This window comes from Panicum virgatum, chromosome 7K, assembly GCF_016808335.1.
Source record: "Panicum virgatum strain AP13 chromosome 7K, P.virgatum_v5, whole genome shotgun sequence".
Lineage (NCBI taxonomy): Eukaryota > Viridiplantae > Streptophyta > Magnoliopsida > Poales > Poaceae > Panicum > Panicum virgatum.
Window position 1 is genome coordinate 52,103,201 of NC_053142.1, and position 102,714 is coordinate 52,205,914.

General features: G+C 46.8%; 12 protein-coding genes and 1 long non-coding RNA gene across 21 annotated transcripts; 9 read left to right on the forward strand and 4 right to left on the reverse strand.

Moving 5' to 3' along the window:
• The first annotated feature begins 461 nt into the window (after positions 1 to 461).
• On the forward strand, positions 462 to 11,064 carry LOC120642164 (probable serine/threonine-protein kinase BSK3). Its single transcript, XM_039918577.1, has 12 exons — positions 462 to 707; positions 813 to 942; positions 1,428 to 1,648; positions 2,497 to 2,632; positions 2,816 to 2,949; positions 3,029 to 3,134; positions 3,755 to 3,840; positions 4,334 to 4,522; positions 4,824 to 4,988; positions 9,186 to 9,299; positions 9,573 to 9,859; positions 10,569 to 11,064. Exons 2-11 carry the CDS (start codon positions 861 to 863, stop codon positions 9,816 to 9,818), a joined length of 1,479 nt encoding a protein of 492 aa, XP_039774511.1. The 5' UTR covers positions 462 to 707; positions 813 to 860; the 3' UTR covers positions 9,819 to 9,859; positions 10,569 to 11,064.
• A 652-nt stretch (positions 11,065 to 11,716) lies between these two features.
• On the forward strand, positions 11,717 to 12,940 carry LOC120643164 (casparian strip membrane protein 1-like). The gene is made up of 3 exons (XM_039919682.1): positions 11,717 to 12,175; positions 12,280 to 12,403; positions 12,505 to 12,940. Exons 1-3 carry the CDS (start codon positions 11,817 to 11,819, stop codon positions 12,718 to 12,720), a joined length of 699 nt encoding a protein of 232 aa, XP_039775616.1. The 5' UTR covers positions 11,717 to 11,816; the 3' UTR covers positions 12,721 to 12,940.
• A 343-nt stretch (positions 12,941 to 13,283) lies between these two features.
• LOC120642165 (pentatricopeptide repeat-containing protein At5g04810, chloroplastic-like) lies at positions 13,284 to 23,260 on the forward strand. Of its 7 annotated transcripts, none has more exons than XM_039918580.1 (12): positions 13,302 to 14,101; positions 14,894 to 15,021; positions 15,240 to 15,380; positions 15,574 to 15,660; positions 15,809 to 15,962; positions 16,124 to 16,183; positions 16,502 to 16,930; positions 17,079 to 17,374; positions 17,914 to 18,043; positions 18,286 to 18,850; positions 19,114 to 19,315; positions 19,474 to 19,807. In XM_039918580.1, exons 1-10 carry the CDS (start codon positions 13,364 to 13,366, stop codon positions 18,775 to 18,777), a joined length of 2,655 nt encoding a protein of 884 aa, XP_039774514.1. In that variant the 5' UTR covers positions 13,302 to 13,363; the 3' UTR covers positions 18,778 to 18,850; positions 19,114 to 19,315; positions 19,474 to 19,807. The 7 variants fall into 7 exon arrangements, with proteins under 7 accessions (XP_039774513.1, XP_039774514.1, XP_039774515.1 ...); XM_039918581.1 differs by lacking the exon at positions 19,474 to 19,807 and adding an exon at positions 19,976 to 20,455 and having other exon boundaries at positions 13,312 to 14,101; XM_039918585.1 differs by lacking the exon at positions 19,474 to 19,807 and adding an exon at positions 22,807 to 23,260 and having other exon boundaries at positions 13,332 to 14,101.
• Positions 23,261 to 24,209: 949 nt separating this feature from the next.
• On the forward strand, positions 24,210 to 25,204 carry LOC120642166. Its single transcript, XR_005662529.1, has 2 exons — positions 24,210 to 24,370; positions 24,467 to 25,204. It is a non-coding gene; the product is annotated as an uncharacterized LOC120642166 (long non-coding RNA).
• A 2,047-nt stretch (positions 25,205 to 27,251) lies between these two features.
• LOC120640396 lies at positions 27,252 to 34,028 on the reverse strand. The gene is made up of 3 exons (XM_039916224.1): positions 33,717 to 34,028; positions 29,177 to 29,847; positions 27,252 to 29,096 (listed from the first exon to the last, which is right to left on the reverse strand). The coding sequence occupies exons 1-3, from the start codon at positions 34,026 to 34,028 to the stop codon at positions 29,087 to 29,089; spliced, it is 993 nt and encodes a 330-aa protein (XP_039772158.1). The 3' UTR covers positions 27,252 to 29,086.
• A 3,326-nt stretch (positions 34,029 to 37,354) lies between these two features.
• On the forward strand, positions 37,355 to 38,961 carry LOC120642167 (probable CCR4-associated factor 1 homolog 11). Its single transcript, XM_039918586.1, has one exon. It carries the CDS (start codon positions 37,581 to 37,583, stop codon positions 38,454 to 38,456), a length of 876 nt encoding a protein of 291 aa, XP_039774520.1. The 5' UTR covers positions 37,355 to 37,580; the 3' UTR covers positions 38,457 to 38,961.
• Positions 38,962 to 52,858: 13,897 nt separating this feature from the next.
• LOC120643165 (transcription repressor OFP13-like) lies at positions 52,859 to 54,172 on the forward strand. The gene has a single exon (XM_039919683.1). It carries the CDS (start codon positions 53,152 to 53,154, stop codon positions 53,956 to 53,958), a length of 807 nt encoding a protein of 268 aa, XP_039775617.1. The 5' UTR covers positions 52,859 to 53,151; the 3' UTR covers positions 53,959 to 54,172.
• A 4,292-nt stretch (positions 54,173 to 58,464) lies between these two features.
• LOC120642168 (mediator of RNA polymerase II transcription subunit 7a-like) lies at positions 58,465 to 61,390 on the forward strand. 2 transcript variants are annotated; one of them, XM_039918589.1, is made up of 6 exons: positions 58,465 to 58,776; positions 59,483 to 59,623; positions 59,705 to 59,765; positions 59,966 to 60,132; positions 60,213 to 60,286; positions 60,942 to 61,390. In XM_039918589.1, the coding sequence occupies exons 2-6, from the start codon at positions 59,489 to 59,491 to the stop codon at positions 61,009 to 61,011; spliced, it is 507 nt and encodes a 168-aa protein (XP_039774523.1). In that variant the 5' UTR covers positions 58,465 to 58,776; positions 59,483 to 59,488; the 3' UTR covers positions 61,012 to 61,390. The 2 variants fall into 2 exon arrangements, with proteins under 2 accessions (XP_039774523.1, XP_039774522.1); XM_039918588.1 differs by having other exon boundaries at positions 58,474 to 58,776; positions 59,486 to 59,623.
• Positions 61,391 to 66,250: 4,860 nt separating this feature from the next.
• LOC120643167 lies at positions 66,251 to 67,318 on the forward strand. The gene is made up of 3 exons (XM_039919684.1): positions 66,251 to 66,391; positions 66,466 to 66,715; positions 66,862 to 67,318. Exons 2-3 carry the CDS (start codon positions 66,562 to 66,564, stop codon positions 67,131 to 67,133), a joined length of 426 nt encoding a protein of 141 aa, XP_039775618.1. The 5' UTR covers positions 66,251 to 66,391; positions 66,466 to 66,561; the 3' UTR covers positions 67,134 to 67,318.
• A 7,355-nt stretch (positions 67,319 to 74,673) lies between these two features.
• On the reverse strand, positions 74,674 to 77,042 carry LOC120642170 (ribosome biogenesis regulatory protein homolog). 2 transcript variants are annotated; one of them, XM_039918591.1, is made up of 8 exons: positions 76,854 to 77,042; positions 76,598 to 76,748; positions 76,258 to 76,309; positions 76,042 to 76,170; positions 75,662 to 75,779; positions 75,343 to 75,529; positions 75,144 to 75,257; positions 74,674 to 75,029 (listed from the first exon to the last, which is right to left on the reverse strand). In XM_039918591.1, the coding sequence occupies exons 1-8, from the start codon at positions 76,967 to 76,969 to the stop codon at positions 74,904 to 74,906; spliced, it is 993 nt and encodes a 330-aa protein (XP_039774525.1). In that variant the 5' UTR covers positions 76,970 to 77,042; the 3' UTR covers positions 74,674 to 74,903. The 2 variants fall into 2 exon arrangements, with proteins under 2 accessions (XP_039774525.1, XP_039774524.1); XM_039918590.1 differs by having other exon boundaries at positions 76,839 to 77,012.
• Positions 77,043 to 77,937: 895 nt separating this feature from the next.
• Positions 77,938 to 79,598, forward strand: LOC120642171 (probable aspartyl protease At4g16563). The gene has a single exon (XM_039918593.1). The coding sequence runs from the start codon at positions 78,009 to 78,011 to the stop codon at positions 79,416 to 79,418; it is 1,410 nt and encodes a 469-aa protein (XP_039774527.1). The 5' UTR covers positions 77,938 to 78,008; the 3' UTR covers positions 79,419 to 79,598.
• Positions 79,599 to 84,536: 4,938 nt separating this feature from the next.
• LOC120640397 (protein MAIN-LIKE 1-like) lies at positions 84,537 to 85,456 on the reverse strand. The gene is made up of 3 exons (XM_039916225.1): positions 85,079 to 85,456; positions 84,738 to 84,992; positions 84,537 to 84,620 (listed from the first exon to the last, which is right to left on the reverse strand). The coding sequence occupies exons 1-3, from the start codon at positions 85,400 to 85,402 to the stop codon at positions 84,537 to 84,539; spliced, it is 663 nt and encodes a 220-aa protein (XP_039772159.1). The 5' UTR covers positions 85,403 to 85,456.
• A 12,732-nt stretch (positions 85,457 to 98,188) lies between these two features.
• On the reverse strand, positions 98,189 to 99,195 carry LOC120642172 (NDR1/HIN1-like protein 2). The gene has a single exon (XM_039918594.1). The coding sequence runs from the start codon at positions 99,037 to 99,039 to the stop codon at positions 98,419 to 98,421; it is 621 nt and encodes a 206-aa protein (XP_039774528.1). The 5' UTR covers positions 99,040 to 99,195; the 3' UTR covers positions 98,189 to 98,418.
• Between the last annotated feature and the right edge of the window lie 3,519 nt (positions 99,196 to 102,714).

The following is a 102,714-nucleotide window of genomic DNA, read 5'->3' on the forward strand; positions in this document are numbered from 1 at the left end:
GAAACCTGGTCTGGTCCCCGCAGCTTTTTGAGCTGGATTCTGAACAATTGTTAAAGAAAGGGGCAAGGAAAAAGAAAGGAGAGAGGTGAAAGCGTCAACACTGGTTGCCGCGCAAGCACACGAGGTCCGTGACCGTGACCCGGGAGGCCAAGGGCAGCGAGGGAGAACCGCCCCGGGGCCTCCTTGTCCTTGATTTGATGCTGCTGCTCCAAATTAAATTACCGCTTCATTTGTTTGATGCGATTACTGTAATACTAATATACTAATAAACTGCTGGTAACCCCGCACAGCTCCCGAGTACAGGCATGTCGGTAGAATAAATTATTAAACCACGAAATATTCCCGGCGAAATAAAACCATTATTACTAACAAACAGCAGCATTAAGTTATTATTAGTAGTATTTATTTACTAGTAACTAGCCAAGAAATAATAATAATACTCCTCCTCCTACGCCAACCAGCAGCAGTTGCCAGTTGCAGCGCCCTCCTCTCTCCTCTCCTCTCCTCTCCTCTCTGGGTGGACGCACCGCACCGCACCCCAACTCCCAAGCCCTCCCAAGCAGGCAGAGGCAGCAGCACACCGAAGAGGGAGGCGACGAGAGATCCCATCCCATCCCATCCCCTCCGCTCGCCGTCTCCCTCCCTCCTCCGCGCTACGCCCGCCGCCGCTTCGGTCCCGCCCGCCTCGCTTTGCTCGTCCGGCACAGGTGACAGCCGCTTGCTGCTTCCACTTCGATTCGGTGCTCAGATCCGAGCGCGCTTTCAATTCCACTCTCACCACCCATCCCGCTGCCCTCTTCGCTCACGTGCAGGTTGCATCCCGTTCCACCTCCTCCGTCTCCGGGTTCGGCTGGATCGAAATGGGCGCCTGCGTGTCCAAGGTCACCGACTGCTGCTGCCGCACGCCGCGCAACGGCATAACCAACGAGACAACTGACGCTGGTGGGGTGATGCTTCCGCCTCTCCCATGTCCGCTTCGCTCTTGCTATTTTTGGCGCCTGGTTTTCCCTCTCTCCAGATATCTATACCTTTTTTTTTGGCGTTTGCTATATCTATTTTTTTTTGTCATCTAGGAGTTTTCATTCCCCCCACGAGATTGTCGGCTCGAGTAGGATTTTTGGGTGTTTGGATTCTCTTGTGCTTGCCGCATCCGCATTTGGAAGGTTGTTAGATTGAGTAGAGTGCTTGTGGATTTGTTCCGCCCATTCCAGTTCGATTGCTGATATCTGCAGTTACGTCTTCACACTACTCCTGACAGACTCCTGAGTTTTTCTCCCCTAGAGGAACTGTTTCGGATTTCGATGCTTCTTGATACCTAGTGATTAGGGCTGCGGCTTTGGCAGGTTTTGTTAGGTCTGCGGATTACCTTTTTCCATGGAATTCGGACTAATTTGAGCGGAACGCCTTTCCCCTTCTTTCCATAATAGTGACGGAGGAGCAGGGGGAGGCATACGAGCTGCCGGTGTTCCAGGAGTTCACCTTTGAGCAGTTGCGCCTCGCTACGTCAGGGTTCGCGGTGGAGAACATCGTGTCTGAGCACGGCGAGAAGGCGCCCAATGTGGTATACAAGGGCAAGCTCGATGCCCAGCGCCGCATCGCCGTCAAGCGCTTCAACCGCTCCGCCTGGCCTGACCCGCGCCAGTTCCTGGTACCCCCCGCTGCCTTCACTTTTACCCTTTCTAGTTATGTGCATTTGGTGGGTGAGATGGATCGTTCGTTACCTGCTTGGTCATTGTGGGAATGGTAGATTCTTTGCAACTTTTTGATTGACATACCTAAGCCTTCGACTTCGAGTGCCTCTTATCATGGAGGTTGTTGATTTGTACCTATTCCATAGTAGACGATATGCATGCCTGTAATCTACTTAATTTCGCTTTTGGATGGATTATGATGACTTGCAAATGGAAGTGGCACCTACCAACTGTCTGCCTAACATTTTTCTTTTCTTTTGTTTGATTATTAGATTCCATTCCTAAACAAGTGTTTAGTTGTGTGAGACAGCAATCATATCAGCTGCTATCAGCCCCATCATTTTGTCCATCCCTAAACATTGCCTTTGGCCCCTTCCTTTTCAGATTGAACTGGTTAATGCAAGCTTACACATATATCTAGAAATAGAATGCATATATTGTCATCTCAGTAACGATATCGTGCCAAGTAAGGGGACTTTTCGGCATTTTTATCCATCTGAATGGTGATGCTTTAACAGTGGCCATCAACTTTTGTCAGCACTTTTTGTATTTTCGATTTGATTCTATTAGGTCTGCTTCTACTAGTGCTTTTTGTGCCTTTCAAATCGCCACACTCACCTCACAAGATATTTTCTCACTTATGGTTCTGTTAGTCCATTCTAAATTTGGTTTGCATCACATGTAATAGTGTAATACATAGAGGAAAGCATCCTCTTTATTGATGTGGAGTTACTAAATCTATTTTCTTTACCACTAATCTAAGACATGCCTAAACTGACCTTTTGGGGAAATATTTATTGTTCAGGAAGAAGCTAGATCAGTTGGCCAGATCCGGAGCAAAAGATTGGCAAATTTGCTTGGTTGTTGCTGTGAAGGTGATGAGAGATTGCTTGTTGCAGAGTACATGCCCAATGACACGCTAGCCAAACATCTTTTCCATTGTGAGTCCTTTCAAAACGCTGATGTTTTAATTATTTTTAGCATTTGAAACAATTACCATTCTCCCAAATCCAACGCTAAGTACTACAAGGTTGACACTATCGCATTTCTTAACTACTAGCTTCTGTTTGTGCAATTTATTGATAGTGTAATTATGCCCCCACATTGTTCTGTGCATTTAACAGGGGAATCACAAGCAATGAAATGGCCTATGAGATTAAGGGTTGTTCTCTATCTTGCCGAGGCTTTAGAATATTGCACCAGCAGGGGTCGTGCTCTCTACCATGATCTCAATGCCTACAGAGTTCTGTTTGATGATGTGAGTATAATGTAATTTACTTTTTCAACATGGTCAGCGGTGTTTTCTATAACCTAGTTATGTTGTTTACACGCTGCAGGACTGTAATCCTAGACTTTCCTGTTTTGGCCTCATGAAGAACAGTCGGGATGGAAAAAGTTACAGTACCAATTTAGCATTTACACCTCCAGAATACATGAGGACTGGTAAAAGGAAATCTCTTCTTACTTTCTAATGACCTATACCTAGTTCCGTTAAATAGCCATTTAATGTGAGTTCAATAGTTAACGCTGAGTTTCTGAGAAACTATTAATAATGTTATCATGTACTGTGAGATATCAAGATCAAACATTTTTATTATTTTTCCTGTGGAACAAAGCAAGCTTTTATGTTGTAGTCTTGTAGAAGTGTAGCTACCTTTGCGAAGCTAATTTGGCTCTGCCATTCAACGGTGCATCCCAATACAGTGCAATTTTATTTTATGTTATATTTTAGAACCATTTTATGGCAGTCCTACGATCTGGGCATAACTTTACGCACACTGATGGTTTGATTTGCGAAGTAAGACCTACTTGATACTGCAGATACAAATGATGATGAAACTGGCCATAATGCCTGCGAATTCATATTTTCGATTGTGTGTCCTTCCTTTGTAACAGCCTTATATTTAGCTTAAAAATTATACATAGCTTGAACTGGTTGGAAGCTACAGACCATTTATTTTTGCGTTCCTTGCACCAGAAGATCAAATTATCTTTGTTTAACTCTGTATAAACATGAAATCATTAACATCCCACTCATATTTCTCCTTTTGTTTTACTGGCAGGACGAATCACTCCTGAAAGTGTCATATACAGCTTTGGGACCATGCTATTGGATGTTCTTAGTGGGAAGCATATTCCTCCTAGCCATGTAATAACGTTAAGCTTTGATTATCTGAGAAATGTTCTCGTTTTCAATTTCTTGTAAGCGCTTTTTTACACTTACTGGAATGGCAACATGTGCTACCAATTTAATGTGAATATGACTAGCTAGCCCATAGTCCATAGAAGGCTTATTTAGCAAGAAACATACCCTTTCTTTGTCTATATGTTTCAGTCTATGTCTATATGAAGCGATGTGAGGTGATATAGTATCAGATTATAGGTCCTCATTGCACCAACCAGCATGGAAGCATTTGGTGTTATCTAGACAATAAGAAGGGAAATCTAGTGATTTGGATATCGTCTTGACTATTTTGAATTCTGAGGAAGAGTGGCCTGATGACGATTGACATACCTGTCTGAGAACTAAGTATAACAAGTCAACAGTACCTGTTAGATAAAAAGATTGTTATCACCCATGCAATTCTCATTTTTTTCCTTCATCTTTACAAGACTAATGACTCTGGGGCAAATATGTGCAGGCCCTTGACCTGATTCGAGATCGGAACTTTAATATGCTTACAGACTCGTGTTTGGAGGGCCAATTTTCGAATGAGGAAGGAACAGAACTGGTGCGATTAGCTTCAAGGTGCCTTCACTATGAACCCCGTGAGCGACCTAATGTAAGATCACTTGTGCAATCATTGGCTCCTCTTCAGAAGGATGTTGAGGTGAATACTTTCCCCTTCTATTGGTACAATGCTCAATAACAGTGTCTACTATCCATGACTATGCTGAGAAAATTATGCGATGGGTAGGCTATTTCAGTCATTGTCTTCCAACAGTTCATTTATATCAGCACACATTGTGCATAGCATTTTAGTATGTTTCTAATTTTACCTGATAAAATAATTGGATTGGGCAAGGGCCATTATCAGTCTTTTTGTTTGATTTAGACCATTTTAGCCCTTGTCACAAGATATTGTTTTCCAATCATGTTGAACTAGTATCAAATATTTAAATCTTTTGCAGACTCCGTCTTATGAACTGATGGACATTCCACGTGGCGGTGCATCATCTATCCAATCATTACATCTTTCCCCTCTTGCCGAAGCCTGTTCCAGAAAGGATCTGACAGCAATACATGAAATTCTAGAAAAGACAGGCTACAAGGATGACGAGGGGACAGCAAATGAGGTTCATTTCATTCATTCATTTTTCTTTAGAGATTAAAAAATTGCTTCTCCATTCTTTAAACAAAACATTATTAGATGCATTGGTATAATCTGTTGCACAACAAAACATACATAATATTTATACCGGTTAATCATTTTGATGCACAGCAGTCTCTTAGAGCAACACTATTGTTAATCATAATACGATGTTTGTCGTGGTGTTGCAAACCACGGCCGGGTGGCGGAAGGCACCCGCCCTAGCCCAGAGGGTGTGTACTCAGGGGGTAGCTAGTCTTAGATCGATCTCCCTCCAGAACACAAGAAACACAGCAGGATTTAGAGTGGTTCGGGCCGCCGGAGCGTAATACCCTACATCCACTGTGTGTTGTATTGCCTTCCCACAAGCGTGAGGAGGTGCGAGAGCTTGAGTCTGTATGGATGTGGAGATGATGTGTGAACCTGTGTTCTAGCGGGCGTGCTCTCCCTTTTATATGTCCAAGGGGAGCACGTACACTGAGCGGGGCCCCGACATGTGGACCCGGCGATGTATTATAAACTACACTTTGGCCTTCAATGGCTCAGATCCGGAGATCTTGTCGTCGGCTTCTGTGCGTAGTTTCTGACCAGGGATGGTCTTGAGTTGTCCTGTCAGGGTAGAGTCTAGCCTTTGCAGTCGCGCGTCGAGGTTACGATGAAGCGCCGAACTACTGACTCAGTCCACTGTAGCAGCGTGCACTGTTGCTTCAGTCAGTAGCTGGTCATCATGACTCGTCGCTCATGCGCGTAGCGCTGAGTCTTTAATGCTTGTCTCGGTATCTGGCGATCCACAGTGTGGACTGACAAAAGCTGCCCCGTGCCCAGAGGCAGCAGATCCCGCCTCAACCACTCGCACTTAATGCGGGTGGGTGAGGGAGCTTCCAGCGGAAGGCTGGCGCCCGCGCCCGCGTCTGCGTGACACGTGGCGGCTCCGGACCCCACCCGAGCAGCTTGCTGAGCCGAGAGCTCACGGGGGTCCGGATAGGCACGTGGAGGTCCCGGACCCGCCTGCGGGAGTCCGGATGGCACGTGGAAGTCCCGGACCCGCCTGCGGGGGTCCGGGTCCGCGGCCACAGGTGCTGAGCATTTCCACCTCTGGGACACGTGGTGACACCGGACCCGCCCCCAAACGGGAAGCGGGTCCGGGACCGTTGGTCCGGTGAGATGGAGTCGGAACCCAGGAGTCCGGCTGCTCAGCTCCTTAGGGCGTAGTTACGGATAACTACGCGAGTCTTGGCACAGTAGGAGTGGGTACCCCAGTTGTAGGGTACCGACAGTGGCCCCCGGGCCCGCCTCGGGAGAGGCAACGAACCCGCAGGTGGGGCCACTACTGTGAGCAACTTGGCTGCTTCTGGCACCCAGCGGTGCGCGCCGCAAGGGTCTTGCCCTGCATCGTCCATCCTTTGGGTCACCTGCTGCATCATCACGTTTGGACCTGCACATGACTCAAGGTAGATGCTTAGTAGCGTGCCCACGGGTCCCAAATCCTGTTGGCTGTAATCCTTTGAGATGGATAGCTAGGTTCAGTGAACGAAGCTCAAGGGGCCGGCCTTTAGGTTAAGAGAAAGTCCGGACCTCCAGGTTCCCAGTCCTAGGTACTACGGCACTCATTCACAGGAGGTGGTGCGTGCAGGCTTAGGGTACGGAACCAGGCTAAGCGGCTACACGGCTCCGGACCTCCCCGGAGAATGAGTGCGCTTCCCTGAACCTGCAGGTTCCCAGGGGTCCGAACCCCTCTCTTCCATGAGGGGTCTCGAGCTAAGTCACTAACTAGCCAACTCAATTCGGACCACAATCACCGCACAAGAGTAAGAAGCCACGTGGGGGTTAGCGCAAACAGAATGCGTAGATTGAAATTGGAATGTAACATCCTTAGAGGCGAACTAAGAATAAACTTTTCCTTTATAACTAGATGTACATGAGATGTGCGATGTAAGCCAGAACACGGGTTTATGAGGCCGGAGCTGTCCGGACCACCGGGCCCCCAATCTTAGGTACTACGGTACTCGTCCTAGGGAGGTAGAGCATGCAGGCTTAGGGTACGGAACCAGGCTAAGCGGCTACATGGCTCCGGACCTCCCCGGAGGGTGAGTACGCTTCCCTGAACCTGGTTCGCAGAGGTCCGGACCCCTCCACGGGGGAGGCTCACCGGACTGGACCACACGAAAGTACTACCTAGTTACAAAGGAAAATGTTTTATTCCCTGCTGGGCCTCTAAGTGCAGGACTTACAGAGATGTAGAGTCGGGGGTGCGACCGGAGTCGGCTTTCCGCCGGAGAGAGCCACCAGAGTCGGCTTTCCGCCGGAGCGGGCTTGGTGCGACCGGAGTCGGCTTTCCGCCGGAGCGGGCTTGGTGCGACCGGAGTCGGCTTTCCGCCGGAGCGGGCTTGGTGCGACCGGAGTCGGCAGTCCGCCGGAGCGGGCTTGGTGCGACCGGAGTCGGCTTTCCGCCGGAGCGGCTTCCTCTCATGAGTGAGGTATGCTGTGAGCTGGGATTTGTCGCTCCGCCGCTCGCAGCTTGTGAGGGGGCCCTTGACGGGTGCCCTGACTCTTGCCGGCGGGCGGCGCGCGCCGCCGCCAACGGTGGCTGCTCCACAGGCACAGTTGCCCCTGGAGCAGGAACGCGAGAGGCATGTGGCGTGGAGGACGCCACCCCCTCCGTCATCTCCACGTCGTCCACGCGAACCATGGGGACGAAGAAGATGATGAAATGCGACCAGCTAGCCCCCCTACCTGGCGCGCCAAATGTCGTGGTGTTGCAAACCACGGCCGGGTGGCGGAAGGCACCCGCCCTAGCCCAGAGGGTGTGTACTCAGGGGGTAGCTAGTCTTAGATCGATCTCACTCAAGAACACGAGGAACACAGCAGGATTTAGAGTGGTTCGGGCCGCCGGAGCGTAATACCCTACGTCCACTGTGTGTTGTATTGCTTGCGCTCTCCAGCTGGGTCTTGAGAGAGTCTGAGGATCTCCCTGTGTTCTAGCGGGTGTGCTCTCCCTTTTATATGTCCAAGGGGAGCACGTACAATGAGCGGGGCCCCGACATGTGGACCCGGCGATGTATTATAAACTACACTTTGGCCTTCAATGCCTCAGATCCGGAGATCTTGTCGTCGGCTTCCGTGCGTAGCTTCTGACCAGGGATGGTCTTGAGCTGTCCTGTCAGAGTAGAGTCTAGCCTCTGCAGCCGCGCGTCGAGGTCATGATGAAGCGCCGAACTACTGACTCAGTCCACTGTAGCAGTGTGCACTGTTGCTCCAGTCAGTAGCTGGTCATCATGACTCGTCGCGCATGCGCACGGCGCTGAGTCTTTAATGGTTGTCTTGGTAAATGACGAGCCGCGTCGGTAATTGGCGATCCATAGTGTGGACTGACAAAAGCTGCCCCGTGACCAGAGGCAGCAGAGCCCACCTCAACCACTCGCACTTAATGCGGGTGGGTGAGGGAGCTTCCAGCGGAAGGCTTGCGCCCGCGCCCGCGTGACACGTGGCGGCTCCGGACCCCTCCCGAGCAGCTAGCTGAGCCGAGAGCTTACGGGGGTCCGGATAGGCACGTGGAGGTCCAGGACCCATCTGCGGGAGTCCGGATGGCCCGTGGAGGTCCAGGACCCATCTGCGGGAGTCCGGATGGCACGTGGAGGTCCAGGACCCATCTGCGGGAGTCCGGATGGCACGTGGAGGTCCCGGACCCACCTGCGGGGGGTCCGGGTCCGCGGCCACAGGTACTGAGTATTTCCACCTCTAGGACACGTGGTGACACCGGACCCGTCCCCGAGCGGGAAGCGGGTCCGGGACCGTTGGTCCGGTGAGATGGAGTCGGACCCCAGGGGTCCGGCTGCTCAGCTCCTTAGGGCGTGGTTACGGATAACTACGCGAGTCTTGGCACAGTAGGAGTGGGTACCCCAGTTGCAGGGTACCGACAATGTTCATCTTCAGATACTCTGAATAGTTATACAACCAAAATTTTATCCTGCAAAATATCATGGTATTCATTTGATGTGGTTTCAGCATGTAGAAGCCCTTCATATGCTCCATAATTGTTAATTACACAGATTATATTACACTGACTCTTTCTGTGGCTTCATCATGTAGTTTGAAATTTGAGATTTGCTACCCTATTTGTTTCACCAAATTGTTCATATTACTTTGCTGTTATGTGATCCTCTTTATGCCCTATCTGCCACAGCTCTCATTTCAAATGTGGACGAATCAAATGCAAGATACTTTGAACTCAAAGAAGAAGGGAGACACTGCTTTTCGACAAAAGGATTTTACTACAGCCATTGATTGTTATTCCCAGGTTGCTTTCTCTTCCTTTGTTCTGCTCATTTATATGGATGTAACAGAGATATTGGAGTTGCATGATCGAATGTGATTATAATCATGTTTTCCAATTTGCCTCCTAATATTTTGAAGCACTATCATAAACAATAATTCTGGGTTGCGTAGCCTAAAACTTTTGCTGTTCCATGTTTTAACTATGGGTCTATGGCAATAGAATGGGAATGTTCATTGGAATTACCTCATGACCGTTGTTGACTTCATCTTTTTTTGCTGGCTCTTTAACATGCAGTTCATTGAAGTTGGCACAATGGTTTCACCAACCATTTATGCTCGGCGCTGCCTGTCATATCTGATGAATGACATGCCACAAGAAGCATTGAGTGATGCAGTGCAGGCTCTAGTAATATCTCCAACATGGCCAACAGCATTCTATCTTCAGGCAGCAGCATTACTAGCACAAGGCATGGAGAATGAAGCTCAAGAAGCACTAAAAGATGGTTGTAGCCTAGAGCAAAGTAGCAGCAGTGGGCATTGAGTGCGAACAGATTTGTAGTCACAAAGTGCACATAATTTCAGGTACATACTTTCTACAAATCTTAATGGTTTACTAGCTGCCTAAATGGTTATTTTTTTTAGATCTAACATGCTTAAATACCAGGGAAAGATCCTGTTTATCTAAAGGACATGACCAGAGTTTCATCTCTTGTAGGTTTTTTCAAAGTCAAACTTTTTTAACTTTGACCAACAATATCTCTAAAAATAAATTATTTCAAACAGAAAAGGTTACATGTTATAATAGTTGGTTTCACGATAAATCTACCAAGATAATTTTTATGTTATTAGCCTCTATGATTATTTTTCTATTTGCAGTCAAAATTGAAAATATTTGACTTTGAAAATATCTTGGTAACTCTGTCCTTCCTGAAACCTGCGAATATTTCTTGGATGCTTTGAGTTCTGAAGTTTGGAATCTAACTAACTGGTCATTATATACTCTTAGCAAGAAGACGGGATTTACTGGAATCTATTAGTTGATACGAGGCTGGTTTCAGTTTTATCTACTACTAAAAAGAACCGGATGGTTTGTGCTCGTTGTTCAAACCCCTAGTCACTAGACTGTGAATTTTGCTATGCAGCATTGTTCCTAGGATCCCTGGACCTTTTTTTTGACTTTGTTGAGATCGTGGTAGTCAATTGAAATTTCATTGAGTCCTTTTTCAGAACTTTGTAGTCGGGAGAAGTTCCATAAGCATGATTATCACTATTTATTTTGGTTGTGGTGCAGGTGCTTGTTTGAACAGAGTATTAATGGGTATGGAAGCAGGTGTTGGTGATTTGTCAATTCGGCTAGGGGTTGGTTAACCTTGTTCAGATTTTGTGCGTGTGGAACGTCGTCCCTCCCATATCTTCATGTAGGATGATGTATATATGGAAGAAAGCGACAACAGAGAGGCCCTGAAAGAGATGGCAAAGACATCCAAAGGTGAATAAGTACCGCAGACAGGAAATTAATGGAGAAAGGGAAACTTTCTCTTGGTTCGTCCAGCTGAAAAAGGAAACCCAAGGGAAACGTCAAAAAGGGGTTGCTGGTGTACATGTCCATCGTGCTGGTAGTGGGTGTGTAAACCTGTACAGCGAGGGGTTTTTTTCCCAGGCTTTGTTTCATATGTGTTAGCTCCCATTGGTATATTTGTGGTGAAGATGGTGGAATTCTTTTCAGAGGCGAAAAATAGCGGTGTTGGATGGACTGTTCCATTTATGGATCACCGACGCATTCATCCCTTGCGGCCCTGCTCCAGTTAATTTTGTAGTACTACTTGGGGGTATTCGTCCGCCGGTTGCATAATATTGTGTCTGATTGTTCATGCGTGGCAGCGTGGGTCTCGGGTATTTCGTATTGATATGGTTACGCGCAGATCGCCGCTGCCGTGCGGCTAGGCACAGTTTGTTGGTGCTGGATCAACACATTAGATTTGAGCTGCAAAGCGTAAACAACAAATCAAACGCAGGCCGCCGGGACTCCCAGGCCCGGAGGCTACGTCAGTGATTCTTGGCAAACCTAGCGACGATCCTGCATGTGTCGACCATGTCAGGTACTCGGGTGTTGTGAACCGTAGCAACGTTTGCAGCTAAAAGGACCTGGAATGAGACCTATGACATTCCATCCTAGTCCTAGGCCTCGCTAACAGAGTTGGCCAATCGATTTGCTTTCCCGGCGATTGCATAGCAGTTGGTAACCACTCTCGCTCCTACCTCCATTCCTAAACCACGTACGCCGCCACACCCTCCCGCTTCATTCCAACCTCTTCACGAACTTTTCACTTCACAAGGCACAGACAGCAGATACGACCCAAACAGCTCTCCTAGCTAGCTAGCTAGCAGTTCTCTAGCTCTATAAATCCTCTGCTGTGTGTACGTTGCCATGCCCTCAAACGCAATTAAGCAAGCTACCCCAGCAGCGAGCAGCTAGCAATCATCTCACAAAAAGCTTGTACTGCCCAGCAACAACTTCAACGCGACAGCAACGACGACCATGAGCACCAGCGAGGCCGCCCCGGCCCCCGCCGCGACTGTCATCCCCATCGACGACGTCGCCGGGCACCACGGCAAGGCCCCGGCCGTGGCCACGGCGCCTCCTCCCGCGGCATCGTCAGCCGCCCCCGCCCCGCCTGCTGCGAAGGCGGCGGCGCCTCGCAAGACGTGGCTCCCGTTCTTCCGGCGCGCCGACCGTGGCAGCCGGTGCGTGGCGCTCGTCGACTTGGTGCTGAGGATCGCGGCCTTCGGGCCCGCACTCGCCGCCGCCATCGCCACGGCCACCTCCGACGAGACGCTCTCCGTCTTCACCCAGTTCTTCCAGTTCCGCGCCCGCTTCGACGACTTCCCGGCGCTCCTGTCAGTAGCTTGCATTGCATTATTGCATTGCTTACTTGATATATAGCGTACATGCATGTTGAATCGACGAACTAATTAGGAAATATATATAATAATAATGGCAGGTTCTTCATGGTGGCCAACGCGATCGCGGCGGGGTACCTGGTGCTGTCCCTCCCCTTCTCCGCCGCCATCGTCCTGCGCCCTCAGGCCATCGGCCTGCGCCACCTCCTGCTCGTCTGCGACTTGGTGGCTAGCTAATAACTCTCTCTCGATCTCTCAAATTTCTTGCACTCGATTATATTATATTGCCTGACGCATAGTATGCTTATTATTGTTGCTGCACGCAGATCATGGTGGGGATGCTGACGGCCGCGGCTGCTGCGGCGGCGGCCATCGTGGACCTGGCGCACTCGGGGAACATTCGCGCCAACTGGGTGCCCATCTGCATGCAGTTCCACGGCTTCTGCCAGCGCACCAGCGGCAGCGTCGTCGCCTCCTTCCTCGCCGTCCTCGTCTTGATATTCCTCGTCATCTTGGCCGCCTTCGCCATCAGGAGACGCTGAACTGATCTGAATGCTAGCTCTACCCATTTCGTGTTCTTTGCTGCCTTGAATCGTGTAATCTCGGTCGTTGTGCTATGAGATGTTTCTGTTCGAGTGTGAGCAGTGGCTAGTGGAGTGGATTGTACGCACTGTTGGTGTATGTGTTTATTTAAAATCTATTGCCTGCAAAATGCAAATGCAAGCCGATCAGCGTGGTCCTGCCTGATTGCAAGTACTCATATTCAACGGTCTTTGACTCTTCAAGTAAATGAAGTGGAACATATATAGCTTAAAACCCTTATAATATATTGTACTATTTTATTGTTCAACGCGTAGAACAGCAAAGGCGTCATGGAAAATTGGAAATGGCTGGAGCCTGGAGGTACAGTACAATTTCAATCAAAAAAACTATTTCCAATTTTCAATAAAAAAGGGAACAGATGTATTTTTTTGAAGATCTGGCCCAGTTGGCCCCGATAGAAGCCCGGCCCGGCCCAGTTCAGTGTGGACTCGCACCAAAACATTAGAGCAAACCAAGGGCCAAATCAGAAAATCTGGTTCGGGTCGAGAGCAACCATGCCTGCCGGCTGTCGGCTGCCGCCGCCGCGCAGGCCTTATCCTCCGTCATCGTCTTCCCGGGCCATTCGAAAATCCGACGCCCACCATGATGGTGATGCAATTCCTCTCGCTCCCCACCGCCTCCTCGCCCACTCCCAGCCCCAGGGCGACCTTCAAGCCCGTCGCCTCCTTCCGCCGCCCCTCCCCGCCTCCGCCTGCGCCCCCTAAACCTTCTCCTCCACCACCCCCGCCGCCTCCTCCCACGAACCCCCTCGCCTCCAAGCTATGGCTGTCCAGCAAGCTCTCCCCGCCGCCTCCTCCACCCCCTCCGCCGTCGCTCGAGGCGATAGAGGAGCCTCCGTCGCCTCCGCCACCGCCGGAACCGGAGCCGCTGCGGCAGGAGGACTTCCGGCACAAGGGCAAGGTCTTCGTGGGGAACCTCCCGCTGTGGGCGCGTAAGCCGGAGATCGCCGAGTTCTTCCGCCAGTTCGGCCCCCTGGAGAAGGTGGAGCTCGTGCGCGGCCACGACGACCCCGAGCGCAACGTTGGCTTCTGCTTCCTCTACTACGGGGGCGACGACCCCGAGGCCGCGGCGGAGCGGGCGGTCGAGTTGGACGGGGTGGAATTCCGGGGAAAGTCTCTCACCGTGCGACTCGACGACGGCAGGAAAGGGAGGGCCAGAGCGGAGGAGCGGGCGCGCTGGGTCGAAGCCGGGGAGCGGCGGGAGGCACTCTCGCCGTGGCACAAGGGCAGGGAGGAGGCGTGCCGCGAGTTCCGGAGGGTGCTCGAGTCGCGGCCCGAAAACTGGCAGGCTGTCGTCTCTGCTTTCGAGCGGATACCCAAGGTAGCTTCGCCCATCACCTCACCATTATCACCCGTGCTTATTTTTTTTACTGTATGTAGGATGCCATTTACGCAATTGCAAGGTGTAGGCAGTGTCATATGCTGAAGAATGCAGAGATGGGTGAACTTCTCCTGTCTTTGTGCTATCATCTGCAAACGTTGCTGGGATACCAGCTCTGCTTAGAACCAGCTTTGCTAGCATGTCACTGAATATGTCCATCTTCTTGTCTAGTTCTAGAGAGGATTACAATGTTACATGTGTCTGTTTGATGTCATTTCCAATCATGAGCTCATAGCAAAACTTAATCTCCAACTTGATTTGTATTAGCATCATGCAGCTATACCCCTGATAATTTTTACATAAACTTTGCTACCTTGGCCTACGATTTGTTAGAGATCTGGGAATTGGTGGTCATTTAATTTGTTTTATGTGGACAATCATGTTTCGGTTGCTTTTTTTTTTTTGCATCTAGTACCCCAGCCTCTGCACATTTGTGTGGGTAAGGCTTGGGGCTTAAAAACAACCCTTCCCCAGACCCCGCACAGTGCGGGAAGCCTACGGCACTGGGTAGTCATGTATTAAATATTAACAAGTTCCTTCCTACAAAAGTTCCATAGCTCCTTTGCTCAATGTGCAGGGCTCCAAATGAAGGGGGAAATATGTAGGTTGATTTTTATTTTCTTTTGAGTTTATGATCAGAATATAGAGTTGTCTCATAGTTTTAAGGTTTTCCTTTGGTGGCAATGTGGCATTACTTATAGTCTCTTTTTATCTTGATTTTTCACTTTTCAGCCATCAAGGAGGGAATTTGGTCTGATGGTTGTGTATTATGCCAAGCGAGGTGATAAGCATCATGCTCGTGCAACATTTGAGAACATGAGAGCAAGAGGAATAGAGCCCAATTCGTTTGTCTTCACAAGGTAAGTGCATCGTTCATTCATTCATGTTGTTTGAAACTTCCTCCGATCACAAATATAAGTCCATCTAAGTTTGTGCTAAGTCAACTCTGTCAGTTTTTCTTTACTTTACTATATTCAATATCATATGCCTGTATGTATGTGAATGACTGGCAAATTAGCTCTATCAATGTCTCTATGCTGGCTTGTCTCCTGCATTAAATTTACTTCATTTCATGCAGCCTTGTTCACGCTTATGCAGTTGCTAGAGATATGCGTGGTGCACTTTCATGCATTGAGGAAATGAAATCTGAGGGCCTTGAGCTGACAGTTGTTACTTATAGTATCCTTATCGCAGGATATGCCAAAATCAATGATGCTCAGTGAGTATTTCTCCTTTCCCCCATTACCTCAGCATTGCTCTATGTGCTACTCAACATTCTTTATTCCAGGATTCTGATATAGCCAGAACTGTCCTTTCATATATGATACTCGGTCTTTTCATTTCTAGTCTTTCTCATATCAGTAGTTCAGTACCCTTGGTTTCTTGCTAATCATTTTACCTTGTTCTGGAAGATCTGCAGACAACTTGTTCAAAGAAGCTAAGACCAAGCTAGACACTCTGAACGGAATCATATATAGCAACATTATACATGCTCACTGGTTAGTAGTTACTGGATACCAGATTCATAAATATCGTAAACATAAGGAAAAAGATTATACAGCTATCAGGAAAATGATTGCTAGTTTGCTACATTGTCTTTTTACCAATAGATTATGTTAGAGCACTCAGATATATGTACTTTTGCAGCCAATCTGGGAATATGGATCGAGCAGAAGAGCTGGTCCGTGAAATGGAAGCAGATGGAATTGATGCTCCTATTGATGTTTATCACAGTATGATGCATGGGTATACTATCGTTCAGGATGAAAAGAAATGTCTAATTGTGTTCGAAAGGCTGAAGGTATGGAAGGCATGCCATGTGTTCCAAAGAAAGTATTGCTTTTACATTTATTATGATCACCTTCTTAACCTACAATATGTTTGAGGCTTTTGATATGGGATGGAAGGGGGATGAAGTGCTGTATTGCTCAATCTGATTCGAAGTTTTTTCTCACTTTGCAGGAGTGTGGCTTCAAACCATCAATAATATCTTATGGTTGTCTTATTAACCTGTATGTCAAGGTTTGTTCGTCTCTTTGTATGTTCTCATGTATTGCAGCCCGACCATCGTGCTGAATATGCTTTGTTTTTTCTTCTATCGTTTTCCTTTTGGGGTCAATGCATCAAAGTGCCTCCATTATACTAGTTCTTGGAAACTTCAATGGAAGGATGATTGACAAAATAAAATACTTCAAGTTCAGTTTTCATTTAAACCGTGAGGTCATAAAATTGTTTGACAAATCATTTGATCTTGAAGATTTATATTGTTTGTACATCCCTCTGTGCACATTTTTGAATGAAAAACAATAACTGATGCTGGTTTGGAATTTCTCTTTTCAGATTGGGAAGGTTCCCAAAGCCTTAACTGTTAGCAAAGAAATGGAATCAAGTGGTATCAAACATAATAACAAAACTTACTCTATGCTGATCAATGGATTTATCCATTTGCATGACTTTGCAAATGCTTTTGGCATATTTGAGGGCATGCTAAAATCAGGTTTGCAGCCTGATCGTGCCATATACAATTTGCTGATAGAGGCATTTTGTAAGATGGGAAATATGGATCGTGCTATTCGCATATTGGAAAAAATGCAGAAGGAACGAATGCAAGCATCAAATAGAACATTCAGGCCTATCATAGAAGGTTTTGCAGTTGCTGGAGATATGAAAAGGGCTCTGGATACCCTTGATCTGATGCGGCGAAGTGGCTGTGCTCCTACTGTAATGACTTTCAATGCCCTTATCCATGGGCTAATTAGAAAGCACCAGGTATATTTTCAACTACATGTTAGGTTCTTCACACTCAGACTTACTTCTGGCATGATCCCTTTTTTTTGTGTGTGTGTGTGTGTGCTCGCACTTCACACTCAGACTTACTTCTGGCATGAGCCCTTTTTTTGTGTGTGTGTGCTCGCAGGTTGAAAGAGCCGTTTCTGTGCTTGAAAAGATGTCTATTGCTGGCATTGCACCAAATGAGCATACATACACTATCATTATGAGAGGTTATGCTGCTGTTGGAGATATTGGAAAGGCTTTCGAGTATTTCACCAAAATCAAAGAGAATGGTCTAAAGCTTGATGTGTACATTTATGAAACATTGCTCAGAGCCTGTTGCAAATCAGGAAGGATGCAAAGCGCCTTAGCAGTCACACGAGAGATGAGCTATCAAAAGATACCAAGGAATACATTCATATATAATATTTTGATCGATGGGTAGGTACTAATATAAGCACATTAGTTAAGGCCAATTAACTTCATTTCTATCCGGTCTTATGGCATCTGAATATTTTTAGTTTTCTACTGCCTCAGTAAAAGGAAATCTTTGCAATTTGATCTCTTTTAACATTTTCTTTTACATATACAACTCTTGGGAAACAATTTTGAAAATGGACCTTTTTGCACAGCATCATGACATTTGGTGCCATTGTAGAATAGCACATTGCTGTGACATTTGGCGCTTTCTTTTATTTTGGACTGGCAGGATCCTACAAGGCAACGATTATGGTGCCAAATGTCAGGTTGCTGGGCAAAATGGTCCTTTTTCAGAGATTATTACCCTATGGGGCCCATTTGTGAAAAATATTTTCAAAAAGGATGAAATACAAAGATTTTACCTCAGCAACTCAGGCACTTTATTCATTTCATGTTGATTCATTGTTACTTGAGCCATATTATAATTTGGAGTACTAATAGTTTCTCAAATGCTTGTTAGAGATTGTATTTTATTGTATCATCACTTATATTCCATGCAGTTGGGCTCGGAGAGGAGATGTCTGGGAGGCAGCAGATTTGATGAAACAAATGAAAGAGGATGGAGTTCCTCCTAACATCCATACATATACATCCTACATAAATGCTTGCTGCAAAGCAGGAGACATGCAGGTATGCCCATTTTTCATCAAAATATTTATTACTAGTTTGTGGTGACAGAGCTGGGCATGGCCTGATAGTGATAGTACGATGCAATGGGATAAGCATTAATGGATATTGTTTAAGGCAGACGAGCACAATGCTTGTATGGCCCTTCATCTTATTCTTACTGGAAGATTATGAATGTGAAAGTATTTATCCTGGCCTTTGTTGCATGCTATTTGTTAACCTCTTGTTTGAACTATTTATTGTAGAGAGCAGAAAATGTGATTCAAGAAATGACAGATATTGGATTGAAACCCAATGTCAAGACATATACCACCTTGATTAAAGGTTGGGCTAGGGTGTCACTACCAGATAGAGCGCTGAAATGCTTCGAGGAGATGAAAATGGCTGGGCTTAAGCCTGATGAGGCTGCTTATCATTGTTTGGTGACCTCACTTCTCTCGAGGGCAACTGTGATGGAGGGAAGCACCTACACAGGAATTTTGAGTGTCTGTAGGGAGATGTATGAGAATGATTTGACTGTTGACCTGCGCACTGCTGTTCACTGGTCAAAATGGCTTCACAAGATTGAGAGGACGGGAGGGGCACTAACAGAAGCACTTCAGAGAATATTTCCGCCTGATTGGAATTCATCAGAAAATTTGGAGGCTTCAAAGTCTGTAAGTGATGGAGATTCTGAGTCTTGCAGTGATTCAGACTCTAGTGACAATGATGAGGATCATGGTATCGATGACCACTGATATAATATCGAGACAGTGCTAACCTTTTTGCAATCCTTCACAACTGCTTCAGGGCCAGAGTTAAGCCATCGAGGTATGCTGCGCACATGTGTGCTTAACATATGTCAAGCTTTTTCTGACCTTTGTAAAGATACGTAATAATTTAGTATGCCTATCATGAATGGGTTTACATTTACTGTAAGCTCTCGTAGCAATCATGATTTAAAGAGAAGTCTGCCCATAATGATCACTAATTGCCAGTTTGTGGAGTTTCTGATAATTTTGTTCCAGGGCACAGCTAAAACTATTTTCGAATCGAGTGTGTTTCTGATGAAGCCCTATGTATTCACGTTACAGGCTATTTTCTTGTGGACTGCCAAAGAGGAGGGTTTGGAATCTTGTTTTAAGCCACAGCTGTCTGGCCTCTGCGGCATTTCCTCAAGAGTCGCAGACGCTCAGTAACTGTTCTGCTGGGGCTGAAGGCACAGGCTGTCAATGCAACAGATGAAGGTCACTCAGTTATGTGTGTTGCTGTACAGATCAATGACTCGTAGTACAGGTAAATATTCTCTATACTCATGAGATATTGACAAGTTCTTTCTTGTTATTGCTCTATTTCTAGTGCAACCTAATTCATGAGTTAAGTTCAGTTTTGTGTAATTGGAGAAAATCAGGCTAAGCTATATTTTTACTTGGCTTATTTGATATCTGTTCCAGGTAGGGTTTTTGACTTTTTGTACAGTTGCTTGGAGCAACATTTTGCAAAAAGAAATTCTTGAATGTCTTTCGTGTTGTTCTATGTCAAATGTACCAGCCATAATAAGAAATTAAGAAGGGCGCTGCACCCATTTCATAGTATGACATTACTAGGACCTACGGGAGTAGGGGTTTGTGGGGCTATGGTTGATTACCACCTCTGTGGCTCTGTCATTGGCATTGAGCGAGCATTTCCCAGCACAGAACTGGTAACTGCACTTTATCAGGACAGTACTGCACATACAGTTTGTAACCTCTTCTCTTCATCTGATAAGCTATGAGCTGATTAGCTGAATTGTGTGCTACGGAAACCAACTGGTGATTTTAAACATGGTAAAATAGGAGTTTAAACATGATTTTAAAGCAACTTGCTAGATAATGTGTGTGGATCCTTGTCTTTGTTCTAATGAATTTACACATGGTAAAATAGGAGCTTAGATTCGTGGCTTCTGCTTTAATGCAGCCTGTGTGCCGATTGAATGGGAGGAATTCCCTCTTGAAACTGAAGTACAACTCCAATCAAGTGATACATGATGACTGTTTTCACATTTAAGGTTTCGCATCTTCCAGTACAGCAGCTTCAATCAAATGAGCCTTAACGTAGCACAGCCCGGTTCAGTGTGAGCTTGGAATTGCTCGCCCCTGTCCAAGCTGAGAGCTTTTACTAGCCTGGTCACTTGAATGCCTGCCTGCACAAGACGGCATTATATTTCTTGAGACTGGTGTGTGTGTTTGTGCGCTTGTGTGTGATATGAGCTGCGAATCTTAGCTGGCCGGTATCTTTCATTGAATCGAAAGTGGCCTCCCACATTCAAGTCTTCCCACAAGATAAAACAGTGCTTCATTTATGCCCGCTATTTATGCTTGCTTACTGCATTGCCCTTCTGAATTCATTTGCACCATAAATTTTTGCAATGAAATCTTAATTGTGGTTGCAGTGCAATACTATGTGACTTGAATGTCCTTTTCATAAATAATTCGCAGAATAAACCTTTACTATATATGTATTGAGTATGTGTTCCCTTTTTTTTCTTTCATTTGTGGAAATTCCATGTGTGTTTTCCTTCGGGGTGGGGGTGGGGGTGGGGTTAAGAAATTCCATATGCATTTTCTTAGAGAGATTTTGCAACCTTGTGACAAATAGAAAATCCGGCAGAGTGCAGTGTTTGATTGACGTTGGAAGGTGGAAGGTTAGGTCTATGGCCGTACGTGTTGTATCCAGCTTGGGTCGGATGATGGGAGGGGGAATGAGAGACGGGGAATATTTTTGTTGCTACAGGAGAAAATGCAAGTGATACGACAAGAGCGCAACAACCCCAAAAATCTCGTTCTTTAAGGAAAAAAATGCTGACTTCTGAGCTCTAGGGGTGGAGTTTCAGCTGTTTCAAAAGTTAGCAATAATGGCAGCCGTGTGTGGTGGTATTTTGCTTCATCATATCATTTGGGTGCAACCTGTAAATCTTTTCCAGACTACCCAAGTACTTCCTCCTTTCAAATTACTGTCTCATGTTTATTGAGGGTTATTTCAAGAATGGTTGACACTTGTGGTGTAGCTTTTGGGGGGTTTACCCCATATGTGTCCCTGCTTGGAGTATTCCCTTTAATTTGGCTATAAATGTGAAGCATGTCTCGGTCGAAGAAAATCTTGAAAGGTGGTTTTTGACCTTTAATTTTTCTTACCATCTATTGTCAGTATCCATAAAATCATTATTATTGTTCTGAAAAATACTTTGAATACGAACCTAGCTAGTATTGATGTAGTTTTTTTTTACGATGAACATGGGTCAGTTGATGTGAAAACTTGTAAAGTCCAACCCTAAGCTAGCAACGCACGCAACTATGCGCAATTCAATTTCATTGATTACCGCTGCAATTTCTGTACCGCTGGTCTGTGGTTGTTGGACGACATTTTGAAACAGATGCTTGCACGTGTTTGAAATGACCAAGTCCAAGCTAATCATGCACATAGACTGAGGAAACAAAAATGATTTCTGGAAACACAGTATGGATGGGCCAAAGTGGCATTTTTTCCCTAGAAATATAACGGTGGCAATTAATTTGTTCCATCGGGTTACTAAAGAAGAAGGCAAATACTAATGCTGTTACTTTTTTTTATTAGTAACCGTATGGAGCATTACTAGTATGAAACAAGTATATATTCTGGTGAAAAGCAATGTCGAGGCAGTAGTACAATACAAATAAAGGTTGTGAAGGGACCAGTGCTAGGTAGCTGGCCTGTCCCTTGTTTTGGTTTTTGGCATAGTAGCCATATAGCATGGCTGTAAAACTAATGAGCCCTGCTTGACCGACCTAAAATGACCTTGATTGCAAGTATTTTTATTTAATTTGGTGGCAACCATTGCAGCTACTGCTGCAGGAAGACAGTAGTCTTTGATTCAGAGGAGGAAGCTCAGCTCGAATTGAAGTGTATGTTGAGCAGTTGATGCACCGAAGTGGCTCGGCAGTGTCGCCATATATGCCTCCCGCCCCTCTTCACTCCACCCGCAACCGCAAGGCACGCACAGCACAGCACAGAACAGCGCTATATATAAATGCTCCGGAGCTGCACCATTCTTTCACAAGCCAACCAGCAGCAAGAGCGAGCTATATACATAGCCTCATCTCTCCTCTCCTCTCTTCCGGCCGGCCAACTATAGGCAGAGATCGAGCGAGGCAAGTGAGTAGTAAGGTGCATGAGCGGCGAGGAGCAGGGGAAGAGGTCGTCGATGTCCGGCGGGGCAGCAGAGGCGTCGTCGCCGGCGAGCTCGTGCGTGTCGTCGGACGCGGAGGACGAGGTGGTGGTGGTGCAGGCGGCGAAGCCGATGGTGGTGGTGGGTTGCCCGCAGTGCCTCATGTACGTGATGCTGTCCGGGGAGGAGGCGCAGCCCAAGTGCCCGCGGTGCAAGAGCCCCGTGCTGCTGCACTTCCTCCGCGCCGGCGCCGACGACGCCAGCAGCAGCAGCAACACCACCACCACCACCACCACCACCAAACTGCCGGCCGCCACCAGGCGCTAGCCACAGCCCACATACTACTACAGAGCTTATTCTGTCTGTCCTTGTAATATGTATTAACCCGTCATGTCGTGTGCCCAATTTAATTTGCTGCGCTGATCGATCTGTAGTTTCGTCTTCTTCCTTCATGTTTATTTCTTCACTCGTACTGGTGTTTATCAGCAGCAGTACGTTCTATATATTATTATTCTAGCTATCTGCACTAGCTAGTACTACCGTAGTATCTCCTCTCCTTTATTCGGTTAATACATAATGTTTTTCCATTTCTCTTGTTGAGTAGGAGCACGTACGTAGTAGAGCCGCTGAGTGGTTTGAAGAAGGGCAGATTTTGCCTTGCTTCGATATGATCTCCATATTATGAATGGAAAGGGGGAAAAAAGAATGAGCTAGCTGCATGGTTCGGTATTCTCATCTGTTGCACGGTGCAATTGAGCTTATCAAGACTAAGAACTAGATAGGTAACTGTACCGGCTGAGTTTCATTTCATGAAACTCTATCCTTCTCTCTTCTGGCCATATAGCAAAATTGATGTTGTGACATAGAATTTAATGCCATGGAAACGTGCCTTAGTAGTCAGCTTTATGCAGTGCAGGATAGAATTAAATGGCTGCGCTACTTTTAATTAAATTTTGGGTAGAGTAGCCTGTGAGCATCCCATCCAGCTCGCTTAATTAGGGCTAGAAGAAGAGCGGAAAGGAGAGCAATAATATAATGGGGGGGGATGGATGGATGCATCATGTGTAACTTGTGTGCATCTTAATTATATTGCTGGTTAATTATTGGGCAGATATATAGATGCATGCATGAAATGCAATAGCAATGGCTACCTGAATCATCATGTAATAAACGTGACTTTACTGATAATTATATAGGAAGATAATAATTAGGAAGGGGCAGTTGAGAGGAGGAATCGCATCGCGCTTGAATTAGCACGGCAGCAGCTGGCCTGGTGTGGTGATGAAGCTAGCACGGCCACATTTATACCCTGCTGCATCCAGTGACCGTGGAAGCAGGCCAGACTTGTCTTTGCCTTTGGTCGCGTGCTTTCTGTGCGTGCGTGCGTGAGCGAGCTACATCGGTGGGCGTCGCCTTCCTTATTCGACTCCATCCATTCGAAACACAGCACTTTACATGGGCCGGGCCATAGTGCGGCCCAGAAACGCAAGAAACAAAAAAAAAAGCAGGCGGCATCGCGTCCGTCGCTTCTAAAATTGAACGGCCTCTGCTCAATCTTCTCAAAATAAAAAAAAAAGTCCTTACCGTTCGTTGAGTTTGAGAAAAGAAAGGCAGGAGATTCGAGTGGGTGGGCATCGCATCTCGGGCACGCGGCCCCAAACGGAACGGAACGGCGCGGCGGCAAACCATGGTCTCCACCCAGCAGCTAGGCTTTTTATGCCGACCGGCCCCGGCCGCCGGGTTGCATTGCAATTGCTTGTCTTGCTCCGATCCTCACCGCCGTGCAAATAAATTAATAAAAATGACTTCCGGCTGCTGGAGGAGCTGGAGCGCGGCGAGAAGGGCATCGGCGACGGCACCGTCAGCTACGGCATGGACGACGGCGACGACATCTTCATGCGCTCATGGACAGGAACCATCATAACGTACGTACGTACCTTTATTTATCTGTTGATGGATCAGCCATCGTATGTAGCAGCTACTGTCTAGTAGTAAGATAATTCAGCCATCTACCATCTACTGTACATACATGGGGTCCGTGCACGAGGGCCGCATCTACCAGCTCAAGCTCTTGTGCGCCACAAGGACTACCCCGACAAGCCGCGCGCCCACCGTGCGATTCCACTCCAGGATCAACCTCACCTGCGTCAACCCCGGACACTGGCCACGTACGTCGTCGTCCCTCTATCGTAACACAACAATTACTAATTAATATAACTTGCTTCTTCATTAATCCATGCACAGATTACTAATTCAACGTACAGGTTGAAGGCAACAAGTTCCAGATGCTCTCCAACTGGCAGCGGGAGTACACCATGGAGCACATCCTCACGCAGCTCAAGAAGGAGATGGCGGCGCCGCACAACCAGCGGCGGAGCCAGGAATTTGCGGCTGGGTATGCCAAGTTTCAAAGCAAATGCACAATATAATGGACGATAAGTTATAATGATCATAACAAAGCCATAATAGTAACCAAAATTTAAGTTCTAAACATGAATAATTAAATAATATTACAGAACAGTGGTCCGAGAGGGCCACCGGTCAGAGGAGGGCCTTGGACGTCGTTGTCTTGGCCGCCGGTGCCCGGTGGGCTGGTGGTAGACACCTTCTATTCTTCGCAACTCGCGCTAGCAGAAGAGGACGCAAGCCATGGCCCATGTGGGCGAGGACATGAGGTCGCGAGGCCCGGTTGCCGATCACCAGAGTGGGGGAGCATCCGAGCGGAGAGCCACCGTCACGTCGAGCACCGAGCACCGACTGGACGCGACTCGCATAGCAGGACACGAGCGGTACTCCGCAGCGTTGAGATCACATGAGGGACGTAAGTTTCTGCATTTCTAGGCTTGGTTCGTGAGCTTTGGTGTATTGAGCCAATGAACCATATTTGACAGTATAAGAGCAACTCCAAAAGACTCTCTATATCTTTCCTCTCATTGCTAGGAATAGAGATTTTGATGGAAAAATACCCTACAACAGTTTATCTAAGTGGTTATCCAAATGTAGCCATCCCCTGTTCTGTATTTCTTGCTAACTAAAGATAGATAACGAAAATGGTTTTCTAGAGTGTACACAAGATATATAAAAGCTGTTGGAGAGTGAAAACATATAGAAAACAACTTTGATATAGAAGGTTCTTCAAATGATAATTTAGATAGTGCGTTTTAGAAAGACTCTTGGAGATGCATCTATATATCTTTACTAGTATTTCCTTTCAAATCTTGGGTATGCCAAGGAATACAGGGGCATACCCCTAGCTCCGCCCATGCGCACAACCGCAAGCTCGTGCAGCCGCCGGAAGGGACTTTCTTCGCCCAACAACAAAATCATCATTATTAATGTACTATATATATATAAATATAATTACTCCTACTAATCCTTTGGGTGCTGAGCGTGTGCTGCTTTAATTTATTGCCCCCTCTAAAAAAAAAGCTATGCTATGCTTGTCCGTACGTGCCGCCACCGGCGATCAGATTTTCTGCTCTTTTGCTGCCTCCTGCCTCACACTACCACGACGCACGATCAGATTTTCCCGGCCGTTTGCGCTGCTGCGTTCGGCACGGCCCCCCTAGCTTTGCTAGTATAATTAATGCTTTGCATTATTGCCACGGTGAAGAGACAAGAGGGTACGAGTTCTAGAGCACTGCCACTTGCCTCCGAAAGCAACAACGTTCCATTCGTCGTACTAATGAAAACATTTGCCAAACAAGTTAGTTAGAAGGCAAAATAGTCAAGTTCGTCCCTCAACTTTATTGCAAGGCTCAAATTTGTCCCTCAACTTTTATTTTAGAGTCATATCCATCCTTATGCTGATATTATACTCCATAATAACATTATATAAATGCAAAAAGTCTTTTTTACCATTAGCTTCTTCTTCCCCTCCTTTTAATTTTCACTCTTCATGCGCCCACAATACAATGCGATGCAAGGATAAATAAACATCTATGCCACAAATTTAACACTTGTGATGTTCGGCTTCTAAACGCACTGATGCTCATGCCACTACACTAATTTGCTTGCATTGGCTAAATATTTTTTAGTAATAATAAATTGTTGAGTAATTTAGAAGGGGAAGGAGACAAGGGTAGAGAGGACTTTTTGCATAAATCTCATGTTATTATGGAGTATAATATAGCATAAGGATGAATTTGGCCCAAAAATGAAAGTTGAAGTTCTGTATTAGCCTATATGAAAGTTGAGGGATGAAATTGACCCTTCAATCAAAGTTGAGGGACCAAAACATCTATTTTGCCAAGTTAGAATTCAAGGCACCTTTCCGTTGCCTTGACAACAAATAAAATAACCAAGGGTACGGTACCACACACAAACTTGAATATATACAGTATTTTTTTTAGTGCAGACCCAGTCGACCTCCCTTGAACTCTCGGGAGCGTTTTGGTAGGGAACGGCAGTGCGCACGTTGATTGGGCATGCAGATAGAAATGGGGGCTCCCTCTGGGATTGCGGTGGCTCTGCCGGCTATGAGCCAGGGGGAGCAACATGGACAGTAGAGATAAGTTCATACTTGCTCTTGTGTGCACGTGCTTGATTTGTGCTTTGCTTGGTGTGTACACGTGCTACTCTGATATATATAGTTTGATGACTGGAACTGATGGAGAAAGGAATAGACGCCTGCATGCGCGCATGTTGAGCGTGTGCTACTAAGAGCAAGAGCAGTAACCCAGCGTGTGCTACTAAGAGCAAGAGCAAGAGCGTGTGCATGTGGAAACGATCTAATAAAAGAAAGGGGATGAATGTGGTTGGGTTGAGCTAGTCTGCATTATTACTAGTGGATTGCGCGCGCGTTGCGCGCGCTCATAATTTCATTGAATTACTGGAGGTAATTATCATGGTAAGAGAAGTTTTTTTTCACAGGAGTCGTGCATTTATAGGAATGGTATTTTTTTTTTCACATTTGACAGTGAAAAGAGAAACCGAAAGATTGGAGTTAAAGATGTAGGAAAATAGCACTCTAGGCGCGCACTCATATTTGCTTTGTATCTATTTTATTATTTAGAATTTCATGAAATAGAAAATCTAGTTAAATATATGTAAGCTCTGTAAGTGATAATAAAGTTGCAATCTAAATACTGGAACTTGTAACATTATTACATTCATATTATTTATCGGGGAACATAAAAACATCAGGCCAAATTTATGGTTAATACAAGGAAATTTTATTATTTTACATTTTGCCTAGGGAGTAGTAACTATCAACTACATAGTTTAAGCTACTTTGAAATTTAGCATAACCTAATTTGTGGTGGTCCGAGAGGAGTGACCTTCCCAATATAGACGTAGATGTCCTGCAGGGTTTTGAACTTAAAAACTATTAGTACTATAGTAACCACACAAGATTTAAAAAATATAAACCTTTCTATTTAATGACGTGACAGCTGCTGAGCCAGAATTGCACCTGCAAATTAGGTCCCTGCAACAAATAATTGCTTTCTTGCTCTACTGAGATTCAGTTATTGGATGTTCTTGCTGTGAATAACACTTTGTGATTTGAGACCAAAGATTGTTCGGAACAGGTGCAATGTTGTGCCAGGTTACTTGCATAATGTTGATAAAAAAATACTGCAATTGGCAGTAGAAGCTGTAATAGAAGAGAGTTTTGGACCCTGATAGAGTTAGGAATGTACCTTGAAATCAGGATTCCTGCAAGATTTGTCATTGGGAAAACATGTGTTATCAGTAGCAAAATGGTTATTAGGAGTATATTATTTAAGTAATCAAATGCTAATGAGTAAATATAACATACCTAAAAATTAGGTGGAAAAATGATGAGTCAATGGAGCTAGTAGGATGCAGGTAGGAACTACACGCTGGTTTAGCAAAAATAAATACAGTTGCAAGTTGCAGTAAACAATCTAGCTGTATAGCCCTTAAGCATCAACATATATAATAATGATTCTTTTAACATGTATGGATACCTAAGTATTTCATCTGAATATGTGTTCAAGTTTAAAAAAGAACTTAAGAGTGCTGGTGCAGCCAATACCTTGAACTAAGCCAACTCCTCTAGCTCTTAAAAAAATTATGAACATACTTCCCACCAGTAGTAAAAATTATAAACGTGACCATATATTGTCCAATGCTGGAACATACAGGAAGTCATTGTTGGTTCAGGCCACCATATGTTTTGATCATGAGACAACTATTCAAGGCCTGCAACTCTAAAGAACAGAGCATTAGTCAACTATGTTTTATATTTCCTTTTCACCATAACAATAAACAATTAATGTAAAAAAGTATTGGTTCGGGGCATTATTCAACTTTGCTTCGCATTTAATGCATCACCTTCAAAATTGTTTCCCCTCAAAGCAAGAAACGTCCATAAATTTTGTGGCTACACTGCAGGATGCAAGCATTGAGCTACTGGCTTGCTAGACTGCCAGTGCCAGCCCCGTTCCCATCGAATTGCTCCTCTCCCAAATCAAACCACTCCACACTGGGTCAATCTTCTGTCCACCCATGGGAAAAGGAAACTAAAGCACAGAGGTCAATAGGAGGCGAAGTAGAAAAGAATTTTGTGCCTAGATGAATGGTCCTGTGGCAATACAAATTAGTTCTCATTTATTAACTTCAGTCCACTGGAAGTAGTAGAGCATAAGCAATTAAGTATTAAAGTTGTAAATCATATAGATCGAACCAACAACCAGTCAAAGTACAGGGAAAATTCTAACCAGGCAGGTAGGCCCGTTGTTTATGTGGTTAGAGCACTACGGGCAGATGAAACAACTAATATCTTCATGTTGACCTCCTCATAAGCATTCTGTCGAACACTTTGGAAGTTGCTGCCAAGGTGTATGTACTTGAATCATAAGGGGTGCAGGAGGCACAGGAGGACAGCGTATACGTATATGTAGAATCACAACCGCCATTCAGTACTCACTGAAGAAGACGGAAGTGAGATGCATCAGCAGCAAGAATGGGAGAGGGGGAATTGGGGAGGTGGTGCTCAAGGGTCGTACCGGGAAGAAGCGAGCTCACATTGCGTTGGAATTCCCAGGGTCAGCCATGGCCACGGCTGGCCACTCGCAAGCCGGTGCGTGCCCTCAATCCTCCCAGGAGCCGGGTGGAAGGTGGAGGTCAACCTCCCCTTAGCCAACGGCGCTGCTGCGGAGCTTGACGTGGTGATGTTGGAGACTGTCTCGAGGCGCAAGGATGTGATGGTGAAGGGCGTGGTGAGAGGCACGTCAGACAGGCGAGCCTCAGCCTCTTGAGCGCGCCGCAGCCGGACGACTCCACGGGGGACGGCGAGGCAACGCGTGGAGGAGGAGGCGAGCTGGCGGGCGGCCACGACGAGGGCATGCCGCGGGCGCACGGGGGACGGCGAGACGATGCGGAGACGCGCAGAGGAGGCGGGTTGACGGGCGGCCACGACGAGGGCGGCTGCGAGCTGGCGCCTGGTCTGGCGGCGGGCCGACGCCGGCGCCACCTTGCCAACGCCGTGTCCTCCCGCTACTAGCGCCGGCTGTCCACCAGGGGAGAAGAAAGGTCTGGAAGCGGGGATATTTTTTACCGTAATAGCGAAGGACGGATGGGGTGACGGGTGAGGTGAAACGGGAGTCGTAGATGCGGTGAATCGATCGATGCCATCAGAAATCGTAGGGACGGTCCAATTTTTTCTGACGTGGATAGCCTGCGAGCTCACGGAGCCCAGTCGGAATAATATATAGAAATTGGTATGAGGACGGTTGGGCCGCCTGGGCGCATGCATTGCATGTTGAGGAAGAATTTGTTATTTGTGCACACGCGCGTTCGTTGCGGCGGCCAGGAAAAAACTAAATGACGACCTGTCGCGCTACAGGCTAGCGCGCAACTATTGAGCCCAGCAGGCCGCCGGTCTTTTTCCCATGATTATCCTAGTGCTACACCGCCGGCTTTTTCCCCATAGTTATCATAGTGCTACACGGAAACGTTGTTGACTTGTTATGTGACAGATCATAGTCTGTGCACGTGGTCCACTCCTCCACGCGCCCTTGCAGGGGCGGTTATACATAGCTTTAGGCGATGACTAGAAAGGACGTGCGGCGTTGCCGCGCTGGGCCATTGCTGGTCCATTTGTTTATATAGATGACAGAGCTTGTTTCTGTCTTTTGCCTGCAAATGTCCGAATACAGTGTATTTTGAAAATGATTGTAAGAGAGTGCCGTAAGCGAAACCAATTGAATGCGCATTATAATTCTGAGGTTGTGCTGTCTGAAAAGAAGTGGCCAGGCGTCAGCTTACGTTGTCGCCTCTGCTGAACATGACATCCAACTTATGAAATATCACCAAAACAGTAGTTCATAGTGTGAACACCGATATATACTATGCTGAGTATATATCAGTGTTCATAGTAGTTCATGGTTCTATATATAATATATAAATATATTTCATAAGAGGCACATTTAGTGTTGCAAATATGACAGAACCCCACTTTGAAGGAACAGTAAGGAGAGTGGCATTATATACAGCAAAATGAGAGCCACTGCAAAAATATTGTGGGTATGAGTTGTGTTTGGCTGTCATACAGGAAGCCACAAAAGGTAGTTGTGTAATATATTTTGCAAAAGTATAATATATTTCATAAGCACCAAAATAGTTGTCACATGGCCAATATCTGGAAAAAAAAGAGAAGGCACTGTTGAAACAATATATGTAAAAAATAGAGTACAGGATTGTGGCAACTAAGTTTACAAAGTCTAAGCTGAAATGTGATATTTTTAGTATGGAATGCAGAAAATTCAGCAATTTAATATTGGCAGCAAAGTTTTATATGAATTCCTCTTCAATCTTTGAAGTAGCAATATGCAAAAGTAAAAGATCTTGTTTCGAATAATCAGCTTATCATTTTTTTAGTTCTCTAATATTAATTAGTTGTGCAATAATATGCTAGTTCTGACGATTTTATATTTTGTGCTGATGTTCCTGCTTCTTGTGCTGATGATTGAGTGTTTAACAATGGGAGTACTGCCTGCTTTCCATGACGATCTTTTATCAACAGAATTTCAAATGATGAATGTTCAGTCCTCATATTCTTTTAATTTTTATATAGAATCCTTACGACAAATGTGAACTCGTGGCCAATCCATTGTGAAATGTCACTTGGAATTATATCCGGGTCATTGTTTTTCCTTAATGTTTCAGCACTTTTACCAATAAGTTCAGTAGCTCTTCTTTCGAACATGATGAACTCAAGAGTATATGTGCCATCTGCATTATTATAAATGGTATTTTGTACCTGTACATGAAACATTGCAAGTATTTATTTGATTATTTTAATTTAGTAGAGTGGTGAAATAAGTACTGTTTTATCTAGGTTTAGTAGTTCTTACTTCCATTCAAATTGTTTTGAAGGGCAGCCTCCATCCTTTGTACACTGGAACCCATCAGATGTTGATATTATTTTTTATGAGCATATGCGACAAGCACGATAGCACCAATGTTGTTTCTCTATTATTCCTATGATTGTTATAGTGCACTCATATCGTTTATCCTCTAAGATAAAGTACTTTAAGATCATAGGCTTGGATACGATATATAAGATGGAAATAGTACATGTTAATGAAGTTCTCAATATGTACCTTTTGAGTGAAAAGATCTATGTCATTCAGCTGTAACTGATTCTTTTCTTCAAAAGCTACATGAGTCTGATCTTCATTTGGTAAAACAATTTTTTTAACAGGTGTTGCGTCCACCGGTAAGTTCAAAGATAAATAAATTAAATACGAGTATTTAGAAATACCATGTATGAATAGAGTTGCCTAGTTTGGAATCCCCTGGATTTACAGAATCTAGATTGGGTAGTTGCTTAGGCTATGTTTCCCAGAGCAGCATATGACAGTGCCTATGAAAAAGAGCAGCTCAAGATGCAAGATCCGTCTCACAGACAATTTTATCGAGCACTTGGTGTGCACCAGCTGATAGAGGGCGAGCAGAGCATAGCAGAGCCTGCAGAGGAAGGAATGAAAGACTAGCTTCCACCAGATTGCCCAATCGCCTCCCTCTTAGCTATAATCTCCAATCTTTTCCTACCGGCAATCTGAGACCTTCTCGTCCCATGGTCGACCGATGGAAGGAAATGAATGAGGAGGAGCCTCAATGGACGAGCTGTTCGTCGGGTCGCCGCAGCGCGGCGCCTACCACCGGGCAAGCGCATCGAGTCACCGGTTCTCTGTAGGCGGCGAGCCCGGCATCGCGCCTCCATCTGGCCTAGACTGGGCCTTGGTCTTGAGGCGCCGGCAGCTGCCGCATTTGGGCCGCGGCTCGTGCTTCGCTTGGTCACCGGGCAGACTCTGACCCGGTCCCGCAGCCGCGCTCGCGCTCGAGGCGGCATGTCCCTTCACTCGAGGCGGGGGCGGCGCCTAGGTATGTGAGGTGACCGGATGCTTGGAGAGGTAGCAGGCGGGGAGGAGGCCGTCGAGGATAATGCGGTGAGGTGAGGACACGGCCACAAGGAGGAGAAGGCGGACGTGGAAGGAGGATTCCAGACTCGTTGGGAAGGGCGAAGGTTGTTTATCCAGGGCTGCTGAATGGGACGTCCGATGTGCATCTGATGGCAACCGAGAAATTTGATGTCGTGGCCCAATGTGAGCTCGGGGAATAACCCAACTTTCGATTGTTAAAGATTTTGCAAACTATCACCTGAAGTGGACGCTTTGGGTAGCCCATTTAACTATTGCTTATGTTTTCCCGAGACAATCTGTCCATACATGCAAAAGTAGACAAAATGCTAACATCATCCACATGCATGCAAAACCGGAATTGAAAAAAAAACTATAACTCTTAAGCCGAGCATCCAAATTAATTTTGGATTGTACCATTATCTTTCTTATGACAAGATCTTCAAAACAAGACCACACTTACCTATATTTGTACAATAATTTTTTAAAAGCACTTTTTAATGATAAATACATAATTTCAGAAACTGGGAACAAATACTTGTAACACCTCTGGGGTTTAGCACTGTTTTAAACATGCAATTAACATTTAAAGACCAAGTTAATTACATCAGGCTTTTCACATACGTATATGTATATGTGCATATGTGCAAATGTACGCGTGCAGTGACATATACATTGCTTTAATTTTCAAATCAATCCACTCGTGCCTATGAAATTGAGTAGGGACCTTTCCCTTATCTTAATTAACAAATGACTAGTTGGAATCTAGGGGAGAAAACAAAATTTTGCACATAAAATGATAAGTCATTCGAATCACGGTTTTTGGAAATTCAAAATAATTTTTAAACCATAACTCGAATGAAATTTTGCCCAACACGAAAGTTGTAAATCTTCGAATTTCCTACAACTTTGATGTTCACCGTTTTTCGAGTTTCAATATAAAAATTTGAATCATTTTGAGTCAAACTTTGGTTGACCCTCATCTCTCTCTTCTTCTTCTCTCTCCCTCCTCTATTTTCCCTGCCTACAGCAGAGCTAGCGGCGCTAGGCCTGCCGCAGCTCGCTGCGCCGTCCCGGCGAGTACTGCCCGGCCATGAGTGCCTCTCTTGCACGCCCCGCTGACCTTCCCTCCCATCCCATCATTGCTGCAGCACGCCTCCTCCTCGCTGCGCCCCTGCTCGGCTTCGATGGCGCTCCGCGACGCTGCCGTGGCAACAAACGAGCACGCCATGGCGCACGCGCCTGCCCGAGACACTGCCCGCGGCCGGCCTTCAATGCCGCGCGCCACCGACACCCCCAGCCCCTCCAGTAGCTCCATCCCCTCCCTTGGCTCGCTATAACAGGGCACATACCCCCTGCTCACGGACAGAATGCCGCACGCCATTAGCGTCGCTTCCAGCTCGTCGTCGACCTCCTCCGTCCGCCCATCCCCCATCCTCAAGATATAAAAACTCAAGTGTTGTGTATGTCATTTTATGTGATTTTGAGTATAGGATATCGTACTATCAAGGGGGATGCAACATCAGTGGTTTGACATTACTAAAAGTGCTCATAGCTATCCCATGTGAGAAAAATCAGAGAGAAACACTTGAGAGCAGAAAACCTACTGTGACCGGTCTGACCGGTCAAGCCGACCGGTCTGACCGGTCTGAGTCCAACGACTAGTAATTTCAAACCGACCGGTCTGGGGGACCGGTCTAACTCTGACAGAGCAATGACTAGTTTATGAGAGAGGGGTATTTATACCCCACACCCTCACCCATTCGTGGGTGCTGATGCCATTACATTCCAGAGCCATCTCTGAGCCGTGAAAGCACTTGAGAAGTCCCCCCCAACCTCTCTTTGTGAGATTTGAGTGAATCAAGATTAGATCCCTGAGTCGGGTTGAGTGAAACCTTTGCTAAGAGAGCATTTGAGCAGTGAGAGTATAAGCCATAGCTTGAGCACTTGTGGTTGCGTCAGCCAACTTGTTTGAAGTATTTGTTACTCTTGGAGGTGAAGCCTCCAAGACGACTAGGCGTCGCCGGCTAGCACCCAAGCTTGTGGTGAGCAGCGGCAAGTTTATTGCAGCAGCGATTGTGTGCCACAAGGACACATAGTCATATAGTGGAAAGAAGGAGATAGCTTGACCGTGTGGTCGCCATAAGCTTCCTCAACGGAGAGTAGAATTCACACGTGGTGAACGTGGTGAATCTGAATTTCGGTGAAACAAATCACTGTGTCTCTTCTGCATCATCATCATTTGGTTTGCCTCACACTTTGTGCTCTAGCATTATTTGTGCTTCCACTTCGATCTACTCGATTGTGCTGTTTCTGTGTGTGCAGGGTTGTGGAATATATTCACTGACATCTACAGAAGCAATACAATCAGTTGTATACCTGCTAGAGCTCGTAAAGAGGGAAATAACTTAATTTGTGTGTAGTTTCTGCATTGGACCGGTCTGACCGGTCTTCCACACCGGTCTAACCGGTTGGAGTTTTTGTTGTCGTGTTAAGTGTTGGACCGGTCTGACCGGTCTGCCTGACCGGTCAGTAACTGACAACTGTGTTAAGTGTTTTAAACTGCAGGATTAGCTTTTAAACGCCTATTCACACTCCCCCTCTAGGCGACATCACGGGATTTAAGATCCTTTCACTATTATCTATCTATGATTTTTTTTGAGATTACACAGTACAACTAAGACACTCATAACGCATGCACACTCACACCCCTATGAATACACGGACGCAATCCTATCCCTATGAGCATATCACTGAATGCACAATGCCGTTAAATCTCAAAATATTCGCTTCCATAGAGAGTCGAACCCAAGACCTCAGATGTTATCGAGGCTCTTATAACCACCAGGTTACAAGCCCTTTCGCATCTATCTATGATATTGATTGCACTTGGAATTGCAGTTTTCACTCACTTGCCTGCTCTGCCCTGATCGCTTGGTCAGGTACGTACGCAGTGGCTTTCGTGTGCATCCAGGCCGAATACCTAATTTTTCCTTGCAAAAGTTCAATATATCTCAAATATATGCATAAGTATTAGGCTAAATACTCCATTTCTTGAGTTAGAATTCAACGGAAAGTATAATATCAATCTAACAGTCTCTTCAAGCCAGTCCACTGCCAGCCACTCCGAAACCTCATCCAAAGAGTGCAGCGTGTCTCTCTCAACTCCTTCACGGAGCTCATCCCCAAAATTGATTTAAGTCAACATCTATCGATGACGGTGAGAGCAGCCAAGATTTTAGAGTTGAGCCTCTTGAGGGCTGCTGCGAGCAGCGTAGGCACAAGGACGTCAGGGCGGCAAGACAGCATCCAGCAGCAGATGGAGTACGAAGTGAGCAAAATTTTATTTTTCTCATTTTTCTAGCTTAATTTATTTATTTAGTTGCATCGTTACGGCATATTGTAAACTTTGTAAATTGAAGAAGAAATTAATTGATAAACTTTTTTATCGAATACGCAGGAGAGCTGCACATCTTTGTATTAAGAAAAAGAATAAAAATTTTCATACAACGCGAGCTGACTCGCCACACAATCACTCACACAAACGCTTATGTTACACAACCAAAAGGAACAAGCGTTGAGGCGTAACTCACGTGCACAAGGGTCGATCCAGCATAAGCCTTCCTGTCTGATCATATGGATGACCAGGTTGACACTAGCTGCAGCGCCTCTGAACACGCGGGCATTCCTCTCCTTCCAAAGATGCTAGGTAATTAGCGCGAAAAGGGCGTCGAACCCCTTCCTCTTGTAGCCTGGTAGTTGCTGTCGCAGAAGCGACCACCAGGTGCTGCAGAATTTCCCACCAAACTTGCAATGAGAAGAAACACTGAAACAACATATGTTCACTCGTCTAGTGAAGTCCGTAATTGATAAGAGTTGAAAATATGTGTAGACTCTGCTTTGAATACCCAACTTGAAAAATCTGGTGCCAACCGCAACCGGGCGGCACGGCAGCTGTATGGTTGTCCCGTACGAGCCGCCACTGGCGATGAGATTTATTTTGTGCCGGAATATAAGGAAAAACATTTTCCTAGTGAAAATTTTGATGCGACTTTCTAGTGAAAACAGTTGCACTCAAGACCGGAGCTGAGGGGATGGCCTTCAGCAGTCGACGCGGACCGGGTCAATTGCGGTGGCCTCGGTTCCCGGCCGCTTGCGCCCCACTAGCTTTGCATTGCACACTTGGCCCGGCGTGTCCAGGTGCAGATGCGATGCCCCCCCAGCCGCACTGCGTACTACTACTCGTTATCCAAAGGGAAGGGCGCCCGTACGAATTACTTATTAGTAGATCGCTTGCTTGTCCAAGATTATATTTTGCATGTTTTATTTGGCGATTGGCGTCCTCCACAGTTGAAACATCCATCCTGTTGCTTCTAGAGCACCGCTACTTGCCTCCAAAAGCAAAAACATTGCCAAATTCCAGGTGGCCGCAGCGCAACTTGAATACAGGCCGTATTTTTCTAGTGCAGACCCAGTCGACCTCCATTCAACTCTTGGCAGTGCGAGTCCAGGTTTCCAGGTGTGCCGTGCCGTCCAACAAAAAGAAAAGAAAAAAAAACTGATATACTCTACGGAGTAAAAAGGAAACAAAGGGGTTGTGCTGCTCTGGTCTGGTCAGTCAACCCAATCATGCCTGCCTCTGCCTTTAAACAATCCTCCTTTCCTTGCTGGTCGACCGCACGCCAAAAACGCGTCGTGCCCCGGTCGCCGCACGGATCTCCGCGCACCCGCCGCCTTCCTTTATAATCCTTCCCCGCGAGAACCGAACCCTCCTGCCCCGTTCCCTCCCATCGCCGTCGGATCCCCATCCCATCCTATAAAACCCTACCCGGCCACGAGTCGCCGTGGAATTCCCTACCTCACCCACCCACCATCTCAAAATCTCTTGCTATTCTAGTATTCTATTATTCGGCGGCAATTGCATCCAACAGTAATCCTCCCGACGGGATCAAATCAAACAGAATTAAGAAGAAGAAGAATCAAGGAGATGCCTTCCCAGGATTTCGCCACCGCCGCCGGCTGGAGGCCGAAGCAGCAGCTGCACCACGACCATAAGCTGCAGATCCAGGAGGTCTGGGCGGACAACGTGGACCGCGAGTTCACGCTCATCCGCGCCGCCATCGAGCACTTCCCCTACGTGTCCATGGACACCGAGTTCCCGGGCGTCATCCACCGCCCCGGCAACGCCAAGCACCCCGCCGCCATGACCCCCGCCGAGCGCTACGCCCTCATCAAGGCCAACGTCGACGCGCTCCACCTCATCCAGGTCGGCCTCACCTTGGCCGCCTCCCCCACCGCCCCGCCCGCCCTCGCCTTCCAGATCAACCTCCGCGAGTTCGACCCGCGCCTCCACCGCCACGCCCCCGACTCGGTCGCCCTCCTCGCCGCCAGCGGCCTCGACCTCGCCGCGCACCGCGCCAGGGGCGTCAGCGCGCGCGCCCTCGCCGCGCTGCTCATGTCCTCGGGCCTCGTCTGCAACCCGGACGTGGCCTGGGTCACCTTCCACTCCGCCTACGACTTCGCCTACCTCGTCAAGCTCCTCATGGGCCGCAAGCTGCCGAGGTCGCTGCCCGACTTCCTCAACTTGGTGCGCGTCTACTTCGGCCCCGAGGTCTACGACGTCAAGCACATGATGCGCTTCTGCGCCGGAGCCCTCCACGGCGGCCTGGAGCGCGTCGCCGCCGCGCTCCAGGTGCAGCGCGCGGCGGGGCGGTGCCACCAGGCGGCCTCCGACAGCGTGCTCACCTGGGACACGTTCAGGCGGATCAAGAGCCTCTACTTCGCAAAGGAAGGCAGCCTGCAGCACCTCTGCGCCGGCGTGCTCTTCGGACTGGAGGAGGACGCCAGCAAGCTCATCAGATGAGATACACCACCAGCAGCTTGCTTGTCTTTCTTTTCTTGTACAGAAGACTACAGAGCAGCTCAACTCAATCAATTGCTCCTCTCCTCTTCGATCGGGAGGGACAATAATTAAATTAAATTAACACCAAGTTCGTTGATTGGTTATAAAAATCTGGTTGCCGGATGTTTCGCCGAAAACAGGGACATGAAGCTGCAGCAGGTGCATTTGAATTCTACCATTCTCCTGTACTACTAGTGCAAGGCCGTCCAATTTGTGAAGCACATGCAGTGCAGTGCAGCACTAGTGCCGTTGGCGTTTGACCGGCAGCCAGGCCTTGCCTCCGTGCCGCGTGGAATGTTTGAACTTTGAACGCGTCGGGTGGGGGGAAAAGGCTATCCCCTGGACTGGTCTGTACTGTCTGCTGGAGCGCGTGCCACCAGCAGGCAGCAGCAGCGTGACTTGGCGAGTCAATGGAGAAAAACCCCGCCTGCAACAGCTGTGTAAACGGATGGAGCACGTCGGCCTTGATACTATTCTTCGACTGCTGGTGTGGTGAACACCAAATGGTTTGTCTCAATCAAGGAAGTGGGGAGAGTGCCAAGGGGCAGACAGTATACTTTTGAGTCCGATTATTCAGCCAGCGACACTTGCTTCATCATATCATATACAAAAGAAAAGACTAATAATAAGATTAAAATTCCTCATATTATTTGGTTCGTTCAAAAAACAAAATTACTATTATTTGGTAGCCAACGCCAGCCGGTGACTGACTTGGGCAGGCGGAAAAGAAGAGGGCACAACTAAGGACTTGTTTGGCAGAGCTCCGGCTCATTAAAAAACAACTCCGGCTCCTCAAGTGGAGCGGCTTCTCTGGTGGAGCTGAAGCCGTTTTGCAAACCATTTGGCAAAACAGCTTCACCTGTTGGAATGAGATTGTAAAATATCTAAATTGTCCTTCCTTTATTTTCCTTTTCCTTTTTTCTTTTTTTCCTTTTCTCTTCTCTCCTTTTCTTTTCCTCTTCCTTTTTCTTTTTTTCTCTCCCTTTATTTTTTCCTCCTCACCTCCTTATCCATTCGGCCGACCTCCCCATCCCTGTCTCCTTCCACCTCCAGCTCCGCCGCCCCTCCTGCCTGCCCTCCGACTGCGCCTCCTCCTTCCGCCGGTCGCCGCTGCAAGGTCCTGCCCCTGCACCCGTAGCCCCACCGGCCGCCGCGCTCGAGCTTCCGCCTGCCGCCGCCGCGGGATCCCATCCGTCTCTACACCCGGAGCCCTGCTGGCCCCTGCAACCGCTGCCTCCGCCCGTGCGCCTCCTCCTGCCGGTCGCCGCCGCGCCTCCTCCTGCCGGCCGCCGCCACGAGCTGCGCGCGCAGGGGCAAAAGGGGGCATGCCACGAGCGGAGCTCCACGGAGCCGCGCGAAGCCACAAAAATGTGGCTCCGCCCCCGTCAATGGGCTCTAGAGAGCGGGTTTCAAGGGGCTCCTCCGATGGAGCCGCCTCCCCGCACCCGGTTTGGCAGGGCTCCGCATGGAGCCGGAGTGGAGCTCTTTTTGGAGCACTGCCAAACATGACCTAATTCCGCACTACTTTAATTTACTACTACTGCTGCTAATTTAGTAGTACACGCAAGTAGGAGTATTATGGACCTGGATTTCCATTTCATTCTCGCCCAGGAAAGGACTGTCACACCACACCCGCCACTAGTTTATTCTCACAAAACAACTGAAACGAGTACGTATTCTATAACAAAAATAAACACTAGCACTGTCTCTCTCCTTTGTTTCTGCTACCATTACCAGCATTTTGTGTGATGACCAATCCAAATAGTAGTTGATGTTTACACAAAATTATATTTTAGGACTCGACTCTCGGGTGTCATTTTGAGCATGGAGCGAGGTTTTGACATGGTGATTGGTGAATGCATAGCGGATCGGATATGCAACTTGTCCCTTTTCTTTTGTCCGCACCGGCACCATTCAGGTCTGCACAGGATAGGAGTCGTGTTGGAACGGCACCAGTAAAGCAAAACCAGCATGCATGTCAGTATGTGGAATCCTGGATCGAGATGATCTTTGCTCTCTCAAACGGGAGTGGATTTTTTTGCCACTGTCCTGCGTGAAAAGAAGTGAAGTCACCAACACCAGGCACTGGGTTTGCATACATTTTTATTTGAAAAAAAGTTTATTTTTGACCTTCCAACTCTTCCTCTTGCCGGCCGAGCAGGCAGAGAGCGCTCTCTCTAGCTGGGAGAGCTACACCCCGCCGGTGACCACCCACGGTCCCGGCGGCCACAGCCCCCACCGCCGATAGCCGCTCCGGCCCCGGCGTCCACCTCCCTGCTGACGCCCCTGCCCTGGGTTGGCCGCCATGGCTGCGCCGGCTCCCACCTCCCCGGCACCCGCGCCGCTAGATCCGTCGCCCACTCCACCGCCCTCGTCCTCCGCGGCGACACCAACCCGCGCCGAGCCGCGCCCGGCGCCGCCCTCTCCGCTGTCGGCGGCGGCTCGTCCCTTATTCCCCGGGTCCTCCCCCTAGGTGAGCGCTGGGCGGATGCAAGCGACGAGGAGATGGTCGACTACGAGTTCACTCCTTCCCCCTCCCCACGCACGACGACTCCCCGCCCGGCGACCTACCGAGACGCCGTCTGTCGCTAGCCGCCGAGCCCGATTCATGCCCCCTCCGTCCCTCCGCCGGGTCTCGAGACTGCGCCGCCCGTCCGGAGCCTGCTCCAGAACCCTCTCGCCGCCAGCGTAAGTGACCTTCCCGCCGCGTTCGTCAGCGCAGGGCACCACCTGTCCGTGTGGTCGACGACCGCGCCGCCCCTGCTACCACGACCGACGGTGGCCGTCGCCGGCCCCGGGTCGACGCTGAGGGGTTCCAGGAGGTGCTCCCTCGAACTGCTCGCCGCACGCGCCACCTCGCCGTCACTAACACTAGTGCTACCCATCACCGCATCCCTCCGGAGTTGGCGGACAGATGACTCAACTGCCTCTCCTACAACCACCGCGTCGCCACTTGCCGACTCCCCCGGCGTTGTCTCCGCTGCCACGGTTTCTGCCACCTCACGCGTGACTGCAGGCGTCCTGCTCGCGCAATGGCAACTTCAGCTCGCGTGGCGGGTGCCTCCTATCGCGCTGAGCCACGTCGCCAGTTCTTCACCAGGGGAGATGACGGGCCGCCAACTCCGGCGGCATCCGACGCTCCGAGTCGCACACCTTCGCCGCCACCGGCTGGCACCGCTACTGCTGCTCGAGCGGGTTCGACGGGTCTGGCTGGGGATCTTTCCCAGCCAAAACCGGAATGCTGCTACATTGAGCGCAGCGATGCTATGGCGGCGGAGGAGGTCCACCTCAGGCTGGCTCTGATCGGTCAGGTGGGCAACGCCTCGCATGGCACCTGCGTGGCTGATGTCCTGTGGTTCATCGTGGGGTACAACAGCGTGCCGGAAACTGAGCTCTCCATCAAGCCTTTCCATCAGAACAGCTTCCTCATCCAATGCACTACGCAGGCGACCAGGGATCGCGTTCTTGCGGCCAGCCCGATTCCACTCGCCACCACTTACCTCTCCCTAAAGTCGTGGACGAGGCTGGTGAATGCTGAGCCCATTTTGTTGTATCACAAGGTTGTCATTGAAGTGGACGGAGTTCCGGTGCACGCCTGGGATCTGGACACTGTGAGCAAGCTTCTCGCTCCACAATGCTGGATCGAACGCCTTGATGAGGCGACTTCAAGCAAGGCTGACATGTCAACGTACAAGGTGACCGCCTGGACGTTGAATCTGGCATTCATCCCGACAGCCAAGAGACTCTTGATTGCGGAGGCGGAGCTTCCGGTTGTGTACTCCAACCCCACCAATCAATGCATCTTCGGCAATCTTACACCGTACCTCCGGGAGAAGCGCGTCCTCGACTACCCGGTGGAACTCCATCTTCGGCGCATCTTCGACTTCACGCCGTGATCCCCATCTTCCTTCGGCGAGTCCTCCCCTTCTGATGATGGCAACAACGGTCCCGACGGCAACCCTGACTGCTCCTATGGGTTCCGTCGCGGTTCGGCGGGTAGCCCCAGGATCTCTGCCTTTCCTCGTCGCGACGGTGGTGGCCGCACCAACGGCGGCGGCAGCCACTTTGGCGGCAACTGTTCTGGTGACGGCACCATTGATTGGGCACGGAACCCGGTGGGCCATGGTGGGGATGGTCCCGACCGGTCTGGGCACGTGATCCCAAAGAAGACTCCTGCCAACATCCACACTGAGCCGGGCCACCAGAAGAACTTTCCTCCTTTGGTTGCCAACAGGAAGGAGAAGACAAATGGAGCCTGCCGGCTGGGTCAGCGGTCCCCCGCGACCTGGGTGGACACCTCCCCCAACGCTGCCCCATCCCTTGTCTCTGCTGCATCTGTGCCGGACAGGACGTCTGTTGTCGATAAGGCTGAGGAGCTCGTTCTCGGCCTTTGGAGGGAGACGGACTACGACCGGTCGCTTGACCCCATGCGATCTGAAGCCTGCGTGGTCCACTTGGCGAAGGTAACGGGCACGGTATCGACAGCTATTTTTGAGGGTGTGACGGTTGTGCCTGCATCAACAAACACGTCCCAGTCGCCCATGCCTGCTGACCGCCCCGCCGTCTGCGTCGACACGCCGGTTGACACCGTTGCGCCGTTACTTCCTGTAATGGAGACGGACTGTGTTGGGTGGGCTGCTTCGGCAACACCCGCAGAGGAGACTTTCGTCGATCCGGGGCTCGCCCCAACGGAGGTGACTGGGCCGGATGGGGGCTCCATGGAACTTGTGGCCCACAACGGTCTGGACGACAACACTCTTCCTAACCCGGGCTCTGATCCTGATTCCGGACGTGGGGGCCCGGATGGCCCAGCTACTCGCCTTTGTGCTTTCGGCCAGGAAGTTGAAATCGCCGTCCCCCCACCACTGATGCCCAAACCGCCCAAGACGACCAGGCGGCCGACACCGGCTGCGAGTGATTTGCTGACGCTGCCAAAGCGGAGCGAGCGTCTTGCTAACCACCCACTCGCAAACGTTGCTTCCTCTAAACGGGCTGAGGTAATCCTCATGTGTAGACTCAATGTTCTGCCTGATGATGCGGTTGCATGCAACGACTCCAGGCAAGCATATAACCAGCTATACAAAGAGAGAATGGAAGATGGCCATTATGAGGCTGTCCGCGACCTGTTGCTGGCGCTTCGCTGTAACGGTCCAGCTCTGGGCCTTTCGGCTCATCTCCTCTGGTTGCATTCTATTTCATGGATCCAATCGTCCTGTTGTCCTAGAACGTCCGTGGGTTGAACACGCGCGCCCAGCGAGACGTTGTCCGTGTCCTTCTGCAAGACACTAGGGCGTCCGTTGTCTATCTACAAGAAACTAAGCTGAGCATGGTAGATGTGGATGTAATCCAATGCATGTGTGGTTCTCAATTTAAAGATTTCACGTATCTGCCGGCCGCAGACACGCGTGGAGGTGCCTTGGTTGCCTATCACCAAGATGTGGCTTCTTTCTCCGATGTGAGCGTAAGATGTTTTTCGGTTATGATAAAGATCTCTCCATGTTCTGGTGAGCCATCCTGGTGGCTCACGACGGTATATGGTCCGCAAGAAGACGATGACAAAGTACTGTTTCTTGAGGAGCTTGAAGCGATCAGGGCGGCATGCGCTGGACCCTAGGCAGTGGCTGGGGATTTCAACTTGATCCTGGATCCAGCTGACAAAAATAATGCACAGATCAATAGAAGGAGCATGAACCGCTTTCGTAGGCTGGTGGACTCCCTCGAGCTCCGGGATATTCACCTACATGGTCGAACATACACTTGGAGTAATGAACGCACTAATCCAACTCTTGTCAGACTTGATCGGATACTCACCTCGGTCGACTGGGAAGAGCTCTACCCTCTTTGCTTCTTGCAAGCACTCTCCTCTGATGACTCGGATCATTGCCTGCTGCTACTCCTAACAAAAACTAACATCCGGTCCAAGCCCAGGTTTCACTTTGAAACCTTTTGGCCGAAGCCCGAGGGATTTCTAGACGTGGTGTCCAGGGGTTGGATCTGTTCAGACGCTGTGACAAACCCATTCCATCGCCTTGATTGCAAGCTGAGGAATGTGACGAAGGAGCTTTAGAGCTGGTCGGCAAAAAGATTGGCTCTGTCTGAATGCAGCTCCTGATTGCTAGAGAAGTTATCCTGAAACTTGATCAGGCGCAGGAGTTCAGAGAACTTTCTTTGGAGGAGTTTAACTTTAGAAAAGAGCTGAAGAAGCTCACCTTGGGCCTTTCCTCGCTTGAGCGCACCATTGCTCGGCAGCGCTCAAGGCTTCTTTTCCTAGCAGAAGGAGACGCCAGCACACGGTTTTTCCATCTACATGCAAATGGTAGACAGCGAAAAAATAACTTCACGCGACTTCATGATTCTGCTGATGACAATTTTGTTTACGGCGATAACATGGCGATGGTCCAGTTCAACTTCTTCGACAACCTGCTCGGAAATGAATGTGACCGGCCATGCATACTGAATCTGGAAGCAATTGGGATCTCACCACGCAATTTGATGACTCTTTAACTACCATTCACTGAAGAGGAGGTTTGGGGGGTCATTAAGGAGCTCAAACCTGAAAAGGCTCCTGGGCTGGATGGAATGACAGCCGCATTCTATCAGTCATCTTGGACTGTGATCAAGGAGGACATCATGCGGGCCGTCAACGCCTTCTACAACATTGACTCGCGCGGGTTCAGGTGCATCAATGGAGCACTACTCACTCTGATTCCAAAGATACCCGACGCTAAGGAGGCAAAGGACTTCAGGCCGATTAGCATGCTACACAGCTTCCCCAAAATCCTTGCAAAACTACTGGCGAATTGACTCTCGGCGAACATCAGTGACCTAGTACTTTGCAATCAGAGCGCATTCATAAAGGGACGTTACATATTAGATAACTTCAAGTATGTTCAGAGATCGGCGGTCTTAATCAAGAAGAAAAAGATACCAAAACTGCTGCTAAAACTGGACATCTCGAAAGCCTTTGACACTGTCTCCTGGCAATTCCTTCTCGAGGTACTGCAGGGTTGGGGTTTTGGTTGCCATTAGCGGGGATGGATTTCTCTTCTACTGTCCACCGCGTCTACACGTATTCTGCTAAATGGGAGGCCGGGAGCCCAGATTCAGCATCGCCATGGACTGCGTCAGGGTGACCCCTTATCGCCGATGCTGTTCGTCATCGTTATGGACACTCTGAACCGGTTATTTGTCAAAGCCCAAAATGACGAGGTGTTGCAGCCCATTGGTGTGCCGGCCATCAGGCATCACTGCAGCCTTTATGCGGATGATGCAATTCTTCTCCTCTCACCATCTGTTGACGAAGCGCGAGCCATCAAGTTCATCCTGCAACTCTTCGGCGATGCGTCTGGATTGGTCACCAATGTGGATAAGTGCTCGATCACGCCCATATACGGAGAACATGCTGCAATTCAGGCCTTTCCTGCGGTGCTACCCTGCCAGGTGCTCGAATTTTCGATCAAGTACCTGGGGGTACCACTATCCACGATGGCACTGCCCAAGAGCCAATACAGACCGCTGATCGATAAAATCAGCGCCAAGCTGCCGGCACGGCAAGGAAAATTGTTGAATCGAAGCGGCAGGCTGGTATTGGTGAAGTCCACCCTCTCTGCACTTCCTATTTATCTAATGATGTTGGACAAATTGCCTAGCTGGGTCATCCACGAGATCGACAGCTTGCGAAGAAACTTCCTCTGGTCTGGGGGACTTTCAATTGCAGCCATCAGGGACTACGTCCGGCTTTGGCACACACTGGCCTGGATCACACTCAACGATGAACCGGACTATTTCCGCTGGAAGTGGGACTGCAAGTCGACCGCCTCTTCAGCTTATAGGGCGATGTTCATCGGCACTGTCCGCACCCCTGCCACTCATTGGGTCTGGAAGAGTTGGGCGCCACTGCGGGTAAAATTCTTCACTTGGCTTGCACTGAAACAAAGGCTGTGGACTGCGGATCGTCGCCGGCGACACAATCTTGACGCACATGATACTTGTTGGCTATGCAATCAAGAGGCGGAAACAGCCGACCACATGCTCATCAGCTGCAGCTTTGCTAAAGTCATTTGTTGGAACATACTGTCCTGGATGGACTGTGCTTGCTCGTTTCAAGGACAGCCGCCGATACACACTTGGTGGGAATACCTGAGAGGCCTGCAGGCGCGTGAACGCAAGCGCGGTTTCGACTCGCTCTTCATGTGCATCATCTGGGCGATTTGGAAGGAGCGGAATAATTGGCTATTTGAGGGAACGAGTTGCACTGCGGCGGAGCTGCAAGACAAGATCAAACTTGATGTGAAGCTCTGGATTCATGCGGGTGCACGTCGTTTGGGTTGTCTAAAGCGCGAGTAGTACGAGAGGGAGTCGGCCCTTCGAGGCATGTAAAACTTTTCTTTCTCGGCTACCTTAATGGTGCCTTCGAGCGTGAGAATTGTCCTCGCGCGGTTGTAGACACTCTTTTCGTCTTAATACAACTAGTCGTATAGCCCGCGCATTTGCGCGGCTAGTATTGAAAATTTGAAAATTTGTATGTCATTGTATCCTTACTTAAAGGTTATACTATTTTTTACCATATATTATTATGTTTATTATCGTAAATTATGTCTTATTGTTGATTAAAACAATTCAACTATGATCTACCTATAATAACAACTTAATTTGTTGAGCTTTAATAATATTATGCAGATAATTATTCTTATTTTTATTTTATTTTAATTGATTGTTGTTAGCTTTAGTTTTTATTAATAGTATATATTTATAACTGATACATAGCTAAATGATATTTTATATTTAATTTTTCATAATGGCATTGGTGGGTGATTTTTAATTAGACACAGGGGTATTTTAGGCTAATTTTTATTGTAATGACAGTTGTGGGGAATTTTTATTTTTTTATTTTTCTTCGATTAACGTGGGAATTTCTAGGGCTTGAGAGCGAACATGGAGGTTCCGTTTGTTGGACAAATAATAAGTTTTTCATAATGACATTGGTGGGTAGTTTTTAATTAGGCACAGGGGTATTTTAGGTTAATTTTTATCATAATGACAGTGGTGGGTAATTTTTATTTTCTATTTTTCTCCGATTAACGTAAAAAAAATTAGACCTTGAAAACGAACGTGGAGGTTCCGTTTGTTGGTCAAATAATAAGATAATAGATGATGCGCAGCTCTCCTGCGTACTCGACAAAAAAAAAACACCAGGCACTGCTGCTGCAACACAGGGTGGGTCTGGGACCGTCACGATCACGATTTTGTTGTCTGTCAAGCTCTGTTTAGTTCCCAAAAAAATTGAGTTTTGACATTGTAGCACTTTCATTGTTATTTAACAAATAATGTTCAATTATAAATTAATTAGGCTTAAAAAATTTATCTCGTGCTAATCAATTAGACTATGTAATTAGTTATTTTTACAACTACATTTAATGTTCCATACATATGTCCGAACATTCAATATGACGAATACTGTAGAATTGTTTTTTGAAACTAAACAGGACCTGACAACTCAACCCATCAGATCAGATCAGACAGACGTGAGATTTCACACCAGTCTGTCTGAATTTCAACTCTCCCCTTGCTTTTCGAGCTGCCTTGTTTGCTGCTGACAGGCACCTTTCCTTCTCTCTCTCTCTCTTCGTTTCGTGCAGTAAATCCAACCGGACAGGAAAAACAGTGAAGGGCGCAGTTCTTTCTTCACGCCAGCGCTAGCGCTAGCGCCATCATCCAACCGGACAGAAAAAAACCATAAGACGTCGACACTAAATCTGAATGGAATGGAGGGAGGGGTGTCCTCGTTAGCCTAATCCATCTTTCAGAAATTTCTTTTCTGCTCGGATCGTTTGGTATCGCACCTAACGATGAATCGAGGCGTCTCTTTGATCTTCGCTGCAAAAGAGAGCAATGATAAAGACGTCACGCAAGACACGAAATCAAAGAGGACGATGATTCAGAAACAACTTTATATTATTAGTTTTGTTGTATTATTTGTTGTATTATTAGTTTTGTTGTATTATTACTAAAAAAGAAGGGTCCTTCTTTGGTTAAGCAAAAACGATCTCAATCTGTGATTCTTTAAATATCTAGAATGATCCATTTCGGTATAGATTAAAAAAATAGTACTTTTCTTATTTTTTATTTTTAGTTCTTTCTTTTACTTACCTAAAAGAAAGAATGCTATAAGTGAAAAATAAGACCTTAATTTTACTTTACAAAAAAAATTCTTTCTTTTGTTATTCGAGTTGAAGAAGTGTGAGAATTTTATAACTACCCCCAAACTACCATAGTGAGATATAAATTTCTTGTTATTACAACCAAAAATTTCCACAGGCTCGGCAGCATTTAATCCATAATCATGGGCTAAATATATTCCTGAAAGAGAAGTGGGTAGACGAAGTATTGTTGACGAGATTTCTATTTTTTTGAATACCCTTCGAATTTTTTCATTTGTATTTCTACTTGTTGCCCTTATTTATTCTTTTGTTTGTTAATGATGTTAGTGAAGCAATCCATCGGTCCATTTAAAGCCCCCACCTTTCGCCCATAAAATGGATCAATTCGGTATTGGAAAAAGGGCTGGTCCCTTCTAGTAAATAGTTCAAACTATTTTATCGATATGAGTGTTTCATATCAGATAAATTCCACACTACCATCCGATGTAAAGACAGTTTTCGGTGCTAGTTATCCAGTTGCAGAAGCGACCCCACAGGCTTGTACTTTCGCGTCTCTCTAAAATTGCAGTCATGGTAAAATCTTGGTTTATTCAAATTGATACGAAGTAGTAGACTTAACTAACTCAATTCTTAGGAAATCGCGAATCAGATCATTTATTCTTACCTCAACAAGAGAAGCACGAGCCCCCTCTTTTTCTTCTTGTTCCCAATTCACTACTAAGCAAGTTCGAATGGGTACCAGACCACCTCGTGTTGCATCTGCCGCGAGCACTGCATGCATTTCACTTGAGACTAATTTGTTAGCTCTTCATCGCCCAGGTACTAAGAGAGAGGCAGGCAGCACGGGCACAGACGGACGGCCTCACCCTCACCCAGATACTACTACTACTACTCCTCTCTCTGAGTTCATTCATGCATGCCCCCAAACTTGAATCTTTGTGGCCAACCAATACCAATCCACAATCCACTTTGGATTGAGCCCAGCAAATGAACAAAAGCCCAGATGCATCCTATGGCTACAAAACAAGTCGCTAGTAGCCGTCAACAACAACACGGCCATTTTGAGATTCAGAGGAGGCAGGATTTGATGCCCAATTCTCTCCGTGTAGCTGTCGTGTCCATGCAGTGGATAGCAGGCAAGGAATAGTATATACAGTGGAGACACCAGACATGTTTCGCATTATTGCATCCCATCATTTGCATTTGCCGCTGCCTTTGCCCCCACTTAAAAAACCAGTCGTGATTAAGTAGCAAACAGGAAAGCTTCATCATTGATCTGGCAAAAGGGAACACATCGATACAGTACTACCCATGCAGGCGATCTTACAACAACAGTTCCTAGACCCCTGTTTGTGTTTGCCCCTGGGAAACCTGCATCTCTGCATGTTTCACAGCAGTGGATCTGTTATTGTTAGCAAGAGGCCTACGGACCACTGCAACAGCACATCTTTTCCTCTCATGATTTATTATTGCAGACGTCTTTCCTAAAGGCAATACAAAAGTTCTCCTTTAAACATTCCCCTCCTTCCTTGTTTCATACTGACAAGTTTAAATTGGCGCATCAAAGAGATGATCTGACATATTGCAGGCAGGGAATGCATTCAAACAATCCTTGTTTCACCAAATTTTACTCCGTGCAAAATCAATTTAGAACGTGAAGCATATGCCTGAGGAGGTCTGGCCATACTATATCAGAATCTAGCGTGCCGATTACGCGATGGAAAGCTGCTTCACATAGCATCAGACAATCTGAGACCTGCTCCCCACAAAAAATGAAAAATAAAACAAAAGGCGCCTGAGATGTGTTCTTGCATGATCTTACTGTCATCAATACTGTTGCAAACAGTACAGCATACAGGCTTTCACCTACAGTCACCTGGGCTTGTCCTCTGCAGGCTGCCGCATCCCGACCTCCAGTAATACAGATAGGCAAGCATCAGGCTTGCCGCCGACCATAGTACAACGTCGATATCTTGCGGTAATTTAATCACCTGTCGTTCAGTAATTCAATGCGACTACAAAGATTCGAGAGGCGATAACTGGCTGCTTTCCGAAGATAACAACATTTGGCTACAACTGAACGATAAGAGCTCATGACGATGCTCAGGCATGGAGCTCTGTTAGATTAGTCGATGCGTCGCATTCAGGACAACGCCGCGGTCTCCTCGTCGCCAACTTCATGTTGCGCAGTGCGAGTCTATGCAACCGTCAATTACTTCAGCTCTTCTTCTGTATAAGATCCTGGAGAAGATTATGCTGCCTTATTACGGCACGAGTAGTAAGGACAATCTCACTGCCTCGCTGAACGGCGTGTGATTTTCTGACGGGCATGCATGAGTCTATGCTGCATCGGTAGTAGAATGTTGGGGAAAACATCAGATCAAATTACTCGAGGATCGTTAACTAGTGTACATTCCAGTCACCTACTGAGTAGTGAGTAGAAGGATCTTAGCGGAGTATCACATTGATAATGGTTCACAATGCAAGTTTCTTGGTTCAGAATTCAGGTGGACCGGTCCTGTGCTTGCTTGGACCTGCATGGCATATCTGATACAGAGACGTGAATGATGAGTGAGGATAGGCAACCACTGAAGAAAGAATGGGAAAAGGAAACCTTAGAGAGGTGAGCAATAAATTTGGTCTCTGGGTTAGCCAGATTTGCACAAATGCTCCGGAATTCCTGTCGCCACTACCCTGTTTCTTTAACTGGACATTCAGAAAAATTGCATAGTACTGCCCGTGCAACATTGCTCCTAGAAGAAATAGCAAGTTGGCGGTACACAACGAATTTTCTGCAACAAGTGGTCGCCACCATAGCTGCAAAGAAAAACTGAAACGTCAAGAGGGCATTTATTTCTCGTCTAATTCATCATATGTTTGCTTCTAGATTTTGCCATTCTTCTGGGTACTCAAACCTCAGATGAAGCATCACTCCTTAGTGGTTCAAATCGGTTAGGTACATTTTCTTGTTTGTCATCCTCATATCAGATTGGAAAACTGGCTTGCTCAAAAGAAGATAAGAAAAGTGCAGACTTTGGAATCTCGGATAAATGAATCCACGCGCTTGGCCTTGGCTCTGAAGGACAGTAGTTCAGGCCCTACAGTTATTATCTCTTTGGCTAACTATGCTTAGCTGAAGTGATATCTGGGTCAGTAATCCAACACATTTTGTCTGTGCCAGTGGAAGGGGTAGGAGAAGAAAGCATCTTGACGGCCTGGCTAGACCAGCTAGAGCTTGAGACGACATGAGAAATGATCTCTCTCTGCAAGCCCGCCATCCATATAATTCTCTGAAGCGGCAGCCAAGCAAAATTAAGTACGGTTTATGAGGAACGAGCACCCTTGCATGTTCCTCGCGATTTCTGATCTCTCTCTCTCTCTCTCTCTCTCTCTCTCTCTCTCTCTCTCTCTCTCTCTCTCTCTCTCTCTCTCTCTCTCTCTCTCTCTCTCTCTCGTGTACAATCATGGAGGGGCTTCCAGCAAGCCATTGGCAGCCAAGTTGTGCACCGTCGCCTTCTAGCCACCGTGGTCGCGTGAGTTTCTGGACGTATCTCTCATCGACGCGCCCGCACGAGCAGACTAAAACAATGGAGATGCGTGATCTTCAGGCTGGTGCTGCAAGCGTGTCCTGCAGGATTTGAGGCGTTGGGAGAAGCGACGTTGCTCTTTCTCCCTGTACTGTTGGTATAGGGCAACCGACTACACTAGCTAAATTAAGGCGCAGGCAGTTGGTCTCTGAATTGCTAATAGTAGCATATCTGAATATCTGATGAGGATGGCTGAAAACAAAGGAAGGAACTAATTTGCGAGGATTATTTGAGGCAAAGATTATTCGATTATTAGTTTGGAGAGAATGGTATCACAAAGTTGACCAAGATCTGCAACCAATCATCATCTGATCATTTCGGGGGCGAGATTAACGCCCATGCCACCTACAGGACACGCACAGGCGTCGGCAACTTCCTATCAGGCTAGCTAGTTCACTGAACAATGCTAATCGATAATCTTTCTCCTTAAAATCGATACAGGATAATATTCATGGTAAACATGTACGGAGTAGTCTGCATCCGCGCTTTATTTGCCCTAATATATACTATAAGACTGCACAACATAGTAGTATATATTCATCAGAGATCCTTTGGATTAAGATGCTTAACCTGCTGCCGGGTGGATATATTAGTTACGTTCAAGGGAACCTGAAAGATGAGATGAGGCCAGGCCAGGGAAGGGCCCAGACAAGCGTAGACTCCCAACCCACACAAGGAAGAATGCATGCCACGCGCACGCACCGCCACACCCATCTTCCCTCGCACCTTCCCTTTCGCCCCCGCCCAGCCTACCTCTTCTCTTTAAGAACAGCGAGCTCACTCCCTGGCCCTGCCCCCTCGACACCAGCCTCCACCTCGTCGATCTCGTCCTCACACTCTCACGGCCTCGCCTCAGCTTCCTCTCCGGCTGCTCATTATTAGGTCCGCGCAAGATCAGATCGAACAACGATGGTCAAGAAGCTCGCGCTCACCTCCCTCTTCTTCAACACCAGCGAGACGACAAGGCAGCAGCGGCAGTGCCTTTCCTCTTCCACCTCCATGTCCGCCGCCTCCTTCAGCACGGCGGCGTCGTGGCAGTGGCCGTCCTGCACGCAGGCAAAGACGCGCTCCTTCCGCCGCGACAGCCCGGAGATCGTGTCCATGCGACAGCAGGACAGCAACAGGCACGAGGGGGAGTACAAGGCGACCATGAACCCGGCCTACGCCCTCGACTACCCGGCCGCCGCCGACTCTAGTTACTCCGACGACAGCCTCTCCGATGACTCCTTCGCGACCCTCTCCACGGCGCTGGGGCCGGTGAAACCAGCAGCCGTCGCGGACGATGAGGACGAGCTCATCATCCACGGCCTCCGGTCCAACAGCAGGCTCTTCTTCGAGCCCGAGTCCACGAGCTCCATCGTGAACTTGAAGAAGCAACGGGGCCGGGGGGCGGCCACCGCGGCGGCCTCGTTCGACGGGGCCACGGCGCTGGCCATCGAGTCCGCCGACCCGTACGGCGACTTCCGGCGGTCCATGGAGGAGATGGTGCGGAGCCACGGCGTCAACGACTGGGGCTCGCTGGAGGAGATGCTGGGATGGTACCTCAGGGCCAACGGCAAGAAGACGCACGGCCTCATCGTGGGCGCCTTCGTGGACCTGCTCGTGGCGCTCGCCTCCTCCTCGGCTCCCTCCCCTGCCCGTGGCTCCTCCAGCTTCAGGCTGCAGACTGCGGAGTCATATTCATCAGCAGCCTGCAAACAGAGGCAAACAGAGTGACGAGTGCATCCGATTTGGTTTGTGCCATGACACCACGCCAAATGGTGCTTGTTAATTGATGGTATCAGTCTTAATTGCAAGTTTGATTGATGATTGATCCTGCCCTGCGTGGTAGTAGTGCAGATGTAGCTGTTGACTGCTGTATGATTGCAAGTGTGTATATTAGTATATTGCTAGCGGTTGAGAGAACTTAAAATCCGAGAATCTCTGATCATTCATGTGGCTGGTCGTTACCCATCGTTCTCTCATCATCTTTCTGAATGTTGCTTCAACACATGGTGATCCGGGAGATGCATGCCATGGCTCTGGCAGGCTAGGGCCCCTTTCCTGTTTGTTGGCGTCGCCGTCCTTGAAAGCGTCAGGCAGTCGTGGTACCAGTCGGTTGGAGTACTATATATCCGACCATCATTTCCTGACGCTGCCAAGCTGGTTTCGAGTCCTTCAGGTACAGCCAACACATGAACAAGCACTGACGACGTTTGAATGTGTGGTCGTTTCCTCGTGTACGAATGCTGCCTGCGTGCTTTGCTTTCAGTTATTTTTATTTTACCGCCTGAACGAATGAATTTTGAATGCACATACCAACATTCACAGCAGCATCTCGTCGAAAAGGGCTGTAAGATGCATATGCCGCACTGTGCAAGTGTGAAATCTAGATCAGAGGAAGCAAAAAAGTTGGACCTGAAAAGCTTAGGCGACAGCTGATCTGCACAGTTGCACTTGCACCACGATTCCCGGGAAGTGTGGAGTACAACAATTCAAAACTCAGAGTTTAAGTAAATTCTATATCAACTCTGACAACATCTGTCTTATTTACAATCTACTCCACTAGTCAATTAAACATTTGCAAAACGGTTTGCTTGGTTACTTAATTAGTGTTGAGTGTTATGTGTAGTTTGCCATCGTTCAGAAATTGCAGTGACAAGACCCAATCAGTCAAAATTGCAGTGACAAGACCCAATCAGTCAAAATTGCCGCTAGATTAGAGATGAGAGCGGTAGGGTGGCGCGATGTTGATTTGTACGAGATGAGATGAGATCCCTGCAGCTAGCCTCCACTCCAGCATTGGCAATGGCGCGGCACCCGGGCGGCACATGCAAGCTGAGATTTGGATCAGGGAAACGAGCAAGAGAGAGATGAGTGGTTTTGTTTGCATGTGGGCGAAGGCAGCTGAGCAGAGGCCGCAATATAATCGATCGAAGCCGCTACTGTTTGCTGGCTTGGTCAGTGGCCAGCCAGAACCACAACAACAGCCTAGCCGTACGGTTATCGCCGATGTGGAAAGTGCAAGTGGAGCTGCACTGCACCGGTGACAGACAAAGCAGCGAGCGCCACAGTTTGGCTAGGGTTTTGGCAGAATCGCTTCCCAGACTCATTTTTTTGGTGTGATTTCTTTCAGGGCCGGGAAGGGGGAGAGAGGGAATCACGGGGTGATCGCGCGATCGCTACTCCAAACAAGAAGATGCCACTGACAAGACAATATATCAACATGCAGGACGAGCATAGTAGTAGACCTGCTGGTGATGCTGGCCAAGAGGAGGCAGATTACACAGTCAACACTGTCTCTCGCTGTCTAAAGCGGTGGCTGCAAACTAATCACACTTAAGTCTCGCGCGAGGATTATGCGTGATCCAGTCACTTCCAGAGTTACAGACTGGCAGCACAAAAGAGTAAATAAATCCATCATATATACTGTAGTATATACTTTTGCTTCCGAGATAATTAAGTACCAAGGGGCATAATGGATCACATTTGCTGAGGAGCACTGGAGCAGTTTGGACTTTGGATCACAAGCCAATCTCCTCAGCAAATATATATCACAAGCCTTACATAAAGAGTTATGATCCATTATATATGAGAACGTATCATGTGCAAACTAACCTCTCCGTGTAAACTACGGAAACTTCAATTTGAGTCATTGGATTAACATCCAAGGGGTCCGGGGGATTGGGTAATTTTACAATCTAGACCCGCCCTAGGATTGGTAATCACACTTTTGCAAATCTCTCCTGGAGCATGCAGTTTACATTCCTGGCATGAACACGTGGCCAGCAACATCATCATAATCTTAGGTCTCCATTTCTCAGATTTGCTGAACCACCTATCAAATGTGAAAGGGGCTCTATGAAGCAAGGTTATGCAGTGCAGATTCATGAAATTAGAAAGCCATGTTAACATAGACCCCAGGCTCTTGCATATGCAGCACTAGCGTTAAGTCAATGATGCAAAATTGATCCTCCGCAATGCGATTCCTCAGAATTTGAGCCAGCCGCAGCACATCAAATCGGCAGTCGCAGGCCAGCTCCAAGTACATGACCGACTTCCCCAGTCCCGCAAAAGTAGATGCCCTCCGATCCCACTCCTTTGGTAACATGCACTGCACTGCAGCCTAAAGCATCTCCAACAATTCTCAATCTCTCTTCCACATCTTTATTTTTTTTTGCAAAAAAAGCAAAAAAACACTCTTCAATCACTATGTTCTGTTGGCTGCGGCTAGTAGCTCGTACTAGTTTGTTGTGAGAGAAAATTACTGCTGGCTGGTGGCTAGTGTTGGTTTGGTGTCAGAGAAAAATACTGTTGTTTAGCTGGAGAAGCAGCCAGCAAAAGAGAGTGAATAGTTCTTCATCTCCTAACAATAGGCAAATTGGCCTCTCTTGTGCGTAAAAATGCGCACCACTTCTCCCCTCTCGATCGCCCTTCCTCTTGGCGTTTACCGTGGAATTATTCTTGTGTCACAAACTTCTTATTTTTAGGAGTAAAAATAGAAAATATTGAAGATGGACTCTTTTTTGCCTCTCCATGACTATTTGGGGAGTTGACAAACAACAAATTTTGGAGAAAAATATTAAAAACTATTGGAGATGCTATACTAAACAAATGCTGAAAAATCAACTTTCCAAAAACATAGAAAGCAAATGGTGGTTTCTTTTCTTGAAAATCATTCTCAGCACAATACTTGTTTTAAAAAAGGAGCCTCCCATTTGGAGCACTAGTTTATCAACCCGTGCTCCATCATGGGCTAACTAGAATTAATATAAAAATAAAATTTATTGTCAATCATTATAATTATCTATCTCACACGCTCTTTCATCTATTAAATATTTTAGAATGCAATAAAGTTTATTTTGCATTACACCTTCATGTGTGTTTGATTTATATTTAATTGAACCATTAGTTTGAATTGATATTTTTATTTCTTCTATTATATATGGACATATGGTGACACATAACATGGTTAGTATTATTATATAAATAATAATATATTAATAATGATAAAAATATTAATTTAAAATTTATATCGGTGCACTTTAATATTTTTATAATTGTATAATTTAGATTTAGATTTAGATATTACTTTAACTTTTAATTATGACAGATAATTTATTACATGGAAATTTATGGAGCTATTTGCATTATTTTTATAATGATATCAAAGATAAATCTCAGAGTGTGGCATTCGTTTAAACCGCAATAGTAAAAAGTCATAATAGTAAGATTGCAAGTGTGTACGTGTAAGTCCAAAAACGACTAGGCACTTCCCTGTTTTCAACAGAAAATGGTATGAGCGTTGGGCTTCGCTTACATGAGGAGAAGGTGGGACTTGCCGGAGTTGGACGGGCTGGTGATCTCAATGACGTTGTCCGGCAAGAGCGGCGCCGGGAGGATGATTGGAGGGCGCGAGGAGAGGTAGCGGGAGATGAAGATCGCCGCCGTCTCATGAGTCATTCTTAAGTACTAGAAAATATATTAGAGAAATTTATATGCGGCACACTTTAAAAACATGATTTTGTATGGAGCGCATCGTCAACACATCATAAATTTATGATTTTGTCCCAAAATATTACTTGTAGATTCTGCACCTCCGTCCCGTCCTTTAGGCCCTATTTAGTTGGTAAAAAGTTATTGATTTTGATACTTAACATATTTCGTTGTTACTTAATAAATAATGTTCAATCATGAACTAGTTAAGTTTAAAAAATTCATCTTGTGTTAATCAGTTAGACTATATAATTAATTATTTTTTAACTATATTTAATACTCCATACATGATACAATAGAAATTTTTTTGGAAGCCTTATTTTTGGGCGCGTCTCGCTCCTTCCATCTTTCTCATCCGTTTAGGCCGTGTTTAAATGTTTTGCAAAAAAAATTGTGATGAAATCTTGCTAATTTGAAGTACTAAATGAAATCTATTTACAAAACTTTTTGCACAGATGGGTTGTAAATCGCGAGACAAATCTAATGATGCTAATTAATCCATAATTAATTCATAATTAGTGGATGGTTACTGTAACATCACTGTTGCAAAATCGTGGATTAAGTAGGCTCATTAGATTCGTCTCGCGATTTACAGCCCATCCATGCAAAAAGTTTTGTAAATAGAATTCATTTAGTACTCCATGCATGTGTCGAAACATTCGATGTGACGTTTTTTTGTCTATGGGGTTTACGGGTTGTGATTAGTCCCTCCCTCGCTGTTCCCATCTGCACAGGAGTCTTCCCGACGCCATCCTCCTCTTCCCACCGCCGCCGCCGCCCCACCCTCCTTCCTCTTCCCGCGCGGGGAGCAGCGGCCACGCCGCCCCCACCCCTCCCTCCTCTTCCCCCGACCCCAACCCCCTGCCTGCTTTCCTCCCCTAGCAGCAAGCCGCCCGCCGGTCCAGGTGAGCAGAACGGGCTGGTGGCCTCCTCCAGCATCTCCCCGCCGATCTTCTCTTGTTTGTAGCAGATCCACGCCCCTGTCCTCGCTCGATTCGCCAGCAGTAAAGGACAACACAACCCTCTTACTCCGTCGTCCAAGGGACTGCAGCACTAGAGGTAATCTCATCTGAAAATATGTATGCATCTGTGGTTAGGGCAAAGCTTATTAGTGAATGGATTGGGCATATACCCCTGCTTCTGGGTTGTGCGCTGGTAATGTTATCCTGGTTGGGGAAGTATTTTGGTATTACAATGCGTTCCGAGGTTGAATTGTGTGATTGTTCTTGTTTAAACTTATGTGTTTCAACATTGTTGGTTGCTGAAATTACTGTTCGGTGGTAAGTAAGGGGCTGTCAAGTGTTCAGGTGGAGTGATTGTGTTTCAAGACTGTGATTGCTTGGATATACTTGTTGAGATTTACATGTATTAGAAATGTCATTTTTGTTGTATATTGCTAGGGTAACTAATTACAGGTGATGTCTTAGACCATGTAAGTTATCCTTGCATTTGTGTTGGTTTGCTTGGATAAATTAATAGTAATTGGAGTAAGTGCTCACTGATGTGCTGTTTTGATTAATCAAATCAGAAAGGCTTCTGAGTCTAAAGTATATTGTCTTGTAATGTATGACGCTTAGGCTACAACAGTGGTTAGAAAGTTGAGTGTCCTGGGAATTTCTCCATACTTACAGATTCAGTTCTTAAATTTATAAATGTATTTCACTTGTGAATCACATCTTAAGGTTACATTTGACCCATTGAGCTTAAATAGACTAGAGCGGAAAATCTAGAAAATTTTATTGATTTAATATCTGGTTTTGTGAAGCAGGCAATGGCCACATCAGCATACCCTCCGCCTCCTCCATATTACCGACTTTACAAGGATTACGAGCAGGATCCCTCTTCTGCACCAGAACCTCCACCGCCAATTGACGGAAATTATAAAGTATTTGGTGTTGAGCGCGAAGTATGTTGCTTATTGTACTTTTCATGCTACTCTGTTATTGATTGTGCTAAACTTACCGTGATTTTCCACCATGGTATCTAGATAAATGAGGTGTTGCCAAGTTTGGAGAGTCGTCAGCTTTATCCAAAGGGCCCCAATATTGGTGCGTCAGGTTCTTGAGAAATAGATCTGTTTATCTGCATGTGCATATGTATATCAAATATCTATCATTTGTTGAGTGTTAGAGATATTTATAAGCATATGCTAGTTGAAATTTTTATATACCATATAAGTTGCTCCTACAACTTTGAAGACTGGATAACTTTTAATGAGCTACCTCTTTGGAATATTGGTTAAATTTAGATTTCAAGAAGCAGCTAAGGACCCTCAACAGAGAGCTTCAACTGCATATTTTGGAGCTGGCCGATATTTTAGTGGAGAGACCATCTCAGTATGCTCGCAGGGTAGAAGATATTTCACTCATATTCCAGAACTTAAACCATCTTCTCAAATCCCTACGGCCTCATCAGGTGAGCCTCAGTTTCTGTTCCATATGGTGCGTTTTTCTTCGATTCCCGAAAATGTAATTCAATTGTTTAATATCTTTTAGGCAAGGGCCACATTGATTCACATGCTTGAGAGCCAAATTCAGCGTCGCAAGCAGGCAATTGAAGATATAAAGCAGTGAGTAACTAGTTCTTCTTCAGCTCAGCTGCATAAGTTAGGATTTTCATCTGACATGGTTTATAGAAATTTTAAGGATAGACCTATGAGCTTTCCGCCGATACCTCTCTATTATCAGTTTGACTATACTAGTTAATCTCCCACAATGGTCCACTATACACTGAAATTTTTGTGTTATCTTTTTCTTTTGCCATCGCATTTTGACTTTGGCATAGTAAAGAATTGAAGAAGCGGACTATAGTTATCCGTTGCAATATCAAAAGGACTATTTGACTACTTTTAGCTGCTTCAGTTTGAAATGTATAGTGTAATTAAGGAGATGGTTAATTGATAGCTTTTATAAGAAATTGTAGAAAACATGGTATTCTATGAAGTTGATTTTGTTATCTTGGATACACATTTTATACAGTATTCTATATGCTTACTTCATTTTCATGAGTGACCATTGCACTTGCTTGTAAGCCTTCTGGTTTCATTGTAGATTGTGAGTGCGCAATTGTAGCATTTTACTCTTTTGACAACCCTGAGTATTTTTCGTGAGTAACCTTCATCTCAGGGAACATAACAATTAAGCGCTTGCTTGCAAGTCTTCTGGTTTCATTGACGACTGCATAATTGTAGTCTTTTGACAACACTGAGTATTTCCTTACTACAGGAGGAGAGAGGAAGCGCAAAAGCTGCTTGGTGAATCACTGCTCGTCTTAGATGGAAGCCAAACTAATTAGGCTGATGCCAATTTGGCTGTTAGAAGACAGATAAGTGCTCTGAGTTAAAGAAATCTAAATAATCTTTAGATCAATAGCTTGTGGAGCCAACCAAGAGAGTCGTTGAGATATTTCTGGCTTGTGGTATCTGTTGGGGCCATTTAGTATTTTTCAACTTTGATCACTGAATCTTGTACATTTTTAATGGTCGACGCTAACATGCTGTGATATTTACATTCCGTACTTTCTCAGTTGGAGATTGTCGAATTACTTTGTAGTCTTAGCGGATTGTTAGACTCATGTCAGTATTTTAGATGTGTTGTTTTATTTTGTTGCTATGTGATTACATGCTGAAGCAAGTGGATGGAATATGAACGAATTAATTCTATCTTAGTTTCTACGAGAACCAGTGAGTGTGTTCTTACCATAGTCACAAAGATTTGGGGTCGATGGGATCGAAGGATTGGGTCGAGGAATGAGATGCGGTCCTCGTGAGAGGTTTTTACAAGGCGGGAATGAAAACGACCCCGCGTTTTTGGGATGGGATTGGTGTTTCTGGGTCGAGGAACGGTACTCTCGACCCGAATCCTGTGACTATGGTTCTTACTCTCTTGATGGGACTGGGTGTGTAATGCTTATGCTTTTTCTTTTTCTTTTATGAATTTGATCAAATAGGGAAGTCTGACTGAACTATACTCCTTCCGTCCTGCAAAAAATATTGTTCTTTTAGCCTTCAAATTTTGTCCTCACAAAGACTGATCGTTGTTGTAGTAAAGTCCATCTAGTTAAAACAATATCAAATATCAAGAAATAAGTGTATTGGGAAGGGCATAGAGCCAATCAAATATTTAAGTAGAAGTTACTTTTCTGGTTTCAATGTATTTGCATTTATTGACAGCACGGTTTTCAATCACAACCGCTATAGTTAATTAGAGGTAACATGGTTATTTTGTAGTACTAGTATATGTCTAAACTTTTCTAAACAAATAGTCTTTGTGGGAAGGAGGGAGTACCTTAGGAGTATGCCCTGATTCAAATTTCATTGACCAAAAAACACACACCAACATATACACTATAATATTGGTTTATTAGAACTACCATAAAATACACTATCATATACACAATACACAATATATTTTACATAAATCTGATAAAAGTTAGATAAGTCTGACTTGGAAATTAATCTAAAACATCATAGAGCAACCACAACTTGGCAAAGCAGGGCATGAATACGGAGTGTTGCATCTGTTGTGAAGAAAATTAGATTAGTGATCAATTTATTGTAATTAGTTAATTAGTGATTTATGACATCACTAGGTAGTTACTAGTCACGAAGGGGCCATCCTGAAATGGCCACTCCGAAGGGGCTATACCGAAGGGGCATGTTGTCAGTGTTTTACCGTCGGGTTCTCCGAGGGGTATCCCGAGGAGAGTGGTTATGAGTAGGGACTCGTCGAGATCAGAACACGATGGTGCAAGGAACACAAGGATTTAGACAGGTTCGGGCCGCCAGAGCGTAATACCCTACGTCCTGTGTGGTGGTTTGTATTCCTTCAGGTATTGTTCGATGTTTTTGAGGCAGTGGCAGATCCACGATTTGCCCTTTGGGGGGGGGGCTCATCTCCCTTCTTCTTCCTCCAGCCCCCCCCCCCCCTTCTTCTTCCTTCCTTCTTTCTTTCCCCTTTTTCTCCCTCCTTGCCTCTACTTTCCATGGGGGGTAGGGGGCTTGAGCCCCCTGCCCCCACGCTAGATCCGCCCCTGTTTGGAGGGGTCCCTGCTCGCCCTTATAAGGTCTGGGGGAATAGGGTTACATGGAAATCCTAGTTGAGTTCTGTTAGGATCCTAGTCCAAGGGGTTCGGCTAGTTTCCAGAACCGTCGACTAGTTCTACTCCTATTCGGGTAGGTACAGAAGAGGTAGGGCATTGCCATGTACTGTTCCCTACTCTAGAATATTCCATCCTGGTGAGCAGTCCTGCTGCCCCAGGTCCGACAAGCCCTCGAGCACTTCGTAGTCGAGTCCTGCAGGCGATGTCCATCGGTTACTTCGAGAGCTCCTGGACTTTTGTTTGCGTAATCGAGCGCTTCGAGTGCTTCTGGAGCAAGTTATCCATCTTCGGAGTCCTTCGAGTACTTCGAGTAGTCTTCCGAGTGCTTTTCTGGCTGCATCGAGGCTATGAGGTGCTCAAGCCCCGAATCTGTCCTGATATATGGTACGCGATGTACTCGCGCTCTGTACGGAGTAGCCCCCAAGCCTTAGTTTGATTCGATGAATCGGGTTGGAGATCAGTTCAGTCTTCTGGGTTCTTCTAGTGCTTGCAATATTTTTGAAAAAGTTGCCTTTTATGATACGTGTCCCGCAGCCCCCGAGCCTTGAATTCAAATATGTGATTTGGGGTTAAGGGTTTAGGAGATCGTATCATGTCCTCTGCGATCTTTCTGATATCATCAGTGCTGCAGCGAATCTTTTGAAAAGGTGACAGTGCGGTGTACTGTTTGCCCGTGGGTTCACGTGGTGAGTACCGCTGTAGAATGTTTTCTGTTTCGCCCGTGAGCCTCCCTACTTCTTGGGTGACATGGGCTGAGCCGTGGCTCTGCTGCTTTCTCTATTTAAGCGGTGTCTGCTGAGTTTGGATCTTTATTCTTGCAAATGTAGCCATGGGTTCCAAGTGGAGTTCTTCGTTGGAGAGTACTCGACCTCCTGATGGGAGTACTCGATTCGTGCTTGTAGGTGCTAGAAGAGTGTTTGCGAGCACCACAAACACTTGTTATCTCTCAGGCCGCCACCTTTGCTCTTCACATCGCAGCCACCCTGGTTGTCTTGATAGAGAGCTGGTGGAAGCCGTATCAGTAGCTTTTCCGGGTGGGAACTGTGGTTGTCTCCCCCTGATGGCCTCTGGAGAGATGGCATTATTTTTGTTGCAAAACGTATCAGGGAGAGGAGCAGATGCAAGAAGAGGATTTGTGATGTTTTGGACCATCCATATCTTCTTACAATAAGCCTTTTCCTCCCTGAATGTATTTGAGTTACTCCCCTTTGGGAGTAACAAGCTTTGTATCTTTGTATCAGCCCTTGGGTTGTCCCCTTTGTAGTTGAGATCGAGTGGTTTCGAGTGGTGAAACCGTTGAGATCTTTGTATTTTCCTTTATTGGAATGTAATCCCTGAATGGAAATTTCTATTTTTGAGCTGGTTCCGCCTTTTTCGTGGAGAAAACTGGGATTTGTTGGCTGGAATAACTCTGAAACCGGTGTGCGACCATCGGGTTTCTTGTTATTTTACCGTACTGCCACTGGCTCTACTTATTTAACTGCTCGAGTAGATCTAGGTTTAGCACGCTTTCTTAACCTCCTCTGCCACTGCCAAAACACTCATATACTCTCGTCTCCGAGTGCCGCGAGAAACTAGCCACCGCTAGCCCCCGAGCGTGAAGCAAGAGAGATTCGTTCTCATGGCGCCGAAGAGGTCTGCCGCGAAGGGGATGGTGGATGACGCTGCCGTTGGTGAGGCGGAGGTCCACGGGTGGAAGTCGAGTAAGTGTACTGACTCCCATCTTCTGGATCTAGTAGGAAAGCATCTTCTTTAACTCCGCAACGTTAACCATTGGCGTGGATCTGCGGGGGAATCTTTTCCCCATGAGGAAGGAAACGAATCTGTTGTTTTTCTTCTTTATGTTCTTCGAGGCCTCGGTTTTCCTGTTTCCGATTTCTTCCGGGGCCTCCTTTTCCATTGGGGGGTTCAGGTGCATCACTTGACCCCCAACTCCATTCTCCACATCTCGATTTTCGTCTATCTTTGCGAGGCTTTTCTGGGGATCGAGTCCCACTTTGATTTGTTTCAGTATTTCTTCCATCTGAAATCCCATCCCAATGATTCTAAGGTAGATGTAGTTGAGGGGGCTGGGTTGCAATTCCGTCAGGGGAAGCAACCCAAGTATATTCCTTATGATTTGAGTGATAAGGTCATCGATTGGAAGTCGATGTGGTTTTATATTAGGAACCTTTCTTCTCTTCCTACTCGCACTCCTGGCCCCCCTGTGAAAAAGTCGAGTTGGAATTCCAAGGGAAGAGGGGGCATCAGGTTAACTTCCTTCTTGAGGATTTGCGGTGCTTCTGTTGTTACGCATTGGTCGATGCAGAGGATCCAGCCGTTGCAGCAGCGGGTCTATTTGGGCTTTCAGTATACGGGAGGTGCGGATCCTTCCCGTTGTATCCGATCCAAGATTACTGAGGATGATCTGAAAGATCGGGTGTTGGGGTTGTTGAAGAACGTGGCTGGGATGGCCAACATTGCTGGGACTTTCAGTGCTGGCAGGCGTCCACGGGAGGTATTGTTTCGAGTAGTCGACTGAAATGTAGTTCGAGTACTTTTTTGTCGAGTAGTCGAGTTGATCCAGTATCTTTTGTGTAGATTAATCCCGAAAACTATCAGAGTAGGCCTCCGCTGCCCGTAGATGTGCCATTGGCGCATACTGACTCAAGTGTGCATCTGACTTCTTATGTCTTGCATTTTGCTTTGATTTGACTGTTTGATCATCGATTGATCGCTATTGTATCTTGTTTCCAGGTTCGTCGGTCCGTCGGACGGCGTCGGATGTCCAGGACCAGGTCGCGGATGAGCCAGCCGTCGATTCGGGGAAGACTCGGAAGCGGAGGGCAGCTTTCGCTGGTAGCATTGACAGGTGAGTTCGAACTGTTGCTTTTCTGGGGTCTTGCGTTTGTTTTTTGATGGTTTTTCTTCTTCTTAGGCCTCCTTCTCCTTCCAAGAGGCAAGCGGTGGGCTCAGTCGTGAGCCCTGTTGTTTCGACTCCTGCTGCGCCGGCCGAATCCGGCGGGAGCGGCTCCGCTAGGAGGCAGAGTGCTTCGGGACTGAGTATGGTCCCGAAGTTCACCAGGTCGAAGAAATTTGTGCTCAAACACTCCTCTCAGTAAGTGCGATTTTTGATCGACTGTTCTTTACTTTTCTTTGATTTCGTGGTTGAAGTGTCGAGTACTTCTTTTTGTAGCAATCCGGATGCTCTGGGTTTTGATGAGTCAGAGAAGGGGATTTTTTATTCCCTTAAGAATATTGCCCGGCTACCTCTGGATTCGCCGAAAGATGGTGATCGGTTGACAGATTCCGCTGCTGGCGCGGCGGGGGATTTGTCCATCGGGGAGGCAGGCAAGGTGTCTCCTGCCTCTGGCACTAGTGAGTGTCTTGATCTAGTCGACTGGTTTTTCTGTCGGGCTTTTTGCTAATATCTTTGTATTTTTCAGATAAGCCATCCGAGGATCAGCCGAAGAGTCCTACAGCTGCCAAAGTTGATCTGGTCTCGCTGGGGTCGTCGCAGCAGGAGGTGGAGAGGCCGGTCGGGGAATCGACTGCTATTGCTCAGGGGATTCTGGGCTGCCATTTTGCTCTCGTTGTAAGTAATTTTTTGTACTCAAGTACTTTTGTTGGGTTGTCGAGAACTTTGTCTTGATCTCGTTTTGTTGGCAGGATCTGGCCAAACAAGTTGCTGAGCAGGCCGAGTTCCTTCAGCAGACTGGGGAGGATCTCCGATTGTCAGCTGACCAGCCGCCGCAGCTTGAGAAGATGGCTGTTCTTGAGAAGTCTTCTCGGGAGCAGTCGGAAAAGGTCAAGCTTCTGGAGGCCCGGGTAGAAACCTTGGAGCAAGACAATTCTGCTCTGAAGGATAAAGCCTCCAAGCTGCAGGAGAAGATCAAGGCTGCTGCCAAGGAGAAGAAAGGTATTCTTTTCCTTCTTTAATGCTTGTCGTTCGAGTGTTTTTCTTCTGTGCTTATGCTTTGCTTGCTTTGGCAGAGCTTAAAAGCTTATTGTTGAAAAGGGATGAACTGGTGACTGATCTTAAAAATATTATGTATCGTCACGCAGATGCTGTGGAGAAGCTGACCAAGTTGAAGGCTGACGCGGATAAGCAGATGGTCAGCGATATGAAGCAGATCAGGGAACTGGCAGCTGATCGTGATCAAAAAGTCCAACAGCTGGCTAATCTTGAGGCGGCGGCTCAAGTAGTCATCGACATGGGTGAGGATGAGGAAGCTGGTGGCAAGAGTCTGTCGGATCGTCTTCGTGAAGCCCCCAGCGACTCAGTAGCTTCTTCTCTGACACCTCTAGGGATTACTTGGCCCATGCCTTACGATTAGTTAAATCTTTTCTCCCTTCCGTGAACTTGTCCTTTATTGGCGATGGGGTTGTCGTTGGCTGTTCAGAGGAGCGATTCTCTGAATATGTTGCGGAGATGAAACCCATCGCTGATAAGGTTATCAGCGGCTTGGAGCCAGCGCCTGAGGCTTAAATATTTGCTGTAATATTCTTTTGGCTGGATGTTTGTCTACTGCAGTACTTTATCATTTGTATGTATAGTACTTTTTCCTCTTGAGTTGTCGACTGTTCGTCTGATTGCCTTTTTACGAAGCTTGTCGTCGGATTTATTGAGTTGCATCTTCGAGTACCATAGTAGTCGAATGTTTCCTTTTATAAATGGAGATCTTATCCCATAGTTACTCGAATACCGTAGTAGTCGAGGTTTTTCTTGCCTACTGGACGGATGAATCTTTTTGTCGAGTGCCGTAGTAATGGGCAGGTCTTCTCGTGCGATGATTCCTTTGACTGAGAGCTCGTCTCTTTTTGGTCGAGTACTGTCGTATTCAACGAGTTGTTGTCTTGAGGATGTAGGGTTCTTTCTAGGAATTAGAAGTTTTGAATCTTCCGAAAGTCGAGTGCGTAGCAGTCGATGAATTGTCATCTCTTGGATGACTAAGTTCTTGGAGATAGGGAACTTGTCCCGTCCGAGGATCGAGTACCGAAGTACTCGATCAATTGCCGTCTCATGGACGAGAGAAAATTCCTTTTTTGGGAGATAGGGAGTTGTTCCCATCTGAGGATCGAGTACCGAAGTAGTCGAAATAGTTGTCTCATGGACGAGAGAATCTTCTTGGGATATGGGGAACATGTCCCTCTGAAGATCGAGTACCATAGTAGTCGATAATTTGTCATCTGATGGACGAAAAGTTCCCCTTGGGAAATGGGGAATTTGTCCCAACCGAAGATTGAGTACTGAAGTAGTCGAATAATTCGTTGTCTCATAGATGAAGAAATTTCTCTTTGGAAATAGGGAGCTTGTCCCATCCGAAGATCGAGTACTGTAATAGTCGATAATTTGTCACCTCATGGACGAGATAATCCTCTTGGGATGTGGGGAACATGTCCCTCCGAAGGTCGAGTACCGATGTAGTCGATGATTTGTTGCCTCGTGGATGAGAAAATCCTCTTGGGATGTGGGGAACATGTCCCTCCGAAGGTCGAGTACCGATGTAGGGAGCTTGCCCCATCGAGTACCGTAGTAGTCAATCAGTTGTCGCCTCATGGACGAAAAGTTCCTCTTGGGAAATGGGGAACTTGTCCCTCAGGGCCGCAAGGCTCATGTCCCTTAGTCCCAGCTACCCGATTCGCCATGCCTTTGATCTTAACATAACAAGGAAAGGTTGGTATTCGGAATAACTGATGGAGTATCGACTCCTGAAGATGGTCGAGAACTAGTCTCTTGGGCCGTGAAGCTCATGTTCCCTAACCCCAGCTACCCGATTCACCGTGCCTTTGACCTTAACTTAACAAGAAAAGGTTGGTATTCGGAATAACTGATGGAGTATCGACTCTTGAAGAAGTAACCCCTTGAGAGGGGGGAGCTCATGGCTCCGGTGATGAAGTTTTCTCTTTCATCCAATTTTGAAGCACTCAATTTCTTTTTATTGGAGTCTTACTCGAGTGGATCCATCTTGGCCTTTATTGGGTGTTGGACCGAGGATCGACTTGAATATTTGTCTTCTGCCAACACGGGTAGTGAACTGAGTCAGAGCTCAGGCGAACCCATCCTAGCCTTTATTGGATGTAAGATCGGAGGTAAGCCCAATAGATGACTCATTTTAGTATTTGCCTTCTGTCAACACGGATAGTGAACTGAATCAAAGCTCGGGCGAACCCATTCTAGCCTTTATTGGGTGTAAGACCGGGGGTAAACCCAATAGATGACTTGATTGCCAGTGCGAGTAATTTTGGGGTTGAGTCAGAGCTCGGGCGAACCCAACCTAGCCTTTATTTTGTGTAAGACCGGGGGTAAGCCCAATAGATGACTCGAGTCAGAGCTCGGGCGAACCCATCCTAGTCTTTATTGGGTGTAAGAGTGGGGGTAAGCCCAATAGATGATTCGTTTGAGTAGCTAGCATGCTTGATTCCTTGTTGAAAAGGATTTTGCTCGTGTTGGCTCTCTTTTTTGTTGTCTTTGTTGGTAGAAGTTGAGGGTGCTCCAAGTGCTTTGCGAAGAGTGCTGCATTGGAAACTCGAGTGCTTTCCTTTGGGATGCAGGAAGCACTTTGAATGAATTTTTTGTTGAGTAGAGTCAATCGTCGACTGCTTTGGTTGAGAAGGAGGTGCTGCCTTGTTGCGACGTCGTTTTCGCAGGTTGTACCCGTAGATATCAGGTATCCGGCAATTATATGTTGGACTGTAGGCTTCGACTTCCTCATGATCTTCCCTTTTGTTGATGACGATTGATTTTGCGTTACGGCCAATGTTGGTAACATTATGTAGGTCACTGTCGGAGTAGTTGAACGAGTCGCCAAGTTGTTGATGATGCTCTGTCTTGATAATCATCTTTGGGTTGTTGTATAGATGGACGGTGACTGTGATTTCCGGTGGAGGATTTTCATGGCTAGCTGTTGCTACTTCAGTTATCTCCGGTTCAGAGAGGAATTCGTCGTAGTTCAAGTCTTCCAGTGATGTGGAATCAACTTTTCGGTTCGTAGCGTCCGAAAGGAAAGCCATGAAAATTTCGTGATTTTGGCCGCGAGTTTTTGAATTGACGTTGTCTTCCTTGAGCGGAAAGCCCTGTTGGAACGGTAGTTCTTCGTCTTCTGAGAGTTGTTGCTTCTCTGAGGACTGCAGTTCCGTTTTTGTAGTGGCCGTAGAAGTCGACTCCTTGTCGGATTCAGTCTTCTTGTCCGAATCGGGTTGTAGTGCGAGCCGGTTTCTTTTGAGGGCTTGGTCCGAATCTGGAGAGAGTCCGAGAGTGTGTCGAAGAAGGTCTTCATCATATGGGAGGATGTCAGCTGGGAGCCATCCGCCTTCGATTCGGACTGAAAGTTCATTTATGAATTTATCATATTTTTCCAAATTATCACGTTCCTTCGGAGAAAATAACCGCGACATGCGGAGATCTTCTTGCGGAGTAGGGGAATTTGGAGTTTGGATGGTGTTGCACCAGCGACTCATGTAGCCTTCTATTGAAACAGAGTCTTCTGCAGGGTGGGATTGTGATAGGTATTGATCCACTTGAGTTGCTGACATGTTTTGTGAATCGTCCCACAGCATCTTCGCTTTGGATTGTTCCCAGAAGGCTTCGAGCTTGTGGGCATTGTTTAATCCTTCCATGAATAAGTCGATGTCGTGTGACCACTCGGCTAGTTCATCTTCAGATATTGGGTCATCCAATTCTTCGAGATATTTGATGAAAGATTGGTCTTGTTCCAGCTCTGTAGAGTTGAGATCCCACTGGTTGGAGGATTCTTCACGATAAGTGCTAATGTTGAACGTGTCTTCAGCTAACTGAAGGTAGTGTTCGATCTTTTCATCAACATCGTCGATGTTTGAAAAAGTATTTTTCGGCTGCTTCTTTTCACTTGTAATTTTCTTGAAGCTAGTCTTTGATTTTTTTCTTCCGAAGACTTGGTTCAGCGATGCGAATGCAATTGGGAAGTATGATCTTTCCGTTCGTGGAAGTTTCTTGCTTGGAATCTTCCAGCAGTTTTTCCAAGTCCTCTTCCAATTCGAAGAGTGTTTTAGCTTTGATTGCGTCGAATTCGGGTTGAATCGGGGCTTCGTTGTAGAGGTTCGAAAATCCGATTTCTTCAAGTTGATCGATGAATTCGTCGAATTCACGGCGTTTTGCAGCTTCTGAAACTTCTGGGGGATCTTGATTGATTGAATAGCTTTCGAAGCCACCTGATCCGTCGGCGACGAAGATCCATGAACCGATGCAAAGGGAGGTGCCTTTTTCGAGCATCGGAGCGTCGTCAAGAGAAGCCATCGAGTTCTTCTGACGATTGTTGGTGAGAGGCCCCATGGTGGGCGCCAGCTGACGGTGTTTTACCGTCGGGTTCTCCGAGAGATATCCCGAGGAGAGTGGTTATGAGTAGAGACTCGCCGAGATCAGAACGCGATGGTGCAAGGAACACAAGGATTTAGACAGATTCGGGCCGCTAGAGCGTAATACCCTACGTCATGTGTGGTGGTTTGTATTTCTTCAGATATTGTTCGATGTTTTGGAGGGGTCCCTGCTCGCCCTTATAAGGTCTGGGGGAACAGGGTTACATGGAAATCCTAGTCGAGTTTTGTTAGGATCCTAGTCCGAGGGGTTCGGCTAGTTCCCAGAACCGTCGACTAGTTCTACTCCAATTCGGGTATGTACAAAAAAAGGTAGGGCATTGCCATGTACTGTTTCCTACTCTAGAATATTCCGTTCTGGTGAGCAGTCCTGCTTTCTCAGGTCTGACACATGTCCCTTCAGTATCTCTTGGTCTTGTATATAAACAGAATTTTCTCACCAATCAATACAACGGATCACTCATTCTCTTTCTCTCTTTCTCTCTTTCAATGCTATTCTCAACATGTTATCATGCCTGTCTCTTCACTGAGCGACGACAAGGCCCCACGCCCCTGGGCAACGACAACTCGTCGAGTTCTTGCGCAACCGGTGGCGGATCTAGGATTGTAGCTTAGGGTATGCCGAATCGATGCTCCAATAGACATTATATAACTAGGTACATGATCATAAATTTGGTACAAAATTGTATAAATACTAAGATCTAGGGAACAATTTGGTAAAAAATTATAAAATTTGCTAAGCATTTCAGTAGATGATCATAAAAATAATTAAAAGCGTAACAATAATTCATTTTAAATATTTTTTAATATCTCACAACATAGCATGGTGCGAGGCATTTGTTGGCTAGAGCTCGGAGGAGTCAAGCTGGCATGGCCATCGGGTCATTGTAAATATGAAATGTAGAAGCACATTCTGGGGTGCGGGAACAAGTGATATGATTTAAACTATGAAAGATTATGTTGATTGTTGAAGACTAAACAGAGTATTTGTATTACTTTGGATTTGGACCAGCCGATCAACAGTTTCTCCAAAATAAGAGACCTGGCGGACATGACATGCAAGATTACGAGTACCTGTACCATATTGATCAGCCAAGATCAGAAGTTCACGGAACAAATTACAAATGCAACCCAATCCGGGTTGTCAGCTCATCACCGACACTGATGCCTGTCATAGGAAGGACACCGGCCAACAGTGTCTCCTCAAATTCTTATTTTGCTAGTCAAGGTAGCCTGCAGGCTTCTAGTCCGGCATTTGCCTGGAGGATGGAGGTCGTATTAGTAGGAAGTGAATCAACGCCTCACGAGCTCGGGCGAGCAGCACAGGAATCGTCATTGGGGTGCAGGCATTTATCGGCAACGGAAAAAACATGTGCTGCTTCTATTAAGGCTGGATTTATAGGGTATGCCGTGGCCCAACTGGCATACCCTGTAGCTCCGCCCCTGGCGCAACGAATTCAGGGGCCGAACTGAGAAATCCACGACTCCCTACAAGACGAACCTTTCAGATTCCTGGGCAACGAGACCTCGCCGGCGTTCCTCACCGGAATTCCTGTAAGAAGGTTGCAACGAGACCAAATAGCGACTCGCCGCGAACACAAAGCAAGAAAGCCTCACGCTTCTTGGTATGGACTCGACTGGCCTTCAATTTTTTGAACTTGGAGACGGTTTTCTCGTCTTCCCTCTCGTCGCCTGCACTAGTCGTCGCCGTCGTGGACACCGTGGTCGCCGCTTCCGTGGTGGTCGCGGCCGCCGCTCCTTCAATGGCCACCCTCGCCATCGGAGCCCAGGCCGTCGGCCTGCCCCCATGGCGCCTCCACCATGCCATCAGCCTAGTCCTTCGACGCCCGCCACAGCGGCCTCGAGCAGCACCAGCGACTCCTCCGAGCGCACAGGGACAGCGACGCCGCCGTACATGACCGGCATCGTCGACGAGAGGAACGTCGTAGCGCCGATGCCGCCGACGTCCGGCAACACCGGTTTTGGCCTTCAGGCTGGCCCCTCCACCAAAGTCGACGGCACCACCATGGCGATGCACCCGAGTTTCATCGTCGGAAAGCGGGCAGCTCGTCGGGGCGCTCCGCCATTCTACAAGTCCAACGGCTACTCCGCAGCCGCATCCGCGGCATCGACGGCACCCCGGATGGCGCCCGCATCACCGACCCCGGCAACCGACGCTTCTGCGTCCATGGCCCCCACACCCGCTCGTCTTCTTGGTCGCGTGGCGGCCACTGACCGGTGGCCCAGCATCCACCGCGGCACATGGAACCCAGCGGCGCTGGGCCTCTCCTCCGAGAACAGAGCGTCGGCGGTGGCCGGCGCCCGGCCCTCGGCGGGCACACATTGGGGGCGACGCGGAGCCAGAACGAGGGGGAGAACAAAGGCGGCGACACAGCACATGCCGCGCACGGCATCAGCGGCGGCGCGCGGAGGTGCTTGACGTCGGCGGAGCACCGGTTCCTGGGAGGGGGGTTCGGATTCCCAACCCTAACCGCCCTCCTCCCTTTTCATCGGGCCGAGCCAGGCCGGCAGTAGCCGAGCCGGGCCGCCGGCAAGCCGACCACCCGCAGGTGGGCCGAGCCGAGCCGAGCCGCCAAGCCCATCCCGTCCTCTCTCCTCTGTAATTTCACGTATAAGGCCCTTAGAACTTTATTTATTTACATTTTTTAGCATATTCAGTTCTGTATATTTACATTTGAGGCCTTAGATTGTTCTGTTTTAGTGCTTAGACTATTCTGAATTTGAATAATTGTTGTAAATATATATCTAAACCATCAGGTTCAGATTCTAAGTACCATTGTAATATAAATATTCCGATTACCGCAGTAATTGTACATATGTGATTCGTTGATTTCATATTGGTTATGCAAATATTATTTGAACAATCTTTTCATGTGCTATTTAATTTATTTGAATTGCTATCAATTTAGCACATAATTTACATTCTACATCATGTAGCCATATGCAAAACTCAAATTAAGGTATATAAATCAATTTTGGAAAAACACAAGGTAATGGAGACCTAGGCATTGGCTGCGATAAATTTTTTACGAATTTATTTGCCCTGAGACTATGCTTTTAGGCAGCAAATTATTTGCCTATTACTAAAGGTCTACATCTTATGATGATTACCTATAATGTGTATATCCAAATTATTCAATACAAATTCAATTTGCATAAATTGAGACTATCAAGTCATTTATTCCCACAGAAAAACCATCAAACAGAATTTTCTCATCAATCAATACAACGGATCACTCATTCTCTCAATCTCTTTCTCTTTCAATTCTATTCTCAACAGCATCCTCTTATCCATACATATTTTTGGTTCAATTCTTCATACCCGTTTTTGTGTGTTTTCTAATGGAGTACGGGAGCACCTGAAGTGTGAACAACAGGTCAATGGTTATCAGATGATTCAGATTGGCACTGGAGAACCAGGCATCAGATTGGCACTGGGCAACCACAAACCAGTTGTCCATTTCCAAGACTTCCTTTGGGATGGCTTTCGGGAATCGATAGAGATGACTTGCAAACCACATCCAAACAAAATTTGAAAAATATAATATGCGCATATCAGGGCAGCACATGTTACATCATTCAGGTCTTTGTCTCATAACCAGTAAACGGAACAATAACATTTCTTCCATTGATTCCAACCGGACAAATACATAGCAAGATGCAAATTGCAACAGGTCTCCTTGAGCCTTCAAAACTGGTCACCTCCTAAAGCAAGTCACAAGGACGATGCGAGCCTAAGCCTTTTTCTTCGATGATTTCTTGAAAGATTTCTTCTGAGGCTTAAGCTTATCAGATTTTGAGAATGTCTCTTTGTCTTTCCTTCTTTGCTTTTCCTTCTTCACCTTGTACATTGTAATTGCCTGCTTACAAAATTATCCCCAGATGCTGTTAGCTCACTCAAACAAAACAAGGAGCAGTACCAATAATGATGGGAAAACTAAATTTAATATATGTGATGGAATCCAGGAACTTGCCTTGCCAACATCAAGCTGCTCGTCAGAGTTTCTAGCAAGTAGAGAGTTCAGGATCTTGTCGTTCTGCTGTTTCTCCAGGTTGCCCATTCCCTTCCCTTCAGCAACTGGGAGGAACTGCAGAAACGACATGATTCAGCTAGGGCACAAAATCAGCCTGCTAAGGCAGCCTGAGAAATCAAAGCCACTCAGATATAAAAACCTTTCTATGTTTGCCAGGATGCTTTGGAGGTTTTTCGCCAGGCAACTTCTCATCAAACTTCCCACCACTTGCTGTTGCTGATGAAGCCATGCCAGCAACATTCTCAAGATCCTCTTTTCTAGATTTTTTCGGAAGATCAGCTTTAGTTCCTGTGATGGGCAAAGCCTTTGCAGCAAGTTGTATATGACTGCAATCAAGAGGTACAGAAGAGCTGTTAGATTGTTATCCTGGATAATTTTACAAGGTTTCATACTTGATACAAAGAAGAATTCATAGGAGAGAGAGGTGGCAGCAGTAGTAACTAGTGAAGGATTACAACCTTGGCAAAGCGCCAACTTTTGCAGCTTTCTTTAAGTTCTCCAGTCTGTTCTTTTCTTGCTTTTCTACACGCTTCTTCTTCTCTTGCCTTCTTTGTGCAAAAGGATCGACACCAGGCTCTGTAACAACGGAAATTGTCAATTTAAAGGCTATATCAGATTGACAAAGCAAGTTTAGGACACATTCATTTCTAGATGAGAATCTGCTTATCAAGGGTAAAGCATAGCATAAGAGGCTGGACAAAATCAGCAAACACAAGCAGATTCCCATGACAACAGCAATATGCTACTGGATTGGGGAGAGACAACAGTCTTGTACTACTCTTGTTGCGTAACAGCCAACAGGATTGTTGGCAAAAGTTCATGAAGACAAATTACTAACCGTCAGTGGATTTGGCATCAATGATCGGAACATCTTTGTCATCATTAACACGGTCATAGCCGTAAGTCTGTTTCCAGGATTGAGTTTGCTCGTCCCATTCGCGCTTGTTCTTCTTGCGCTTGGTAATCCCTGCATCATGGTGACCCAGTCAAGGATGAAAGAGTAAGTAAATTTCAATTCGCACAAATGAAAATATAACATGGGCAATGGTATCACCTTTCGCCTTTGCAAAGAGCTCCCACTTGGTGGGTGGCTTTGGCTTCGGTAGCTGGTGAGAAGAGAAACAGGGTTAGTAAACATGCAAAACACTTGACAGTAGAGTAGAATCTTTAAGGCATACATCAAGCCAAAGAACTGGGCGACTGAGAATGGTTTCGCTCGCATTCATGGCAAACGTTTCTTCGTCGAATCAGTAAGAGTTGAAATCAAGGGCCTAGTGCATTATATATAATTTAGGGACGAGATTTAGAAAGTTAGAAACAGGGACCGTGCGACTAATTGTACATCATCGTCAGCGGATGGCCAGATTAGAATTGATGAAACGAGAGGTTCTCACATGCTTCTCGCGCGGAAGTCGGATGGTTGGCGGCGGGAGGTGGACGATTGGGCCGTCGCGGTCCTCGCTGGGCGGCAGCGCGAAAAGGGAGTTGGCCACCGCTTGCGCCAGCTCCGTCGCCTTTAGCAGGCACTCCTGCCTCAGCTCCTCCCTGCGTCCGGCCGCCAACCCCAAATTTCGTCAGGAGGTTGTTTACAACTTATATATATTAGTAAGAAAAAAGGTAAGCACGACATGCAACTGGTCGTTGGTGAACCTGGAGGCGGCGGCGGCGGCGACGTGGTGCGACGGGTCGTACGCCATAAGGTTGCCGAGGTCCACCTCGCAGCTGGAGGCGGCGTCGGCGGGCGTAGCGGCGGCTCCGTCCGCCATGGCTGCGCCGTTGCGTGAGCGTGGCTGGCGGTTGGGGAAAGAACCGAAGGCGGCTCGCGAGGAGCTAGGGTTTTACTTGGGGCGCTCCTCCGCGGCCGTCATGTGTCTTGAGTCTGCCCAATCTGACAGCCCATGAGGCCCAGTGAACGGCCCATCAAGCGTAGAATGAAAAAGGGAGGACCTGAAAAATTGTTGCCCTTGATTATCAAACAGAACAGGTACTAACTACTGGACGGATATCGGTTCAAAATATGAGTTGAAGGCTCAAATCATGTTAGGTTGATTCGATTAAATTCAATCATGGGTTTCCTTGTATCATGGGCGGCCCGGGATCAACAAATGCATGTTTTGCTCCTGCAAACATCTATCTATCTATCTATCTATCTAATTTGCAGGGAGCCATCTTTGCTCATTCGATCCTCATTGCAAGCAATACTAGTGTAGAGTACTTGGAAAGGAAGGAATGGGTCGTCCTCTCTTTACTCTTTGTGCAGCGCATCACCGTAGCTACCTACCTGATTCTGGCACTCGATCACTAGTATGCTTGCCAATGTAGCACCAGAAAGAAAAGGCACGCCACAGCCCGACCACCGGACAGCTTGACACAGCCCGGAGACCGGTGTGTGTGTGTGTGTGGTGACTTCACCGCAGCGCCGCGCACGCGTCGTCCTTGCTGCGTCCCGCCGCGCGCCCGTGACTACCCGCGCGGCGTAAATCCAATTGTAATCCATGGCCGGTTGGTCACCATACTACCAAGTACCAACATGCACTCTGTTCGTTGTGTTGTGACGGGTGGCGGGTGTTGATTTGTTGTGAGATAAAAATATTGTTGGTTGGTTGGTGCTGGTGTGAGAGAAAAATATTATTGGCTGGATACAGCGAACAGAGTGATGGTAGGAAGGATGGGCATGGGCATGGCCCCCACCGTCCAACCCCAAGCAAGGCACATATACCTCCGTCAGGGACAAAGCACACCAACGATGCTGCTGCTTTGCTTAAAACCCAAACCCAAACCCAAACCCTGACGAGTGCCACCACCATGGCTCCGCCGCCGCCGCTCCTCCTCCTCCTCCCTCTTCTCTCCACCGCCGGCGCCGCGCCGACCATTTCCACTTCCACCACGACGCTCCCCCTATACCGCCACCTCCCGCACGTCGCCGAGACAGCGCACCACCACCCGCTCTCGCGCCTCGCCGCCGCCTCGCTCGCCCGCGCCTCGCACCTCAAGCGCCCCGCCCACCACAAAGCCCAAGCGCCAAGTTCCACCACCGCGCTCTACCCACACTCGTACGGCGGCTACGCCTTCACCGCCTCCCTCGGCACGCCGCCGCAGCCGCTGCCCGTCCTCCTCGACACCGGCAGCCACCTCGCCTGGGTGCCCTGCACCTCCAACTACCATTGCCGCAACTGCCCCACCGCCGCCGTCCCCACCTTCCACCCCAGGAACTCCTCCTCCTCCCGCCTCGTCGGCTGCCGCAACCCCTCCTGCCTCTGGGTCCACTCCGCCGCGCGCCTCGCCGCCACCAACTGCACCGCCGGCGCCGTCTGCCCGCCCTACGCCGTCGTCTACGGCTCCGGCTCAACCGGCGGCCTCCTCATCGCCGACACGCTCCGCGCGCCTGGCCGCGCCGCCGTCAGGAACTTCGTCGTCGGGTGCAGCCTCGTGTCCGTGCACCAGCCGCCGTCGAGCCTCGCGGGCTTCGGCCGCGGCGCGCCGTCCGTGCCCGCGCAGCTCGGACTCACCAAGTTCTCCTACTGTCTGCTCTCCCGCCGCTTCGACGACAACGCCGCCGTCAGCGGCTCGCTGGTCCTCGGCGGCGGCAGAGCCGGCGGCGGGATGCAGTACGTCCCGCTGCTCAAGAGCGCGGCCGGCGACAAGCAGCCGTACGCCGTGTACTACTACCTGGCCCTGAGCGGCGTGACGGTGGGCGGCAAGGCCGTGCGGCTGCCGGAGCGGGCCTTCTCCGCCAACGCCGCCGGGGCGGGAGGCGCCATCGTGGACTCGGGCACCACCTTCACGTACCTGGACCCGTCGGTGTTCCAGCCGGTGGCGGAGGCGGTGATCGCGGCGGTGGGCGGGAGGTACAAGCGGTCCAAGGAGGCGGAGGACGGGCTGGGCCTGCGTCCCTGCTTCGCGCTGCCGCAGGGCGCCAAGTCCATGGCGCTGCCGGAGCTGTCGCTCCACTTCAAGGGCGGCGCCGAGATGCGGCTCCCGCTGGAGAACTACTTCGTGGTCGCAGGGCGAGCTCCCGTGACCGCTGGTCCGCCGGGCGCCGGCGAGGCCATCTGCCTCGCCGTGGTCACCGACATGGGAGGCGCGGGAGACGTGGGCGGCGGGCCGGCCATCATTCTGGGTAGCTTCCAGCAGCAGAACTACTTGGTGGAGTACGACTTGGAGAAGGAGAGGCTGGGCTTCCGCCGGCAGCCGTGCGCCGCGTCGTCGTCGTGATCGGATTGACCCAGCGAGCCATGAATTACGGAATTGCATTGCTTGCTCCACGACGTACTGTTTGTTGCTAATAACAAAGGTGTTTGCTTTCTTTTTGTGTGCTCCATCGGATTGTCTTTGTTACTGCTAATAAAATTACTGCACTTGTCGTGTGTGCAGTCGGCTTGCTGCTTTCTCCAACCATTCCCCCCATCCAACTCCCCCCAAACATACTATTTACTATATTTTACTACCTCCCTCCAAAAGATTCCTCCCCCTATAACTCCTTCTCTCCAACCATTCCCTCCATATCTATTCCCCCTATATACTATCACTCATTAACTGACTATTTAATTAACGTTTTTGAATTTAAAAAAATCATACAGTATTTGTACTGCCATAATACACATTATCATCGTGTTACGGGGCTCAAACGAGATTAATATCGCGAAGAAACGGTGTGATTAGAGATATAGGGGGAGTTGAAACTCCCCCCATACATGGGGGGAGATTCATCTCTCCCCCTGCGTAGGGGGAGCTGTGGGGGAGCCGTTGGAGCGCTCGCTCCCCCAAAGCCCCCCCTACGTAGGGTGGGGGGCGGCTTACGGTGAGCCGTTGGAGCTCGCCTTAGGCCGTTCCCACTCCGTAAACTCAAAAAAATCGTAAACACACAAAAATCGTAAATAGACTTCATTTAGTACTTTAAATTGGCAAAATTTCTTCACAAAAATATTTTGCGTTTAGAACTAAACAGGGCCTTCCTGCTGCTAGAGATCGAAAAGACGAGCAAAAAGACGGCGATGCTTTTCCTTTTGTTTAGAGCTAGCTACGGACGGATTGCCTTGGGAATGGGGAAACTGCCTACTCACAGCTAGCATAGGCGCATAGCATGTGCTGCTACAGTAACAGTAATAATCATCCGTTTCTTTGTACTAATTTGCCATTCCGATTTAAATAGGCAATCAGGCTGGCATGCATTTGTGAATTGTGATGGTTGGTCGAATGTTTCTGGGCCTATCTCTTCTCGCTTGGTTTTATTGCTCTTTTTTAATGCTGCCACTTAATTTCACTGGAGTACTCACTCTGACGCGGTAGTGATGAAATGAGCATGTGCCATTGCTCACCATGTCGGCACTGCAGTGGAGAGGAGTGGGGGCATTTTCTCCCTAGCGTGGCTTGTTCCAACGGTTCCCTGGTAACCGCCCCTCACCGTAAGTAGGGGAGTTTTGGGTGGAAATTCCTTCCAACAGTTCCTCCAAAGCTTCCCCTATATATGGGGGAGTTGAAACTCTCCATAGTTGAAACTCACGAGGGGAGTTTCAACTCCCCCTATATTCTAATCATACCGTTTCTTCACGATATTAATCATGTTTGAGTCCCGTAATATGATAATAATGTGTATTATGACAGTACAAATACTATATGATTTTTTTAAATTCAAAAATGATAAATAAATAGTTAGTTAATGAGTGATAGTATATAGAGGGAATAAATATGGGGAAATGGTTGGAGAGAAAGAGTTATAGGGGGAGAAATTTTTTGGAGGGAGATAGTAAAATATAGTAAATAGTACATTTATGGTAAATGTTTGGAAATAGCCTTAGCTAGCTCGTCCTGACTTCTCAGTGAGTGACCACTGACCAGCATGCGCTGCCGGCAGTAAATCTGCACCAACTTTACATCAGGACGTTGTGCGCATGAATGAATAACAGAATAAGGTTAGTACAGTGGAGCCGGTAGTTCCTCAATAAGCTTACTTGGCATTTGGATTAGTAATTTGTGAGAATGAAGGTATGGTAGCAGCTAACTTGAGAAAATGAATGAATGAAAGATTTCCTTCAAAAACAAAATGAATGAAAGATGTACGAGTACGAGGCCCCCAACACGTACTGACTGGGCTCACCTGGTTGGTCCAGCACTCTCTAGTCTCTCTCCCTAGTACACGAGCAATAGGAGACACAGTGGGCCTCAATGGCCGGCCTAGTCGAACAAAAGAAAATCACCAAAGAGCCTAAAAAACCCGAAATGAACGTGGGCTGGTGGCCCATCTCTCAATCTGTCGTAGCCACAGATACGCGGCCCGGAACGGAGTCAACAAGTTTTTTTTTCCGATCAGAACAGAATCAAGCTCTTGTAAGGCTGTCTGCAGTGCGACTCGCTACCCGCGTTTTTTTTCTTTTTTATATTTAAAAAAATTAAAATTTCAAAAATATGTGGTCGTTTCAGGAAATTACGAAAACGTGCCCCTATCGCTCATGGGGTGGGCGACAGGCCCCCTGTGGCCCCCTGTCGCCCAGACAACGGGCGGCAGGACCTTTCTGTAATTTTTTTCGAATTTTTTTTTCGAACAGGTCCCTGGCGGGGGACGTGGTGCAGGGGGAGCCGATCCCCCCCAACGGGTGACAGGGCAGGGCTGCCCTATTTAAACCCCCCTCCCCTCCCACCCCTCATTTTATTCTCTAAAATTCCAGAAAAAAAAGAGAGGGGTGAGAAGAAGGAAAGCGGCGAAGCCCTGCCGAAGTGCGCATCTGTGATCTGCATGTATTAACGTTTGACCTTTCATTGTGATTTTCTTATGAATCAGAGTAGAAGTAATCTTTATATATTGAAATATTGGATCGCAATCTTAGAATAATAGTAGCTATTGTTATTTTAGCATTTCACCATGGTTGCCTCCAATTTTGGAGGTTTTTTCTGGACCGAAGAGAAATCTACTATAATACTTGATATCGTGAAAGATCTTGTGCTTAGAAAGAAGTTGGATCCACTTGCGGATGGCACGATAGAGATGGTTATGGCCAAAGTATTAGGGTTTCAAGTTTGCACACTGTTTTATGGTATTACAACGCAAGATCTAAAGGGACACCTGCTAGAACGCCGTAAGGTATACATGCATATATGTGAACTTGCGAATCATCCTAATGTTATTGGATTCTTAGAAAGTACTGTTAAGATATGGATGCGGCCAGAGGTGTATGAGATACACATTAAGGTAACTTTCATTCAGATCTAATATTTAAATGTATTTTGAATTCATATTTTTGAAACTATAATATTATTCTGTATTTATATGTAAGGATTTTCCTGAGGACACGGAGTTGATTAACAAATCAATACCCAATTTCCGTAAATTGGTATTAATCTTCGGTGGCCCTATGTCTCAAACTAGACGAAGGAGGTGCCGAAGATCGTCGGGTAATACAACTTTGCGTCCGCATGAACAGAGATCCGGAAGTTCATCAAGTCATACTGCACCACCTGCATCACAAACTTCTGTTAACCTCGACGACGACCAAGATGACTTCATGCCACCCAAACCATGGCCTCCAAGACCTGATCAGCGAACCGGAGGTTCGTCCAGTCGTACTCGACCACCTGCAGCACCATCTTGTGTTACCTGGGACGATGATGATGATTTCATGCCCCCCAAACCTTGGCCTCCAAGACCTGATCAGGGAACCAGAGGTTCGTCCAGTCGTAACGCACCACCTTCAGCACCATCTTGTGTTAACTGGGATGACGACAATGATGATTTTATGCCCCCCAAACCTTGGCCTCCAAGATAGGATCAGAGAACCGGAGATTCGTCCAAGTCTTCAAACTCTCGTACAGCACCACCCCATGAGAACTCGGATGACGATGTAGATGATTTCATGACATGATCTATGATATGTGTTGTACTAAACATGGGAATTTGCATTTGTTGTGTATAAATAAATGTTAGTTTACGGTTTCAATGTCTATAATTCGTATGTAATGGAAAATGCGCGAGAGAACAGAGGCGTATGCATGAAAAGTAGTTAATAACAACGAGAAGACAACATCGTTGGTACCATAAGACATAAACGTTCGGCCACTATGTCATTACAAAGAAACATACGAGATACAAACATAAGTCATATCTAGCCACCCCGACGGTGTAGGACCCTCTTCGCCCTCTGCTGGGCATGGACATGGCCCTGCGAGTAGGTGTGACGATCCGGAGACCTCATTTGCCGCTAAGGACGCACAGAAGGCTGCGGTGTCTGCTGCTGAGAGTAACCAAGTGGTGCTCCTCCTATCTGTGAAGAGCCAAAGACATCGGGGTCACCTTGCTCCGCGGGTGAGAGGGAAGTAAAGTTGTCAAGATCTTCTAAGTTGAAGCCACCGCAATCTGGAACGAACGTGTCTGAGACGAACCCTGCGTAATATGTAAATTTGAACCAACATACGTCTTAACTTTGTGAAAAATTTGAGATTGTTATGTACCAGGTTGTGCTGAGGAAGAAGGTCCGATGCCCGCATCTGGATAGAATCCTACGCATAAAAAACTTGTACGTCAGCGTACACTATTGTAGTTCATAGTAACATGTAGAAAATGACATATGAATCATAAGCTAACCTGGGTAGGCTGGTGTCGATGGCGGCGGTCCCATCCCTAGGTACGGTTCCCCAACTGGCGCTGTCCCTCCAAACATTCCCATCCCCTGCTGTGGGACGAAGTGGGATCCTTGTTGGCCCCAATGGCCAGTATGGCCGAAGGAAGAAGAGGGACCGAATCCTGTTTGTGTCGATTAGTAAAAGTATAGCAAAAACTGATATTATTTAAATTCAGTATCCACGTTATCTGCAGTAGTGTTCCACTGGCGTCCCTGATCTGGCTGAGAGGTCGGCTCGTGCGTCGTCGCCAGACACGGGAACGACATCGAGGCCTGGGACGATCCTTGGCTCTCTTCATAGTCCACACGGCTACCAAAATCGTGCAGTACTGTACGCAAGTGGTCACGGTGCCTGGACCATGCCTCTCTCTGCTCAACCGGGGTCATAGGGGAACCGTGATCCACCCTTGTGAGGTAAGCGGAGCAGTCCGCCTCCATCATGTTGCAAAGTCGAAACTGCATTCATTTTAGTAATGGAAAAATTACTTGCATACTGAATAATATTATGAATTTGAATCCATTCGCAAATACTATGAAGAGACTCACCGCGCCAGCTAGTGCTTCCACGTGGTGCTTGGCGTAGCCATCCCGAAAACTCGCCTGGTGTGGCTGCAGGTTCGTGTCAGGAAAGACCAAACGAGTCCGAGTCCGAGGCAAGTACCAGGTGAGGTAAGCCCTGAAAGAGCTGTATGTGTGTGGTCCTATCGGCTCGACCACGTTCTCATCTGCATCGTCCCATTGCTCCAACCACGGTTGCATCGTGGTGAGCCAAACGGCTGAGCACGGCATGCCACTCCTCGACAACCTACAAACGTGGTAGACAAAAAATCGTTAGATTTGATACGATTGAATAATACAAGTGCATTCATAATTACCTGTGGTTGTGCCGTTCGACTCGGTCCAAAGCCGTGGCCACCGGAACCTCCTGTCGCTGTCCAAACTGTCTCATGACCCTGTGCGGGCAATGCGCCTCAACCGCGATGTCGTAAATAAGGACAGTTGTAGTAAGCCACATGCCCGCATTCGCAGAGTAGTGTGGAGACAGGCCTAAAGGTGCACGTCTCGCCACCGCCTCTAGGGTGTATGGCTCCCATATAATATTCTCTGGCGTCAGCATATCCAGCTCCGACACGAACTCAGGATATGCGCGCCTAATCTGGGCATGCGCCCAAGATCTCTGCACATCGAAACATATGAAATTAATAATGAGCTTCATGTATCGAGTAACTAACCAATACTGAAGTAGAGTTTCTGCGAATGTACCTGACGCCAGTTCCAGAGGGTACCCATCGTGGGCCAACCCTCCTCGTCGTCGCCGTACAAGATGTCGTGGTATGGCTCCTGGCTCACGATAGGGCGACCAACCGCTATCCTCTCGTACGACCAAAGCTGAAGCAGGAGTGGGCACCCCGAGAAAATAGCCTCACCATCTGTCTTGCTGCACCCGTCGCAGAGTCCATGGTAGGTGGCCGCCAATACCGCCGAACCCCAGCTGTAGGGCGGTAAGTCATCCTCTGCATCCGCAATCTCTCGTGCGTACGGAAGTAGGATCCTGTCGACGGAGTTGCCATGGGTGTTGTTGAACATGATGTAACCAAACAATCATAGCAGGTACGCCTCCAGCGATCTGGTCACACTATACTCGTCCGCATCCGCATCCAACTGGGTAGGCTGCATACACAAATATGATGTACGATTTAAACTCACAATGAAACATATGAATTTTAAAAACATAGTGTAAAGATGAATCGAAATACGTACTGTAAATTGTAGCAACCAAGTCTTCGAAGGACCTGCGGCTCGCGGGTGCGAGTTGATCGGTCCTGCTGCTGCCACGCACTGTACCAGAGCAAAGCGCTCCTCCAGGTCATCCTTCCACGAAGCTGGCACCACACGCGGACCTACGGCATCACCGATAATAGGGAGACCCAGTAGGTAGGCCATGTCCTGCAGCGTCAGAGTCAGCTCCCTACATGGGAGGTGGAACGTGTGAGTCTCTGGCCTCCATCTATCCACTAGCGCCGTCAGGAGGGATCGGTCGAGCTTCACAATCCCACCCTCCACAAGACGGCCCAGAGTCAGTAGACCGCACTCACGTAACCTGAAACAATGGAACAAACGAAGAAAAGTGAGTACAAATATTATAAAATAAACAATGGAACTAACATATAAAATTTAAATACATACCTTTCGACCCAATCTTGGTGTATAAAGATGACCTCTCCTGGTGGACGCGGTCGTAGCACTCCAAGGGCTCGGCGCTGAACTGCTGCGGCGAAAGACCGGTGGCTCGCGTCGATAACAGGGTGTAGCAATGAGCCCATACCTGCATTAAAACATTCAAATAGGGTTGCACGATTAGTACAAAGGTAAACATACGTATAGAAACACATTCAACAATATAACACCTTATATGTTTTGGATTGTGCCACCAAGCAACAGCACCGAGTCGACAGAATGAACTTACAATGACTTAAATCACGACACTGAGTGCCTTCCACGAGCAATTCTCGGCAATGGTGGTCTGAACGTAGGAGGTGCTCCATCTGTTGGATTTCCAGAAGGACCAGCATCTGCATCACCGTGAATTGCATTCTGAGGACACCTTTTGTAGTTGTGACCCAATGCTCCACATTGACTGCAACGCTTTTGTGCCTTGCTTGCCTCGGACTCATCCATACCATTTCTTATACGACGCGTCTGACGACGGCCTTTGCCTTTCTTAGCGGCTAGATCAGGATCATAAGTCTTAACCTCCCGGTCCATAATAAAGGGTCCAACTATGCCAATCCCGTATATTTCATGTCCACAGGTGGATGTAGCTGCCTCCTTGCTGAAATAGGGTGACACAAATACTCCGGGCTGCAACCCAGATTCTGCACAAGCGGCAATGATGTGCGAACAGTGCAAATGCAATAACTTTGGCTTCATGCGGGTGCAGCGGACAGTGCCATCTGCTCTAATTAAACTCTCTTGCACCACCCTATCTCTACGGATGCCACGACTAGTTCTATCCTTGCATAGCACCTCAAATCTATGCTCCCTTGTACCCGTCGATATGACGCGGTGCTGTCTGGCATATATTGTTTCACTCTTGTGCAAAACTGAATTTGGGGGTTGCTCATGTTTATGGTTGGAGCCATGTATCGCTCTCTAAAATCCTTCATGCATCCATACATGATGAACTCAATAATTCCCACGAGAGGAAAGCCACGACAACATCGCATCTCCATATTGAAACATTCTGCGCGGTTTGTTGTTTGGATACCGTTCCGCATTCCGTTTGTATCATAAAGGAATGACCATTTCTCCTTCGGTGCACCTCGAATCCAGTGCGAAAATGGCTTCTCCAAAGAAGCCCTTGCATCTGCTGACTGGCTACTGCTAGTTCCTGCTGCCCTTGCCTTTACTTGCTCCGCAGTTAGCTGATCAAGCATCTGCCACAAAGCATTAAATTTTCTCTGCAGATTCTGAGTGCACAACCTCTTGGACAAGTCCTTTAGTTCCTTGTTCTTGAAGTGGTCAAAGAAGTTTGCACCCATATGCCTAATGCACCACCTGTTTTGCACATCTGGCCATAATGGAGGCGTTGTTCCATTTCCGACTTGTAATTTCATAATTGCTTGTAGCAGACCTGCGTGCCTATCACTTATAAGGCACACATCTGGACGGGCGGCAACAACATAAATCTTCACTCGTTCGAGGAACCAATACCAACTTTCTGTGTTCTCATTCTCAACAAATGCAAAGGCGACCAGTACTGTTTGGTGGTTGCAGTCTACCCCGATTGCGGTGAGTATCTGCCCTTTGTACCTTCCAGTCAGAAATGTCCCATCAATGCATAAAACCGGAAGACAATACTGAAAAGCTCTCACACATGCACCTAGGCAAAAGAAGGCTCGAAGTAGAAAGCTTTGTCCCCTCCTCACGGTTGGCACGAGGTAAGTGTCATAGAAACTTCCAGGGTTTCTAGCAACAACATAGGATAACATTTGAGGTAGGTTATCATATGATGCCTCGTATGTGCCGAACCGCATCTCGAACACCTTTTGTTTAGCCCGCCATGCCTTCAAATAACTAATGCTGTACTGGTAAGTTTGCTCAATATGTCGAACAATCATTTTTGGCTCGTAATTTAGATTGTCAATAATCAACCTATATATTTGCTTTGCAACAAAGTCGCATGATATATTGCGATGTGATACCTGAACTTCTGACAGCAAACAAGTGTGCTCTGTCACAATGGAACATTTCCAGTTCGACTTCCATCTACCCTTGAATGCATGTACTCGCCATGGACCTCCAGCATTCACACACTTCACCTCATATTCTTTACTGCCAGACTTCACGACTCTAAATTCTCGCTTCAATGATATTGCCCACATTCTCACAGCATCTTGTATGGCTTCAATATTTGGATATGTTGCACCTTGCACCACCTCATTCCCTCTGTACTCCCACTCCTGATGTCGTACGTCTTCTACGACATGATTGCCAAAACCATGCTCCTTCCACTCTTTTGGCAATGAGTACTGATCGTCATCAGATGAGCCCTCATGTTCTTCCATCTCCATTGCAGCATGGTCTTCTGCCTCCATCTCGTCCACTATGCTATGTATTCTCTCTCCCTCATCAGCAAGGCCCTATGGTCCGATGTTTGGGTTCTCTATCTCTTCTGACTCATCTTGCTCAATATAGTTTGTCTCCCTTTGAATACTCGGAGTTGCTTGATCTGCACCACCTCTTTGAATACTCGGAGTTGCTTGATCTGCACCATGTTGGATTTCATTTCGTATATTCTCCCGAGTTTGAACAAGAATTGCTAGAGGCCACCCATGCTCTAGAGCTGCTTGCATGTACTTCTGCCAGTCATCAGTGCTGTGTATCATCATCAATTCTCATAAATCACTTTCTACCTCCCAATTCACAAGAGCATGGACGGTCATCACATGTGTCTCCGGATCAACACGGAACCCACGCTGCAGCCACTTATATATAGAACCAAAACTCCTCTCTAGAGGTTTATCTATGGCGCTAGATGTGCACTTGTAGGATCAAGAACACCGACTAGAGGGGGGGGTGAATATGCGGTTTAAAATCTAAAGCCAACAACACTAGAGAAATTTAATTAGTAACAAAGGAAAGCCCTATGTCAAGCTATTACTATCTCTAGATGGGTTTGCAACCTAGGGTGACAAGATACAAAACAAGCTCTAGTAAAGTTAATTGCTCAAAGTAAAAACAAGAATTAAAGTGAGCAAGAGAAGTAACCAAGCTTGACACAAAAATTTATCCCGTGGTGTCGATGACTTGCCGGTCACCCCTAATCCACGTTGAGGTCATAAGCCCAACCAGAGAAAACACCCTCTCTGGTACAATTTGAGTTAGAGCTGCGGACCGTCCGGCCACCTAGTCCGGACTGTCCGCCAGACACCTCTAAAAACCACCAGAGCCAAACATGCTCTCTGGAACGATTGCGGACCGTCCGCGCCCCAGGGGGCGGAATGTCCGCGCTTGTGCAGTCAGCTCTCAAACTTGTTCTTTTTCAAATCTTTTCAAAACGTCGTTAGCCCTCATGCATGCAACTAGATATTTTGAGCAAAATGGCACTAAAGACCCGTCAAGCATGAGTACACAACCCCTCTTGATAGTACGGCTATCTATCCAACAAATCCGGTCACTTTTCATCCACTAAACGCCTTGTGACCGGTAAAATGCAAAAGCCTTATTTTATACCTTTGTCTTGAGCCCGAGCTTTGCTCATCATCTCCAAAACTCCATACGTTCACAACCAAATCTCTTTCATCCGTGGATCAACCTATACTCATTATCTCAAACAAAATCGTTAATCCACAAACCGTTGTCATTAATTACCAAAACTCGAATTAGGGGCCTAGATGCTTTCAATCTCCCCCTTTTTGGTAATTGATGACAACACTAAATTTTGGAGTGATAAAAGTGTTCAAGTCAACTTTATACACTAGGCATAAGGTGGACTTGGAATTGAACTTTGGAAGAACTTACTCATTTTCTTGAAAATTTCAGAATATGGTATGAATAAATTCACCAAGTTCGATGAATAGAGAGAACTCCCCCTTGATATGTGCATATAAATTTCCATGAATATCAAGTACACATATATATATTTCAAACTTTTGACGGAGTTTTCCCTACAAGTGGAAATCGAGGCATACAAGATACAAGATATATATGATATGAATTTTAGCTAGGTTAGCACAACCTCACAATCACAAGATGAACATAAATAGATAAGAGAAACACAAACCAACATAGTTCATCACACATTACAAACCAAATGTTCAAATATAAACACAAGTCTCAAATCGAGTTCATGCAAGACACAAATCATGAACAAGTAATGCAATAGTTCAACACAAATAATCATGAGTGGCAAGCGGAAGCCGAAAACGAATGATCTCCATGAGAAATCCATGAGCTCCCCCTAGATCCAGGCACTCCAAAGCTCCTTCTCCCCTTTGGCATCAATTGCCAAGAAAGTCAATCCATCGGCGGTGGAGGAGGTGGTGGTGGGTAGAACGGCTGGTGCGGGTAGAACTCTGGAGGCGGCACTGGAGCCGGAAATACCGAGTAGAAGTGGTCTGAAAACCCGGTGAAAGCTGTGCTGAAAGTATCAAAGCGCTGCTCTAGCTGCTCCTGCCTCTGCTCAAGCTGCTCAAACTACTCAGAAGAGGGCAAATCCTCAAAGCGTGAGTCAAGAGCTGCTATGTCTAAGTGTAAGCTCTCCTGAACCCCCTGCATCCGAGCCATCATGGGCTGGAACATCTGCTGCTGCATGTTCTGGAAGTTGAGGTTCATCTGATTTTGCATCTGACTAGCCAACCCCGCAATCTGAGATGACATGCTCTCCTGCATGGATGTAAAATAAGGGTCAAAGTAGCCAGCTGGAGGAGCCCACTGCTGCTGAGCTGGAGGATGCGGTGGTGGCATGGCATGCTGAGCTGCAGCTGCTCCCATATGAGCATCATCATCACTATCATCAGCACCATCTTGCCCCTGTGCTTCAGCATCCATATCATCTCCAGGGAAAGGAGTCAGAGGCCTCAAAAGAAAAGCATTGTCATTCTTGAATGGCCTGAAAGGTGTGTGCTTGCTTTCACATAACCCTCTGAAGCTAGACTTAACCTTGATGATGGACATAATGTATGGAGCAAAATATAAGTTCATCTCCATGTTAAGCCTCAAATCTGCAAGCTGATCCATGATAAGAGCAATGACATTTATTCTATTTCCGTTCATGACATGAGATATCACATTCCAATAGTGCCCTCTAATCTTGTCCTTGTTGCCACTCTTAGGCATGAATGTGACTCTAACCATCTTATTGATCACTGCAGGATGATGCCTCAGACCCTGAGTGCCCCCAAAGGTTCTAGCAAATCTGTAACATCATCCTCAACTCCCTCAGTCTCTTCCTCTGAGGATCCATCACCAACATCACCCACTGAAGATGCAGCAGCCATCTCACTAAGATTTGGAGCATAGTCCACATCATCAGAGTCATCACTGTCTCTTTGTCTTTTGGAAGTCATAGCCTTCTTGATTTTGGAAGCAGTGGCCTTGATGATCTTCCGGGGTGGCCTGAGATCAAGATTTAACCATAAGAACAATTACTGAAGCAATAGAATCAATCCATAATGATATAAGTTAATTCAGCATTCATCTGAAAAATCTGATACTTGCGGACCGTCCGCTCTTCTGAACGCGGACTGTCCGCGGTTCCTGAACTACCACGGTGGACCGTCCGCGTCCATCAGGCGGACTGTCCGCGACCCATCTGTTCTGCGCAGGAACACAAAATCGCCCTCATCTTTGATTCACCCATATTTTGAGTTTCGATTCAAATCCACCAACCAAATTTTAACTATAGCATCTCCTCATCACTAGGAACAAGATCCCCAAAGTAGTTTCAAAAATCCATGGTCCAAAAACAGATCGGAGCATCTAACCCTAACTCTTTCCAATAAAGAAATCCAAGAACAAGAGTTAGGGATTCATCAAAATACCGAGAGGACATGATGCACAATCTTGAGAAGAGTCCGGGGATGTTCTCGGACCGTCCGGGAACCACGCCAAAAAGCCTTGACCTTGTCGTCTCCCCCACGTACTTGAGAGAGAAAGAGAGAGAGAGCTTTTTGGATGTAGTGTTCGGTTTGGTGGGCGGTGAGAGTGACATCCATTATAAAGCAAGTCTGGCCGACCCCACTATTCTGTCCAGTCGCGGACTGTTCGCTGTATACTGGCGGACCGTCCGCCTTTGAATTTTTTACCCTGCAACTCGACTGAAACTGCCTCTGGTAAATTCTTCCCAATCACTTACGGACTGTCCGCAGATCTAGGGCGGACCGTCCGCTCCTTGCTCAGTGGCAAACCACCGGTGTATCCGAAGCTTGCCGGATGAACCGATGCCTCGCGGACCGTCCGCGGTCCTTTGGCGGACCGTCCGCAGTATAATTTTGCGGTTGATAACTTCTCTGCAGAGCCTCAGGTGAACAAGTCTCGTGAACGGCGGACCATCCGCCTCTTACCCGCAGACCGTCCGCGCTACCAAAAATCTGACAAGTCTGAATTCTGCCAATTTTCTCAATTCCAACATCAATTTGGGATCATTGCTCATATAAAAATCCAAAAATCTCAAATCTTGCATGAAAACGTTCAAAAGATTCATATGAGCAAGTTACAACAAGAATTCAAAAATAAATCTAGTAAAATCTTGAAAACTCATAAATGGCTCAAAAATACCTCAAAAATTCAGAAAAATGAAACAAAGAGTGCATGAAAGAACCATATGCCACATATGCTAGTTTTCAAGCCACATTTGAGAAGTCAATGATATTTAACTCATTTCTTAACTTGCAAAACCGAGATTCATCCAAAGGCTTGGTAAATATATCGGCTAATTGATCATCCGTGCCAATACCATCAATCTTGATATCACCCTTGTTCACATGATCTCTAAGAAAATGATGGCGGATATCAATATGCTTGGTTCTTGAATGTTGAACCGGATTAGTAGCAATCTTCACGGCACTTTCATTATCACACAACAAGAGAATTTCATCAAATTCCACACCATAGTCAAGAAGAGTTTGCTTCATCCATAACAATTGTGCATAACAACTTCCGGCCGAAATATATTCCGCTTCGGCGGTTGAAAGAGCCACGGAATTTTGCTTCTTTGATGACCAAGATACAAGAGATCTTCCAAGAAATTGACAACCACCGGAGGTGATTTTCCTATCAACCTTGCACCCCGCATAATCCGAATCCGAGAATCCAACCAAATCAAAATGAGCACCCTTGAGATACCATAAACCAATATTAGGAGAATATTTCAAGTATCTCAAGATTCTTTTGACGGCGGTCAAATGACATTCTCTAGGTGCGGCTTGAAATCGTGCACACATGCAAACACTAAACATTATGTCGGGCCTAGATGCGGTCAAATAAAGCAAACTACCAATCATAGAACGGTAAAGCTTTTGGTCAACCGGGTTACCTCCCTCATCTAGATCGAGATGCCCATTGGTGGCCATAGGAGTCTTGATTGGTTTTGCATCTTCCATACCAAATTTCTTCAAGATATCCTTCACATATTTTGATTGACACACAAAGGTGCCTTCCTTGAGTTGCTTGATTTGAAGTCAAAGAAAGAAACTCAATTCACCAATCATGGACATCTCAAATTCCCTAAACATCATTTCACCAAATTCCTCACAAAAACTTGGGTTAGTTGAACCAAAGATAATATCATCAACATAAATTTGACAAACAAACAAATCCTTACCAATTGCTTTAGTGAACAAAGTAGTATCAACCTTACCAATTTTGAAGCCCTTAGAGATAAGAAAGTCCCTCAATCTTTCATACCAAGCTCGTGGAGCTTGCTTAAGACCATAAAGAGCTTTAGAGAGCTTGTATACATGATTTGGCTTCTTGGGGTCTTCAAAACCAGGAGGTTGCTCAACAAAAACAAGTTCACTAATCTTGCCATTCAAGAAAGCACTTTTCACATCCATTTGAAAAAGTTTTATGTTGTGAGAGCAAGCATAAGCTAATAAAATTCTAATAGCTTCTAATCTAGCAACGGGAGCGAAAGTTTCACCGAAATCCAAACCTTCGACTTGAGTGAAGCCTTTAGCTACCAATCTTGCCTTGTTTCTCACAACCATTCCATCTTCATTTTGCTTGTTTCTAAAGACCCATTTAGTGCCAATAACATTATAATTCTTGGGCCTCTCAACTAGATCCCAAACTTGATTCCGGGTGAAGTTATTTAATTCTTCATGCATAGCATTCACCCAATCCGGATCTCTCAATGCTTCATCTACACGGTTAGGTTCAAGAAAAGATACAAAAGAATAATGTTCACAAAATGAAGCAATGCGAGATCGAGTTTGGACACCCTTACTAATATCACCCATGATTTGATCCACCGGATGATCCTTTGCAAGAACATGATGAATTCTTTGAGGAACAATGGGTTCTTGAGTTGATGAAGATGGTGCACAAGATGAACCAACTTGATCTTGTACTTGAGAATCATCATTACTTGAGTCTTGTACAATTTGTTGTGCTTGATCATTTGAGATACAAGTTGAAGGATTAACTCTAATAGAGATAGAATGACCATCTTCATCTTCATCTTCTTCTCTTGGTCTAACATCACCAATTGACATAATTTTCATTGCATTTCTCAAACCATCACTTCTCACATCATCAAGATTTTTTTGTTCATTATGAGACCCATTGAATTCATCAAACTTAACATCATATGCTTCTTCAACAATGCCATGTGTTTTGTTGTAGTCCCGATAAGTCTTGCTACAAGATGAATATCCAAGAAGAAAACCCTCATCACATTTGCTTTGAAACTTTGATAACCGAGTTCCCTTCTTGAGAATGTAGCATTTGCAACCAAACACTCTAAAATATGAGATATTTGGCTTCCTTCCAATGAGCAACTCATATGGAGTCTTGTTATGAAATCTATAGCAATATAATCTATTAGAGGCATGACAAGCCGTGTTGATTGCTTCGGCCCAAAAGCTATCCGAAATATTGTATTCGGAGAGCATTGATCTTGCCATATCAATTAAGGTTATATTTTTCCTCTCGACAAGACCATTTTGTTCCGGAGTGTACTTGGTTGAGAATTCATGCTTGATTCCTTTCTCATCACACCATTCCTCAACTCTTGTGTTCCTAAACTCACTTCCATTGTCACTCCTCACTTTCTTCACCTTGAGCTCAAATTCATTTTCGGCCCTTGTAAATTTTTTTTTGAATGTGTCATATGTATCGGCCTTGTCATGAAGAAAGAAAACCCATGTATATCTTGAGTAATCATCCACTACCACAAGACAATAGCAATTTCCACCAATACTTCTATATGTTGTAGGACCAAATAAATCCATATGCAATAATTCCAATGGTCTCTCGGTTGACATGACACTCTTAGTGGGATGAGTATTTGCAACTTGCTTTCCGTCTTGACATGCACTACATAACTTATCTTTTTCAAATTTTACATTCTTCAATCCAACTACTAAGTCATGCTTCAAAAGTCGGTTGAGTTGCTTCATGCCAACATGACCAAGCCTTCTATGCCAGAACCAACCCAAGGATGATTGAGTGAATAAGCAAGTGGACAAGTTTGCCTCTTTAGTAGCAAAATCCACAAGATATACATCCTCATGTATAAATCCCGTAAAGATATGATCTTTTCCATCGAAGCTAGTCACTACAACATCATCTTTAGTGAAACTACACTTATATCCAAAATCACAAAGTTGAGTGACCGCTAAGAGATTAAACTTGAGAGTATCAACCAACAATACTTTTGAAAGAGAATGATCACTTGAGATAGGAATTGTACCAACTCCTTTGACTTTGCCCCGGCTATTGTCACCAAAGATGATATCACTATAGCCACCCACATTCTCATCTAGAGAGGAGAACATCTTGGATCTCCGGTCATGTGTTGAGTGCATCCACTATCAAGCACCCAATGTCTTCCTCCGGATTTGTAATTCACCTACAAAGAGGAAGTAACTCTTTTAGGTACCCAAACTTTCTTGGGTCCTTGAATGTTAGTGATCACGTTAGTGACCAAGACTTTTGGCACCCAAATGGCATTCTTTTTAGCACCATTTATAGGTATCCCAACAAAATTTTGCACTAACATTGCCATTTGAATTTTTCATAAGAATGTAACTTGAATCAAAGGATACGACTTTCTTGTTGGTGCAATTCTTCTCAACATGACCAACTTTCTTGCATTTTCACAATATGGCTTACCACTACTCTTCACAAAAGTAGTTTTGGTTTGTACAAAAGCCTTCTTCCCTTTCTTAGGAATGTATCCAAACCCTTGCTTGTTCAAGGTGAACTTTTGGCTTGCCCAACAATGATTAAACTTGGCTCTACTATCATAGCACTTTCTCAAATCATTAGTCAAGCAAGTAATCTCTTTCTTTAACAAATCATTTTCCATAATGAGAGATGAGTTATCAATTTTGGTGCAAAAAGAACTAGTAGAGCTAGAGCCACAAGATTTATCATCAATTAAATCACAACTAACACCAATGCTCAATGTTGCTTTTCTTTCATGATTAAGCAAGGTATTGTGAGCTTCCTCAAGCTTCTCATGAGTTTCTTTGAGATTCTCAGGAGAAGTCTTTAGCTCCTCATAGGAATCTTGAAGAGAAGTAAACTTCAACTTCAAATCCTTCAACTTAGCCTTTTCCTTAGTCATGAATTCATCGGCATCATTAAGTATTTCAACAAGATCATCATATGAAAGTTCATCAAGTTCATCATCTTGTTGTACCTTTGCACCACCCTTTGCCATAAGACAATGTGGTGTAGAGAAGAGTATAGAGAATGAACGGGCGCAGCGAAACTTAATATAGAGAAGAAAATTTTGATGACCAGACAAGAATATTTCTTTTGAAGTGTGAATTTGGAGTACCACGAGTGCGAATAAACTAATGTATGTGAAGCAACTCCATTATCTGGCCATCCATCTATCTACATGTGACCCACCCACCATGTTTGACCACTAACTAGAGGTATTAAATGAAGTCTAATTACAAAACAACTTCCACAATTATGGTAATGTAGCATATGCTATAGTTAATAAAGTTTTTGACCGCATGATTAGAGAATGATTATGAGTAGTTACTGTAGCTTCACTGTAGCCAATCATGGTGGGACTTGCCTCATTAAATTCGCAAATAAAGTTCATTTAGTACTCCATGCATATATTTATTTTTTTATAAAAAAATTTTTATGATTGTAATCAAACATGGCCTTTGTCGTCTTCGTCAACTGGGGCGACATGCTGCCTGCGCTCGTGAGCAGGTAGGAAGGACATGGCCAACCCAACAACTCGTTGATATTTTCTGCAAGGGCGGACGGGCCGGTTGATATTCTTGGTCACCTGCACCGGCACGGCAGCACCACCAAATCACTTTCAGGCATTATTTAGATAAAAAAAATTAGATGTAAAATACGGTAGTAATTTCGTTTGTACTTAATAATTATTGTCCCATCATGAATTAACTAGGCTCAAAAAATTCGTCTCGTAAATTACAAATAAATTGTGTAATTAGTTGTTTTGTTTAGCAACATTTAATACTTTATGTATGTATTAGAAAATTCGATGTGACGAAGAATTTTATAAAATTTTATAATTTTGAAGGAACGCCTCAATTGAAAACCCAGCGCAGTTCGGGTGCACTAGTAGTTGCAGGCTTGCAGTTGAAGGATGTCAGATTCAGAAGCATGCTGACCGGGCCAGAATGCCCCCTCCGTTCCGTCAATGGAAGGGCCAATTGTTTTGTGTCAGCTCAGCTGGCTGGCTCCGGTGATAGGGACGAAGACAGTGAATGAAAACAAACCAAGCGCAGCGCTGTCATCACCACTCTTGGTTGGATTGGATCTCCCGGATTAACTTTAAACTTGGTCAAGGTTAGGGATGACGCGCATTTGGGACAGATAGAGATAGGCAGAGCACTGACTGAAAAGGTTTGCTGTTTTCTGAGTAGATAGAAAGGTTGCAAGCTTTCCGTGTGCAATCTACTTACTCTCTTGCCTGCGCCCGTGACTAGACTAATAACAAAGCTCTCTCCAGCAACACCCGAAATTAAGGTCCGTCCCGTCTCATGATAGGGAAGCTCAACCACTTTTCGAATTGCGAGCATCAAAGCACATGATTCAGAGGCGACAACCCATTGTGATTGCAAAATTGCAGCAGCCTCTGAATTCTAGTGTCAAAGCATCCTCTGAATCATCTAAAACCGAGCAGAAACCAATTCGAATCCCAGCAAGTATCCTCTGAATTCGGGCATCAAATTAAGCATCATGACACAGAACAGAATCTGAATATCTCAAGTCTGAACAAGTATAGCAAAATGTATATACAGTACTAGACTACTAGTATAGTAAATATCGATGGATGAAATGAATATGCCTGCCTAATTAAGGGTACGGGACCCAAGAACAGAAAGAATCAACTACTAGCTAGCAGTTGTTAGCAGGCAGGCAAATGCAAGCAGATCTCAGAACCAGACTTTGCAGTCTGTGGGCTGGAAGGTGGCTCCGTTGGTGGCTCCCGGCGCCGGGACGAGGAGCTTGCAGGTGATCCTGGCCTTGGGCCCCCGGACCTTGAAGGCCCAGACCTTGACCCTGAGCTTGGCGTTGAGGCCGACGTTGATGGCGAAGCTGCCGTCGGTCTGGTCCTGCCTGAACTGCGCGGCGGTGACGTCCCCCTGCAGCAGCTGCTGTCCGTGGAACTCGGGCTTGAGCTGGGTGGAGGCCTCGGTGCCCTGGTAGAAGGCGTCGAGCGGGTCGTAGCCGAAGCGCTGGTCCTTGTAGAAGGCGAGGGCCTCGACGTTGTCGTAGTAGAGGCCGACGCGCTTGTTGGGGTTGCGCACGGTCATGGCGACGGTGAGGTTGTATGCGAGCGAGGAGGTCGGGGAGAGGGTGAATGTGGCGAGGGAGGCGGAGTCGACGGTGGCGGCGATCATGTGGGGGCGGAAGATGAGGTAGAAGATGAGGGCGAGGACGCCGAGGGTGACGAGGAGGGAGATGAGGATGCTGCAGAGGCAGCTGAAGAGGCCGCAGGCGAGGCACTTGCAGGGGCAGCAGAGGCAGGAGACGGCGCGGCTGGCGGAGCCCATGGTGGTGGTCTTGGTCGATTGGATCTCTTGGTTTTGGGTGGGGGATTTGATTTGGTATTGTGGGTGCCTGCCGGCCGGTTTATATGGCCGGGAGCAAGAGGAAGGCGACGCGGTTGTGTAAGCGCGTGCTCCTTCCTTGTGTTGGTTGGTATATGGATGGCAACAACGGCCGCCGGCGAGGAGAGGGTTATGGTGGTGGGCGTGGCTGTGGCCGTGGTGGAGGAGGTGATTGGATGCCTGCCAGATATCCAAACGCGCATGCTGCGCTGCCTGCTTGGTTTGACCGTTTGCTTGGCTGGGCTGGGCAGGTGCCATTGCCAAGCCAAAGCCATGGTCACCTTCATTTCATTACTATTATTATACATAGAATTGGCTGCAGCCGTCCCAAAGCACATTCGCCCGCCCACTAAGATTTTGTCGTAAACATCAAAATCTTCTTCTTCTTCTTTTCTTCTTCTTCATTTTCTTTAAAAAAAATCGATGACAACATTAGAAAGCTCAACGTCAGGATATTTTGAGTGAACGGCTCTGCCCCGCGCCCGCCGGCAAAGTTTCCCGTCACTCAAGTCAAGGCCACCCACGTCGCTCACATCACATCACATGTCGATTCCACTCGTACAGCTCAACACGTTTTGTGCTCCTTTCCTTGGCGAAATTTCAGCGCTTGTTTGAGTTCTTGAGCAGCTGGGCAAGCAATCTCCAAACTCTATTATTTGTCGGGCCAAGTCAAGACGCGTGATGAGGCCTCAAATTTTCGTCGGATGGCCCATCAACTTACTATCTGATGAGGCCTCTCAAAAAAAAAATTATCCGATGAACACACGCACCGCCAGCGCCCCGAACCAAAAACCGAAGACCCACATGAAGTACATGCTGGAAAGGTCCAAAGACTCGGTAGCACACTTAGTCTTGGGTTCAATTTTCTATAAAAGCAAATATTCTAAAATTTGATATTGTGCATTTAGTGGTAGGCGACACTCATATTAATAGCGAGATGTCTGTGCTGACGCTCACAAACGTACACACACTTAATCCTATGAATACACGCGTGCGATCCTACGAGCACCTCCGAGCCGGCAGATCATCAAGATTGATGAAGTCAGCACCGGCGTCTCGCTATCGACGAGCACATCGCCTACCACTAAAAGAATAGCACCAGTTAAATCCTAGAATAAATCCAAAAAATATGAAAACTAGTACCGAGTCAAGGACTTAAATCCTAATAGACAGATTTCACCACAAGAGACCTTACCAGCTGAGTTCCACTCAATTCGCTTATCATGATAAGATCCATGGGTCTCCGCCGCTCCATTCCCGTGTCTGCTCTGCACTGCACACGATCGTCCATCCAATCCATCTATGATCTATCCATCCATGCATTCACGTTAGTACACTACACACTTATTCTCTCTATCTACTGTTGAGATAGAAATCTTAAAAAAACTGTTGAGATAGACAAAAAGTTGGATGGACGTCGTGATCGTGTAGTAGCCCAATTAATGGCCTTTCTCACATTATTATTCGCCGAGATCAATCACGCATGCATGTTCCTCCCTGTCCTGTGTTGTGCTAGCCTGCTGGGGGGGGGGGGGGGGGGGTCAAGAGCGAGGATGATCCCCTACAGTTAGTACTGGTGTTATACTTTTCCTGCCAACTACTAGTACAAAGTAATTAAGTTAATCCGGAAAATATATAGAAGGAATAGCAGACGCAGACGCAGACGACCCTTGCGCATGCTCCTTTTTTTTTTAACGAACCTTGCGCATGCTCCTGGCTTTAGCGAAACAGCAAGGAAGCCACCAAGATCGCTTTTATTTAGACTGCACCTTCCTCTAGTCCACTAGTACGCACGTACGCCTTTAGCATCTCAGCAACGCAAAGGGTGGTGGTTCCACTGCACTGCACTGCACTGCACTTTCTTCCGCCTACTCCTCCATCAGTTTTTTATTTCTTTCTCCCCTGGAGATCATGCCATGCGTGTGTGCAGTGGCGGACCGTCAAACCAATTGTAAATTGTAGGGGGGACGCTAATTCAAAAAAAAAATTCCAAGTGATATATAGCTGACGGTTGCTTGCTTGTGTGTGGATGACGATGGGCTTACTCCCTCTGAAACGTACGATATTTTATTTTATCCTAAGTTAATGATCAAATTTATAGAGAATAATATTAACATCTAACACATCAAATAAATAAATTATGAAAATTATTTTATAACGAACCTAATTATTCTCATTTGACATTCAGAATATTATTACTCTTTTCTATAAACTCGATCAAACTTAGAACAATTTGATTTATGATAAACTAAAATATTTTACATTCCTGGACGGAAGGAGTATCTAAGTTAGGATCTCTGTTTCAGCGTTGAGAATTGGACATCGTGGACTACAGGGCTGGTAATAATTTTTATAGGCTACAGAGGTATAGTTTGAAAATTTGTTTTGAGGAAGGCGGGGCCGGAGTCCATTTTGGTCTCCCTTATCGTCCGCCCCGCGCGTGTGCAAATAAACTCTTATCTCACTCAATGCATTCAGCTAGCTAGCAGGCTCTCCCTGCAGTTTCTGAATTATGTGGCAGCTGCACGGAGTGGTGCTGGTGGTGTAACCACAACCAACCTGAAAGCCACCTCGATCTGTCCTGATCGATGCTGCAGCCAGGCCCTACGGAAGCAGAGACAGAGCAGTTGCTGCGACGATGACACGAAAGAGACTTGCAACAGAAAGGTAGCGCCAGCTTCTACCTGACTCGATCTGCTACTGCTACTCTACTGGATGAAATCCTGTGTGGATCGGCTAGGAAGTTGCGTGCAGCATTTGGTAGCATCCACCAACCATGTCGACTTGGACTCCTGAATGTTTTTGAAAGACCTCGATCGGCTCCTGAAAGCTGAGCAATGATCAATTATTTCTTGTTGCTGCCTGCAGATTAAAGGCCGGCCGGAACTTTATTAATAATGAATGATCGGCGAGCACCGAAAATTGAAGTGCTGCTGCTAACTCGTCACAATCATCTTGTATCACAAGCATACACACACACACACACACACACACACACACACACACACACACACACACACACACACACACACACACACACACACTAGCTAGTATTGCGCGCTGCTGCTCGATCGGAGCTAGCGGTATCATCAAAACGGGCGAGTACATGCTTGTGTTGCGTGCGAGAACTCCTTCCTCGCAAGAGGAGAAAGAGACAGCTAGCAACGAACAAGCACGGCGCGCGCGGCGGCCTCAGCAACATCACCATCGCCGCCGTAGCCATGTGCGCGGTGACGACGTGCCCAGCCAACAGCCCAGTTTATTAGACGCTAGAGCCCATGCGCATTATATATATTTGGTCTGATTATCTTGGAATGCAAATTGGTGACCCTTAAATTCATCTCCAGCCCTAATATATTTGTACTACTTTTTTTAAAATAGAATCTTATTTTGAAGAAATAACAAATATTTGAACTAAAAAAGGGTTGAGGGTCCGCCAGGTCGGCACGCTCGCTCGTGTCTGCATAATATATGCTTGCTTGCTCCGGCAACCTCACCATAGAATCGATCAGTCACTAATTGAGCTTGAGCAGGGTATTTTCGTTAGCAGTCTAGCTTGATGATCGTTTTCAACGAAACACTTAAGCTGTCGCCTCAGATCCATCCAAGAGAATGGTC

Excerpts from the sequence above, each read along its gene's own strand:
- LOC120642171 (XM_039918593.1), top strand. The coding sequence starts at position 78,009 with ATGGCTCCGCCGCCGCCGCTCCTCCTCCTCCTCCCTCTTCTCTCCACC.
- LOC120640396 (XM_039916224.1), bottom strand. The coding sequence starts at position 34,028 with ATGGGGGATGGGCGGACGGAGGAGGTCGACGACGAGCTGGAAGCGACG. Across the intron at positions 29,848-33,716 it reads ATGATGGGATGGGAGGGAAG|GCTATCCACGTCAGAAAAAA; the intron begins GTCAGCGGGGCG and ends GTGAGCTCGCAG.
- LOC120642170 (XM_039918590.1), bottom strand. The coding sequence starts at position 76,969 with ATGGCGGACGGAGCCGCCGCTACGCCCGCCGACGCCGCCTCCAGCTGC. Across the intron at positions 75,530-75,661 it reads AAAGTTGGCGCTTTGCCAAG|TCATATACAACTTGCTGCAA; the intron begins GTTGTAATCCTT and ends TCTTGATTGCAG. Across the intron at positions 75,258-75,342 it reads ATCCTGGCAAACATAGAAAG|TTCCTCCCAGTTGCTGAAGG; the intron begins GTTTTTATATCT and ends TCGTTTCTGCAG.
- LOC120642167 (XM_039918586.1), top strand. The coding sequence starts at position 37,581 with ATGCCTTCCCAGGATTTCGCCACCGCCGCCGGCTGGAGGCCGAAGCAG.
- LOC120643167 (XM_039919684.1), top strand. The coding sequence starts at position 66,562 with ATGGCTGTTCTTGAGAAGTCTTCTCGGGAGCAGTCGGAAAAGGTCAAG. Across the intron at positions 66,716-66,861 it reads TGCTGCCAAGGAGAAGAAAG|ATGCTGTGGAGAAGCTGACC; the intron begins GTATTCTTTTCC and ends ATCGTCACGCAG.
- LOC120642165 (XM_039918579.1), top strand. The coding sequence starts at position 13,364 with ATGATGGTGATGCAATTCCTCTCGCTCCCCACCGCCTCCTCGCCCACT. Across the intron at positions 15,381-15,573 it reads GCCAAAATCAATGATGCTCA|ATCTGCAGACAACTTGTTCA; the intron begins GTGAGTATTTCT and ends TTGTTCTGGAAG. Across the intron at positions 15,963-16,123 it reads TTGTGTTCGAAAGGCTGAAG|GAGTGTGGCTTCAAACCATC; the intron begins GTATGGAAGGCA and ends CTCACTTTGCAG.
- LOC120642164 (XM_039918577.1), top strand. The coding sequence starts at position 861 with ATGGGCGCCTGCGTGTCCAAGGTCACCGACTGCTGCTGCCGCACGCCG. Across the intron at positions 2,950-3,028 it reads ACAGAGTTCTGTTTGATGAT|GACTGTAATCCTAGACTTTC; the intron begins GTGAGTATAATG and ends TACACGCTGCAG. Across the intron at positions 4,989-9,185 it reads ACGAGGGGACAGCAAATGAG|CTCTCATTTCAAATGTGGAC; the intron begins GTTCATTTCATT and ends TATCTGCCACAG.
- LOC120642172 (XM_039918594.1), bottom strand. The coding sequence starts at position 99,039 with ATGGGCTCCGCCAGCCGCGCCGTCTCCTGCCTCTGCTGCCCCTGCAAG.
- LOC120643165 (XM_039919683.1), top strand. The coding sequence starts at position 53,152 with ATGGTCAAGAAGCTCGCGCTCACCTCCCTCTTCTTCAACACCAGCGAG.
- LOC120643164 (XM_039919682.1), top strand. The coding sequence starts at position 11,817 with ATGAGCACCAGCGAGGCCGCCCCGGCCCCCGCCGCGACTGTCATCCCC. Across the intron at positions 12,176-12,279 it reads GACGACTTCCCGGCGCTCCT|GTTCTTCATGGTGGCCAACG; the intron begins GTCAGTAGCTTG and ends TAATAATGGCAG. Across the intron at positions 12,404-12,504 it reads TCCTGCTCGTCTGCGACTTG|ATCATGGTGGGGATGCTGAC; the intron begins GTGGCTAGCTAA and ends TGCTGCACGCAG.
- LOC120642168 (XM_039918589.1), top strand. The coding sequence starts at position 59,489 with ATGGCCACATCAGCATACCCTCCGCCTCCTCCATATTACCGACTTTAC. Across the intron at positions 59,624-59,704 it reads TATTTGGTGTTGAGCGCGAA|ATAAATGAGGTGTTGCCAAG; the intron begins GTATGTTGCTTA and ends CATGGTATCTAG. Across the intron at positions 60,287-60,941 it reads GCAATTGAAGATATAAAGCA|GAGGAGAGAGGAAGCGCAAA; the intron begins GTGAGTAACTAG and ends TCCTTACTACAG.
- LOC120640397 (XM_039916225.1), bottom strand. The coding sequence starts at position 85,402 with ATGTTCAACAACACCCATGGCAACTCCGTCGACAGGATCCTACTTCCG. Across the intron at positions 84,993-85,078 it reads CCCTCTGGAACTGGCGTCAG|AGATCTTGGGCGCATGCCCA; the intron begins GTACATTCGCAG and ends TTCGATGTGCAG. Across the intron at positions 84,621-84,737 it reads AGTTTGGACAGCGACAGGAG|GTTGTCGAGGAGTGGCATGC; the intron begins GTTCCGGTGGCC and ends CCACGTTTGTAG.